The sequence below is a fragment of the Scyliorhinus canicula genome, chromosome 4 (genome assembly GCF_902713615.1).
Source record: "Scyliorhinus canicula chromosome 4, sScyCan1.1, whole genome shotgun sequence".
NCBI lineage: Eukaryota > Metazoa > Chordata > Chondrichthyes > Carcharhiniformes > Scyliorhinidae > Scyliorhinus > Scyliorhinus canicula.
The window spans coordinates 164767065-164911243 of NC_052149.1; positions in this window are offsets into that span (position 1 = coordinate 164767065).

The window sequence follows — 144179 nt, forward strand, 5'->3', positions numbered from 1 at the left end:
GTCTTACTGGTTGTTGTTCAGTACAGTTCTAGCTTTGAGACATTTGGCTTGAATTTTAGTACCTCAACTCCAGTCATGAAGCCTAGCGAATCTTCAAACATCATTTCGTACTTCATCAGAAGTTGTTTCAAGTTGTTCTTTGAATCCACTTGTTCCCAGTCAAGTCTTTGCCAACCAGGCTCTGTGAAATAGAGCAGGACACTTTCCATAGACAACTATAATACATCCTTTAATGGTATAACACCTCTTCAGTGTATATCCTTAGGATCTCATTTGATGGTTTTAAAGACAGATGTTTCAACTTTTGAAGATAAATTGTCTCACGTATTAGCGACATTGCTGCGCTGGTATCCACTTCCATTTTAATTTCGTGACCTTCGAATTGTGGATATGCCAAAAACCATTGACAAGGTGCCCAGCTTCAGCTCCTGCAGGAGCTTGGTTACGGTGTCTTTTGAGTGACCTTGAATTCCGATTACTAATTAATAGACACGACTAGTCTGTTTAGATGTGTTATTTTTCTTGCACATTCTTGGTGTAGGAGAGGTTTTCTGAGCACAACATGTCTTACACAGTTCTTGCATGTATTTGTTTTACTCCAGCATCCCCCCCCTCCCACCAAGTATCCAACCTTGTGGTATCCATTTTGTGGATCTTCACTCCAGTCCCTAACTGTGAAGCTTCTTCTGTTGTTAGCTCCATAGAGGTAGTAACATCCACAACAGCTTTTAGAGTTAAATCACTTATAGTAAGCAGGTTCCTCTGAATAGCTTCACTGCAGAGTGAACAAACCAACCTATCACAAAGAGTATCATGTGTTGTATCAAATCTGCAATATTTTGCTAATCTTCTTAAAGTCGCTACAGATTGTACACTGCTTTCATCTTCTTCCTGACTTCGATGGTGGGAATGAAACCTTCCTGCAATTAACAACGGTCGAGGTGAGAAATGCCCCTCTAAGATTCTCATTAATTCAATGTGGAACTTATCGCCTGGTTTTGCTGGGTGAACTCAATTTTGTAGCAGCATAAAAGTTTTACAGCCATCTGTGCTAAGAAATGTTGCGACCGGTCCTCCGGTGTCTGATTTGCGATGAGAAATAATTAGAATCGTTCCTCAAATTAGTTCCAAGTCTCTCAGCCTTCATCAAACGCATCCGTGGTGCCCATTTTCTCTGCCATTTTGGATCCCAGCCCCTCGGGTCTAAACTTCAACCAACTTCACCCTTCCGATTTTTTATGGAAAGTATGGCACTCGAAATTCTCTTTAGTTTTTGCCTGACTGTTGTTCGACTTTTGTCCCCAAGTAGTGGCCCATGCAGTCAGCAGACTTCAAAATCCTCATTCCCCATAGCTCATTTAGCTTTACCATGTGTATGGTCCCTTGCAGCCCAGACACTACTCATTTCAATGGCAGGCAAGTTTCCCCCGACTGTTGGTCTTCTTACTCAGAGTTGCAGTTGAAACGTTTTTTAAACCTTCAGCCTCGGCAGCAGTGCTTCGCCAGTGTGTGTGTGTGTGTCTGGCTCCGAGAACCTTCCCTTGCTCCCGATGCCACCTCCACTATCAAATCGATGAATTTCTTCTTCCAGCAATTTTACTCGTCTCAATCCTCATCGCCAGTTTTTTGATCTGTTATATTTCTTTGTTGTCACAAAGAGAAAATATGTGGATGTGCCCACACTCTGGGTTCTTTCAAACATGTTGAGGGTTTATTAAGAGGTGTTGCCCATACAATCTGAGATGGATAACTGCAGCGCCCATGCAAAAGCACTGCTGACATCACTACATATCACGTTACGCTTTACCAGAAGGGATGTATTCTTTGATACATAACAGACATCTTTTCTCAAATGGAGTTCCAGTTCAGGTGACCTGACCTCACGTTTCCATTAATTCCTAGCTGAGAGAAAGTAGAAAAGACTAGATGTGCATATGCAGCACTTTCCCAGCCGATACATGCACGAAAATCCTGAGTTCCCAACCTAAAGATGACAAGAGACACCACCTGCGCATGTGGCACCATTTCCCAGTTGGCACATGTGCAGAGGGCATGAGAATCACACAAAAACTCAAACTGTGCATGTGCAGTCATTTCCCAGCCTGCATGTGAGCAGGAGGCCCGTGGCTCCCTGGGAACTGTAGTTCCTGGCCTCCAAACTCCCAATTTAAAAGTAAGGTTAGTATCTGGGTTTCCTAACACTGCAGTGATGAAATAGAATCTTGCAGATAAAATGAATTAATCGCTTCTCACTGCCCGAGGTGACTGTCATTTTGAGGCAGGATTCTTGGCTTTAGCTAGGAACCCTGCAGCAAGTAACTCGACTCCTAACTCCCCAAATCCCGTAAATGTCTACAAGGCACAGGTCAGGAGTGCGATGGAATAGTCTCCACTTGCCAGGAACAGTGCAGTTTCAAAAACACTCAAGAAGCTTAACACCATACAAGACAAAGCAACCCACTTGATTGCTACCCCCTCCACAAACATTCATTCCTTCCACAACTGAGACACATTAACAGCAGTGTGTACCATCTACAAGATGCACTGCAAGAACTCACCAAGGCTCCTTCGGCAGAACCTCCAACCCCATTACCATTGCTATCTGACACACATGAGAACACAGCCACCTGGTAGTTCCCCTCCAAGCCACTCACCATTTGACTTGGATATATATCACCATTTCTTCACTGTCACTGGGTCAAAGCCCTGGCCCTTCCTCCCTAAGAGCACTGTGGGTGCACCTACACCACAGGGTCTGCACTGATTCAAGAAGGGAGCTCACCATCACCTTCTCAAAGTCAGTTAGGAATGGGCAATAAATGCTGGCCTCACCAGCGACATTAACATCCCATGAATGATTATTTTTTGAATAGTCTGAACCAAAACATCATTATACATTTTAATGTACCTTTTCTGGTTACGTGGGTATGCTTTGATCTTTGGGGAAAAATAGTAATGCTGTGGAATCACTTTATGAGACCACAAGTGGAGAGTCACTGAAGGAAATTATGTCACATCTCACACCACCCAGAGTTGTGGGAGTGGATAGAATAAGATGTCTGTACGCGCGTACTTGTACTTGTGTTTTGTGTACATGTTCCAGTTCAAGTTACAATAAATAACCAACATACCTGTTTAACAGTGTGACTCCTATATCAGTCACACACTAAATGAGCAAATAATATCACAGTCAGCCCCTCAAGGCTCCACAATTCAATTATACCATGATTACCTTCATCAGGATTGTAAGCAGCAGAGCGGCGCGTGGCACAGTGGTTAGCACTGGGACTGCAGTGCTGAGCACCCGGGTTCAAATCCCGGCCCTAGGTCACTGTCTGGGTGGAGTTTGCACATTCTCCCCGTGTCTGCGTGGGTTTCACCCCCACAACCCAAAGATGTGGACGCTAGGTGGATTGGTCACGCTAAATTGCCTCTTAATTGGAAAAAAATAATTGGATATTCTAAATTTATGTTAAAAAAAAGTGTCAGCAACAGCTAAAAAATAAGTTAATGAAGAGTAGCATGAATAGTGTAAGCTAAGAACTAATATCACTCATGTTTTAATTTCTGATTAGTCTTTCTTCAGCTAGCATCACATGTAAAGAAAAATACAGGTTATCCCCACAATGAAACAGTTAATTTTAGACTGATGGCAGTAATGGAGTAATGGAGGAGAAATGGAATGATTCCAGACTACAGATGCTGTCAGCATGAACTAAATGAACTTAGAAAAGAAAGTATGCACATGTTTGCTTCTGCGCAGTGCAAGATTCTTCACCACTCCAGCCAATTATATTAATGTGTCCAAGTGCCTAAAGTTAGGAACTTCAATCCTTTTGTGAAGAAATTCTAAACATAGCTTCTGATTTACCTTAAGTTGATATATCGATTATGGTAAACATTGAGGTCCTGTGCATCCACAGTGACTTACCTCAAGTCAGCTCACTGAATGGAATATCCTTTTATGTCCTAGGGTTGAACTCGTGTGTCGTAATTCCAAGCTGCACCCTATTTACTTGTACACCCTCACTTTTTGATACATTTATTTTGGCCACAGATGAGTTACCGCAGCACCAGTTTCTATTGTTCTCGTTAGAAAAATTGTCGAATCTAGTTTTGTCCAGATCTGTAGTTCAGACAGTCGGCCCCTCCATTATCTTTTCAAAGTTCCTCTGTTCGGTACTTTTCCCATTATACTTCGGTATCAATGGTAACCTTAATTAACTTTTTTAAATGTGCACAGTCCTAAAGTTAAAGATTTTTCATCTAAGGATCTACTGTCTACAGGAATGTAGTTAATGCTACACCAGTTGTCTTATCTAACACAGCCTGCTTATTTAACAAAGAAATGTGTTAGCCACGTGCACCTCCGACTGTACGAGATCACTCATGATGCCTTCTGCTCATGTCAAGTTACCCTAACCATAGTTATTTTCCACTATTTCACCTAAAATTATCCCTAAATTTTAATCTGAGAGCTGTCTAGCAAAGTCTCTAATGTTTCTCACTACAGAGCAAAATACAAGTGATTTTTGTCAAGTGAATTTAAGGAAGTGAATTTTTTGTAATACAGAACCAACTAACAAACTGAACCTCAGGACATTCTAAAGCAGTTCACTGGTGCTGAGGTATTGTCACTTTTGCACAATTATAAACTGGCACACAGCACAGTCTCACAAACATCAATCAGTTACATGACCAGTTTATCTGGTGTCTTTTATGTGATTTTAGTTGAGGGTGAAAGGTCGACCAAGGAATAAGGAGAACTCCTCTGCTATTATTCAAACAGCACTACTTGAGAGAACAGATGGGGTCTTGGTTAAAATTTGCCCAAAAGTGGCACCTCCGACACTGTTGTTCTCCCTCAGTCAGCTGAGATGATGAGCTCACGTCTTTGGAGCGTGGCTTGAACCCACAATGTTTTGGCTCAAGAGATGAGAGTACGTCCAAGACTGGTGTCTTCTCTGATGAACAGACCAAATCATTATACCTTATCAAAGTAGTTTACAAATAAATACCTTGTTCGAAAATAATTCCAGAATAAATTTCGGAAACTCTATTAATTTATATCATTGTTAATACAGTAATATTACTGCTAAGAAACATAGTACTGATATTGGCCTACACTGCCCAGTGTTATCTGGTTCCTGAAGTGTACAGATGGTTAGAGTTAGAGACATAAAGGGGGAGGGGGGAGCTGACAAGAGGCTATTCTTAAATACTATGGATTCTATTGGTGTGGCTTAAAATTAACATGTGCATAACTGTCATTCTGAGACTTTGCACTAGCATACTGAACCCAGATGGTGCCTGGAAGGATAAGCTTTTCTGGACAACTGTGTTGGGAGAAATCTAAAACTGCACACGCATTACCTACAGTTGCTCCAGTCACTCGATCTGATCTACTATCATGTTTCATCACGAGGACAGAACTATGTGACAAAAACATTTGAGACCACATCAAGCAAGGGGTGAAACTATGAAACCATTTCGCTGATGCAATCCTGTTGACTACAGTGTCAGGAATATGATCCTTTTATATAAAAGTTTGAGAATTTACAGCTGTCCAGTGCAGAGGATCCCATAAAAATGATGCAAAAGAATACATCATAATGTTCTCAGGCATTTTAACCCCTTTTGTGGTGATATTGCCTGAGCATTCCCTATAAAATATGCAGTGAGACTTTTGGAAAGGCGATTATTCATACTATGATATGGCTTTGATTTCATGACACTTCTACTCGTTATATTGAAATGTTGTATGAGGATAACCCAAAATTATAAATTTGATGTACTCCTTTAAGAGAATTAGGCTATCTGTTTTTGTCACTAGTGTATTTTTGTACTGGCACTAATATGTAATCGGAAAAATTATACTTCAATACACTTCAATGAAATCTCTCTCATCACTTCAGCGACAGATCTGTAACCACCATAATATATCCTAAAATAATCTTTCCAGTGCAACTCTGAGGGACAAAACCTACACTTTTACTGCTTTGCGTACCGTCTACTTTCGTTAATTTGGAAGTTACTTCACTGGCATAAGATGAAAATTCAATTTTCTTTAGCAAGAAAATCTTGAATTCTGTTATTTATCTAGTTTAATATAAATTAATGTGTGATTTAAAGTTTTAAATGTTTCACAGAAAAGGCTGTACATATCAGAAGGGTGCTGTATTTCGCAAATCATCTGGATGAAAATTTTACATGGCTTAAAGCTTACACTTCATGAAATCCTGATGCAGTGCATCTGCCAAAACGAATGCGCAGCACATTACACGTGCCTTGGTGCTTTGTCCAGATTGGATTATTAGTTTGTTTAGATTGCTGCGGAGCTAAGTCTTCTTGAAAACATCCCAAATTATGGGCGACATAAACAAAAGCACTGTAACGACCCAAAGCAAAAACCAGAGAGCCAATATTTAATCAGAAGTGTTGACAGAGCCTCATATGTCTGGAATGGAGGATATAACCCCATGGGAGATGGTGTCATGTTTCAGGATTTTGTGAGCATTTTTTCACTGCAAGTTTTCAGTGGTGGTGGGTGGGGGGGGGGGGGGGGGGGGGGGGAGAGAGAGAGAGAGAGAGAGAGTGAGTTACTTTTAAATGTGAGGAATTTAAAGCAAAGTTACTGACTCAAGGTTCTAAAAGATAACTGAAAGGGAAAGCAGTTAAGGTGCTAATCCTCTCCAAAGGTTTTAAACAATAAGCAATTAATTATCTTAAATGAGATTAGCACCTCTCACCCAATTCTGTTGGAGTATCTCTGGTTCTGTCTGCACAGCATAGGCTGGCTGGTAGAGGAAGAAACACCAGAGGCACAGGCACACCCCATTCAGATGCAGCAAAAGCTGCAAAGCCAGTTGCATTTTAAAAAAGAAAGCTTTGAGGGCAAGTTCTGTCCAAGCTCAACCGTTTCACATCGAGGAGGTTAGTTAGGAGCACGGATTGAATTCTGCATTCAATTCAAGGGTGACAGTGGGGGTCTAAAACTAGGGGCAGGATTTTCCAGCCCATTCCTCCAGCGGTATCTTCTGGTCCCGCCAAAGGCAACCCCCCCCGCCCAACCATCCACCCTCTCCCAGGATGGGTTCCCTGGCGGTGGGGTGGGTGAGCCATACAAAATACCATAGACTTTAATGGCAGTCAATGGTGGGCTGCCTCTGCTGCTGGTAAACATGCTGCGGGGTTGCCGGGAAAACCCAGCCAAGGGCTTTGCAGTTAAATAATAGCAATTGCAAGGGTATGGATACAGTGCGGGTTGAAGTGAACCGGGAAACTTGGTTAAATGATAGGACAGTGGAGATACAGTGACAGACAGTTAAGGCGATATTTCATAACAGGCACCAAAGTTACATTCCAGTCAGAAAGATTCTTAATGTGAGGGATGCACCATCTGTGGCTGACTAAGGTAGTTAAGATTAATACCAAACGGAAAGAAAACGTGTAAAATTCTGTAAAGATGAGCGGTAGGTCAAAAGATTGAGCAGAATTTAAAAGCCCGCAAAGAATTATGAAAAAATTAATAAGGTTGGAGAAATTAGAGGATGAGAGAAAGCCAGCTAGAAATACTAAATCAAAATGAACAGTTTCTACAAGTCTTTAAACAGAAAAGAGTAACGACAATAAGTGCTGGTCCTCTGGAGACTGACTCTGGGAATTAATAATGAGAAATGAGAAAATGTTGGAAACTTTGAATTTAAAACAACTACAATCACCAGAGAAAATGAACCGAGAAAACTAGTAGAACTAAAAGCTGACAAGTAACAAGGTACTGATGGACTTCATCCTAGGGTCTAAAAATAAATGATTGTTGAGAGAGTAGATGCATTGGTTATAATTTTCCAAAATTCCTTAGATTCTGGAAAGATCCCATCAGATTAGAAAACAGCAAATGTAACTCCACTGTTAAGAATGGATAGAGACAGAAGGCAGGAAACTACAGATCAGTTAACTTAACATCTTTCATTAAGAAATTGCTGGAATCGATTATTAAGGAGGTTTTAGTGGGGCCCTGAGAAAATCTTAATGCAATCAGGCAGAATCTGCATGGTTTCCTGAAAGGGAGATCATGGGCACGATTTAGCAGCTTTGTCGTGTCCAGCTTGGTGTAGGGACAAGAATCTTGCAAAAGACCTTGTGGGATTCAACTGGTGGGTAACTTCTTTACAATGCGGGGGGGCGGCTACTTTGCGATTGGAGGGGGTTCATCAGCCACGGGACCTCACTGCCGGGCCCCCATTCCAAATGGCACCCCGATAGCAGGATTCCCTCCGGAATCCCTTGTAATCTTCACCATGCATAAACTTGCATGGCGAGGGATAGTGAATTGCTTGGGAGCGCAAATCAGTTCCAATTCACCTCCGGCGCAAGAACATAGGGCGAGATTCTCCGTTTCCCGTGGGTGATTTCATAATCAGCGATCGGGGGAGAAGCCCTTTTTACGACGGAACCTGGGAAGGCGCCTGTTTTCGCATGCTCCACATCCTCCAAAACGGCGTCTTCGCGACGCGTGCTGAACGCCTTTGGGATGGCCTCAGGATGTCACCTGAAGGCCCTCCCCGATACTCTGCCGCCAATGGCCGAGTTCACGTCGGTGGGGGGGACATGTGGTCCCAACAGTGCAGGAACCCGGTATGACGGCTGCGGACAAGCGGGAGCCATGCTGCTGGCCGAGGGGGTCTTCGGCGAAGACTGGGGGGACTGGTGGGGGTTGGCCAGGGGTGGCGAGGGTGTGTCCAGGGGGACACTATCTGGCAGGTTGGGTCCGTGCAAGGCCGGCGTCATGTTGTACGGCGTGACCGCTGCAGGTTGCCTCCGTGTGCATGCGTGCCCACAGATTTGGCAATTCTCCGCCGTTAATTCGATGGAGGCAGGATGTTTTACATGGAGCGGCTGCTAGCCCTTACCGGTCGCATCGTTGGTGAGGGTGCGGCTCTGATTTTTTCCACCGAAAACACCACGGATCCTCCGCACTTGGCGTCAGAATCGGAGAATCCAGCCCATAGTATCCCAAACGGAGTATCCCGACCTCTGTGTCAAAGACACTCAGTGACTTGGCCTCCACAGCTTTCTGCAGCAATGAGATCCATAAATTCACAACATTCTGGCTGAATAAATTCCTCCTCATCTCTGTTAAAAGGATCATCCCTTCAGTCTGAGGTTGTGCCCTTGGGTTTTAGAGCACAATTTAATGGGAAAAACACAGGGCCCTGTTGTGTTATGCTGCTTCGGATAACACAGGCTGCTACTTGATGCAGTCTTAACTAAAGGATGCTCCAGACTCTCAAATGAGTTCAATGTGTTTATTGAACTATTAACACAGTTCTCACATGAGTTCGACTCTCTGCTAATCTAACTGTAGTAACTCAGCCTAACTGTACCAGCTTGCTCTAAGCCACGTGCTGGGGTGTGATGCTGCTGATCAACCCTGTCTAACTCTCTAGATGTCTGTCTGTGGAAAGAGGCAGGGTGTGAGTGCCTCATCCCTTTTATAGTGTTTATCTCATGCCCCCTTGTGGTGATGCCATCTCTGAGTGTCCTGACTGCCCATTGGTTGTGTCCTCTTCTGAGAGTTCATTGGTTGCGTGTTTGCATATCATGACAGCCGCACCTTTTTTTTGTTTTTTTTTAGATGTATACCATGTGATTGTGTCTGTCCAATGTGACTGATTGAGGAATACAGAACAGAAAAACAAAACAAATGCTCATAAGTCCAGTGACTGAGGCTTGCGTCTGATCCTCATCGACCGCTGGAGAGGTGGTGGATGGGATGACGGTGTGTTGACAGGCGAGTGGGAGGCACGATTGGTGGCCTCATGGTTCGAGGTGTCTGGAGGTGGCAATTCGATGTGGAAATGGAGCGTAAAGTGGTTGTGGGAAAGCAGCTTTTCACAGTGCACTTCGATTCCTTCGCACAATGGAGCCATCAGCTGTACGTATGACATAGGATCTGGGCACGGCCTGTCGAACAACGACAGCCGGAGCAGACCACCCACCATCTGGTATCTTGATCCTGACCGTGTCTGCCGAGGATCGCAAGTCCAGATCGGTGACATGTGCGTCATAGTCCTGCTTCTGGCTGTCACGAAGCTGCAGCATCTTCTGCAGCACCGGGAGGTGATCAAGGTTGGGCAGGTGTCTGGCTGGAAGCATCGTCCACAGGTCCTTGCGGATGAGCTACTTAACAATGTGCATCCCTTTTTCGACTTTGCCATTGGACTGCGGATGGTACGGACTGGAGGTGACATGCTTGAAATTGTAACCCTTGGCAAATGTGGACCATTCCCGACTGTGGAAGCACGGGCCATTGTCGCTCATGATGGTGTTCAGGATGCCATGCTATGAGAATGTCTCTTTACACGTTTTGATGATGGTCCGTGAGGTGAGGTCTGGCAGCTTCAGCAGCTCAGGATCGTTCGAAAAGTAATCGATGATTAAGATATAGTCCCGACCATTCGCGTGGAATAGGTCAATGCCAATCTTGGACCATCGCGAGGTCTCCAGATCAAGTGGTTGGAGAGTCTCCTTGCTCTGTGCTGGTTGGAACCTCTGACAGGTTTCGCAGTACAGGACCATGTCCGTGATGTCCTGGTTGATGCCGGGCCAGTAGACAGCTTGCCGGGCCCTGGGCCTGCACTTTTCTACACCCAGGTGTCCCTCATGAATCTGCTGCAGCACCATGCTCTGGAGACGTAGCGGGTTGACTATCCTGTCCAGCTTGAGCAGTATGCCATCGATCAGCATCAGGTCATCCTTGGCGTTGTAGAATTGAGGGCATTGCCCTTTCTGCCAGCCATTGCTGAGGTTGTGGATGATTCGCTGCAACAGGGGGTCTTTGGCCGTCTCTTCTCGGATGAGAACGATCTTCTCATCTGTTGCCGGGAGAGTGCTTGCACACAGTTGTACCTGCAACTTAATGTACTGTATGATCTCCAGTGGATCATTGGGTGAGTTGACGGAGCGGAACAATGCATCGGCGATGATGAGCTCCTTGCCAGGTATGTACACCAAATTGAAATCATACCTCCGGAGTTTGAGCAGAATTCTCTACAAACGAGGCATCATGTCATTCAGGTCCTTTTGGATGATGTGGACCAGAGGCCTATTATCCGTCTCAACAGTAAATGTTGGCAAGCCGCAGACATGATCATGAAATTTGAGGATGCCGGAGAGAAGACCTATACACTCCTTCTCAATCTGCGCATATCTGGTCTCAGTGGGTGTCATTGCCCGTGACGCGTTATACTGGTATCCGGGTATCTTTGAAGCAACACTGCCCCAATGCCATCCTGATTCGCATCTGTGGATATCTTGGTCTCTCGGTCTGGGTCAAAGAATGCAAGGACGGGTGCAGTGGTGAGCTTGGCTTTCAGCTCCAGCCACTCTGTTTGCTGCTCCGCCTTCCATTAAAGGCGGTTGATTTTTTCACCAGGTTGAGTAGGGCCGTGGTTCGTGTGGCCAAATTGGGGATGACCTTGACAAGGAAATTGACCATCCCCAGGAAGCGCAGTATGGCCTTCTTGTCCTCGGGGACTTTCATTGGCTTGATGGCTTTAATTTTGTCTGTGTCCGGGTGCACACATATTGCGAAATCTGATCGCCCAGGAACTTCAGCGTGGATGTCCCAAAACAGCACTTGGACCTGTTTAGCTTGAGGCCATGGTCATGTATGCGTCGGAATACTTCCTTGAGTCGCGACACATGTTCCTTTGGGGTTGTGGACCAGATTATAATATCGTTAACGTAGACACGAATCCCTTCTATTCCCTCCATCATCTGTTCCATGATGCGATGGAAAATCCCTGATGCCGAGATGATGCCAAATGGCAATCGGTTGTAGCAGAATCTGCCAAAAGGCATGTTGAAGGTGCAGAGCCTTCTGCTGGACTCTTCCAGCTGGATTTTCCAAAATCCTTGGGATGCGTCCAATTTTGTGAATAAGCACGCGTGTGCCATCTCACTCTTGATTTCTTCCCTCTTCGGGATGGGGTAATGTTCCTGCATAATGTTTTTGTTCAGATCCTTGGGGTCAATGCAAATGCATAGGTCTGCTGAAGGCTTCTTTAAGCACACCATCGAGCTGACCCAGTCGGTTGGATCAGTGACCTTGGAGATTATGCCTTTTTGTTGGTGACTCATGAGCTCTGCCTTCAGGCGCTCTCCCAGTGGAGCAGGAACACATTGTGGTGCGTGGACCACTGGCTTGGCATCAGGCCACAGTAGAATCTTGTACTCGTACGGCAGCGTGCCCATCCCGCTAAATACATCTGGGTACTGGGTAAGGGTGTCGTCGATGCTAGCCTGAAGATCCGAATGGGACGGTGTGGACCCTTTGAATGAGGTTCAGTTGCTTGCAGGCGTGCGCGCCTAGCAGGGACGACCTGTCTGGTTTAACAATCTCGAAGCGTAAGCTTGCTTGTGTGTGTCGGCTGGACACCTGCAGATGGCAGGACCCCAGTGCCTTGATTGCGTTTCGATTGTAGTCCAGGAGTTTGCAGGCAGCTGGAAGGATTGTGGGGGGCTTCTTGATTCTCTTGAAATCCACCTGCGAAATCAGGTTGGCGGAGGCACCTATGTCCAGTTTGAACTGGATGGGGCAGTGGTTGATCTTCATCACTGCATGCCATTCGTCCTCGGAATCCATGGCCAGGATTGATTGGACTCGCGATTTGTCCGGTGTGGCGTATTTGCACTTCGTAATAATGCCCACTCGGTAAGTGTTCAGGTATTCATCATCTGGATCTGTCGCACTGCCTGGATCAGAGGCATGCATTCGGTGTTGCACACTTCTGATGCACCGCTGTCGGAATTGGGAGCGCTGGCTCTTGACTGGTGGTGCAGATCTGCACAAGGCTGCATTGTGTTTTGGTTTCCCACAGTTTAAACAGTGTTTCCCTCTTGCAGGGCAGTTTTTCTTAAAATGGGCAGTGCTGCAGTTCGCAAATGTCATGACATCGGCGTCATGGCGCTCAGTGCGTCGTTGCGCATGCGCGGTGCGGTTCTCGGACGTCTGCACATGCGCAGTGCGGTTTTCGGACACTTTGTGTTCCCGATGGCATTGCGCATGCGTTGGGCCCTGGGAAGAGTGCGCGAAATGGCCGCTGTTGTCAATGTGGAGGCGCTGCAGCCGGGGGGTGGCCTGAACACTCTCCATCTTGTGGGAGGCTTGTTTTTCACTTTCTGACATTTTGTACTGTGAATAGTGATTTTTCGAGTGCTCATGCTCAGTCAATCGCGACTGGCAGGGTCATGTGCTTGATTTTCAACAATTGCTCTCGCAGAGGATCAGACTGAACTACAAAAGCAATTTGGTCTCTGATCATGGAGTCAGTGATATCACCGAAGTTGCAGGATTGTGCTAGCAGTCTGAGGTTAGTTAGATAGGAGTTCAAGGATTTGTCTTTACCTTGCATCCTCTGCTTGAAGATGTGGCGCTCAAAGATTTAGTTGGTGTCCACCTCGCAGTGGCTGTCAAATTTGTCCAGGATGGTTTGGTACTTCGTTTTGTTCTGCCCTTCGGAAACGTGAAAGGAGTTGAAGATCTCTATTGCGTGGTCACCCGCAGTGGTGAGTAGAAGAGCTATCTTCCGAGCATCGGTCGCGCCATTGAGGTCGGATGCTTCCACATTTAGTTGAAATTTCTGCTTGAATGATCACCAGTTGGCACTAAGATTGCCGGTGGTCCTGAGCTGATGAGGAACCTGAATCTTGTCCATTGTGCCTGTATTCAGTAGCTGGTTGTCACGGATCTTGCTGAGTTGAACTAAATAGATTGAACAGTCACCCCTGGTATCATGTTGTGTTATAGAACATAGAACAGTACAGCACAGAACAGGCCCTTCGGCCCTCGATGTTGTGCCGAGCAATGATCACCCTACTTAAACCCACATACCCGTAACCCAACAATCCCCCCATTAACCTTACACTACGGGCAATTTAGCATGGCCAATCCACCTAACCCGCACATCTTTGGACTGTGGGAGGAAACCGGAGCACCCGGAGGAAACCCACGCACACACGGGGAGGACGTGCAGACTCCACACAGACAGTGACCCAGCCGGGAATCGAACCTGGGACCCTGGAGCTGTGAAGCATTGATGCTAACCACCATGCTACCGTGAGGCCTTATGCTGCCGGATAACGCAGGCTGCTACTTGATGCAGTCTTAACTAAAGGATGCTCCAGACTCTGAAATCAGTTCAACGTATTTATTGAACTATTAACACAGTTCTCATATGAGTTCGACTCTCTGCTAATCTAACTGTAGTAACTCAGTCTAACTGTACCAGCTTGCTCTAAGCCATATGCTGGGGTGTGATGCTGCTGATCAACCCTGTCTAACTCTCTAGATGTATGTCTGTGGAAAGAGGCAGGGTGTGTGCCTAATCCCTTTTATAGTGTTTATCTCATGCCCCCTTGTGGTGATGCCACCTCTGAGTGTCCTGACTGCCCATTGGTTGTGTCCTATTCTGAATGTTCATTGGTTGCATGTTTGAATATCATGACAGGCTGCATTTTGGGCATGTTTAGCAGGGTGTTTCTCAGCGCCTGCAGCATAGAGAATCATCCCACTATCACATTTTGGCGTCAGCAAGGAACACCCTGCCAAGGCCGCACTTACCTTCATTGCCTGCACTGACCAGCTGAGCTCATCAGTGCAGGAAGAGATCGGACACCATTTTTAAATGCCTCCCTGATCTCTACCCACCTCGGTACTCCCAGCACAGCCTCCAGAACCCCAGAGTGGCACCGCCAGTATACCCAAGTGGTAGTGCCAAGGTGCCCAGGTGGTAGAGCAAAAGTGCCAGTTTGGCAGTGCCAACGTGCCCAGATGGCAGCAGGAGTGCCAGGGTATCACCCTTCCCAGAGCCTGACCATCCATGGGCCTCTGACGGCCTGGGAGAATTGCTCCAGCCACCGTTAAGCCTGGTCCCTGTTTGTGTGGATCAGTACTAAACGGTGCCATGGCGAAATCTCCCAGGCATGGGCATTCATTCCCAAGCCTTGATAGCATCGGGCACAAACATACTTAAGTGAGCCTAACTACTCACTTAAATATGTAAATCTGGGTCATGCCCATAGATCTCACGAGGCATTCCGAGCATTGCAAATCCTGCGAGAGGCCCCTCCCAAGGTTTAGCGGCCTCGTCATATCACCAAGTCAGGCAGAATGAGGCCTTTCATCATCTCCCAAGTCTCTCCTACAAGTGGAGACATCCTCTCCACGTTCACTCTATCTAGGCCTTTCAGTATTCTGTAAGTTAGAATAACATTCCCCTCATTCTTCTGAGCTCCATTGAGTGCAGACCCAGAGACCTCAACCGCTCCTCATATGACAAGCCCTTCATACCTGGGACCATTCTTAGGAAATTCTTCAGGACCCCCTCCAAGGTGAGCACATTTTTCCTTAGATACAGGGCCCAGAACAGCTCACAATACTCCAAATGGGGTCTGACCAGAGCCTTATGCAGTCTCAGCAGTACATCGCTGCTCTTGTACTCTAGCCCTCTCAAAATGAATGCGAACATTGCGTTTGTCGCCAACTGAGCCTGCATGTTAACCTTAAGAGATTCCTGAACTAGAACTCCTAAGTTTCTTTGTGCTTCAGATTTCCAACGCCTATCCCCATTTAGAGTCTATGCCTCTATTCTTCCTACCAAAGTGCATAACCTCACATTTTTCCACATTGTATTCCATCTGCCACTTATTTGCCCACTCTCCTAGCCTGTCCAAGTCCTTCTGCAGCCTCCCCACTTTCTTCAACATTACCTGGTCGTCTACATATCTTTGTATTATCTGCAAATTTAGCAACAGGGCCCTCAGTTCCTTCTTCCAGATTGTTAATGTGTATCACGCAGAGTTGTGGTCTCAACACTGACGCCTGCTGAACACACAAGTCACCGCTGCCATTCTGAAAAAGGCCCCTTTGTCCCCACTCTCTGCCTTCTGCCAGTCAGCCAATCCTCTATCTATGCTGATACCTAATAATAATAATAATCTATATTATTGTCACAAGTAGGTTTACATTAACAAGGCAATGAAGTTACTGTGAAAATCCCCTCGTCGCCTATTCGGATACATGGGGGAGAATTCAGAATGTCCAATTCACCGAACAAGCACGTCTTTCGGGACATGGAGGAGGAAACTGGAGCACCCGTAGGAAACCCAAGCAGACACAGGGAGTACCGCCTGTACTGGCACACAGAGGGAGAATTCAGAATGTCTAATTCACCTAACAGCATGTCTTTCAGGACTTGTGGGAGGAAACCGGAGCACCCGGAGGAAACCCACGCAAACACGGGGAGAACGTGCAGACTCCGCACAGACAGTGACCCAAGCCGGGAATCGAACCTGGGATCCTGGAGCTGTGAAGCAACAGTGCTAACCACCGTGCCGCCCATTGGCGAATCCGTGCTGACTCAGCCCTATTTTACATGCACTTCCAAATACTCCTCAATCTCATCAAAAATAAAAGATTCTAAAATCTCACATAAAAAAGGCTATGATTGCATTATAAGCTGTTCGGAGAACATTCATTGACTGATTGCTGGGATGGAAGAAATATCTTATGAGGAAAAGTCAAACAGGTTGGGCTACACAGGAGCTTAGGAAAATGAGAGATGATATTATTGAAACATATAAGATCCTGAGGGAACCTGGCAGGGTGGATACTGAGAGGATGTTTCCCATGTGGGAGAGATCATAACTAGGGCATACAAGTTATAAACAAGTGGATTGGGATTCTCCATTTCAGAAACTAATTGTTGACTCAGAGGCTGAATCGGTGGACTTTCATGACAACTAAATTGGTGCTGGCCCTGGAGCAATTTGTGATCCATTAATGGGCTAGCACCGGCACCACATGCAACTCGAGCCATTCCAATGAAAAACGCTGTCCGATTAGCCGGGGTCGGGATTGACACTCAGGATGCCGACAAGCTGCAGCCACATATTAGCACTCCACTCCCCACACACACTCATTCCAGCTAACAAGATGGTAGCACTGAGAGTGGCATCCTTGTTTGCGGATGCGGAGGTGGATGCCGTGAACAATGCTGGATGCTGCGGAGGAGAGGTGGGCCTGTACTCGGGGTGGGAAGGAGGTTGCCAGCCACCACTGTACACCGGACCTGGTCGCAGGTGGCAGAGGCTGTGACGCTCTGGGCCCCACTGCCAGGACTGGACAGCAGTGCAGGAAGAAGCTGCACGATCTCCTCAAGGCGGCCATGGTGAGTAGGCAGCACCGTGTCCCTGGCACAAACCCCAGTCTCACACACCCTTAAACCCCCCTCCTGGAATGTGACCGAACTCCACCCGCCGGCAGTGTGCGCATTTCCCATCCTGCACCACATGCCAGCACCCATACCGGCCGCCATGGACAGGCGCCCTGGCCACGAAAGCCACCAGCTGCCCACCTCCTGTGCTGCCCGCTGTTGCTTTCCATCTCCCCTGCGACAGGGACTGGCTGCTATCCAGTCGGACCTCAGGCTCCTGGAAAGGGCAGTCCCATCGATAATGGAGATGAAGTCACAGAACCACGGACTACATGAGGAGTTGTCAGGAACCATCTAATGCCTGGAGGTGCAGTTCGAGGAGTCCAACCACCTGCAGGGGCAGGAGATGGTGCCAACAATGCGTGCCACCCAGGCCAACACCGCACGAGTGGCGTCCACGGTTGAGGCTTGGGGGCAAAGGTATCGGCCATAGGTGAAGGTGTCCAAAGCCTGTGGCACTCAGATGGCCAAGGCACAGTCCCGGAGAAAGGTGGCACAGTCACTGAGTGATGTGGCACAGTCCCAGAGGGAGATGGCGCAGTTACTGAGCTCCATGGCCACAAGCTTGGAGACCCTGCTTGAGACGAGAGAAGCCTCCACGACTGGTGGTGGCAGGTGGCGGGAAAGCCCCTGCTATGAGAGGTTTTAGCGGTTTTGCATGTCTGTCATAGTAACTTTATTGTTTCTCATGTTGCTGATGAATTTTCTTCAAAACGCCTTGTTGTTCTGGATCATCAACATGGATTTTACGTAATGTTGTTCTAATTTCACGATCTGTGCTGGAGATAAGCCTGAATTCAACGGAGAGGCTCTATAGGATAATAAAACCAAATAGAAATCCGATTGAGAATCTCTTGCTTCACTCAACAATTGCTTCACAATATGTACACCTTTTTCCACTTTTCTATTTGATTGAGGAAAATGAGGACTTGAAGTATCGTGATTGAAGTTATATGTTCTCACAAATTCCGTCTATTCCCAGCTTGCAGACCATTAACTGACATAACAGTTTGCGGTATGCCATGTCTCGCTAAAATTTCTTTACATGCTTTGATTACTACTGTAGAGGTGAGGTCAGGTAGTCTCATTACTTCGGAAAATTGGAATAATAATCAATTACAAGAACATAATCTTTTCCATATGAATGAAATAAGTCCACACTTATTTTCATCCATGGTGATGTAGTAATGTCATGTTGTTGGAACATTTCTTTGCATTGTGATAGTTGATGTTTCTGACATGTTGAACATAACATAATCATTTCTGCAATGTCCTTGTTTATATCCAGCCAGTACACAGCTTGCCTAGCGTTTTGTTTGCACTTCTCGATGCCGAGATATCCTTCATGAAGTTTGCTTAGCATTTCTGACCTGAGACTTTCTGGAATGACAATTCTATCATTTCTCAATAGTATGCCATCTAATACTGTAAGTTCAGCTTGAATACTTTGATACTGAGGACGGTGTCCTTTTGGCCATCCATGCTGTAGATGATTGATCACTCTATGCAAGGTTACATCCTTCTGTGTTTCATCACGCATCTGCTTCAGCTTTTGATTTGATGCAGGGCGTGACTCTCTGTATAACTGTAAGTGAGCTTCAAGATCATTGATTGATTCCAACGGTAGATTTTCTGTGTTGTCAGATCTCAAAAGTGTATCTGCAATTACTAAATCTTTACCAGGACTATAGATTAGTGTGAAATCATATCTCCTTAACTTCATCGTCATTCTCTGCAATCTTGTGATCATATCATTGAGATTTTTATCAATGATATTTGCGAGAGGTCGATGGTCAGTTTCAACTTTGAATTTATGCAGACCATAAACATAAATATGAAACTTAGATATGCCAATATCTTAGCATTCTTTTTCTATTTGCACATATCTGCACTCTGTTACTGTCATGGCTCTTGATGCATATGCAATGAGTATCCAATTGGTGTGGTCGTCGTGCTGGAGAAAGGCTGCACTTATGCCATCTTGATTAGCTCCTGTCGAGATTTTTGAGGGCTTAGTTGGATCGAAAAAATTCAAGCTTGGAGCTTGTAATAGTTGTTGTTTAAGGTCTAGCCATTTTGCATTATGACGTGGAGTCCACTTAAATTCAGTGTTTATCTTAATCAATTGACGTAGTGCAACAGTTCTGGAAGATAGATTGGGGATGAATTTCCTGAGGAAATTGATGAAAGCAAGAAATCTTAGTAAAGGTTTCCCCGAACAGGCACCGGAATGTGGCGACTAGGGGTTTTTCACAGTAACTTCATTGAAGCCTAATTGTGACAACAAATGATTATTATTATATTATTAAAGCTTTCTTGTCTTTTGGTTGCTGCATTTTTTTGATTGATTCTATCTTGTCTTCATCCGGTCTGATGCTTTTGGCTATGATGTCATCACCTAGAAATTTTAACGATGAAGTAGCAAATATGCACTTTGCCTGGTGTAATTTTAAACCATGCGTTTGAATACTTTCCTTAGCCTAGCAATGTGCTCTTCCTCAGTGGTAGACCATATAATGATGTCGTCTACACAGACTTGAACACCATCTATGTTTTCGGTCACTTGCCCCATAATTTGGTGAAAAATCTCTGAGACAGAGAAGATCCCAAAGGGCATCCCATTAAAGCAGTACTTTCCAAAAGACGTGTTGAATATATATACAGAGGAGCTTGCTTGAGTCGTCAAGCTGCATCTGCCAAAACCCTTGCGATGCATCCAACTTTGTGAAAATTCACGCATTCGACATTTCAGAAGTGATTTCTTCTCTTTTGGGAATAGGATAATGTTCTCTCCGTATGTTTTTGTTAAGATCCTTTGGATCCATGCAAATCCTGATATCTCCTGACGGATTTTTTTAAGGAACTAACCCAATCAGTCGGTTGTGTGACCTTGGATATAAAAGCTTGAGATTGTAATCTCATGAGTTCTGCTTTCAATCTTTCTCTCAGAAGCGCTAGAACTCTACTGGATGGATTATGAGCTTCGCATCCTTTTTGAGCAGAATTTTATCCAGATATGGCAATGTGCCCATACCATGAAAAACATCAGGGTATTCACTGAGTAACTGTGAAATGTCACCTTCTCATCTTGATGCCTCATTCGTGTGCATGAAGATCTTTTGAATCAACTGCAACTCCTTGCATGCCTGAGCATCTAATAAAGAAGATCTGTGGTCATCCACAATCTCAAAACGCAGTGTTCCTGTATTTCTCTGTTGAGAGCTGTTAAATGACACAAATCATGTGATATAATCTGATTGCCATTAGAATCTTAAAATTTGCACGCTGCAGGTAAAATCCTCTTGGATAGATTATAAATCCTGACAGTTGAGCAAATTGGCAGAAGCACCAGTGTCAAGCTTAAATAATATAGGGTTGTTATTAATATGCACGGTTGTTGTCCATTCATTGTCATGACTAATGATGTCTGCTTTCTGAGGAATCTTCTTTATTGCTTGGAGATCTTTTGTTGTTGCTTTTAGATTTGACTTTGTTGCTTGAAGATCTGTCTATGTTGCTTGAAGACCTGCCGTTGTTTCAATGACTCCAACAAAAAAATGTGTTTTCCAAAGAAAAACTTTCACCTTCGTCTGAAAAATTCATTTGTGAATTTTTATTTTGAGTTTTCTCAATGGTTCTTACATTGAAATACTTTTTCCGTGTGGTAGGGAGACAAAGAGCTGATGATTTACATTGAGAAACATAGTGGTTTAATTTTGAACACTTTAAACGTTTTCCTTGAGCAGGATAATTCCCCTTTAAGTGGACGTTACCACATCTGTAGCACGTCATGATGTCGTCTCTCCAGGGCAGCACGGTGGCCTAGTGGTTAGCACAATCGCCTCACGGCGCTGAGGTTCCAGGTTCGATCCCGGCTCTGGGTCACTGTCCGTGTGGAGTTTGCACATTCTCCCCGTGTCTGTGTGGGTTTCGCCCCCACAACCCAAAAATGTGCAGAGTAGGTGGATTGGCCATGCTAAATTGCCCCTTAATAGAAAAAATAATTGGGTAATCTAAATTTATTAAAAAAAAGAAAAGAAAAAAAATGATGTCGTCTCTCCGACTCATGAGTGACGTTCGCGCATGCGCAGACTTTTTCTTTGAGTCTCGCATTTCTGAACGAACTGCGCATGTCCTGAGTTGGAATGTACGCCAGCTAGATAGCTGTCATCTCGAACGTGCTTCTTTGCTGCCTTTAACATTCTCAACCTCGTTGTAGACGTTTTTGCCTTTTTCTGAAGGCTAAAATTCCAAATACAGGTTTTTACTCTGCTCATTTGAAATGCACATTTCGATATCAATTTTTAGAGTTAAATAATTTTTCCATAATAGAGCTTCACTTCGACTTTCGTCCGTTATTCCATAAATGATCTGATCTCTGATTCGTATATAAGGAGCAAGAGGGTAACTAGAGAAAGGATTGGCCCACTCAAAGACAAAAGAGGGAATTCATGCGTGGAGTCAGAGGAAATGGGTGAGATTCTTAATGAGTACTTTACATCGGTATTCACCAAGGAGAGGGACATGATGGATGTTGAGGCTGTGGATGGATGTTTAAATACTCTAGGTCAAGTCGGCATAAGGAATGGGGAAGTTTTGGGTATGCTAAAAGGCAGTAAGGTGGACAAGTCCCCAGGTCCGGATGGGATCTATCCCAGGTTTCTGAGGGAAGCAAGGGACGAAATAGCTGGGGCCTTAGCAGATATCTTTGCAGCATCCTTGAGCACGGGTGAGGTCCCGGAGTAGTGGAGAATTGCTAATTTTGTCCCTTTGTTTAAGAAGGGTAGCAGGGATAATCCAGGGAATTATAGACCTGTGATCTTGACGTCAGTGGTAGGCAAACTGTTGGAGAAGATACTGAGGGATAGGATCTATTCAGATTTGGAAGGAAATAGACTTATCAGTGATAGGCAGCAAGGTTTTGTGCAGGGAAGGTCACGTCTTACAAACCTAATAGAATTATTTGAGGAAGTGACAAAGTTAATTAATGAGGGAAGGGCTGTAGATGTCATATACATGGACTTCAGTAAGGCTTTTGATAAAGTTTCCCATGGCAGGTTGATGGAAAAAGTGAAGTTGTATGGGGTTCAGGGTGTACTAGCTAGATGGATGAAGAACTGGCTGGGCAACAGGAGACAGAGAATAGTGGTAGAAGGGAATGTCTCAAAATGGAGAAAGGTGACTAGTGATGTTCCACGGGGATCCGTGCTCGGACCACTGTTGTTTGTGATATACATAAATGATCTGGAGGAAGATATAGGTGGTCTGATGAGCAAGTTTGCAGATGATACCAAGATTGGTGGAGTTGCAGATAGCGAGGAGGACTGTCAGAGAATACAGCAAAATATAGATAGATTGGAGAGTTGGGCAGAGAAATGGCAGATGGAGCTCAATCCAGGCAAATGTGAGGTGTTGCATTTTGGAAGATCTAATTCAAGAGCGGACTATAGGGTCAATGGAAGAGTCCTGGGGAAAATTGATGTACAGAGAGATCTGGGAGTTTAGGTCCATTATACCCTGAAGGTGGCAAAGCAGGTTGATAGAGTGGTCAAGAAGACATACAGCATGCTTGCCTTCATTGGACAGGGTATTGAGTACAAAAGTTGGCAGGTCATGTTACAGTTGTATAGGACTTTGGTTCGGCCACATTTGGAATACTGCGTTCAGTTCTGGTCGCCACATTACCAGAAGGATGTGGATGCTTTAGAGAGGGTGCAGAGGAGGTTCAACAGGATGTTGCCTGGTATGGAGGGTGCTAGCTATGAAGAAAGGTTGAGTAGATTAGGATTATTTTCGTTGGAAAGACAGAGGTTAAGGGGGGACCTGATTGAGGTCTACACAATTATGAGAGGTATGGACAGGGTGGATAGCAACAAGCTTTTTCCAAGAGTGGGGGTGTCAATTACAAGGGGTCACGATTTCAAGGTGAGAGGGGGAAAGTTTAAGGGAGATGTGCGTGGGAAGTTTTTTACGCAGAGGGTGGTGGGAGCCTGGAACACTTTGCCAGCGGTGATGGTAGAGGCGGGCACGATGGCATCATTTAAGATGCATCTGAACAGATATATGAACAGGCGGGGAACAGAGGGAAGTAGATCCTTGGAAAATAGATGACAGGTTTAAAGGATTTGGATCGGCGCAGGTTGGGAGGGCCGAAGGGCCTGTTCCTGTGCTGTGTAATTTTCTTTGTTCTTTGCTCTTTGTTCTGATTAAAGAGTCATGTAAATCAACAAAATTACAAGTCTGGGCAAGAAGTTTAAGATCAATGATAAAGCTAGTGATGGATTCTCCATTTCTCTATAAAAGCTTGTGAAACCTGAATCGCTCCAGAAAATTAATTGGTTTGCATTTTGCAATGATCATCAAATTTTGTGACAATCCCCCTGAATTTACTTTTGGCTTCGCCTTCAGCAAATATTAACGAATTATCAATTTTGTTAGCTTGTTGATCTGCCAGGGACAGAAGCAAAGCTAAGCGTCTAGCTTCAGTGGCTGTATTTAAGTCATGAGCTTCTAAATAGAGCTGGAATTGCTGTTTAAATAACTTCCAATTAAGATTTAAGTTACCGGTAGTCTTCAGATGTCTGGGAGCCTGCACTTGGTCCATCGAATAGATTTTCTGTCGAGGATCCGTTTGCTGTGATGACTTCCACAGTCGAACAGTCAGTATCAGAACTTTTTCTTTTCTTCTCTATTATTTTTACTAGTTGTTCTTAAGGCTTGTTTTTACCTGGTACCATGTTATATTACTGAATTGTAATATGAATATTACTCTTTTGTCTTGCTGAGTTGTATTGAATTTGGATGACAAACAGTCGAAGACTTCCAGATAATGACAAATTATTTATTAAGTAATATAATCATATGCTCGTGAGGTCTTTCACTTTAATACTTTGACTAGTAAAACAAATAAGTAAGAATAGATTAAACTAACAATCATGATACTAGACTACACTCTGATCTGATCACGTCTTCACTCTAGCTGTCCTTCACACACACACTAACTAAAGAAAGAGCGGGAAACTCCTTATATAACTCCTGTTAGTGTTGCAATCTAGTGGTCATCTGTCTGTACTTTACATTAACTAAATATGTATTAACACATACAGATCACTACAGGGGCACTGTGCGCAATCACGGGCCATGGTGGGCAGTCAGGGTGCATCAAGATGGTTGCCATGCATGCTGAAGCAGTGGCGATCTGTGTCTGGACATCCCAGCCCAGGGAGGGTCATCCCAACCCCACGGCCCATCCCCTGGTCACTCCTCCCCCGCCCCCCCCCCCCGGCTACTCTCCCCAGCCCTCGCAGTTGCCCCCATCCTCGCCCCACTCCCAACCCTCCTATCTCGTCTCTCTCCCTCAACATCACAGTGCCTATTTCCCAATTTTTAAAATTACAAGTGAAACTCGCCATCGGTAATTCCTCTTGGCGAGGCAGAGCCTCGCGGGAGCCCCAGAGAATACCGGATCAGACCTGTTAGTGATATACCAACGCAGTTTACTGTATGTGCGGAATGGAATGGATTGATGCCGCTGTCAAGGAACCGGAGCTTGGCATTCTGCCTGGTGACCGCGCCGCCCACAATTTTCACCTCGTGCGTGATTCTCCCCCCAATAGCCTTTCACAATTCCGGCGTCAATGGACGGTGAACCCAGCCGTGGTCTCCCATTTAAGATTGAGTTCAGGGAATTTTCTTTCCCCTCAGAGGGAAATTAACCTGTGAAATTCTCTTTGCCAGAGACCAGTGAAGAATGGGTCATTGAATTGCCTGACCAGGGAGCCAAAATGTTTCGAGGTAGACAGCAGAGTAGGGTTGAGGTCACAATCAGATTAGCCATGATCTTATCAAATGTGTGGAGCAGGCTCGAGGGGCCCAATGGATTACCCTTGCTCCTAATTCTTGTGTTATTGGGCTCTTGTGAGTAATGCAGATGCACTGATATGAGGACATGAGCAATCTTCATTATGTTCTGTTATTCCATGAAGTCAAGCGTTACTGTTTGAATTAAGTTAATCAAGCATTACATTTGTTCTGTGTATTCACTTCTATGGAATAAAGCAGCTTGACAATTCCTTACTCCTCTCACCTTGTTAGATGTTTTCTAATTTTGCTTTCAAAACGACCACATCTGTAAGAGATATCACAGAATCACAGAATTTACAGTGCAGATGGAGGCCATTCAGTCCATCGAGTCTGCCCAGCCCTTGGAAAGAGCACCCCACCTAAGCCTACACCTACACTCTATCCCCACACTTCCACCTATCCCAGTAACCCCACCTTAACTTAGCTTTTTTCGACACTAAGAGCAATTTAGCATAGCCAATCCACCTACCCCTGCACATCTTTGGGATGTATATTGGATGGTATTTTCCAGTCACACCCACCCTGGAACCGGAAATTCCCACCAAGGTCAATGGACCTTTGTCTGGTCTGTCAAATTATCCGTCCCACCCACATGGATTCCCGAGGCTGTCAGAACCCGAAAATTATAGGCCATAGATATCCAGGCCAGAATGCGAAAGGTACAAATATTACACCCCATATACTATAATTAAATATTGGGTGCTATGGGCACATCCTTAAAGGTAGGATGCCCAACCCGTTTGCAGGAGTGTCTTAAAGGAGTATCTAAAATCAGAAAATGTTGGAAAAACTCAGCAGATCTCGCAGCATCAGTGGAGAACAAAACAGAATTAATGGACGAGATCCACTGGTTGTCCTCGCCGGCGGCTCACCCCAGGTTTACTGGCGGCGTGGGTTGGATCCAATGGGAAATCCCATTGGTAGCAACAGGCGCAGAAGATCACGCTGCTGGTCAATCTCGGGCCACTTCCCACCGCTGAGAAACACACGGAGGCCAGAGAATCTTGCCCAATGTTTCAAGTCCAGGTGACGCTTCCTCAGGAGTATCTAACGCCACTGTACCTGAGAGAGTATTTATAAGTATCCAATATTTGCTCAGATTCCAAGCTACCGCACAAGGGCATTAAATTGTGGAGCAGATGTGTCAAGATATAAGCATACCCATTTGATAGATCCTGGGCTGGATTCTCCAGTCCCTAAACCGTGTGTTTCTTGGCAGCGCAGCATTCGCTAGCGCCGAGATTCTACACTCCCGTCGCTTGTCAGTGAGATTTCTCATTGAAGCAACCCCACGCTGCCGGGAAACCTGTGAGCAGGGGTGTGCTGCCGGCAGGAAAATGGCCGGAGGATTCCGGCCTATATATTTACAAAGAGCCATCTCTCTCCTCTATTGTCCAATGGTATTTGAAAATAAATCATCATCAATACCATTGAAATCTGCTACAAAAATTAATACAAATGTCAAATCTTTAGTGTATCATTTACATGTCTTGACCAACTATATGGACGGCGCAACATCGAGGGCCGAAGAGCCTGTACTGCACTGTAATGTTCTATGTTCTATATCCTGACCTGATCTGTTCCATATGACAAAGATTGTCAGTTAAATTGCTCAAATCAGATAAGCAAAAATCGTGGAATTTTCCACGTGTTTCGTGGTAGCGAAGAAGGTCCATCATTGACCAGCAGTGGGATCTTCTGGTCTTGTGGCTGTCAACAGAATTTTCCATTTTATGGTATGCCCATTCCTTATCTTGGTCCTTGTGCAGTCTTACGATTATTGCCCGCGGTGATTGCACCGGTATTGTCTCTTGGCAGAACGACCTGTGGAACCAGTTACCTCTGGGGATTTAGTGAAGCTCTCGTCCCCGACCAGTTTACCCAAGCATCTTTGATACAAACTCAGTTGGGCTTCTACCTCCTGTGCCCTCTGGTAGCCTGACGATTGGAGGTTTTGGCAGCAGGACCTGTTCTCTTGGTCATCCACCTCGGTCTTTAATGCTCTTTGAGTTGCTGCCAACCTTGCAATCTCAGCCAATAGCGAGGCGATCTGCTTATCTTGTTCAGTGATAGCTTTCTCCACTTCCCGGATCGTCATTCCTTAGGCCTCCAGTTGTCGCTCCACCCTGTTTATTGTTCCCCATATGGGGACCAACGCGGCCTCAACTGCCGTCTTCAATGCCAACATTAGGCCTTCCTTTACCACCTCCCTATGCTTTTTCTGTTGAGATGAACTCCATCAGCTTCTCCGTTGATGACTGGGACGGTGTTGGCACCTCTGCTGGGTCCACTATGTTTGCATTTGCGTTGCCACACAGGTCCCCCGGCTCCGATGCTGGGGTCTTTCTCTGCTTTTGCTCCCCTTGCGACCTGTCTGTTGGTTCACGCCGATCCCAAATTGGGTGAATTGTTGGTGGGAGGTTGGTTGTTTTTTTTTTGAGGGTTTGGTGCCCATTCCCCAGGTCAAAAAGGTCCAAAAATAAGTTTCCAGTCAGGAGGCACCTGACTGAAAAAAATAGTGACTCCATCATTGGAAACCAATGGTGACCAATTTGTCCAGTCAAATAATTCAGTCATATAAATAATAAAACACCCTAAATTACCAAAGAAACGTCACTTCTAATATTTGCATCTTTTTAGGGTATAAAGGGAATAACAAAGTTATAATTCACCCTGAGTAACCATTGTGGAAAAATTCTAGTTTTCAGCAAACATTAAAAAGCCAAAGGATTTTCATAAAAATCTGATTTTGTTTCAACTATGAAATTGCTAAATATTATGATATGCAAAGATAAAGAGATAAAAGAAACTCAATGAGAAGCGAGTACAAAGTGGGTTGGTTGGGGGGATGTTGAGATCCTTCATTGATCTTTAGCTGCACCCACCGGTTCAGTTTGCATATGCCCCATGAACATCAGTTATTCCATTTCTATGTAAGGGTGGTTGCTCCTAAATCAAGTGTGGAGTTGACAGATGGAAAAATTGATAGCTTCGATTTGGCTACATTGAGCTGTTGAAAATCTTGATTCATCCAAGTCTTGAAAGGGAATTTAAGAGTCGACAAATAGCACACAGTACCCATTGTAGAATAATTGAATCATAGCACAGTTAGGGCACAGAAAGAGGCAACTTGGTCATCATACTTGAGTAGTCTCTACTAGAACCATTCATGCAGTTCCAAATCCATGTGATTTCCCCAGACATCTGCAAATTTTCTCCCTTCAGCTTCTTATCCAAGTCCTTTTTAAAAGTCACAAGTGAATCTGCCTTCACAACATTCTCAGGCAGTGCATTCCCAGATCCTAACCATTTACTGCATAAAAATGTTGGTCGAGATGACTTAACTTTCCACCAATGGAAACAGTTTCTCCCTATCTGCTCTACCTAGGCCTCTTTTGATAATCTTAAACACTTCCACTAAAAGTTATCTCAGTCGGCTGGACTGCTGGCTCGTGATGCAGAGCAATACTAATTCCTGGGCTGCTAAAGTTATTCATCAAGGCCCCACCTTCTCAACCTCCTGCTCCTCACCTGAGGTATGGTGACCCTCAGGTTAAATCACCACCGGTCAGCTCTTAAAGGGGAGAGCAGGCTATGCCTCTGGGATTGTGTCGACATCTATCAAAGCTCCTCTCAACTTTCTCTAAGGAGAGAAAAGCCAACTTCTCCAATATATACATGTAATTGAAGTCCCTCATTGCTAGAATCTTTCTTGTAAATCTTTACTGTGTCCTCACTAAACTATTCACATCCTTCTTAAAGTATGATGCCCAGAACTGGGCATAATAGTCCAGTTGAGGTCAAGTAAGTGTTTTATGGACATTCATCATAACTTTCTTGCTTTTGTAATCTACACATATATATATATATAAAGCTCAGGATCCCATATATGTCGCAAACAAATGAAAGCATTTCTAACTTCAGCATAACTATTTCAACTGTCCAGATCCAGCCCAGCACATGGCACCTCCACATCCTGACCCTGTCAGGGAACCCCCACACCGCGCCGGCAACCCCTGACCTCCCCGGCCCAAACGTCCCTCCCCCAACCCAATCCAACCCTCTCTGCCCCCACCCACCCCCCCCCCCCAATTGGACGCACCCAATTGACCCCCCACCCCCCACATGAACCCGCCCTGCAACCAGACCCTCCCCCACCACCGATGTGACTCTTCCCGCCCGACTCAGCCCATAAGCCCCCTAACACAATCCGACATTCACCAACACCCCCCCCCCTGAAATCCCCACCCCGATGTCTGAATGCCCCTGATATACAACACTGCCCCTCCCATTGCCAACACCCAACACCCCCCCCCCCAATCCCATTTACTTAACTTAAACACCCACCTTCCCCCTGGCTTGTTATTTTCAATGGGACACCACCTGATTTTGGCAGCTCATGCTGCAAAAAAAGTGTCCTCCTTACATTTCGACGCTGGAAGCAGGGATCTGCTGCGCTGCCTGAATCTCACCCGGCCTGCATCAGGAAAGTACTGCGAGTCAGGGGCTGAAGAACAGTAGCGCAGGTAAACCGGTAGGGAGTTGCAATCAGCTGCTGAATGCTAGTCCAAGGGAGTTATGGCCCATTATGTCTAAAATATTGTAAGAAGTCTTACAACACCAGGTTAAAGTCCAACAGGCCTGTTGGACTTTAACCTGGTGTTGTAAGACTTCTTACTGTGCTCACCCCAGTCCAACGCCGGCATCTCCACATCATGTCTAAAATATTAACATGAACCATGTACCATTTGCAATACAATGATCACAAAACCCATAAAAAGTACATTCTCCCCGGTTAGCCTGGAAGTGCGCCCAAACTCACACTTGAGTAAGTTGCTGGATTGCCATGAAATTTCTTAACCACTGTTTTTAATGTTCTGATCAGCAAATAATAGTTTGGGAAAAAACATTGTGAACTTAACTATAAAACTGTAATTCCGAATTACCACTGGTGCTTTCAAATTTTGCAACAAGGAGCTGGATGAACAACAAGCTTATTAAAAACTCACCAGACTTGTATGTATTGTAGATTATCGCATGTTCTCTGTAATATGTCTCCTCTACTTCTGTTCCTATAAATTACTGATCACTTGGTGTGATGATCTTTCTGACACTTGGACAAAATTTGTTTTCCTCTTAGGTAGTTCCTTGGGACTAAAGATGACTTGCTTCCATTCTGGTTCGATGAGTTCTGACATGGGCTAACAAGTCCACAGTACAATCTGCAGACTCTGCCCCATCCAGGGCAAGTGGTGTTTGGACGTTTGTGCACTCTCTCCAACACTTCGACTTCACCTCTGTGTCTCTCAATGTGCTTGAGTGAATCTTCTCCATTTTAATTGATCACATAAATTTACTTTATACTAGTTTGAACCCATGGCCGATGATCTTACCAATACAAACTGTTTTAAAGTAGTTTTCCAGATTTATTCCTTCTAAGGCTGAAAAACTTAGGTTACTTCAGGTTCTTTTTGTAACGCAGACTTCCAGCATTAATCCTGTGGCTATTTCCTGTCCTTCTTCCAATTTTCGACTGTCTCCCTTGGCATCACTATAGCAAGTAGTAGACACAATAATTGAGATGATTTCTGACTAAAGCACCATGCAGCTTGATCATGGAGCATTCTGATCTGTATTCTACTGGAAAGTAGCTATGCTTGTACTTCGACTAAAGAGTGATCATCAGCCCCAAAAGGTTCCATTACTTGATCTCCTACAGCTGAATTTCTAATTCTTCAGCAACATTGCACACAAATCACCATTGGGCCACTTATTAAAATCCTCACCACAAAATTCCTTTTCAATGTTAGTTGTGAGTGCTGCTACCCACTACATTTTCCAATCCACAGCCAAGCATGGTACCCAGCCAAGCTCCTCAGCCAAGCTATTCCTGATCCTATACCCTATTCAAACCAAAGGACGGATTCTCAATGGAAAATCTGCTCAGGAAATTCTGCGCCTTGGAGCAGCTCAATCTATTTCTCCCATTATTGAAAATTCAGGGCTATAATAAAATACAGTCCTGTGGAAAAATGAAGTCATATTGTTCCAGAGGCTAGTTAACACCTCTTGTCCTATTGCATAGTACTTTGGCATAGTACAGGAGATGCTTCCTAAAAACAATATAATTCAAGCACAACCCGTTTTCTATAGCGGCACGATAGCACAGTAGTCACTGTGGCTTCACAGCGTCAGGGTCCCAGGTTCGATTCCCGGCTTGGGTAACTGTGCGGAGTTTGCACCTTCTCCCTGTGTCTGTGTGGGTTTCCTCCGGGTGCTCCAGTTTCTCCCACAAGTCCCGAAAGACGTGCTTGTTAGGTGAATTGGACATTCTGAATTCTCCCTCTGTGTACCCGAACAGGCGCCGGAGTGTGACGACTAGGGAATTTTCACAGTGACTTCATTGCAGTATTAATGTAAGCCTACTTATGACACTAATAAAGATTATTATTTCAAAAACAGTTGCACCACTGTAATGTTGCAGCATTGCTTCTTTCCATAGTCATTTCTCTGAGCCTGTCCAACCCGATGATTTCTACCATGAGGAAAGATCAGTAGATATGTTTTGTGAAAACAAGCTGTGCGACATGTCCACTCTGAGTGCTTGTTTGCACAAGGCTTGTCAAGTACTGTAACCACGAAAATCCATCTGGGTGTTACATTTCACAGTTCTGAGATTTAACAAGAATTAGGCTAGAACAAATCAGACAGAAACATGTTCTGAATGGCAAGTGTTGTTCAGTCTGACTGGACTGAGAAGGCAGAAACCCTGACTCACGGACACAGTGCATGACTTCCGACAGGTTGCTGTCGCCTTTTTAAAAAATTCAAATAGACGTTTCACCAAAGCTCTTAGCTTTAGTTTTTAATTGATCCTCTCACCACATCAGTATATTCCTGTTAATGTGTACCTTTCTAACTGTTGTTCAGAGCAAGTGGAGGCCAGAAGAAATAAAATGAAAGCAAAATACTGCAGATGTTGGAGACCTGAAATAAATACAAAAAGTGGTGGAAAAACTCAACAGGTCTGGTAGCAGACTGCAAAAAGAAGAAAGATAGTTAACGTTTCAAATCCAAAAAAGGACACTAGTGAACCTTAGATAGAAAGACTGGCATTGTTTCAGAGCATCGTCATGCAGCAACTAAGGCATTTTTAGGAATTCTTTTTATAGTTAAAACCTAACTGTGTTTGACACAGGAAAGACAACAATTAAGTTGTTGGCCCCTTTTTAATTTTACTTTCTGAAAGGGCCGCATCACATTTCAAGACTACAAATGGGTTTTGTGTACTACATAAATGTATCTGTTACATAAATAGAAATCATAAATATATATTGTTCAACAAAATTGTTGTGGTTATTGGATTGTTTTAAGTTTTACCTTCACTAACAGTGAAAATAAAAATTTTCAGAACAGTCAATCTCCAAATACAATCTAATTTTTGTTCTCCCAACACTAGCTTGTAGCAAAGGACAATTGGACATGGTTATCACACAGCCCCGAAGATACCGGCAGAATGGTAACTTCAATGGACATCAATATCCCCGTATTAAAAATTTTGTGTTGGCATGCACAGTGTTATAACCTCTTATTCAATCTTTTCCAATTGTAATTCCAATATTATAATGTCAACAGTTACTTGTCACATTTACTTGTAGCTATAACAATCACACCATAAGGTGGTGCTTTAATAGGAATCCCAAGGTTAAATTATCATAATGGCCTATAATGGTTATCTGTCACAACACTAGATGGCGCTGTATTATCTTGTCCCACAAATCATTCAAAATGCTTCCTGTGATGGGGATGGGGGCGGGGGGGAATAATTCATCCACCATTTTTAGTAAATAAAATCTTAATGTCCAAAATAAGATTAAAAACAAATTTTAAAAAAATACATAATTCACAATAACGCGTAAATGTATCCATTCAATTGTCTTTCGTGTCTCTTAATGTCTGTATTCAAAACTTTACTTCAAGTCTGTATGAAGCGTTGAATGGATTTTTCTTTTACTTCATTGCAGTTGGAGTTTTCGATCACATCAAGTTTCATTGATTCTGCAGCACTCAACTCAATAGAAGAGGCTTTTCAGCTGATCTGCACTGATTGTTTCATGTACTAACGAAGCCTTAAATGCACATCTCAAAAGGTCAAACTTTGGAAAAATTCTCCAATAAAAGAGATAGATGAAAAGATGTTAAGGAAGATGAAGCAGGATTGAAAGGTTAAAGTGTGGGGCAAGGTCATGTCCTGACTGTGAAGACCAAGTGAGAGGGATATTGTGGAGATTGGTGATGTTTTGAGGAAGAGGGGTGCCATTGGTAGGACAGAAGAGATTCTACGACTTCACTCAGCTTGGAGCTTAGATTCCAGAAAACAATTGTGCAGTGAATGTAATCTACATGGACTTCAGTAAGGCTTTTGATAAGGTCCCACATCAGAGACTGATTAAGAAGGTAAGTAGAGCTAGGGAAATTTGGCAAATTGGATTCAAAATTGGCTTAGTGGCAGGAGGCAGAGGGTAATGGTTGAAGGCTGCTTTTGTGACTGGAACTTCGCAAATGACACAAATATTAGTGGTGTGGTAAAGGAAAACCTGAGATTACAGGCGATATAGGCAGGCTGATCAGCTGGGCAGAACAATGGCAAATGGAATTTAACCCTGAAAAGTGCGAGGTGATACATTTTCGGGGGGGGATTAACAATGCAATGTTAGGACTCTAGGCAGTACAGAGGTACATGTCCAAAGATCTCTGGAGACAGCAATACAGGCAAATTAGGTGGTATTAACAGCATATGGGATATTTGTCTTTATTAGTAGAGACATAGAATATAAGAGCAGGGAGGTTATGATGGAGCTGTATAAAATGCTTGTTAGGCCACAGCTGCATACAGTTCTGGTTGCCGTACTATAGGATGGATGTGATTGCATTCGAGAGGATGCAAAAGAGATTCACCAATATTTTGCGTGGGTTGGAGTACCTTCTGGAAATGCTCGACACTCATCTCAGTGAGTAAGGTAATGATCATTAAACCCAGACCATGAGGTCTTGAACTGAAGCATTTTTTGCATGTTCAACAAAACAAAAATTCAAAAGGATATGGACTGCATTTTCTTTGAAAAAACGTGCACCTCCGAATGGTTTTGAGGCAAAGAATGAGTAAAATCTATCAGCCTGAATCACTGTTGCAATCCTGACCCAAGAACAATGGGCTAGATTCTCTGATTTTGAGGCTATCTCCTCACGCTGGCGTGGGAACAGTGGCGTTTACGACCGGAAATGCAGCGCAAAATGGCCACCGATCTTCCATTTGGCTGGGGGTTAGCAGTCGAGTAGCGTGGAACACCCGGCTCTAGCTGCCTGTATGGCCCGGCCTACAAAATTGTGCCCCCCCTTTGGCTGGCCACCCCCCAACAGTGCTCCCAGCTCCTGACAAAGTCCTCCCTCCCTGCGGATCGGCCTTCCCGCAGACTGTGGCGGTGCTGGACTGAGTCCGCAGCCGCCACACTGAGTTCCCGACAAGTGAGACCATGAGAGATTCACACCGTCGGGAACATGACTGGTCGGGGGCGGAGCATCGGGGGGTGAATTTCAGGCAACGTCCTGAGGCCGTCAATACGGCGTGCGGCGTACTCCTGCAGTACGCTGTTTTGGATGGGCGGAGCATTACGAAAGCGGCGACTCCCACAACTTGGTTGGAAACGGGTATTTTCTGGCTGATCATCGAATGCGATTGCAGCGTCGGCGACCGGAGAATCCAGCCCAATGTTTATAAATTACACAAAAGTTGAATGAAGTTAGATGCTAGAAGGTTTTCATTTTGCCAGAAAATAGACTACTTATGGAGTAAGTTACGTGATGATTGCTGATTTTCTATATTTATTCCAAAGCGTGAGCTGGACTGATTCCTGACTGAGGCAGCAATCACATCTGGCAAAAGATAAGTGGCAGGTAATACAAGACATGGTCAGTGTGGCCTTCTGGATTAGTGTTGATATCCTGGGGCAGGATGAGGTGGGATCAGAGAAGGCTTTTCACGACTCCCAGGGGATTGAAAGAATCCTGCTGAGTATTTGAACCATGATCCATGTGATATTATGACTGTATGAAAAATTTCAGCTACATCATCTGGTGTTTCCCTTGCTGATATTTTCAAATGTTTGTATATAAAACAATAAGACCCAATAACTATCTTCCCAGATTTACTCCTATGTTACGTAAATGGAGGCGGACCTTTTTACCTGAACACCTTGTGTGTTTGGCTCACTTCTGTCTCCACCTGGGGGCTGCAGCCATATGTGGCAGGCCTGACTCCAGCCCGTCCCCGGAATCCCCACCATGAAAATAGCGTTGGTATGCACTTCTGGTCAGGAAGTTGCAAATGTTCCGACTCCCAATTCTCACCTTTGAACCCCACGCCCTAAGTGAATAATGAAATGGAAGTAACCATAGTCCCCAAGGACCATAGGTTGCTCTTCTTTCCTCTAGTGGTGATTTAACCTGAGGGTCACCAAACCTCAGGAAAGGGGCAAGGTTGAGAAGGTGGTAGTTATTCAAATATCTGTTCACTGCAATTTAAAGATGTGAAGACTTTTATATTTTGAAATTTGAATCCCTATATTATGATTAAAGGAAAGATAAGGAAGTGTAAGAGGTTAAATTGAGGAACTCAGAAGGTGTTTGCTTCCTAAATACTCATAACATTTATGTGAGGTTTTCAGGCCCAGAAGGTTTTATTTATGTCCTGGACAGAGGAGAGAAAGGCAAACTGAACTCCTTTATTTTTATCACTGTTTATGCATAAACAGATGTGTTCTAATTTATTGAAATAGGCTTGTTCCCCAAATTCTCTTCTCTTTCGTGAAGTCAATTTTGAAATGCATCACAGCAAACCTTCTTTCGGATTAAATCAGAGGTAATGTTTATTCATACATTCAAACCTGGGTGATGGTTGTTGCAACTACATGCATACACACAAGCACACAAGAAGATAGGAAAGAAAAATGTTTCACAACTAGGAATAACTTAAAATTAAAAGAACCAATGATGTGGATACTTGTCCATATGAATATCAGAGTCTAATGAGGGTTCTTTTCACAGTAGTTAAAGTTCAGATGGGCTCAGCTAGCTGAAGGGAGGAATTTTGAATTCCTTCAAAGTTGGTGCTGGCGCAGCATGATGAGGTTGATATCGAAGACTTAGCCCACTTGACAAGCAATGGCAAAAATTTACAAGAGAAACAGGCTTTGAGGCTGTTTAGACCTGAGGCAGGCTTTCTTGTCGACCTGGAGTCCGGCTTTGGTTTTGGCAGGTTCTGTATTTAAAAGCAGACTGCCCTGAAAGTCCAATAATGTAACATTAAACAGCCAGACTCAAAATGTCAGCTCCTTTCTCTTGCTACGGGTGCTGTTAGACCCTATGAGATTGTCCAGTATTTTCTGTTTATGTAACATTAAAACTTTCCAAAGGTCAGAAGAACTTCGGTCATGTGGTGCTGATCATTATGAATCAGTTTCAGGTAACCAATCAGTCTCTATATCTCTGGTGAAAATCTATTGTTCATTTTAGGAGATGGATGGTAGCTAGTAACACTTCCACAGGTATAACGAGTTTTGATGGTTGTCCCTTTGTTACAAGTCCAAGCTAGGAAGACAGATCATCTGCTACTCCCTCCCCTGTTTCATATAAATGCATTAAATTTAATGATAGGTGTGAGATTCCACAAGGATGAATGTTGAGCTTTGTCTGTAACTGTTGTTGAAAATTTATAAAACTGTAGTCAACTTGTAAATCAAATGACCTGTAGCAGTCATATTTTAGTCCAGCAAAGTACATTTTTTAAATGAGCAGAAAGTAAGATTTGATTTGAGCAGTTTGTGATCTCTTACATGCCTTCAGGATATGACATGTAAATTTCTCTGCCAAACTTTGCCTTAGATGGCTGTGGTCCTACTTTCATGAAGAGCACAGCAATTTCTGATGATTTATGATCCACCCTGAAAAAGGAATTAGTTCTTCCCTGAAGCAATACATGAAATCAGTGTTTACTGAGTAGTTACTCTCAGCTTCATGTGGGCTATTTGAACGAGAATTTGACTAAATCTAACCACATATCTGCATAAAAATGTTTCCTGGTGTCACCTCGGGTTCTGTTGCCCCTTAAATCGGTCCCCTCTGGCCCCCTTCAAACATTGGAAGTACCTTTTCTTTGTTTACTCAATGAAAACAATTTGTTACAATCCCAGTTGATATAACTGGATAGGAAGATTCCACACTGGAACATTGGCTCAAAAGACTGTAAATTGTCCTTTTTTTTAGAAAACATGGATGAACAGTTAGTTTCAACAACAAGAAAAATAACATTTATTAAACATGAAGCATTGGATTATAATCCAGTCCTTCTTTACTCCCTCGTTTAGCTTCACGGCTATAGACAGATTTTAAGATTAACACGGATTGCAAAGCATATCTTAAGCTACAATGGTCACAATAACACAAAATCCTTTTAAGCACAGATTGGCTGTGCTCAAATATACCCTCTGCTCTGACGCCAAGTTAATGTTTGTGGATTTTTCCTCAGGATTCTCCCAAATGATTATCTCATGAGAGTTTCTATGCCCCACTCCCAAAACACACTCTAAAATCTTCTTTCAAACTAATGCTTTCCATTAGTGGTTGGGATTCCGAAATCCAGTTGAGGTTTTCCAAATACCTCTTTCAAAGAAAGCTTCTGCACCACTTTTAACAGCAGAGCAAGTATCCAGGTTTTACATCACCCCCTTTAGGATTTCTTTGCCTTGACTGCTGTGCAAACTATTCATAATTGCTTTAACTCTCGATTCACAGACTCTATTAGAATGGCATAAGATTTTTGATTTACCTCTGAATCTGCTTTCCCACTTTAAAACTGGTTACTGCCATTGTCTCTTTAACCAAGAACACTTTGTTTGCTGAATAAAAGAAAATTACTGCAGTAGCTGGAATCTGAAACCAAAAGAGAAAATGCTGGAAAATCTCAGCAGGTCTGGCAGCATCTGTAGGGAGAGAAAAGAGTTAACGTTTCGAGTCCACGCGACAAAAGTTTGACAAAGGGTCACCTGGACTTGTGATTTTCCAGAATTTTCTCTTTTGGTTACACTTTGTTTACTCTTCCTTGAATTCTTCTGATCAATACCTTGGTCTCTGTTCTCTTAACTTCAGTCATCTTAAGACATTCTTTCTGTCTCAATTCCCTGGCTATCTGGACAGCAACTGGTTCTTTGGGAAGCCTGCCACTTTGCAGATCCTGCCGAGTCCAATCTTTCTCCTTGAGATGAATGTTGTTCACTCCTGGTGTCTTTCTTCTGCTGCAATATATCCAGCTAATACTAAAACTCAAAGATTTTCTACCATACAAAGCCTCCACTGCTATTTGATTGACTCTTTATGCTGCAGCTCTTTCTAAGCACAAGAGAAAAACAGTATAAACTAAACCAACCAATATATAATCACCTTTGACCAGCATGCATCTAACTATTCATATTACTCTTCCAGGCACGAAAACATTAAATTTAGCCCAGGTAAAGTCATACCTTGGGCTGGATTTTCCTTTTGGTAGACCGGCATGATTTAACGTCCTTTTCATCCCCGAGCTAGTGTCAGGACGAGGCTGTTGAATCTTGAGAAGCCTCTCGCAAGATTTGCGACGCAGTCAATGTCTCACAAGATTCAACCGAGCCTTTTTTTAAAGCCTTTTTCCAATTAAGGGGCAATTTAACGACCAGCACTTGGCACAGTGGTTAGCACTTCTGCCTCACGGCGCCGAGGTCCCAGGTTAGATCCCGGCTCTGGGTCACTGTCCGTGTGGAGTTTTCACATTCTCCCCACGTCTGCATGGGTTTCACCCCCACAACCCAATGATGTGCAGGGTAGGTGGATTGGCCATACTAAATTGCCCTTTAATTGGAAAAAGTGAATTGGGTACTCTAAATGTAAACAAAAAGGGGAACAATTTAGCATGGCCAATCCAACAACCCTGGGTGTGGGGGTGAGACCGAGGGAGAATGTACAAACTCCACACGGAGAGTGATCGGGCCGGGATAGAACCTGGGGCCTCAGCGCCGCGAGGCAGCAGTGTTAGCCATTGAGCCACCTTGCTGCCTCTGATTCGACCGAACCTTGTGAGACGCTGTGATCACACTCACACTGGGTGAGATCCAATTTATTTAAATGAGCATCTGCCAGATTCTTCCGGGACCTAACGGCCTCACCTGGGTAATCTCGCCAGGGCAACACTTAGTACTGGTCCACACAAATGTGGACCATCCATAATGGCACCTGGGAGATCTCCCAGGCCTTTGGAGACCTGTGGGTGATCGGGGACAGGGCAGGGTGGCGCCTTGCAACTCCCACTGGCACCTTGGCACTGCCAGGGTAGCCCGGATTGTACTGCCAGACGTCTTGAGTGACGGTGCCAGGGTGCCACTCCAAGGGTTAGGTTCTGAGGGGGGGGGGCCATCCACATGAAATGGAGATAAGGGGGTATGAAGGATGGCTGGGTCAAGGGTGGGTATGAATGGGCCTCGTAAAGGTTGGGGGATGAAAGGTGGGGGTCCTGAAAGGGGGATGGAGTGGCGTGAAAAAGGGGGCACTCAGCGACCTCATAGTGGGTGTCATCACTTGGGGGAGCAGTAATGCCCATGTGTGCGGGAGATGACTTTGTCCGTGGGTGAGGGGAGGGGGGTGGTGGGGGGGACGGGGGACCTACAAGCTCTCTTAGAGATCGGGGCACCATTTCAAAATTGGGGTCCGATTGCTGAGGAGCCGGTCTCGCCAGAAAGTCCAGCTCGCCACTGCTAAAAAAATTCCTAAGTGTGGACTAGACCGGGAGGACCTCCCCAAGGCCCACGAAAATGACTAAGGGCTAAATTCTCTGCCCCTTGAAGCCGGAAACGCGAATTGCGATCTGGTGTTCGGCCGAAGGCAAGATTCCCACCCGGAGCCGATTCGAAAGCCATGCTCAGGTCCCTCGCTGGTGATGAGGACAAGGTTTGTACCCCGTGTCGGCGGCGGCATGCCAAACCAACATTTACATTCATTTACGTATCATTAGCGGGTTGGGGCCGGTAAGCTCCGGGCCTCCGCCCTGCTCAGCCGGATGTCATGAGGTGGAGTTTACTGCATGTATTTGCAAGAAGGGACTGGGTGCCATGGCTGCTGAGGGAGAGAGAAGGTAAGCAAGTTGTAAAAACTGTGACAAATTTAAGAGTTTGCTGGGGTTGGCTGCCAGGGCCAGGGGGAGTCGCGTGGAGTGACTTGGAGGCAGCTCTGTGGATGTGGGACGATGCCGGCTATGTGGATGGCAATCGGGCGTTCGGCTGAAATCGAAGTTCGCATGTGACACCGAACCGACCGCTATGCTCTGAACCCCCGCAGATGGCGGTATTGAGGTTCGCGTCTGAGCACCTGCGGGAGGTTGAAAATGGGCATTATTGATCCATTTGCATCCACTTAGTGGGCTCGGTATCAGAGTCTCCTTATCCTCGCAATTCTCCGGTCCTCACGGCTGGGGATCACGTGACAGCAGATCACTCCTGGTATCACCAAACGTGTACCTGCCAAGGCGGTCCTGCCGAGAGTTGCCCCCAAAGTCCATCCCAGTTGCTCCCAAAGTTCATCCCAGGATCCCAGGGATGAAATCTCCAAGTCATTGCCCACTGCCTCAGCTGGTCATAGGTTATTACTTGACTGCAATGGTGTCTGTGTTAAGTTCTGTTTCTTCTTTCTGGGTTTAACTCTAAGATCCGCTCCAAAATCAGTGTTTTTAGTGGGAAATGGAGGGGCCTGCTTCAAAGGGCATGTGAATCATTGGAAAGAGCTTTTTTTATAACCCTATTTTTAGCTGTTAGGAACTTTTAGTGGATATATATTTTCCTTTCAGCCGAGCCTGCAATGCTTTAACTCCACAGAAGCAGCAATAATGGAGTCTCTCCTGTCTGTGAGTTCTGTTCAGAGCAAAACCACCTTCAGTATGCTGTTTAACTTCTGTTCTTGCTTCAAATTTTCAGCTGTTAAACATTTACGAATTAAGTTCTCCCAGATTTGAACCATCTTTTCGGGATGCAAGGTCTGCAGCCTGCAGGGAGATGTGATCCCAGAATCACCATAAATTGGAATCCCTACAATGTTGCAGTATCCTTATATGCAATGAGTCTTGATAGTTGTTTCACTTTCTCTGAGCTCTTTTCTCTGCTGCATATAAAGGATTGAGGCTTGTATGTTTTGCAGTCCAATGCTTTCATTGCCATCATTTTACGTTCCTGTTTTCTATTTAAATGTACCAGTCACACACAAGGATTGGTGAAGTAATAGAGTTGTTTCTTTATTTGAAGATAAGACTACAAACAGATAATGTTCATTGAGAATCTTTACGGCATGTCTGACCTTGACCACTGCTGCTTGCAGACTGCCTCCAAATCATGGGACTAATACCTCATATCCGGTCGAGGTGGATAATGACTGGCAGCAATGTGAGATGCAACCTGTAAAGATATACGCACATCAAATCACAACTCAGCCCTGTACTGGAAAGTACTCAATCTCACAAAGTGCTCAATCGAGAAGTCTTCTTAAATAAAGAAACATAGATAACTGCGTGAATCCACGGTGCTGCTTGTTAAAATGCAGGAAACGACAATATCCAGAATACCCTAAAACACGCATTGTCAAAGTCGGGGGCGCGACCCGTGGGTTGGTCGCGGGCGGGTGTCAGGAGGGTCGCGGATTTCCAACATCATTGATATTAATGCTGCTGAATTACTGAGCCTTGAGACCAGGAATATGGATGATTAAACAGACATATAACAGCCAGAGAGAAAAATCAACTCCACCATGACGGCTGTATAAATTTGTATTGTAATTTATATCAGACTAAGGTTCTCAAGTAAGTTAAACACTTTGGGGGAGATCCTTGACTGCTCCACCTCCAAGATTTCGTAATCCAAATTAGACTTTGGGCCTTATTGAAATTGTTGGCAAGCTGCAGGCCCCAAAGAGATTGATCTTCTGCAGTTTGCACATTGGGAGTTTGGAAGCCCTGTGAGTATTGATTGGTTGATAAATTGTGTGAGGGGACAAGGAGTGGAACCTTCTGTTGGAGAGGCTAAAAACACTAACAGTAGTCAGGAGGGTTTGTTCGGCTCAGGGAAAAGTACTCCTGCTTCTCCTGGGGCCCACAAAAATAAGACGTGAAAATTTATCCGGCGATTTGAAGGATCTCTAGTCCTTGCACCTCACGCTCTGTCACTTTGCACCTGAATTTTGCTATAGAGGTTTAACACCTGCTCCTGACGTACAAGTTTCAAGCAGAAGGGCTGCTTGCTCATTTACAGCCTCATCTGAATATTACATTAGGCATCACAGAGGCAGCTGAGATGTCTCCTCTGTGCAATTTACAACAGTTGACCACCCTTTTCATCAGTACACATCTATTCATGAAACTTCCTGTGGTGAATCACAGTCCGTGTAATTCACACTGTTATATATGATGTACTGTGTCTATGTAAGCTCGGTATACGAGCAGTTGCGCGGCTCTGCCCATAGGGGAGATGAGGAGTTTGTACTGGGCTCCACCCTTGGCTCCGCCCATGGCTCCTCCCACTAACCGGAGGTATAAAGCTTGGCAGTCGTGAGCCTGCCTGCCAGTTCATCTCGTCGCAGGCAGGCTCTGTTGAAAGACTATTAAAACCACTGTTCACTTCCAACCACGTGTCGTGTGAATTGATGGTCACATCACTTCCATTGGCACTTTTGATCACCAAAGTAAACAACTGAACACTATAATGTGGGTACATAATGTTTATGCCAATTTGCTTTAGGTTGAGTGGCATGGTGGCACAATGGTTAGCTCTGTGGTCTCACGGCACCAGGGCCCCGTTTTTGATTTTGACCTAGGGTGACTGTGTGGAGTTTGCATGTTCTCCACATGTCTGTGTGGGTTTCCTCCAGGTGCTCTGGCATTCTCCCACACTCCAAGATATGCAGGTTAGGTGGCTTGGCCATGCTAAATTGCCCCTTAGTGTCCAAAAGGTGAGGTGGGGTTACGGGAATAGGGCAGGGGAGTAGGCCTGGATTGGGGTGCTCTTTTGCAGGGTCGGTACAGACCCAATGAGCCAAATGACCACCTTTTGCACTGTAGGCATTCTATGATTCTACGATCTATATATTTGGTATCAGGAGTATATGATACCTCTGGAATGCTTATCTACTTACCAACCTCTTTCAGCACTGGGTTCCCTTTCATGGCTTCAAATCCCACTGCCATGGTTATCTGCAACAGTTCTCCAAGCACATTTGGACCGATTCTTGAGGTTTGAAATTCATGATAGAGGGTGCTACAACCTTGAACATGGTTTGCAATTGTGGATAGCACAATGGCTTCACAGCTCCAGGGTCCCAGGTTCGATTCCGGCTTGGGTCACTGTCTGTGCGGAGTCTGCACATCCTCCCCGTGTGTGCGTGGGTTTCCTCCGGGTGCTCCGGTTTCCTCCCACAGTCCAAAGATGTGCGGGTTAGGTGGATTGGCCATGATAAATTGCCCTTAGTGTCCAAAATTGTGTTGGGTGGGGTTACTGGGTTATTGGGATAGGGGGAGGTGTTGACCTTGGGTAGGGTGCTCTTTCCAAGAGCTGGTGCAGACTCGATGGGCCAAATGACCTCCTTCTGCACTGTAAATTCTATGATAAGTTGATCATTGCAGTTGGCCCTGATACTGCTCCATGCTACTTGTGTTTTTTAAGACACTGGCTCCTGAAGAGGTTAGACTTTCAAAATGAAATATGACTTATAGGTGACATGCAACATACACAGCAATTGCATCACATAAGGGCATTAATCATCACAGCTCTTACTCAAGATTAATATTCCATTAGTAATTAACTTTATATAAAGGATTGATTTCAATCATTCATTGCCTATTTTATGAAGATAAAGCTCTACTAAGGACATTAATACAGCATAAAAATATCCGGTTACCCCCATTGTCAGCACAACTCTGTTGTTACTCGCTTTTCTCATCCATTTCTATAGTGTAAAATGTTAACAATTGCTGCATCTACAATCCAATCCTATTAAGTAACTATTAAGGTCAGCATTTATTTAAATGACAAGGTGATTTATACAGTGTAATGGACATTTAAATGATTTTATTTGCTTTTTTCACCACACACTTTAGTTTGGGTTGGCGTTTTACATCTCTTCTTTCATCACAGATTCATTGCTCATTCAACAGTAATCACCTCATTGCCAGCACCTTGCCATATAGTGGAAATTGTGGTAAACCACTTCCCAATATCCTTGCAATTCGGCACCATATGTAGCATTAAAAGCAAGTTGAATGATTTGGACCTCACAGAGCTTTACTCTGCAGGTTTACTGTAGCAACTGAGACAACTTAATAAATGCCACATTATTGAAACATTTCATCATCAGTAGTAATATTAAAAGACACCACCTTTTCTGCACTTGCTTTTTTTAATAACGCTGAATTTGTAGTGTAAGCCAGTGATTTTAGCAATCATGATAATCCAATTCAACAGCATTATTTCTGGGCAGTTCTTTCTGATTTACAAATGACTCCCCATGTTATTGAAGTAAGAAAGGTATTCAAGTCTGCACCAGCCCTTGGAAAGAGCACCTTACTTAAGCCCACACTTCCACCCTATCCCCGTAACCAAGTAACCCCACCATCCTTTTTGGACACTAAGATAAATTTAGCATGGCCAATCCATCTACCCTGCATAGCTTTGGACTGTGGAAGGAAACTGGAACACCGGAGGAAACAAACACACACACGGGGAGAACGTGCAGGCTCCACACAGACAGTGACCCAAGCCGGGGACCCCGAAATTGTGAAGCAACTGTGCTAACCACTGTGCTACCGTGCTGCTCTTGTGTGTTTGTGTTTCCAAAATTAAATTCCAATATCTTGCATTATAAGCAGTTAACCTTATTATGAATGACAACTTTTCGTTTCAAGGGGGTTAAGAAATCAGTAAGAAGGTCTGTTGTCCAGACAGGCCAGATCACGAGGTTAAAGAAGAATCATACAGATTAACTCTGTTTCTCACTCCACAGATGCTGCCAGACCTGCTGAGAATTTCCAGCAATTTCTGGATTGAGATTCGATCAGGTGTTGCTGGCCGTTCAGCTAACAAACTAAAATTTGTGTGCACATCGGTTAACGCATTACCATTTACCAATAATGCCAGTTCCAACCTTTCTTGGATGTTGCTGTTGGGTTAAGGACATACCTCTGTGTAAACACCTGTCAGTTTAGTGTTCATTGCAATGAAAATAGTTGAGGCTACTTTGGCTTAAGGATTTAAGTCATAACTACTTTATGTTTATTCTGTTTCCCTCATTTCATTAGCATTCTTTCTCCTTCTGGTCCTGGTGCCATTGTCTGCTCCCCAATAGTCGTTGTATTAGCTCTGGTAATAGTAAACAACCCATTCTCATGGTACTTTTCAAATGTCTCTCCGAAAACAATGGGCTTTCATTCATTGATGAGCTGCAAATCTGATTGGTCAGATGTCCGGTGATTGTGATCCTGGCCGAAAGTTATACACCTCCATATTAGCCAACTGCAACATAAAATTGTACTTCATATCGTTTTTTTTTTGGTGTTTGTTTCAAAGTGCTTGTAGTTATTCCAGAATATTCTAAACTCTTAAGGAGCCTCTGGCAATGCACTTTTTGCTCTTGCGGCTCGTTCCGCCAATTCAGCTCAGGCTTGAGGAGGGGCAGCAATAAGAGAATGAAGCAGTCAGAGCTGGAGCAACAGGGACAAGAAATCAGGGTGCTCTTATAGACATTGTGCAGCTATCACACCTCCAGGGAGTTCTTACCTCCTGCAATAAAATCTTCAAGTACTGCAACAGTTAGCACAGCAATGCCTGTTGCAGCTAAGGTCACTGAAACCCTCTGGCTCCTTTCAGGTCACCGCAGAGGATATCAGTAACTGCAGTCAGTCTGTAGTTCATGTTTGCATTAAGCAGGTTACTAATGCCATGTTTGCTGGAGCAAGAGAGTTTGCCACTTTTTCTAAGCCAGAAACAGCAGGATAGGCTTTTGGATTCACAGTTTAGTAGTTTATCAAGCCCAGGGTCTCTGCGGTTGCAAACATATGTCACCTTGTAGGGTCCTTCACACAACGTCACTTTGTTAATGTGCAACTGCTGTATGATGAGTACCAGTGGATCATGCTGATCTGTTCTCGCTTTCTTGATCGCTCTCATGAAATTTGCATCCTCCATGCTCCTGGCTACTTGAGGACCATTCCTTGCACATTTGACTCATTATTCTTTAGGGAAGTACAGGTGGCAAATTTATATTTTTAGTTTATTCATTTACGGGATGAGGGCATTGCTGGTTAGGCCAGCATTTATTGCCCATCCCTAGTTGCCCTTCAGAAGGTGGTGGTGAGATGCCTTCTTGAACAGTTGCAGTCCTTGATGTGTAGGTACACCCACTGTGCTACTAGGGAGGGAGTTTCAGGATGTTGCCCCAGCGACAGTGAAGGAGCAGCGATATATTTCACAGTCAGGGTGGTGAGTGACTTGGAGGGGAACCTCCAGGTGGTGGAGTTCCCAGGTACCTGCTGCTCTTGTCCTTCTAGATGTTAGTGATCATGGGTTTGGAAGGTGTTGTTGAAGGAACCTTGGTGAGTTACTGCAGTGCATCTTGTAGATGGTACAAATGGCTGCCACTGCTCGTCAGTGGTGGAGGATTTGAATGTTTGTGGAAGGGGGAGCAATTAAGCAGACTGCTTTGTCCTGGATGGTGTTGAGCTTCTTGAGTGTTGTTGGAGCGACACTCACCCAGGAAAATGGAGAGTATTCCATCACACTCCTGACTTGTGCCTTGTAGATGGTGGACAGGCTTTGAGGAGCCAGCAGGTAAGATACTCGCCATAGGATTCCTAATCTTTGACCTGCCCTGGTAACCACAGTATTAATGTAGCTAGTTCATTTCAGTTTCTGATCAATGGTAACCCCCAGGATGTTCACATTGGGGGAATTCAGCAATGGTAATACCATTGAATGTTAAGACACAGTGGTCAGATCCTCCCTTGTTGGAAATAGTCATTGCCTGTCACTTGTGTGGCGTGAATGTAACTTGCCACTTGTCAGTCCAAGCCTGGATATTGTCCAGGTCTTGTGGCATTTGGAAACAGACTGCTCCATTATCTGAGGAGTCATGAATGGTGCAGCCATCTCACATGGCCACCTGCAAAGAAACATGGGAATTATGGCCAACCTAGGACTCAGACAGACTCAGAGCTTGTGTGTGTATTTGCAACCCAGATAGCTAGATGCGATCGAAACCCCCGCTCGTTTGCATTCTAATGGTCCATTTCCCAGAACAAAAGGATTGTACTCAGGTAACCAATACAGATAGTCTAACCGGCGCCACTCCCTTAGCTAAGAAAGCCCAAACAGCCAAGGTCAATGACCGCTCTGGACACACCCAACCATCAAGGCACCCGCCCCTTTATTGGCCAAAATCGAAGGCAGTGATCGAAGCCGATCGAATTATTGGAACCAAAGCTAAGGACTGCCCCAAAGAGCGCAAAATCCCAGATGGTTAAAAAGAGACACAGCCATGTGTTCGGTCTCTCTTGGCCCCGGCCTACGCCTAAAACCAAGTGTAGCATTATGACCAGATGACAAGTTCAAGACCAACGATCGCTACCAGACGGATGAGCCCAGCAGAAACGAAGCCACTTCTTCTACCCAGCCACGCAAAATCTGAACAAAGGCCTTTTTCATCTGCAAAGAGCCGGTTGCCATGAAGTTAAGTGTTGGTTATTGTAGTTGTTCGATATAGTTTAACTTGTAGTGTTCATGTTGCATGTCGAAGTAATCCTTGTGTGTAAATAAACTATCTTTGAACTTGAACTGACTAACTGGTATTTTGGTCCTTTGATCGATATCCGGTAAAGCCTTGTGGTGGTATCATTTGATACCTGGCAACTCTGAAAAGCAATATTATCATTAATAACTGCCATATCTAGTTAATTTGGCAACATTATTGGTGCCGATTGGTGGGATAGTATTCCACTCATTAAAAAGAGCAACATTATTGGCGACTCCGGTGCCGATTGGCAACATTATTGGTGACATCTGACAGGATTCGACCAAAAAGTGATTTTGTCACTCCGAGAGAACCCACAAAACATTGCATTAGAAATCCAATTGAGGAAAAGTGAAAGAAACCACAAGTGTAAGGCCCGTATCGATCAAATCACCAAGATTCGGAAGTGTGTATCAACCTGCATGCGTACTAACAGGGATATATGGTAAACTCGTTAGATTTTGCGAAAAACTATCAGGAGTATTGTGAACCGGAAAATAGCCCAGGCCATACCCGCTGTTCGAATCACCACCTTATTCCCCCGTCCCAAATTAATGGTAGGTAAAACAGAGATTAACGGTGGGAAGACAGAAATAATAGTAGCAATGGCCACAAAAGCGATGGAATGCCTAATGAACTCACAGGAACCCGAGGTCTCAGCGACCAACAGAGCAGAGCAGTGCCCCATAAGGGAAGAGGAATTGAGGAAGTATTTGATGGGGAAAGGATGGCCCTTTGGTCTGACGTTTTGTCCAATGATGAGTCAGGTCCAGGAAGCATAGGACAAACCTGGTGGGACAACCTAAACGAGGTACATAAGAAGAATGCAGCGAAAGCTCGTAAGCCAATGGCAATAGTGTCCTGTTTGGCACAGTTGCGAGGCACAGAGGAGGTCGTGAGGACGCTCCGCAGACAGCTAGTTGAGAAAGAGGAGAAGAATGAGGGAAACTATAATGAATGTGAAAAGATTAATGAGCAACTCTGGGAACAGTTGGCAGCTAAAGATAAAGAGATGGCTGATGTCAAACGGGCACACCAATCTTGTTTAGTTCACCTTAGCAGCTTTCAGACCCAGTACGATAAAGCCTACCAAGATACACAGCGCACAATTTTGGTACGAGAAGAGACAGAACAGCAGGTAGCACTGTGAACAAGACAATGTGCAGATTTAAAGGCAGATTTATGAGTGCTCCATAGCTCCACTACAGAACAAAGACAGAGCACAGTTTACCATGTGAAATGTAGACAACAAATAGAGAAGTTGCAGTCACTGCTGTCAGTGCAAAACGGATTCAGAGATACCTTTGGACAGGATTTAGATGAGGAGAATGGCCCCAATTGGCAAGAACTAAATGAAACAGCCCAGAGATATGTGGAGGACACAGAAAATCACAAAAGAGCCCCCCCCCCCATGCCCCAAAAAGGAAAGCACCCGCACCACCGGCTGCACAGGCAGCACACACCCCCATGAATCCGGTCATCACACAGTGCAAGTCAACGGATCGGGAGGAGCCCAATTACGTTTACACCACCCATTATCCATCAGCCAATTGAGAGATGCCTGCGCTATGATCCATTCGAACCCACCGCAGATCTGCATAATTTCTTTGAGAGAGTACGCCAGCAAAAGGTTACGTACGGTCTAGACAAAAAGGAGGAAGTTAAGCTTATAGTAATGAGCCTTGGCCAGTCCATCAGCTCAGCTTTGCCAGAACCCCACAATGTAGGAGGAGGAACCCTACAGGGGATGAAAACGGCCATTTTAGATGCGATCGGGTAAAACAAGGGAGACCCCGTAGAAAATTTGAACCATTGTAGGCGAAAGAAGGGAGAGCAACCGACCGCACACGCTTTTGGATCAATTTTAAGGCAGTATTTGGGGATTTGAACCGCGCGCACTTAGATAACGACGACATAACTAAATGGGCCCACACTTTAGTCTCGCATGCCACAGAAGCAGGTCAAAAGGCTTGTGCGAATTACGATCACACAGACCATGCACACACAATGAAGTGTGGGTATTAGAAAGACTCTCCAGAGCTTGGGAACAATCCCTACATAGGAAAGCAGATCAGGAAAAGGCAGAGGTGAATATGTACCCTGTCAGGACTAATCAGGACCCAACATGGATAAATGAGGGTTAACATGAAGGACAGCACCCCAGAGCACAGGCACCACGAGGTTGCTATAATTGTGGACACATGGGACATTACGCCCGTGAATGCCGACAAAACCCCCTGAACCAGCAACAGCACCAGCAATCGAACACCCCACCTAGGAACAATGTTAGGCCCATACATAGCATTAGCGCCTGAACAGATAATGCAGTAATCAACACCACAGATTGACGTGTTCGGACTCCCTAACTTGGGTCTGCGACACACTCTGGGACAAATCAGGCAGACCAGTAGTCACAGGCACGGTCCGGGGACATCCAGTAGAGTTCCTTTGGGACATAGGAGGGTCCCGCACCACTTTAAACTCCTCCACAATGTTTCAGCTTGACAAATGGCCCGCCGCAGACACCATCGTGCTCAGTGGATTTACAGGACATGTACAGCATGGATAGATTACAGGCCCCGTAGATATTCAGATAGGAACCATAAACACCAGGCGCCCTGTTGTTTTACTCGACTTGCCCCAAACAACACATTCTAGGAATCGATTTTATGAGCTCCCACAACCTTTCCTTTGACCCCGTGAATAGGTGTGTTTGGAAAATGGCCAAAACAGCGATAGTACCCGCCATGCTCACAGTAGGGGACTACGAACATAGGATTTGCTCAGTAGGAGACTATTGATTTGATCCACAAATAATTAGCACAGACCAGACAATTAGAGAGGTCCTCAGAAAACATGAAGCTTCCTTTGCCCAATACAAACACGATTGCGGGAAGATCCCAGGAATGGTCATAATTTCAAGTCCCGATCCCAAGCCCCAGAAACAATAGTTTCCCACAGCAAGCCGAGGGTGAGATCTCAAAAGTCATCAATAGCTTGCTAGATCAATGAGTAATTCGGCCCACAGCCGCAACAAACAATGCCCCAATTTAGCCCGGAAAGAAACCCAATGGTTCATGGAGATTAACCAATGACTCCCGAGAGCTCAACAAGGTCACCCCATTAGCAGACCCCACCATTGCCACGAGTCCCGAAACCATGCTCAAGCAGGGAGTACAAGCAAAGTGCTTTACAGTGCTGGACATCAGCAATGGCTTCTGGTCCATTCCCTTAGATAAGGCCTCTCAATACAAGTTCGTGTTCACATTTCAAGGGCAGCAGTATACGTGGACATACCTCCCGCAAGGTTTCCACAACTCCACCTCCATTTTTCACCGACAATTGACTTTCCAAATTTTCCCGCCCCGAATGCCTCATTCAGTATGTGGACGACTTACTCCTACAGATGAACACAAAAGCAGAGCATGCTAGGCTTCTTTCAGAATTGCTAAGTCTCTTGCAATCAATTGGATGCAAGGTTAACCCGAAAAAGCCCAGATCCTAAAAGAAAAGGTCTTTTATTTAGGCGCCATTATCACCCACAGGAAGAGAGAGATTGAACAGAAGTGAATTGAGTAAATAGTTAAATTGCCCCTGCCCCACAATATCACTGCACTCCGGTCATTCTTAGGATTAGTTGGATATTGTAGGAACCATATAGATGGTTTTGCCACAAAAGCAGCCCCACTCTCAGAGCTCCTTAAAAAGAGCTCCTTAAAATCCCCCATGGGAATGGCTTCCTCAGCACACAGACACCATCAATGAATTAAAATGCACCCTAGGCACAGCCCCCGCTTTACAAGTTCCAGACCCACACTCTCCCGATGCCATAGAAGTAGCAACAACCGGCCGAACCCTATCAGCAGTACTCCTACAGGAAAGACATGACCGCTTAGGACTTGTAGCCTACGCCTCACAAATTTTGGATCCCGTAGAGCAAGGATTTGCGGCCTGCAAACGGCACTTGCTCGCAGTCTTCTCAACAGTGCAGTATTTTGCAATTATCACAAGCCTGAACCCAGTAACGATTTTAATCGAGCACACCCCAACGCAGCTCTTAGATGGTAGGTTAAAGGAGGTTCAGTCAGCCAAATCAGAGCAGCTCGCTGGACACTGTTGTTACAAGGAAGGGACATTACAGTCAAACATACAAAGACCCACACATTTTTAGCAGACAACCTTCAGTATGCAGGAACCCCACATGAGTACCAGATCATTGCAGCCAAACACCACATAGGACCCTTTATTCCGAAGTCACGACACACACGAGCAGGCATCAGAACACAGAATCCCCAGACCACGGACAATGCTTTAAAGATTTATGTGGATGGTTCCTCCACCATAGAAAAGGAAAAGAAAATAACTGGTTGTGGAATTTATGTGGAAGGTACACAGGAACACGCATTAGAGGAAATATCTTTCAAATTGCCCGGCCACCTAGGATCACAAGCAGCCGAATTAGCAGCAATAGCATATGTAGTGCAGCACCCAGATTCCTTTCCAACCCCCGCAGACATGCATTCGGACAGTTTATATGTCTGCAATAGTTTGACAGAATTCCTGCCCCTGTGGGAATCTCGAGGATTCGTATCCGCTGATGTTAAATCCCTACCCTCAGCCCCATTGTTGAAGCATATCCTTCAGACAGCAAAAAACCGCACATATGTCATAATCAAAGTGAGAAGCCATCATCGTTTCTCCCCTCCCGGTAACATAAAGGCAGACAGGCACCTTAGCAAAGTCAGGATCACGCCACGGACACTTTTGGCAACCCCCCCGAAAGTGAACTGATACACGCAGCCCAGGTTTCGCAGACCAATATCGAAGATTTAGCCCAGGCCCAGGCAGACGACACTCTTAAGCATGTTTTTGACGGTTACTTCCCAGCACCTTATGACAAATGCAAGGACTCACTGATGGTACAGAACGGTATAGTTTTGAAAAATGGAATTTATGTGGTCCCCACCCAGTACAGAAACCAGATAATTTGCCAGTTTCATGACGGATACGGAGATCAGGGGATAGACAATGCCATTACCCTTTTAAGACCTTTGTGCTGGTGGCCTGATTTAAAAGCAGACATCGCGCATTATGTTGAGAATTGTTTCATCTGTGCACAGAACAATCCTGAAAGGTACCCCAAGAAAGGACAATTGAGACATACCCGACCTGTTAATGGCCCTTGGACAAATTTACAACTCGACCACATTGGTCCCCTCCCCCCCTGCAAAAATGATTTTAAATATGTATTAGTAGTAATTGACACCTTTACAAAATGGGTAGAAGCATTTCCCTCCCCGGACGAACAGAGCGAAAGCCACAGCTAAGATTTTGACCCAACAGATATTTACATACTGGGGTCTTCCCCGCAGCATTGAGCCAGACAAAGATTCCCATTTCACCGGCAGAGTCATGCAAAACGTCCTAACAATTTTTGGAATCAAGCAAAAATTTCACATAGCGTATCACCCCCAACCCAGCGGCATTGTTGAACAAATGAATCGCACCTTGAAAGCGACCATTAGAAAAATGGTGCAACAGCATAACACCACATGGGACACAGTCCTCCCATTCGCCCTTATGTTTATCAGGAACACAGTATCTAGTTCCACAGGTTTCACCCCCCACACTCTTATGACCGGACAACCCATGAAAGGGACTGAATATTTATTAGGTCTTGATTTGGCAAGCCCCACAGTCACCGCCCTCACCAATGAAAAAAGTCACGGAAAATATTAAAGCAGCACAGCTCGCTGCAGCTGTCCAACTAGGTGCTAGGAAAAAGCAGAGTAAGGCCTGCTTTGATAAAGCAGTAAGAAGTCTTACAACACAAGGCAGCCCCGAACGTCACCCAAGCACAACGCAATGCCATCCACGCTCTGAAGACCAACTGCAACATCGTCATCAAACCAGCAAAGGAGGGGCCACCGTCATACTGAACAGAACGGATTATTGCAAAGAAGTATACCGACAACTCAACAACCAGGAACACTACAGACAGTTACCCGCAGATCCAACCAAGGAACACATCCACCAACTCAACAGACTGATCAAGACCTTGGATCCAGACCTTCAGAGCACCCTACGTGCTCTCATCCCACGTAATCCCCGCATTGGAGATCTCTACTGCCTCCCGAAAATACACAAAGCCAACACACCAGGCCGTCCTATCGTTTCAGGCAACGGGACCCTGTGTGAGAACCTCTCTGGCCACATCAAGGGCATCTTGAAACCCATCGTACAAGGTACACCCAGCTTCTGTCACGACACGACGGACTTCCTACAGACACTCAGCATCCATGAACCAGTTGAACCAGGAACATTCCTCGTCACAATGGATGTCTCGGCACTCTACACCAGCATCCCCCATGACGACGGCATTGCTGCAACAGCCACAGTCCTCACCACCAACAACTGCCAATCTCCAGACGCAGTTCTGCAACTTGTCCACTTCATTCTAGATCACAACGTCTTCACCTTCGACAACAAATTCTTCATCCAGACGCACAGAACAGCCATGGGGACCAAATTCTCACCTTAATATGTCAACATCTTCATGCACAAGTTTGGACCCACAGCGAAGAATCACTGAAACGACTACACGATGTGATCAATAAGTTCCATCCCACCATCAGACTCACCATGGACTATTCTCCAAATTCAGTTGCATTCTTGGACACACTCATCTCGATCAAGGACGGTCACCTCAGCACTTTGCTTTACCGCAAGCCCACAAATAACCTCATGATGCTCCACTTCTCCCGCTTTCACCCGAAACACATTAAAGAAGCCATCCCTATGGATGAGCCCTCCGTATACACAGGATCTGCTCAGACGAAGAGGAGTATAACAGACACCTACAGATGCTGAAAGATGCCCTTATACGAACGGGATATGGCGCTCGACTCATCGATCGACAGTTCCAACGTGCCACAGCAACAAACCGCACCGACCTCCTCAGAAGACAAACACGGGACACAACTGACAGAGCACCCTTCATCGTCCAGTACTTTCCTGGGGCGGAGAAACTACAACATCATCTTCGCAGCCTTCAACACATCATCAATGAAGATGATCATCTTGCCAAGGTCATCTCCACACCACCACTACTTGCCTTCAAACAACCGCGCAACCACAAACAAACCATTGTTTGCAGCAAATTACCCAGCCTTCAGAACAGCGACCACGACATCACACAACCCTGCCAGGGCAATCTCTGCAAGACATGCCAGATCATCGACATGAATACCACCATTACACGTGGAAACACCACCCACCAGGTACGCAGCACATACTCGTGTGACTCAACCAATGTAGTCTACCTCATACGCTGCAGGAAAGGATGTCCCGAAGCGTGGTAAATTGGTGAGATCATGCAGACACTGTGACAACGAATGAATGGGTATCATGCAACAATCACCAGGCAGGAATGTTTCCTTCCAGTCGGGGAACACTTCAGCAGTCAAGGGCATTCAGCCTCTGATCTCCGGGTAAGCATTCTCCAAGGCGGTCTTCAGGACACACGACAACGCAGAATTGCCAAGCAAAAAGTTATAGCTAAGTTCTGGACTCATGAGTGCGACCACAACCGGGATCTTGGATTCATGTCACATTACATTCACCCCCCACCATCTGGCCTGGACTTGTAAAATCCTACCAACTGTCCTGGCTTGAGACAATTCACACCTCTTTAACTTGGGATCACCCCCTATCTCTGGATCTGTAATGATTTGATTACCTGTAAATGTTCGCATTCCAAGCATTGTCTGGCATCTCTGACTTTGTCTATATAAATGTTTCTGGAACATACCTCTCCATTCACCTGAGGAAGGAGCAGTGCTCCGAAAGCTCGTGTTTGAAACAAACCTGTTGGACTTTAACCTGGTGTTGTAAGACTTCTTACTGTGCTCACCCCAGTCCAACGCTGGCATCTCCACATCATTGATAAAACAGTCCACCCCATAGAGTTTACAGTCGGTCAACAAGTGATGGTTTCCCTGTACAATCCCAGTTTGTTCCTCTCCCCTAAATTTGCAGGACCCTATTCCATTTCGGACAAGGTGAGCCCCTTTGTGTGCCAGATAACGTACCCCAATGGTAAAACTGGTTGGTTCCACATCAACCAGCTCAGAGTCTATGGGACCCAATATAGCCACTCCCACCACATCTCCCTGGCAATAGCAGACAATTCCGCCCTGCCCATCAACAACCTAGTACAACCCTCCCCCAGCCATGATAGCACGTCCACGCCCACATACCTGACCTTGTCTCCGCCCACAAGTACAACTTTCCACCTTGAGCTTGATTCAGACGATAGCACCAGCCTCCCCGAATTGACCACAATCACTGACCACTGGTACAACCTCCCCGGCCCCAGTCACTCCAGCCCCTGTAACCACGACCAGGACATGTTTGGCCCCCAATAGCCCCTTCCACAGCCACAGCCACTGCCACCGCCCAACAACAGTAATTTGCCCTTCACTTCCACCGCCCCTACACATCATGACAAACAAACCCCTTTTTGGCACCGCAACAACTCTTGTAGATTGGTAAGACATGACGATTCGGATTCCACGACGGCCCACGCGACCGCGGCACAAAAACAGTCGACACGAGTCCAGCAACAGGGAGATGGTGACGATTCCGAGTCTGACTCCCGTTACGGTAACCCTTTTACAACGCTTTTCGACACAGTACCCTGAGGTGTCCAGATGATGAGAAAAAGGAACCGCATGAGATTTACGGTGTTCTATTTACTGATGGAGCCTGCCCTCCTTCTTTCCCTCTTTCTTTCTTATTGCTACATGGTTTTAATTAATGTCGGCCTGACACCCAATTTCTTGATACAGTCATAGTTACTATTCTGACGCTATTTACTGACCGTTAAAGGAACAATTGTTGGATCTCACAAGTGTTACAAATTCTTTCCGCTCGTTTCGGTCACCCAGGTAGGGAGCAACGACACTAATCCCCGCCCTGCCTGAGGACTCCAAATGCATCCGGTCAGTTAAGCTCGGGTAGCGGAGCAAAGGCACTGATCACCGCCCTATCCGGGGATTCCACCCATTCTTGCCCTGCCGCAGCCCACACGCACCTCATGTTCCCGTCACTTCGATTACTCCGGAATGGTTCTTTACACTTTTCACTGTCTTTGGCAGGTCTTAGTTTTCCCTTCTCTGCTCTTATTGTGGTTTAATGAATGCCCTTTGGCGCAGTCTGTACACTCATTCCTTTACCTTCTGCTACCCTCTGGTCGTTCCCCACCTGCTATTTGCACATTTGACACACTTGGTTGCCACATATGCTGCTACATGCGAACTACCTCTGGACCCTGGGACGACAAAACTCTATAAAACTGGCCGCACTAAAATTTGGCTGGTTAAGAATGAGCCTCAATCATCAATGGTTGCGGTAAAGAAAAGATTGGACGGTGAAATTGTCCGCCCACTCCCCACATCCACCACAAGCTGTGAGATTCTCTGCACTTAAAAGGAAATGTTTTTTCTCGCATGTCTTGTCTCTAAAAAAGGTTTTTTTTAAAAATGAGGGAGTCACACATGGTGAGGATTCTAATGGGTAATTGAAGTTAAGGAGAGAAAGACAAACAAAACAAGATGTTAACCAATGATAATAACAGATATTATACTTGCATCCCCAGGAATATACGAAGAACGAAGAACAGAAGACAAGATGAAGACAGGACTGATGACGCCATTGTGATCATCGCTGGACTCCTATAACTGCGCACGTTACAAGCCTCTGTACCCTACACCACATCAGCCCCGAACATGACCACCCAACATGACACCCCTAGCCCGGACACCACACCACACATCGAGATAAACACTGATACCCCCACTTGGTGCGAAAACATTGTTAAATGGTATTCCCTTTCCTACACAGTAGAGGCACTTCTGGTGATAGCGATAATCAGTAGTGTCATCCAGACACTTAGGGCGCGATTCTCCCAAAGGGAGACAAAGTGCCGACGCCGGAGTGAAAACCGGAGTGTTTCACTCCGGCGTCGGAGGCTGCTCCTCGCCCCCTTATTCTCCCACCCACAGGGGACTAGGAGCGGCGGCGCGTCAATCTCACGCGCTGGGCCTTGACGCCCGCGTCAAAGCGGCACCGCCTGAATGACGCGGCCGGCGGCGTCTAAATGACGTCACCTGCGCATGCGCAGGTTGGCCGGCGCCAACCCGCACATGCCCGGTTGCCGTCTCCCCCTCCGCTTCCCCGCAAGACATGGAGGATTGATCTTGCAGGGCGGCGGAGGGAAAAGAGTGCATCTTTCAGAGACGCCGGCCCGACGATCGGTGGGCACCGATTGCGGGCCAGACTCCTCCTGAGCACCCCCCTGGTGCTCGATCCTCCCTCCGCCCCCCCACAGGCCCCACAAGCAGCGGTTGCGCGCTGTTCACGCCGGCAGCGACCAGGTGTGGTTGGCGCCGGCGTGAACTGGTCAGATTAGGCCGGCCATTCGGCCCATTCGGGCCGGAGAATCGCTGCTCGACCCAGAGCCGGGATCAAACCTGGGACCTCAGCGCCATGAGGCAGCTGTGCTAACCACTAGGACACCGTGCTGCCCCAAACGTTGATAAGTTAAGTAGAAATGTGATGCTGCCATTGGTTTAAAACTTTTGCATTGTACATAAGTTCCTTTTTAGATTTGCCAGCAGCATGCAAGTAGCTTAGAAAGTGATAGTTAGATATTCCCTTGTGCGAATAAGTTAAATGTGTAATAGTTGAATGTTTTGTAGTAACCCCTTAGAGATTATGAATGCATGATGTGTTAATAAAACTTAGGTAAATGCTCCAAAACATAGGACAGAGTAGTGTAGAACCTGTCCTTGACCAAGGGTAACCAGCACACCAAGGACGAATGAGGGATCAACAGTATGATCCACCACGCTTCGCGTTCAGGATCAAGAGGACGGGATGTAGCCATCTCAGATGGCCACCTGCAAAGGACCATGGGAATTATGGACAACACAGGACTCAGACACACTCAGAGCTTATGTGTGTATTTGCAGCCCAGATAGCTAGACACGATCGAAGTCCCCGTTCGTTTGCATTCTAATGGCCCATTCCCCAGAACAAAAGGGCTGTACTCAGGTAACCGATACAGATGCAGACTAACCGGCGCCACTTCCTTTGCTAAAAAAGCCCAAAAAGCCAAGGTCAATGACCGCTTTGGATACGCCCAGCCATCAAGGCACCCGCCCCTTTATTGGCCAAAATCCAAGGCAGTGATCGAAGCCGATCGAATTATTGAGTCCAAAGCTAAGGACCGCCCCAAAGAGCACGAAATCCCAGAGGGATAAAAAGAGACACAGCCATGTGTTCGGTCTCTCTTGCCCCCGGACTACGCCTAAAACCAAGTCTAGCATTACGACCAGACGACAAGTTCAAGACCAACGATCGATACCAGACGGATGAGCCCAGCAGAAACGAAGCCACTTCTTCTACCCAGCCATGCAAGATCCGAACAAAGGCCTTGTTCATCTGCAAAGAGCCGGTTGCCATGAAGTTAAGTGTTGGTTATTGTAGTTGTTCGGTATAGTTTAACTTGTAGTGTTTTGTGTTGCATGTCAAAGTAATCCTTGTGTGTAAATAAACTATCTTTGAACTTGAACTGACTAACTGGTATTTTGGTCCTTTGATCGATATCCGATAAAGCCTTGTGGTGGTATCATTTGATACTTGGTGACTCTGAAATGCAATATTATCATTAATAACTGCCATATCTAGTTAATTTGGCAACATTATTGGTGGGATAGTATTCCACTCATTTAAAGGAGCAACATTATTGGTGACTCCGGTGCCGATTAGCAACAATGGTGCTAAACATTGTGCAGTCATCTGTAACATCCGCACTTCTGACCTTATGATGGAAGGAAGGTCATTGATGAAGCAGATGAAAATTGTTGGGCCCAAGACACTATCCAGAGAAACTCCTGCAGTGATGTCATTTGTGCCAGGTACGACTCCAACCAGTGGAGAGTTTTCTTCCTGATTCCCATTGACTCCAGTTTAGCTCGGGCTCCTTGATGCCATACTCAGTCAAATGCTGCCTTGATGTCAAGGGCAATCACTCTCACTTCAGCTCTGGCATTAAGCTCTTTTCTCCGAGTTTGAACCAAGGCTGTAATGAGGTCAGGAGATATGTGACTCTGACGTAACCCAAACTGATCATCCGTGCGCACAGTCAGCTCCATGACTTAAATTTAACCCCTTTTAAAAAGAGTTTTGGATCAAAGCGGGGACCATAGGATGGGGGAACAAACTGATTATGGCGCCATGGCGCAGGGAGCCATTTAAGTAGGGGGAATAAAAAGGTATGTAGATGTACAAGGGAACAGTATATTTATGGGGATAGACACCGTTCTCTGCTACTGAAAGCATGATTCACCAAGGGTTTGTTGTCTGCCTGGACCAGGGTTAAGAACTTTTGCTTGGTGATGTAGTGGAACTTGGAGTGGGAGGGGAAGGATCCAGTTACTGCCGAATGACATAGGAATAAGAAAGAGGTTCAGCTAAGGGAGTATGAACAGCTAGGGACAAAATTAAAAAGTAAAACTACTAACCTCTAGATTACTACCTAAACCACAAGCAAATTGGCATGTCGTCAATATGATAAGAGCATTGAATGCATGGCTCAAAGATTATGGGAGAAATACATTTCAATTCATGGTGCACAGATACCCATAGTGGCGAAAGAGGGAGCTGTACCGTCAGTCCAAAAAGACCATCTGCCGACCACGCAATTGAACAATGTGGATGAATTTCAGTGTTGGTGTGATGCCAGGAACACAGGCCATGGTTCCCAAAGATTGGCTTTTCAAAAAAAAAGCATGATCCTTTTGTTGTTCATGATGGGCAGAGTACAGAGCGTATTCAATCAGCCTGTGATTGCAAAGAACAAAACAAAATGGCTACTGTTAGATGTGATTCAGCAATTGGGTGGCATTGTTGAACAATCGCGAGTATGCTAATAGTTACACCAGCAACCAAGATAATCAGTCCAGCTCATAACATTGCTCATTTATGCTTGCTATAAGTGATATGCATTCATTCACAGGGACATTTTCTCTGCAAACAAAAGAGGCGGGATTCTCCCCTACCCGGCGGGGCGGGGGGTCCCGGCGTAGCGGAGTGGCACCAACCACGGGTAGGCCCGCGTCGGAGTGGTTGGCGCCACGCCGACTGGTGCCAAAACCGGCGCCAATGGCCTTTGACGCCCGCCGGTCGGTGTCGGGACTGGCCGAAAGGCCTTCACGGGCTACAGCGGCCACTGACGTCACCACCGGCGCACGCGCGGTAGGGGGGGTCTCTTCCGCCTCCGCCATGGTGGAGGCCGTGGTGGGGGCGGAAGAAAAAGAGTGGCCCCACGGCACTGGCCCGCCCGCCGATCGGTGGGCCCCGATCGCGGGCCAGGCCACCGTGGGGGCACCCCCCGGGGTCCGATCACCCCGCCCCCCCCCCCCCCCAGGACCTCGGGGGCCCGCTCCCGCCGCCAATCCCGCCGCCACCAGAGGTGGTTGAAACCACGTTGGCGGGATTGGCCTGTCAGCGGCGGGACTTCGGCCCATTGCGGGCCGGAGAATCGCCGAGGGGGGCCCGCCAACCGGCGGGGCGCAATTCCCGTTCCCGCCAATTCCCGGGTGGCGGGGAATTCCGGCCACGGCGGGGGCGGGATTTACGCTGGCCCCGGGCGATTCTCCGACTTCCGCCCAAGGAATATGTTCAAGCCTTGTAACTTTTTATATGACCTGGGAGCTTGGGGAGTCTACAGTTCCCCATTGCTTTCTCCATCGCAATTCATTGCCCTTAGAGTCGATTTGTCAACCAATCAGCACCCTTTTCTCCTGCAGTATAAATTGCTGTGACCATTTGAAATTTTACATTTTTGCATTTGACTTGATCAGTACGAAATGAAAAGCTTCGAAAACATCTTCCTCTTTTCAGCAATAATAAGGAGTCCTCGTAATTAACTGCAGCGGTTCAAGAAGGCGGTTCGCCAGTACCTTCTCAACGGCAATTAGGAATATGCAATAAATGGTGGTCCGCATTCCGAAATGAATGAATAGGAAAAAATCTTAGAACGGCATAGTGTGATTAGGACAAGTCAACTGATTTCATGGAAAGGAAGTGCTGTGTACCAAGTGTATTAGAATCGTTTGAGGATATAACTGGTAAATAAAGGGGAAGCCGTAGATGTGATATACTTGAATTTCTAAAAGGCAATCAATAAGTTGCCACATTAAAAGTTAAGACGCAAGAAAAGAGCACATGGAGTTGGGGTGGTATATTAGCATGGATAAAGAGTTGGTTAATGGACAAGAAGCAGAGAGTAAACATAAATGGAGCATTTTAAGGTTGGTGTGCTGAGTAGTGGAGTGCTGCAAGGATCACCCATGTACAAATTATGTTAATGTCTTTAGATGAGAATGTAAGCTGTGGGACTGCAAAGGGATATAGAGAGGTTAAGTGGATGGACAAGAAGGAGACAGTTGGAGTACAATGCGGGGAAACGTAACGTCATAAGAATAGAAAATAAGAATATTTTTTAAAAAGGCATGAAAATTGTAAATGTTGATGTTCAGAAAGATTTGGACATATTCTTGCAAGTAATAAAAAAATTAGCATGCAGATTGCAACCGATTAGGAAAGCAAGTGGCATGCTGGCCTTTATTGCAAGAGGATTAGAGGGCAAGAATAAAGGAATGGGATTTACCAAGCAACTCGCTATACATGTTTCACAGCAGCAGGAGGCAGCCCGCAATTGGCAGGATCTTCTTGTCTCGCCGTTGTCAACAGGGTTTCTCGTTGAATGCACGCCTTGCTGCCGGTAAACCCCGGCTGTGGCGCGCAGTCGACAGGACCAGAGGATCCTGCCCGTGTGTGAACGGCCTGAAAATTTCACCCCAGATGTCTCGCTGCAACTGTATGGAGCTTTGGTGACAGCACAACGACAATACTGTGTGAAGTTTCAGTCTCCATCTTTTAGAAATTATATACTGGAATTGGAATTAGTACAGCGAAGGTTCACAAGATTGATCCCTGGGATGAGAGGGTTGTCCTTCGATGAGAGGCTGAGCTAATTTGTTCTATCGTGTCTGGGATTCAGAAGAATGAGAGGTGATTTCATTGAAACAGTCAAGATTCTGAAGAGGCTTGACAGGGTAAATACTGAGAGGTTGGTTTCCCTGGCTCAGTTGTCTCGACCAAGGGGGTGCACTCTCAGGATAAGGGGCCGAGCATTTAGGACTAAGATGAGGGGAAATGTCTTCACTGAAAGGGTCGTGAATCTTTGCAATTCTCACCCAGAGGGATGGGGATGTTCTACCATTGCATGAGATTGAGAGATCTTTGGTCTCTGAGGGAATAGAGGAATATGGGGGGTGGGCAAAAACGTGGAGTTGAGGCCCAAGATCAGCCATGATCCCACTTAATGGCGAGGCAGATTCAGTAGGCCATATGGCTTTCTCCTGCTCCTACTTATTATGTTCTTATATTTCCCACACCAAAACTGGTCTGCAAAGCATGTGCTGTATCATAGTGATTAGCTATATGCTGTATAACCTTGCTTTACAAGAGGGACAAGTGGGGCCACAATTGGACAAGAACCTCCAGCATGACCCAGGAGAAGATCCTGATTACAAAAAGGAAAGCGAGGAAGCCAGAAGTTCCACAGTTGTCTGTAGCCAGAACTCTGCAGCAATGGAAATGGAAGACAAACATTGGGCAGTCAGAGGCTCTTGAGTTGTTAGGCTAATAAACTCGAGGAGCTCATACGTGAAAGCTCATACGGAATCCGCAGTTCCATTGGGAAATCCCATTGACACGTGGCGGGAAGATCGAATCCCACCGCCAGTGAACGGCACGCCACTGAGAAATGTGCTGCTGGGGGGCCACAGAATCCCTCCCAATATTTTGTGTTTGCTTTGTTTGTCTCTTGCACAGTAAAACTTCTTTGGTTTTAAATCTTGGAATCTTGTGAGTTCATTCTCTTTGCAAAGAACTGGGATTTCTGATTTCTTCTACTTTTTTAAAGAGTGTTGCGCGTCTCTACTGAGATCATAACAGTATCTAAGAATTGTTGAAACCTGACACCCAAAGGGGGAAAAAAAACACTTCTGTCAAAGTGTCAGGTGAGTTGAAAGATGAAATGGAACAGCAGACCAGGACAGCTCTGTCAGAATGCGAGTCAGCGCAGCTGAAGAGAAAGGTGGTAGGTATTCATATAGCCCGTCCATGGCACTGAATCAGGAAGGATTGCGAGCGTTTGTTTGAGAACACTGACTATTATGCTGATGTCTGTTATCATGCATAGATCTGAAACATGAAGGGTTGAATTTCAGTTGGAATCCAGGTGGATTTTATTTTGTTAATCAGGATTTGTAAAGTTTTGAGCTTCCATGCCTATATATAGGAGTATGGCAATATAGCTTCACAACCCATATCACATTCATTGGAATTGTATAGAGTACCTTAGCCAAGTATCAAATACTCCCCCAATTATTTTCTTTAGATTCAGCACACAAAACACAGTCAATCCCCTGTTAAACATGATCCAATCAAAGCAGTGTTTTGAAAGTAAATCCACCTGTGTGTAAAATATGAGTCGGTTCAGCATTTCCTGTTTTCCCTTCGATTGAATGGTTGAACAAATGGTGAAATGTTGTTGTGGTCCAAAGGTTTGCAAATTGACCAATTTTATCTGGAGTTTACAGAGATCCTAATCCAAGCGTGTAATGTCTTGGCAATGTAGTGATGTATTCATCAAGATTAAATTACAGTGTGGTCTGACTGCATTTCTATGGCTAACAGGGTATTTGCTGATAAAGAACTGACTGAATGTAAACTTGCTTTGGTCATTCCTCATACATCTAATGACGTTGGTGGACTAGTTAGCGGCCAACACAACAAAACAAACAGCTATGTGTTGAATAGGTAATTCTGAAGTAAACAATCCAAAACACAATAAAGGGTGCCAATAAAATGAATAAAGTATTGTGTTGGTTCAATTGCGACAACATAAATCACTGCTTTTAGCATCTCATCTGCCTATACCTAGTAACCAATTAAAATGTTACATTTTGACTGAAGCCAGAAATCCGTTCTTTCCAATTTAATACTCTTGAAGGGAAGAAAGAATCGCTGGCTTTGAAAGCAGACCAAGGCAGGCCTGCAGCACGGTTCAATTCCTGTACCAGCCTCCCCAAACAGGTGCCGTAATGTGGCGACTAGGGGCTTTTCATTTGAAGCCTACTTGTGACAATAAGCGATTTTAATTACATTTCATTTTTCACCTTAACAGCTATCCAGTGATCCCTCTTGGAAATTGTGTACGCATATGTTGAATAAGGATGAGAGAAAAATACCTTCCAGAGTCAAATAACCTGCCAGCGTTCACTGTCATGTGAGAAATGAAAACAGTGAGAACCGCACCCCCACCAACTGAATCAAGCTGGACCTTGGGTTACAGGAATAAAGTGGAGGAGTGGGCCGAGGTAGGGTGCTCTTTCAGAGGGTCAGTGCAGAAGTAGGCCATTCAGCCCATCAGGTCTACACTGACTCCTGAAAGAGCACCCTACCTAAGCCCACACCTCCAGCCTATTTCCGTAACCCAGCAACCCCATCTAACTTTTGGAGACTACAGGGAAATTTAGCATGACCAACCCACCTAACCCGCACATCTTTGGACTGTGGGAGGAAATCAGAGCGCCCGGAGGGAACCCATGCAGACACAGGGAAAATGTGCAGACCCCGCAGAGACAGTAACCCTAGCTGGGAATTGAATCCGGGTCCCTGGCGCTGTGAAGCAACAGTGCTAACCACTGTGCTACCAAATGGCCTCCTTCTGCACTGTAGGAATTCTAATCATGCTAGGCACTGAACTTGCATGTATTAACATTCTCAGTCCCTGGATAATGCTCTTCAAGAGCAATCATACCATATTTCAGAGCTCCTTTATTATTACACAATAGATATTTCCCTTCAGGGCGGTGCAAGGTTCTGCACAGAACAACAGCCCACCTTGATGAACCATGAGTCCAAGTTCAGAACCCCAAACCAAGCTTTAGGAATTCTGTGAATCCATTTAGCAGAACAGAAATATGAAATGTCCACCCACTGCTTCTCCATGTCCCTCAACCACATCACAGGAAGTACGTTATCTGAGAAATGAAGGTGGATGTCCCTCAGTTATAGGGATGCAACAGTTGGACCCACCATCTGTGCTACAAGGAAACTCGGGATGTCACCCAGCTACTCGAAGGAAGCAGGTCCAAGGCACATAAAGGGATTTATTAGATTGAACATTAAATGCCAAATGAAGAATATTTCTCCTTCAGGAGGCCATCCCCACACAACCAACAACATGGTTCGTGTTAATATTTTATAGATAGTGTTTAGTTCTGGGGAGACTGTTGTAATGTTAATGTAGCTAAAATGCTGAGCTTTTGAGATGACCAAGACACTTAAAATAAATGATCTCCATGAGAAAGACAAGATGTTCTCAGCAGACTGCGATATCCAACTGGAATCTTCTGGAAGCAGTCATACCATCTCAATCTCAGCAAGGAATAACGGATGGGATTTTCTGACCCTTCCCACCTGCGGGATCTTCTCGCCCTGCTGAAGTTGACCCCCGCCACAAGTTTCCCAATGGTGGGACGGGTGAACCATAAAAATTGCCATTGAGTTTCGGCGAAACCAGAAGATCCTGCTGCTGACCAATAGCAAGCTGCCTTCGCTGTGAGAAAACCCACCGCAGTGGCTGGGGAGGGTGGTGGTGGGGGGGGGGGGGGGGGGGCGGTGACGTGTTGCACGCGGTTGGAAAATTCTAGCCAAGATGTGCAACGTCTCCATTTTACGAAGGAGCTTTTCACTGAGATTTGGATCTGTTACAGACAGCCCTGCAGACTCAGAGCAGGTCTGATCACAATTTGTGATCCCGTTGTCATGGTTAATAGTTATTTTCTTCGGCAACTTCTACAATGACCATTATTTGACAGGGGTAATAGTACACTGAGAACGATGAAAAGCAATGGCTTTAAGTGAGAGAATTCCAGAGACATGCTCCTGCTGGAGACAACTTCAATCACTGGTGAACAACAAAGCAAAAATTAACATTTTGTGCAAAATTTCTGTGTTTAACTTGAAAAATGTCAATATCTTTTGCGGGAAGATTTTGGCAGAACATCTTTTGGTTTAACACATGCCAAGGAAGGTAAAAGTACCGAACAATCTGATTAAGCGGTTCAACATGAGATTGAAGTCAACTTGACCACAAAGCAATAATCTATACTGGAACTACTAAGCAAAATAGAAAAGTCGCCTGCAAAGAAAATATATAAATATCGTGAATGGACCTACCTCAGCCAAGATATTTCAGGGCTACAGGACCCATAAGATAATAGAGTTTTCACAAAGAACAAAGAACAGCAGCACAATTTAACCTGCTCTTTCAAAGACAAACAGTATGTTTTTTTGCAAAATAATTGATACATTGATTTTCACTTTTATTTTCAATGGATGTCTTTAAGGGTGCCTTTCTATAGTACTAAGTTACGAAAGCCTTCCTTCAACAGATAACAATAAATAAGGGTTATCCTTCTGGTCTGGATCACATAAGGGTCTTCAGATTAATCATTTGTGTAAAGTGCAGATGACAATAATGCCAGTGGGGCTGCTACAACAGCTGATGGTGACATCTGGGCATACATTAGTCTAATTAAAAGCTTAATGAGAGTCGCCATCGTCCAAATCATCACAATGGAGATTGTAGCCTTCTGTTATAAGCCTGAGGAAAACCACATGGTCTATTGGGCAGTGCTAAGTCTTATGTGGACATCACTCACTTGGCTGAGTGTCAAATGTCTCAGAATGTCTGCAAATACTGTTTTGTCTGAATGCAGCCTAAATGCAACAGGTAAGGTCATTTCAGTGAATGCATTAAGAATAAAGTTGAAAATCTGTTGATAAACTTCAGTCTTTAAAAGTTAACTGCCCTATAATCTAACCTCAGATGGTTTAAACTCTTATGTTTAGCCACTAATATCAACATCAGAGAAGTGTTCATTTCTCAGGACTAAGCAAACAGACAATGCAGGCTGGTAGAGTTAAGATTTCTAGGTGAACAGCAATTTAATTGTACTTCTTTCAAATCAGTACACTCCTCCACATTGGGGAGACCAAATGCCGATTGGGGGAGCGCTGTGCAGAACACCTCCAATCAGTTTGCTGAGCTTCCTGTCACTTGTCATCTAAATTCTCCACCTGGAACTCACTCTGACCTTTTTATCCTTACCTTCCCATAGTGTCCCAGTGAGGCTCAACATAAGCTCAAGGAACAGCATCTCAGCTTTGGACTGGGCACATTAAAGCCTTTCGGACACAACAATGATTTCAACAATTTTAGATCGTAAAATTGGTTCCCATTATGTTTCCAATTTCTTGCCGGTTTTCCTTTATCTCTCTTGTTTCTCTCCCCATTTTTCCTTTTCCATTTTTTTCAGTTTCAGAAGACAGCTCTTCCTCTTTCTGCCATTCACATTCTCTGGACACATCAGCTGGGCACGATATAACTTAAAAAGAACAGAATCCGTTCTGGGTGGGAATGGAGTGCCGGGAACATCTTGGGCGGGATTCTCCAAGCCCACGCTGGATCGGCGAATCCTGCCACACCGCTCCAACGCCGGGCTGCCAATTCTCCGGCAACCGGAGAATCGACACCAATCGCGCCGGCACGGTCAGGGCCGTTGAAAGAAGCCCCCACAGCAATTCTCTGCGCTCGATGGGCCGAGTGCCCGCCGAGTCCCACCACCGTCATTCGCGTATGGTCCTACCCGGCAGGACCTCGCGTTCTGGCTGCGGGGGCCATCCTGGTGGGGGGCCGGGGGGAGCCATCTCTCAGGAGGTCCCTCCATGGTGGCCAGGCCCGCAATCGGGGGCAACCGATCAGTGAGCCCGCTATGTTCCTCCGCGCCTGGCCCCTATAGGGCTCCGCCATGTTGCCCGGGCGGCCGGCGTGGAGATGGCCGTGGTGCACATGCGTAGACCTGCGGCAGCCATGTAGGCTGGCTTTCAGCGCCGGAGTAGCGTACAGCACTCCGGTGCCGTGCTAGCCCCCGACGAAGTGAAGAATGACTGGACCTGGAGGCCCGTTGATGCCGGCGTCGCTTGTGCCGGTTTTGACGCTGGAGTCAACACTTCACTATCGAACGGCACCCTATTATTTTTCAGCCCCTAGCAGGGAACGCGGCATCGAATCCGCACTTAGCCACATATCCTGCACTGAGGATCTAACGGCGCCCCGATCTCTCAACCCCCGATGCGACCCCGGAGCCCCAAAGTCCCAACTGATCTCCACCCCCCTGCACCTTACCATATTCTGGCAGGGTACCCCCAGGCCCAATCTCTGGCGCAGGAAAAAGTCAGCTTCGCACCTTGGTTGTGTCTCTGCCAGCCTGGCAGTGCCACCCAGTCACCATGTCACTGCCAGGCTGGCACCCTGGTGGCACTGCCAGGGTGCACAGGTGGCTCTGCTAGACTGGCAATGCAAAGGTGCCTGGGTCGCATCAGCAATGCCAGGGTGCTACCCTGCCCAAAGGCCGAACACCCAGGGCCTCCAATCACCTGGGAGACCCCAAGTGCCATTACGCCTGGTCCCCGTTTGTGGGGATCAGTGCTAATCGGCGCTCAGCTGGTTTGATCTGGTATCAGCATAGCTAAGTAGGTTTTTAAACTCATTTTACCATATGGGACTGAGTCCCGACCATTGTGGACGGGATCCAGATTGCGAGATCTGGTGAGATTACGCAAGGTGTATCGGCCACCAGTAATCTCAGGCAGCTTTCCACCCAGGCTGTGGTGGAATCCCTCCTTAATGGGCCTTCTTGGATCTGCCTCCAAGGTATTTCACAGCGTCAGGGTCCCAGGTTTGATTCCCAGCTTGGGTCACAGTCTGTGCAGAGTCTGCACGTTTTCCCTGTGTCTACGTGGGTTTCCTCCTGGTGCTCCAGTTTCCTCCCACAAGACCCAAAAGACGTGCTGTTAGATGAATTGGACATTCTGAATTTTCCCTCTGTGTCCCTGAACAGGCGCCGGAGTGTGACAACTAGGGACTTTACATAGTAACTACATTGCAGTGTTAATGTCAGCCTACTTGTGACAATAAAGATTATTATTATTATTATCTCTTCCCTGATGGTACCTCTCCCTCACCAAGTCCTCTCTGATATATTGGCTACCCACCCCCTCGCCGCGACCTGCCTACTTGGCATCTAGGGAGATAGCTGACTCACCTGCTAGGCTGAATCTTCTGCATCTTGCCTCCTCAAGCATTTGGTGCAGTACTGGCACTGCCCGCCATACCCAGTGCCATTGCCAGTACTGAAGAATCAGTCAGAGGCTGGCAGTCCTGCTTCCAGCCCATTTGTGGCCAATTGTCCATTAAATGGCTGCACGGCAGTTTGTGTTCTCCTCAGTGGGTTCTTTAGCCGAGCGAAGGGGGGTTGCGCATGGTGGTAGGGCATCTGGCACCGATATGTGGGCGCACGGTAGCACAGTTGGTTAGCACTGTTGCTGCACAGCTCCAGGGTCCCAGGTTCGATACCTGGCTTGGGTCACTGTCTGTGTGGAATCTGCATGTTCTCCCCGTATTTGCGTGGGTTTCCTCCGGGTGCTCCGGTTTCCTCCCACACGTCCGGAAAGATGTGCTTGTTAGGTGAATTGGACATTCTGAATTCTCCCTACGTGTACCTGAACAGGTGCTGGAATGTGGCGACTAGGGGATTTTCACAGTAACACCATTGCAGTGTTAATGTAAGCCTACTTGTGACAATAAAGATTTTTTTAATATATATATATAATTCAGCCCTTTGTTTCTTTCTTCACCACCTGACCTAGTGAATGTTTTCAATATTTTACTGAGGTTTTTTATTTAGATTTCCAACATCTGCGTTTTTTTCTGCTTTTGTACAGTTCAGACTGGTTGAGCTGACTGGGTTGGATTTTGAAATTGAATAAAATTATTGTTGCGGTTCAGCTGCTGGGTCGACAAACTGCTTGCTTTTCATTACTGTTGATTACAGTCTGGTGATTCCTCGAACAGCTGATCGGCAACACCCAGATGGCAATGTGAAAATCGGTCCCACTATCACTTTACCCTTGACATTTCTCAGAGAGTGGTGGGTAAGCCGAACAGAGGCCTTTTCTGGCCACGTTAAGTGTATTAAATTCTGGGGTTGCTGAATTAATTTTTGAAACAGTTTGAGCTGTGTGGCTGAGGTTAGAAAATATCTCAGCATGGTGCTCAGTCGCAATGTCAGGGAACGTACTTGGTCATTTTTCAATTAATACAGAACAATACGTTAGCTTCATAATGGTTCTCGGAATAATACTCACACACCTATATGGCATTGTACGGACATGCGTGTACCCTCAAGTCATATGTTTGGTTGCCTCTTAAATTAGAATTTTTTTTGGGTGTTACCATTAACCCTCATACTCCCCCTTCTACAACATTCTGGATCACTCTCCTGTGGACAGGGGGGGGGGGGGGGGGGTGGAAAGGTTCCAAACTATTTTTTTTATGTCACTTCCTGAAGCATCTTTCAGCCATTACATTTGTGAAGTTGGGGGCACTTCCAATGCTCTTTCAGTCCAAAAGAATCCAGTTAATTGTCAGCTGTAGTAGGGCAGCAAATCGCACGTTTGGTGAGTTCCCAACAGTAGGTAGATTGAGAGCTGCTGACAATTCTCAGCACCAGTGGCCATGCTCCAGGCACTTGGGGCGAAATTCTCCGCCCCCCACGACGGGTGGGAGAATAGCGGGAGGGCCTTCCCGACTTTTTTGACGCCCTCCCGCTATTCTCCCACCCCCCCGCCGAAATCCCGACACGAATCGCTGCCGCCGTTTTTTTACGGCCGGCAGCGATTCACAGCTGTTAGAAGGGCCGAAGTCCCAGCCCTTTACGACCTTTTTACGAACGGCAAACACACCTGGTCCTGCCGTTCGTAAAAACGTCGTGACTACCTGGAAAAAAATAACCATGGCACCGATTGGCACGGCAGTACCACGGCCGTGCCAAGGGTGCCATGGGCCCGCGATCGGTGCCCACCGATCGCGGGCAGCGGGCCCGATGCCCGCGCACTATTTGTCCTTCCGCCGCCCCGCAGTATCAATACGCGGGGCGGCTGAGGGGCAACCCGGACCGCGCATGCGCGGGTTTCGCGCAAAAACGCGGTGACGTCACCCGCGCATGCGCGGGTGGCGTCTTCCCACCTGCGCATGCGCGGCTGACGTCATATGACGCGTCAGCCGGCGCTAAGTCCGACAAGCGGGTTTAACGATTTTCGTTAAGCCCGACTTGTCGGAGCCTCCGACGTCGGGCTGCTAGCCCCGACGGGGGACCAGAATCGGTCCCCCGTCGGGAAGGGGCGCGATGCCGTAAAACCCGCCCGGGTTTTACGGCGGTTTGACGATTTTTCCCGTTTTGGGAGAATTTCGCCCTTGGTTCTTTGTAGTGTTTACAATAAAAAATAATTGCCTGTAATGTAATTTCCAGAAGTTTATTCATTGCTAATCTGTGGCTCATGAATAAGAATAAAGCATAGTTAATATGTACATGGGGCGGGATTCTCCAATCACCAATGCCTAAATCGCGTTCGGCGATTTGCCGGAGAATCCCCGTTTGCACTGAAATGGGGGGGGGCGGCGCCGCTTTTGCGATGCTCCGCCCCCTCTAAAACGGTGTGCTTGAAAAGAACGCCGCACGCCGTATGGACGGCCTCAGGACATCACCTGAGGCCCTCCCCCGATGCTCCGCCTCCGATGGGACGAGTTCCTGACTGTGTGAAACACTTATCCTTTTCTTTACTTGAACCTGGCATGGCGGCTGCGGACTGAGTCCAGTGCTGCCACAGTCGGAAGGGGAACCATTCTGCGGGCAGGGGGGACTTTGAGGGCTTCGTCGGGGACTGGGGAGACTAGTGGGGAGTGGGCCGGGGGTGGTGAGGCTGGTTACAAGGGGGCAGTTTTTGGCAGACAAGGTCCACGTGTGGCCGGCGCCATATTGCACGGTGCACCTGCTGCATGCGCACCCACGGACCCGGCAATTTTCCAGGGGGGCTTTCGCTGCGCGACTGCTAGCCCCTCCCACCAGACGGAGGATCGGTGCAGCTTTTGCGCCGTTTTGTCTGGCGTAAAATGCCAGTTTCCATGCCGACGTCAGCACTTAGTCTCACATCGGAGAATCCAGCCCATGGTCTTTTCTAAGCTGAGCCACCAGCACCCCACAATCTTAGATGCAGCGGGTGTGTTAGAAACCATGGTAATTTATACCTAAAAATGAGTGGGTGCTGGATGTCTGAGTAGTCAAACTAATCATAACACAGCTCCAATGCTGCCACTTCCACATTTAAGTACATGTGCTTAGATGCTTGCCAGTAATTTTCTCACTGAAGTTGGGACATGCATTACTGCAGGCAGGTGAGCACTTGCACCAATTAAAATCCTTGGGCAACACTAATGCATTCTTTTTCAATTTAACTTCATTTAGATTTAGATTTACATTAATGTGTCCAGCATGGGTTCCCTGAGCTTTTCTGAATGGAAGGTTGTGGCTGGTGGTGTTCCGCAAGGATCAGTGCTGGGACCTTTGTTGGTGTCCTAAAAAGCTCAGGCGGTTGAGAATTCCTCAGTATATGAGAATTGTGGCAGCTTTCAGGGTACTGTGCATAAACATGCAGAAACGACTTGCTGTAACACACATCAACTACACATTAAACAAGAGGGAGTGTGGTAGTCACCACTGATGTATATATTGTATATATAGGATGTATATATAGGTGCTTTACGGTAAGGCCCCTGTACTACAGGTATGGGGGTAGATCCCTGCCTGCTGGCTCCACCCAGTAAGTGGAGTATAAATATGTACAGCAGCCATTTTGCCAGCTGCTGTAGGAGGCCACACATCTGAATGTAATAAAACCTCGATTACATCCTACTCTTGTCTTTGCGTAATTGATCATGCATCAATTTATTACACTGAGTTTTCAGAGATGGACCTCCGCATCAAGCCGGATTGCCTGCAGCTGCATCCTCAAGCAGACAACGCCAAAAAGGACTTCGAACATTGGCTTGGCTGTTTTGAAGCGTACTTCGGGTCTGCGCCAGACACAATCCCAGAAGCACAGAAGCTCCAGATCCTTTACACGCGGCTGAGCTCCAACGGCTTTCCACTCATCCAGGACGTGCCGACCTACGCAGAGGCCATCGCGCTACTGAAGGAAACTACGCTCAGTGGACTAACAAAATCTACGCCAGGCGCCTCCTCTCCACACGGCGCCAACTTCCTGGTGAGTCGGTGGAAGATTTCAGGCGTGCCCTAGTTAGAGACTGTGACTGCCAGGCCGTTTCGGCCACGGAACACTCGAATTTGCTAATGAGAGACGCATTTATTACGGGCATAGGGTCTGACTACATCCGCCAGTGCCTCTTAGAGGGGGCCACGCTCGACCTCGCGGCAACCAAAAAACTAGCGCTCTCACTTACGGTCTCATCGCGCAACATTCAGGCCTATGCCCGCAACCGCGCGGCTCACCCTCCCTGTGCATTGTGGACTCTGCAGACGGCCACCCCATCGTGGACCCCATCAGCGAGCGCCCTCAGCGAACCCCACGCCTATGCCGCGCTGCAGCCAACCAACCCCGGGGGGGGGCCCAAATGCTACTTCTGTGGACAGTCAAAACACCCCTGACAGCGATGCCCGGCGCGGAGCGCCCTCTGCAAGGCCTGTGGCAAGAAGGGACATTTTGCTGCAGTTTGCCAGGCCCGCTCAATCGCCGCTATTGTCCAGGCACCCCCCACGTGCAGCCAGTGAGCGCCGCCATCTTCCCCTCCTTGGACCAGTGCAGCCCATGGGCGCCGCCATCTTGTTCCTCCCAGTACCAACGGGCGCCGCCATCTTGCCTCCCCCACGACACGTGCGGCCCGTGGGTGCCGCTATCTTACCCAACTCAGGACCCCTGCCCGTCGGGCACCTCATCAGGCCACTCAGCGGCTGCTTTGGGAAGGCTTCATCGAAGCCAGCAACAACCCCTGGAGAACCCAAGTGGAAGTGGTCAAAACTGGGGCGAAAAACAGGATGGTCATTGACTACAGTCAGACCATCATTCGGTACACGCAGCTCGACATGTACCCCCTCCCACGCATATCTGATATGGTCAGTCAGATTGCACAGTACCGGGTCTTCTCGACAGTGGACCTGAATTCTGCCGACCACCAGCTCCCCATCCGCAAGGCGAACCGCCCATACACTGCGTTTGAAGCAGACGGCCGCCTTTGCCACTTTCTTAGGGTCCCCTTCAGCGTCACCAATGAGGTCTCTCTTTCTTCCAACGGAAGATGGACCGATTGGTTGACCGGTACGGACTGCGGGCCACTTTCCCGTACCTGGACAATGTCACCATCTGCGGCCACGATCAGCAGGACCATGATGCCAACCGTGCCAAATTTCTCCACACCGCCACTCTCCTCAACCTCGCGTATAACAAGGAGAAGTGCGTGTTCAGCATGAACCGCTTAGCCATCCTCGGCTATGTGGTCTAGAACGGAGTTCTGGGGCCCGATCCCGATCGCATGCGCCACCTCATGGAACTCCCCCTCCCCTATTGCCCCAAAGCCCCCAAACGATGCCTGGGGTTCTTTTCGTATTACGCCGAGTGGGTCCCAAACTATGTGTGCAAGGCCCGCCCACCCATTCAATCTACTGTTTTTCCCCTGACGGCCGAGGCTCACCAGGCCTTCAACCGTATCACGGCCGACATCGCCAATGCCGCGATGCATGTGGTCGACATTCCAAGTCTAGAGCAATGCATCAGACGTTACTCTGGCCGCCACCCTCAACCAGGCAGGCAGGCCCGTGGCATTCTTTTCCCGCACCCTCCATGCCTCTGGAATTCGGCACTCATCCGTCGAAAAAAAGGCCCAAGCCATCGTTGAAGCTGTGCGGCATTGGAGGCATTACCTGGCCGGCAGGAGATTCACTCTCCTCACTGACCAACGGTCGGTTGCCTTCATGTTTAACAACACACAGCAGGGCAAGATCAAAAACGATAAAATCTTGAGGTGGAGGATCGAGCTCTCCAACTGCAACTACGAGATTTTGTATCGTCCCGGTAAGCTCAACGAGCCCCTGATGCCCTATCCCGAAGTACATGTGCCACGCACAAGTGGACCAACTATGGACCCTGCACGACAACCTTTGTCACCCAGGAGTCACACGTTTTTACCATTTCATCCTACTCCATCGAGGAAGTCAGGGCGATCACCAGAGACTACAAGTACTGCGCGGAGTGTAAACTGCACTTCTACTGGCCAGACCGTGCGCGCCTGGTGAAGGCCTCCTGCCCCTTTGAACGCCTCAACGTGGACTTCAAAGGGCCCCTCCTCTCCACCGACCGCAACACGTACTTCTCAGTGTGGTCGATGAAATATTCCCGATTCCCCTTTGCCGTCCCATACCCTGATATGACGTCTGCCACCGTCATCAAAGCCCTCAACACCATCTTAACTCTGTTCGGCTTCCCCGTCTATGTCCAGAGCGACCGGGGATCCTCATTCATGAGCGATGAGCTGCGCCAGTACCTGCTCAACAGGGACATTGCCTCGAGCAGTACGACCAGCTACAACCCCAGAGGAAACGGGCAGGTGGAACGGGAGAATGAGACGGTCTGGAGGGCCGTCCAGCTGGCCCTACGGTACAGAAATCTCCCGGCCTCCCGCTGGCAGGACATCCTCCCCGACGCACTTCACTCCATTCGGTCGCTCCTGTGCACCGCGACTAATGAAACCCCCCATTAACGTCTCTTTGCCTTCCCTGGGAAGTCCACCTTCGGGGTTTCGTTCCCAACAAGGCTGGCAGTTCCAGGACCTGTTCTCCTCTGTAGACATGTTCGACTCCACAAGGCGGACCCGTTGGTTGAGAGACTAAAGGTACTTCACGCAAACCCGCAGTAAGCTTATGTAGCGTACCCCGATGGCCGCCAAGACACAGTCTCCCTCAGGGACCGGGCACCAGCTGGTTCCACACACACCCCCCCCCTCTGCCCCAGCGCCACCCTCCCTTCCCCCGGCGCACCCCACCACAGCCCCCGCTCCGGGACAATCGGTCCACCCCTTGTTCACACCCGGGGATGAAGAGGATTCCGACACGCTCCTGGAGTCACCGAAGACCAAGGCGCCGCCTGAGTCGCCACCAGCACTGCGGCGCTCTCGACGACAGATGTCAAGGCACCGGACCGCCTGAATTTGTAATATTATCTGTACTTTTAAACACAACTTTCTGTATATCGTTCTCCACCTCCCCCGCTGGACTCATTTTTTTTAACAGGGGGTGAATGTGGTAGTCACCACTGATGTATATACTGTATATATAGGATGTATATATAGGTGCTCTACGGTAAGGCCCCAGTCCTACAGGTACAGGTGTAGATTCCTGCCTGCTGGCTCCACCTAGTAGGCAGAGTATAAATATGTGTGCTCTCCGTACAGCAGCCATTTCACCAGCTGCTGTAGGAGGCCACACATCTCAGTGTAATAAAGCCCTGATTACATCCTATTCTCATCTTTGCGTAATTGATAGTGCATCAGGGAGGATTTCCTGTTTATGAAGTTGTCCAGTTGATGCCTTGGTGCCCTCATGGTGATGTGGGCACGACCAATAGCCCCTTGTATTTGAGGGAAGCCTGCTAATTCAGCAAACCCCCTGGCCCTCTTTGTCTCTGATACCACATCCATTGTTCCCTCATCTGAGCAAAAGGGCATCTGTACCTGTGTGTAACTGATTGTGGGATGCTGCAGGGGTCTGACGCTGAGCCTTAGAAAGAACCGGTAGCATAAAACTACCTAGGTTAATTCCTAGGTTAAGCTAAGCCTTCTTTTGCACTGGTTTTCTATCATATCCAAATGCCCCCTTTTATTAGAGTTGACATTGTGTCATGTGGGTGTGTATCGTGTGGGTATATATCATGTAGGTATATATCACCTCCACAGTGCAACTTGAAGACACAAAACCCAATAGTTAAAATGTGTTGTTTCAATTCACTTGCAACCATAGAGTCCAACCCACTGACTTGAATTACGGGTTTCACCCAAGCAATTCCATTCTTCGGCCCCTCAGAAACCACCATCGGATTAATATTGGAGCTGGAGAATTCAACGGTAACCTTCCCATGACATTGTTTCGCTAAAATATCGTTTAAAATATAATTTTGCTAAAATATCATTAACGTCTCCGTGTTGTCCATCCAGCGCTTCCAAAATTTCCTCCCTTAAAAAGCCAAATGACAAACTCCAATATAGAGCAGTTCTGATTCCCGCTGAGGATAATGCTTCAGCCTTGTCTGCTGCAACATAAACTTGTCTCAAGTGATTTAGGGCTGAATTAGGTACATTTAAATGCATTAGTTTACACCATGCAATGGTTGAAATCAAAATATGATATCAAGTCAGTACCCCATCACTCAAGAGCTCAGTTGTCTTGCTAGATGATATTACCCTTTCATAATAGCAACAGTTTTCCCAAAAGTCCAAATATAAGCATAAAATTACAACTAAGATACCATTACACAGAAATCTGAATCCATTTATAACATCCTTTGGAGAAGCAGCAGTGCAGTTATTCGTATTTCTCTCCAATAGATTAAACTTCAAATAGTAAAAAAAATATTTTAACCTTGAGATATTCCAGGAAGCCCAGGGAGTGGAGTTCTGCATTTTAAATCACTTGAGTTATGGCTCATTAGAAATAAGCCGAATGAAACATGAACTGTATTTTCTAAAATTAAAAATAATCTTTTGGTGGTTTTCATTTTCAGTCTTGCTACTTCTAAGACTGAAAGTGTTGATTCCTCCAGTCTACTGTTTTGCAAGGAGATTGAATGGGAAAAAAAAGTCTGAAGCTGTCCACACATGAACAGCTGCACTATATCTTTTGAAAAACACTACGGTGTGATGGGTGCTTCACTGGAGAATGTCTCAATACATTTCTCAGTAATACAGCGCAAGACTCTACGGCTAGAGACTTAAACACAGGAAATGGAGAGACTGGTATATAGTCAATGCAGAACAAACAGCAACAACGTACTCATGTTTACTGAAGTCCCATTTATTCAAAGTATTTTTTCATTTGGATTTAATCCAGATTAAGCTAACTCAGAATATGCTGTGCTGTTTTAAGTGCCTTACTGTTCCTTAACACTTTAGGGAACCATGGCTATGTCTCAAACTAAAAAAGAAAACGATCCAGTTTTGCTGTACTTGAATGCTGATAAATATATGACTGGATTGCCAAAGTGCATTCTGCTTTTCTATGTGATGCATATAGTGCATAAGAATCATTGGTTTTACTGACACTCCGTTCCATAAACTATGCAAGGGGCAGCACGGCGACGCAGTAGTTAGCACTGCTGCCTTACGGCGCTGAGACCCAGGTTCAATCCTGGCCCCGGGTCACAGTCCGTGTGGAGTTTGCACTTTCTCCCCTTGTTTGCGTGGGTTTCGCCCCCACAACCCAAAGATATGCAGGCTAGGTGGATTGGTCACGCTAAATTGCCCCTTAATTGGAAAAAATAATTAGAACATAGAACAGTACAGCACAGAACAGGCCCTTCGGCCCTCGATGTTGTGCCGAGCAATGATCACCCTACTCAAACCCACGTAACCCGTATACCCGTAACCCAACAATCCCCCCATTAACCTTACACTACGGGCAATTTAGCATGGCCAATCCACCTAACCCGCACATCTTTGGACTGTGGGAGGAAACCGGAGCACCCGGAGGAAACCCACGCACACACGGGGAGGACGTGCAGACTCCACACAGACAGTGACCCAGCCGGGAATCGAACCTGGGACCCTGGAGCTGTGAAGCATTGATGCTAACCACCATGCTACCGTGAGGCCCTATTGGGCACTTTTAAATTTTAAAAAAACTATGCAAGAATTTGTTAATTTGCCGAAGTACTTATTTTTTTTAAAAATTCAGATTCTAGAGTGGAAGGAGGCTCATGTGGAGCACAAGCCCTGGCCTTGACCAGTTGGATCGAATTGCCTGTTTCTATGCTGTAAATTCTATGTCCTTTATTAGGCATCATCTCGTATGAAGCTTGTAAAATTTAAGCATTTGTGAAGCTACAGCTGCAGATCCAATCCAATTGTTATAGGTACAGGATGAGCCCACCAAAGAACAAGCATGTAAGTAATGCACTAAAAATAGAAGTTTCTGCTGTTAGTTTTTGTATAATTAAAATAATTGGAATTAGAATGGCAGCATTGCTTTTGCAAAGCACCAGACAAGGGCATGGATAACTTGCAGTACCATACAAGGTCGTTGATCATGAACTAAATAATAAGGAGCTCCCTGTGATGGGGAACAAAGTGTCATTGGATGCAGCATTTATCAAACTAATAATTAATTTATGATTATTGCCCAATCAAAATACAGAAACAGGAATTCCACTGCTGCAGACCTTTATCCAATTTCCCACCAAGGTATGAAGATTCTGAACATTTTTGTTTGCTTGACTACTTCAAAATAATATATTTCAAAGGATGTCAGAGACATAAATATTCCAGTCCTGGCCACTAGCCTTCAATTCGAAGAAAGAAGCCTAATGTTGGATGGGCATTTCACAGACATGTAATCCATGTGCACCATCTTATCCAAAGAATATAACTCAAGACTGAGCCAAGGAACAAGAGAAGGCTGACCTATATCATCCCAAGACCTGCTCTGTTACAATAAGAAAACAAGCTGAAAGCAGCTTTCTAAAAACATGCTTATTACCCGCATATGAATATTTAATCAGTAATTTTGCTGTCTCATATTTGTCCTATGTTCTTGCTTCTGTAAATTATTTTACACTGCAATAGGTTTGACTAATTTAAGATAGGGAGTGATCTAGGGTTGTGATAATTTCTAGCAACCAAATTGACAAAAAATGGAATGGATTTCCTAAGTGTTGTCCAGAGAGCAATTCTTGGTGATCCACCTTAGACATTCACACAGGATGGTAAAGAATAAAGGACACATATTCCTGTCCTTGGGAAACATGATTTACCTACAGAAGCTGTCTTCAAGCAACTTTCATGGGAACGGAATATTGGACAAAGTCTAAATGACAAACCCTTTATCGTTTGGAAATACAGGGCGATTTTAACCTTATCTATCTGATAGAAACTAGTTCGGTGGGCAGTTAAAACTCCCTGGGTGAGGTATCACCCAATTTCCCACCTGGGTTCACGTTGATCTGGATTTTAGCCTCAGGTCTTATGTATCCACCTGAAGGCAGCAGGATCAGACTTTGATTGTGTCATCGGGCCGCAACTGCAATATAATTGGGGACTCAGTGGATAAAGAACTGTGAGTTTTCTGCCACCTGAAGTAAGAAGAGGTTGGAGAAACAGAAAAGAAAGATACATTTCATTTTAATCCATGCAGGACAGGGAACGGCTGCACTGCCATCACAATTGGATGGAAATTATCCCCTGGCATTATTCAAAAAAAAGGGCAAGGAAGTTCCTCCAGCCCCCTCGCCAAAATGTACCGGTCAAACGATATGTAAAACAGATGGCCTGATTGAATTGCTGTTTTATATATAGAATTTACAGTGCAGAAGTAGGCCATTCGGCCCATCGAGTCTGCACCGGCTCTTGGAAAGAGCACCCTACCCCCTACCCAAGGTCAACACCTCCACCCATATCCCCATAACTCAGTAACCCCACTCAACACTAAGGGCAATTTTGGACACTAAGGGCAATTTATCATGGCCAATCCACCTAACCCGCACATCTTTGGACTGTGGGAGGAAACCGGAGCACCCGGAGGAAACCCACGCACACACGGGGAGGATGTGCAGACTCCGCACAGACAGTGACCCAAGCCAGAAACGAACCTGGGACCCTGGAGCTGTGAAGCGATTGTGCTATCCACAATGCTACCGTGCTGCCCCTCAACATTACAAAATGACTATACTTCAAAAACATTTCATTGCCAAAAAGTCTCAAGCCCCTGTTTAAAGTTCCCTCTTTAGCTCCCACAGGACCCTGTTGAAATCCTCTTTCTGTGACGAACCTTCTTGTTGGCGAGCTTTCCATGGTTTCCCACTTCATTCTGCCTGAATGTCTGCTCCTAGCTGCCAGACAGGGGCTGCATTCCAGATGCCCCAATTTGCATTAATTTCCATCTCATTAGCAAGATTCAAATTTAATACAATGGCGACCTGGGAATTAACCGACTCCCCAATGATAACTCATGCGGGTATCATTTAGTATCCTTTTTTAAAACATGAAGCTCGTACAATGGCTGCTGAGGGGAACTGAGGAGGTGAGTAGCCATTTCCATTTTTTAGGTATTCAACGCAAGAGCACTGGAGCTGCTGCCCCCATGGCTTGGGAGGGGTGAGGGACCCCTCAGGGGGTTGAGCTTGGTTGGGGAGGGCTGAAGTGTTCCAGGTTGGAGATCGCTTGTGGGCCAGGGGGAGCGCGGGGGTGCGGAGGGGGGGGGGGGGGGGGGGGGGAGGGGGGGGGGAGGGGGGGGGGCGGTGAAGCAGCTGGAGGCTATGTCTAATAAGGAAATAGCCTTGTTAGTTGTGAGAGCACTTCACAGCTGCAGGTTGTGTTTGCTCCTGCTAGTGGCTGCAGATGCCTGGAGGCTGCTGTTGCTGTTTCCTTCCTTTTCAGTAGCTGAAAGGAAGAACACTTTTTCTAAGATAACTGAGTCCTGGAACACCAGGCTCAGGGGAACGTACGAGTCAGGAAGGTAATCTGGTTTTGAAGCAAAAAGACACTGTGGGACCTGGTGCTCGACATTATTCCAAATGGACTACCTGCTAACACTGTTGAAGAAATGCTTTTGCAGATTGCTGATGTTTTTGTTGCTGATGTGGTGAGTGCTTTATGTAACTGGTACATCACCATGGGCTACACACTCTGGGTGTCAAGGATGTTGACTTGCACCTTGAGCACCAGTGGAATAAGTGGATGTCAGGATTTGATTACGGTGAGATTGGGCCATGTGGGAGGGCCTGCACAGCTGCGGCTCCTGGACAGAGAATGGGACTGATACGTGAAACAAGTCACACATTGAAGGACAGATCATTTCTATGTCAAAGGTCTGGACGTAATAATGCATTCTCAGTCTTATCCACCGTTTTTGGTGAGGAACCTGTGAGGGGTGATACTGTGTGTTTGGTCTTTTTGTGAAAATGAGTTGATACAGCTTTATACTGGTACCAATATTGAACGGTGCCGTTTCCTTGTTGTTTGATGGTTTGTGTGATATGTGGGATGTTACATAGATGATTTTCAAATTTTTGATACTGATGAGTGTTTAATAAATATTCTCAAGTGGCTACTTCTTGGTACACATGCCATGTCTCCGATGATGATTATTGCATCGCATTTCAATCAAACTTTGAAGCCTGAACACTTTGCCTAAGCTTTAGAAGTGTCAGCACTATAGAGACAGCAGCCAACATTCAAACACTCAAGAGCTGGGCTTCAGCACTGGGGATACCCTCCCGACCAATGGATGAGTGTGTGGGTCAAGGGAGGGTACCTGAGCACAGTTTCCCTAATGTTCCCGGCAGTGGTCTAAGGGCTTTTGATGTGGCTGGAGGTGTTCTTCAGAACAACTGGCTCACTGATGGCACTCTGAGAGAAGGTGTCAGGGTGGAAGAGGCTTGAGGGATTTGAGGGTCTCGGGTGGAATCGCCAATTTCTTACAGATACCAAAATGGATGGTGGTGTCAGTCCCGCAGAGGATGCACTCACAGTGCTGGTGGCAGCCCAAGCGGCCAGATGCCAGAGAAGGCGGCAGAGTCGACGCAGGCTGGAGGCAGCACCCTATGTGCAGGGTGCCGCCGCACACCCTGACGACCCGGCCATCCAACAGGCCATGGAGAAACCCAGCGGAGGTTGCCAGCGACAACCCACGGTGCACAGATATCGTTGGTCTTGTGAAGAGATGACGGACAACATATGCCGTAGGAGAATCCATCTGACAAAGAGACAGTGCGGCACCGTGCCACATCCTTGCCAACGTGGCACATCGTGGAGGAGGAGGCCACATGCTCTCTGTGGCCATGAAGGTCACCGCAGCCCTGAATCTCTATCCCATTGCTTATAAGGGGATTTGTGTGGCATTTCACAAGCTACAGCCCACAATTGCATCGGTGAAGTTATGGGTGCCCTGTATGCCGGGCATCAGACTTTATCAACTTTGATCTGGATCAAGCCAAGCAAGATGCCTGAGCTCCATGATTCTCCGCCATCGCCAGGATGCCCCAGGTCCAGGGGGCAATTGATTACAGGCATATCGTCTTGTGCACACTGGGGAAGCAGGGAGTGAACTTCATTAACAGAAAGGGGTTCCACTCCCTGAATGTTCAACTCATGTGGGACCTCCACCTCAGATCATGCACTTGTGTATCAGCTACATCCTGGGACACTGAGACACCCCTGGCATTTTCGAGGACCACCTTAGGATAACGGGTTGGCACTTGGGGTATATGGGATACCTGCTAGCTCCTGGCTGATGATGCCAGTGCAGAGGCCGGAGGCTGAGGTGGAAACCTGACATAATGAGGCCCCAGTTGCCATCCATGCTGTCATTGAGTTGTGCATCGGACTGCTGAAAATGCGGTTCCGATGCCTGGACCGCTCTGGTGGTGCCCTGCAGTACACACCCCAGAGGGACCCCCGCTTTGTGGTGGTCTGTTGAGCCCTCCACAACCTGGAACAGCAGAGGTGCAACATGCTGGAGGAGGAGGAACCTGTAGCCGCATCTGAGGAGGGGGATGAGAAGGAGGAGTGGGCAGACCAGGAGGGGATGAAGAACCTGGGAGGACCTGCAGGAGTAGCCAGAGGATGGGGGACAGGTGGCAGCGGAGGACCAGGGAAGACCTCATCCTCACCCAATTCTCATAGGACGAGGTTTTGTCTGTCAGCTCACACCCTCCCATCGCCTCCCATTCCCCTCCTTCTTGCCCCCATTCCCCTCCTTCCCCCCATCGCCCTCCGTCCTGCCCCCAGCATTATCCGATGCTCGCCACCCCCAACCCACCCCCACTCCACCCCCTGCCCCCGGTTACACTGTTCCATCTGTGTAACATCTTTCCAGGGTGATGAACTTGTCAACACGGTCGGCAAGTCAATACACAAGGTAGGAGAGTGATGATCACGCGCTGTGAGGTAGTGTAGCCACCTGGATTGGCCACTTCCTCACACAAAATGGAAGAACGCAAAGGTTACAGGGAAAAATGGACAGTTGCAAAGAGACAAGCAGTTTGCAGAATCCCCTGTGTGTTCTGGCTGCTAAAGAAACCAGACAGCATTGTAACTAACAAGCTGCACATATTAAGTGAGTGGTTCCCGGTGATTCCCAGGCACAATGGACACAACAGTTAACTGCAATCGCTACATTCTATAGAAGGTCAGACTTCTCGTCACCAAAGGGAGTCTGAAACAATAAGCCCCAAGGACCGCCCAGTGATCAAGGAAAAGCCCCGTTATTGGGGAAATTCAAATCAATCGATTGGGAAGAGACCCAATCGATTGCAAGTTTATAGAGGGTCCGCCCAGAAGGGAGCGAAGCCCCTGGGACCTATAAAAGTCAGGTCCCAGGACTGATTCTTTCTTCTTGACCAGCCGGCCCTCCCAGCAGAACACCTTTGCAGCAGAAGACCTTGAGAAGGAGAGGCCTGGTCAGCAGCCGCCATCAAGTAAGTGTCATACAATGCACGCTACGAGGGTAGACACTCCTGACCCCTTTAGTCCACACCAACTGGAAGCCTGCAGATCCAGGACAAAGCAAGAGGCCATTGTTCCCTGATCCGGCAGTTCCCTTATTCCAGATAAGTATTGGCCTATTAGTGGTAGGAATAGTTTAGTCTTAGTATTATATGCATGAGTAGTAAATAACTGTTCTATACTAAACATGTCTTGTTTTGAACTTACTAACTGGTGTATTGAGTCATTGATCTGAACTTGAACTTGAATCTTTGGTGGTATCATAACGATACCTGGCGACTCGAGAGCTAAGGAATAAAACAGAGCCAATTGAGTGTTAAGCACACTCACCCAGAATGAGCAACAGTAAGCTCTGGTACTCCTCAGTTTATGCCAAAGTCTTACTCCTCTCTCTCTGCTGTCAGCGGGTTCACACCCATCCTCTAAACGAGGTCTGCGTCAGGGGCATTTGATCTTGGACCACTATGGCCGGGGTGGGGTGAGCGGAGGGCAACAGGGGGTGTGGGGTGTGTAGGCAGGCCGGTTGTGAAGATTACTGTGACAGAGGCTTTGCATGTATCAGGTGTATTCCCCCAAGCTATAGATATTGCCCCCCATGCTGTGCTTAATCAGTGATCCTTAATCTTCTTGATCTTACGTGGTCTACTGCTACGTCTGGGGGTGTCCGCAGGATGCACACCAAAGGTGGATGGAGGTAGCCTGCTGCTTTTCATGCCCTGTGGCATTTGATGCAGTTGTGTATAGGCTGCATCATTGAGCACATTAATGTGTGCTCCGGTAGGGTCTTCAAGTTTGAATTCAAGGTTATCGAAAATGTTTGTCCCTATAAGATTTTGGCTATGTAGAATGTAAACCTGTGTGAGGTGACATTTCTGTAGCATACTGGAATTATGATAATACCCGACACCCGAATAATTGCTTAATCGTGAGCTTGACAAGAGCCTATCACAGGAGTGAGAGAAAGGTGCTAAATATATGAATGCTAGAGTTTGTCACTCAAAATGGATACTTTTATGGCAACATCAATGAAAAACAACTCTGAGCAATCTGCAATTTTAACTCAATATTCCTTAAAATTACCCAATGTTTTGCCATTTGTGATGACATTTATATGCTGTGCCTCAGATTCAGGAAGATTTGTCGCACCTATGAAGTGCTTGGGCGGGAATCCGATTTTCTGGTGCAGCAGCGGGATTCTCCATCCCAGCAGCCGGCCAAAGGGATTTTTCCATTATGGCCACCCCTATGCCATTGGGAAATCCGCGGACGTGAGTGCGTTGCCGACGCAGTGGAGGACCCTGCCGACGGAGAATTCAGCCCCTTTTCTTTGACCGATACATCTTTACAAAGTCATTCCACTTTAAGTATGAATCACAGTTTTTCCCTCGAGTTGGACGTGGCATTGTGAATCAATTAGCACTTGCACAATTTATGCAGTTTTGAAACTATCTGACAATGATGAGGCTCATGTTGATCAAACTGTTGCGTGTAGCATTCAATTGTTCTGTGTTTGATCATGTGAGTCTGTTATCTATTGATACTCACTGTAGTTGACTGGTTAAGCCTGGGTCAGAGAAGGGAAAACAAACAGTAGAAGTTGCCGGAAGCATGAAGCAGACATTTTAAAATGCTGTAAACCCTTCTTGCACATATATAAGCTGCTGTGTCATCTTTGCATCGCTCCAAGATATAAAATCAGCAACACGGAAGACTCGGTCCATAATTCTTGCACTTGAGTTATTGGGCAAGCTTTGTCTACACCCCTTAGTCTGAGGGTGCATTCCTGTGTAACCTCTTTAAATCTAAATGACATACTTCATTTGCATTGCACAGGTCTTTGTTTTTTCCAAGGTTAAATCCCTAAGTCATGGAATTAAAGTCTTTTCAATTAATTGGTCACAAATTAGTTTGTTGGGTTAGTGTGTCAAATTTACAGTTAGACAGCAATTACCACAATGCTGCCACAAATTGTTTTATGGAATTTTCCTAGCATCACCAGCAGGATGTCATTCAATAATCACACTTTTCTTTGGCCCAAAGTATTCTTTGAAACCATATCACTACATCAAATATAGATGTATCTGCTGTGAGCTGCTCTAATATTCGCTGGCCTTCTACCCTGAGACGAGTACTATGTTCATGAAGATCACTGCTTTATCCAGACTGTCCATTCGTGTAGTCAGTAAGTATGTCTTGAGTCGCGAAATCCTCGGATCCCATGTCATGGGTGCATCTCCTGGTGAAGAAAGAAATGGTGCTGAAACTGATAAATTTAAACTTTTCTCCATCATTCTTATCTCACTTTGCTGTAGATTCTATATCTTGGAGCATTTCAGGAAGGTGGAAGGGGAATGAGGGGGTGTTCAGGGAAGGTGAGGGGCGGGGGTCACAAACGGTGGGGGCCTGGGGGCGGGTTGGGAGAAAGATCGGGGCACCCTTCCAAAATGATTCGCCAGCAGGAAATGACTCTAAGTGTAGCCTCAGTGGAGTGAAATTTCCCGGTGCCAAAAAAACCGGCAAGGTGCCATTGAATAGTGGGGTGTTTCTCGGTGCTGCAGTCATCGAGAAACACCCCGCTAAACTCGCTTCAAACCGGACATAGAAACTCTTTGGTTGAATCACGCCCTACAGCTCTTCACTTCCAGCAACTTCTAGTTTGTTTATGTTTTTCTCAGTTCTCACCCATCCTTAGCTAATCAAGCTCAGTAAGCATCAATAGGAAACAGACTCACATAGACTCACAGAAACAGACTCACAGATGGGCTGGTTTAGCACAGGGCTAAAGAGCTGGCTTTTAAGGCAGGCCAGCAGCACGGTTCAATTCCCGCACCAGCCTCCCCGAACAGGCGCCGGAATGTGGCGACTAGGGGCTTTTCACAGTAACTTCATTTGAAGCCTACTCGTGACAATAAGCAATTTTCACATAATCAAACACAGAAAAAAATGAACACTACAGATGGCCATGGATGTATGTTTTCTGCCTGCGCCACTGGATGATTTGGAGACCATTCAGCGCCCAAATTTATTGGCCCTCATCTGATGGGGGTTTGATTTCTGTTCTAACCTCCATTCTCTGTCTCACTTAAGTCCAAATTTTTTCCTATGCTTTTCCTTTATGAACAAGACAAAGATCAAGGCTGCTCTGAGACATCCCCTCATCCTTCTTCTATGCTAAAATGTCTTCTCTTTATCTTCCCTACATCACCATCAGAGAGTAATTGATTCAGCACAGTCTTCTACTGAAGCTTATTCATTTCCAGATCTCCAAATCATGCAACTCGTCATTTTCCTCAGTCTTTCCAGCCTCCTATTCATCAGGGATTTGAAACTTTAGGTTTGGCATCACTTAGTCACTCCTTCCTAGCTCAACACATCTACTTTATGAATGCTGCCTTTTATTTCAAGGGGGATGGAGTATAAAAGTAACAAGTTGTTTCTGCAACTGTACCAGATACGAGTGAGGCCACATTTAGAATAATGTGTACAGTTTTGGTCCTTATTTAAGGAAAGAAATAGGGCGCGATTCTGCGCCCCCCACGCCGGGTGGGAGAATAGCGGGAGGGCCTCCCAACATTTTTCACGCCTTCCCGCTATTCTCCCCCCCCCACGCCCAACCCACGCCACGAATCGGCAACGGCGAGCGGCGATTCTCCGAGGCCGATGGGCCGAGCGGCCGGGCCTTCACGCCCGTTTCACCACGGCAGCAAACACACCTGCTCGCTGCCATCGTGAAACGGGCGCCAGATGCCCATTTGGGGCATCTAGAGGCCCGATTTGGACGGGAGCACCACGATTGTGCTCGGGAGGGGACAGGTCCGCGATCGGTGCCCACCGATCATCGGGCCAGCATCCAAAACGGACGCACTCTTTCCCCTCCACCGCCCGGCAAGATCAAGCCGCTACACCTTGCCAGGCGGTGGTGGAGAAAGACGGCACCGCGCATGCGCGGGTGCGTGCCGTCTACGCGATGAAGTCATCTGCGCATGCGCAGATTGGAACCGGCAACCAGCGCATGCGCGGTTGACTTCACATTCTGGGCGCGACGAGGTTGCGGCCGGGAAAGACGGAGGCCCGCTCCTAGCCCCCCGGGTGGGGGTGAATTAGGTGCGGGGAGTGGGCTCCGAGGCCGTCGTGAACCTCGGCCGTGTTCACGACGGCCTCAACGAATTCGGCCCCCTGCGGAGAATTCCCCCCGTAGGGCGGGATTCTCTGGCCACATTCGCCCGGTGACCGGAGAATCCATTCCATAGTATCATTGGAGGCAGTGCAGAAGAGGTTTACTAGGATGATCCCGGGCATGGAGGGACTGCCATATAAGGAAAGATTAAACAGGTTGAGTCTGTACTCCTTGGAGTTCAGAAGAATGAGAGGCGATATGATTAAAACATTTAAGTTTCTTGGAGGGTTAGACAGGATAAATGTTGGGAGGAGGTTTCCACTCATGGGAGAGTGTAGGATCAGAGGGCAAAGTTGCAGAATGAGGGAGTGCTCAATTAAGATGGATTGGAGGAAGTATTTATTTTCTCAAAATGTGCTGAATCTTTGGAATTCTTTACCCCAGGAAGTTGTGGAGGCCGAGTCCTTGAACATTTTCGAGGCTGAGATCGATAGGTTTTTAATCGGTTGGGGAATTAAGGGTTACGGAGACAAGACAGGAAGGGGACTTTGTGAGTGTTAGATCAGCCATGATCTTATTAAATGGCAGAGTAGACTAGAAGGGCTGAATGGCCTACTCCTGTTTCTATTTATTATGGTCTTATGTTCTTTACTTCAATCTGTGCTATAGGCCTTGGCTCTTAACTGTTGTTCCTGAATTAAAAAGCAAATTTAAAAATATTCCTTTCCTCGGCACAGATGTTAAAATTAAAGAAATAAACTGCAATGTACAACATAGAAAATCGGGCAGGGTGTGTCAGGAGCAGTCAAGCTGCTACTACTGGAGTTGAATTTTACTCCAGTGGCTCTTAGATGTTGGTTAACAGGCATGAATTATTTTCACTTGTTATGCATGATTCCCACTGGAAGATATGCCAAATCCTGCACCTCAAAAGGAATCTTCCCCCTGCCGAGGAGCTTGCTATATGGTGTTTTCTATTTTAAGTATTTTGCAATAGAAATGTTGTATTATGTTGACTCCAAGCCAGCATGTCAAAAGTACTCCAGAACTAATTTTAGTACATTATATAATCTTTAGCCTATATAAATCTTAAATATATCCTTAAACGCAGAACTATCGATTGCAAATTGCAATGACGAGTGGGTTAGATTTGCCTCATATCCACACAACCCGATGCAAATGAAAAAAAACATATAAGTCATATATGTATTGGTGAAACAGATATCTGATATAAAATCTACCAATCTGTTATTGAATTTCTGGTACATTTCTGAAGAAGATAGAGTAAGCTGATGGGATCCGATGGGAAACACAAGGGCAATCAATACAAGATAAAACTGCAAATAGTGGAAATGCACAGTATGTCAGTAACTATCTGTCAAACAAAAAAATAGGGTATAGCATCTGTGGCCTGTGTCTTTTAAAACATCAGTTGCTCATTCAATGTAATAAAACTGTTTGCTAGCTTATTTGGATGATGCAACCTTTTTATAGGCATAAGCCTGAGCCAGCATGGAATTAGTAGATGTAAGAACTCGATTGCAATAATTTTTTGTGATGCTTATTTATTAAAGCTTCCATAAATTCACATGCCGTGAGTTGATTTTAGACAGTATTATCTTTTTGCTGCACAACAGATTCAATAATAAGAAAGAAAGAATGTCTTGCAGTCGGACAGCCCCGGTCCTTTCGAGGACCACCCCAGGATGGTCGCTTGGCTCTTGGAGGATAAGGGGTACCCGCTGAGGACCTGGCTAATGGCGCCAGTACGGAGGCCCAATACAAAGAGGCCCATGTGGCCACCCGCACTATCACTGAGCGGTGCATTGGACTGCTTGAAATGTGGTTCCGATGCCTCAACCTCTCTGGAGGTGCACTGAGGTATACCCCCCCAGAAGGTCTCCCGTTTCGTGGTGGTCTGGTGTGTCCGTCTGCTGTGCCCTTCACAATCCGGCACAGCAGCGGGGAGACATGCTGGAGGTGGAGGGGGAAAAACATGTGGCCACCTCCAAGGAGGAGGGCGAGGAGACGCCAGACCAGGAGGGACTGGAGGATGAGCCCAGGGAGGACCCGCAGGACCAGCTGCAGGATGGAGGACAGGCGGCAGCAAGGGTCTGGCAAGCCCAGAGGGCCCTGGCGGCTCTCATCCTCGCCCACTTCACATAGGACGTGGCATTGTCCCTATTCTCACAACCTCCCCCCCTTTTCCCTTTTCCTGAGCCCCCTCCCTTCCTCCCACTCCATCCTAACCTGCACATCTTTGGATCTTTGGTTTGTGGGAGGAAACCGGAGCACCCGGAGGAAACCCACGCAGACACGGGGAGAACATGCAGACTCCACACAGACAGAGACCCAAGCCGAGAATCGAAGCTGGGACCCTGGAGCGGTGAAGCAACTGTGCTAACCACTGTGCTACCGTGGGGCCAGCCAGACTTGATGATCCCGACAGCGGGGCGGGGGGGGGGGGGGGGGGGGGGGGGGGAAATCTGGTCCTTAGTATCGTTGGGAACATCAACAGGCCATGGTTTGCTGGAGGTAAATTTGAATCTTACCATTTGCAATATCCCCTTTCTTAAAACATGTTTTATTAAGCTTTTGCAATTACTGTAATCTTAGTATTTATTACGCTGGAACAATTAAATTGCAAATACCTCAACAAGCATGCAAGTAATGACTTGAGAAACATTTTAAAGATTGCTATGTTGTTTCCTCTTCAAATATTTGACTGTGGTATTTACAGTTTTTGGCCACATCAATAGATGGTAAAAGTGGATCTTTTGCCGACTTCACGCCATCAAAATTAAGTGAATCAGCTCTAAGGACTTTGAATTCGTGAGAGAAACAAAATCTCAGAGTACCTAATTATCCTCGCCTGACTGCATGCCTTTCCAATATCTACTTTAAGGCAAAATATTGGCCCAGGTTTTTTGGTAAAAGCAATGGTAAAGCTATCAGATCTTGTCGTTGATGAGTGAATTTGATATTAAGGTTCAGCATCCACGGTTACTTGCCCAATTAAAGGTGGAATTCAGAATGTTGCTGGCTTGCTGCCCAAGTTGCACTGATCCTCCAGAAGCTTGACTATTCAGCATTGAAACACATGGTATGGCCTGAAGTTGCTCTAGGTACATGAGAGATACCCGCTAAACTGACAAGAAAATGTAAGAGCTTGTCCATTGCTGTGTAAGTAATCTTTTAACAGCTTGGTAAGTCTTAGTTTCTCTGCCACGGAAAAATGAAGCATGAAGTCGCTCATTCCTTCAGATTTTAATTGTTGTTAGAGACTTTTTTTTTGTTTAATGAGGATTTTTAACATTTCCTTTGTTTATTTTCTATCTTGCCTTTCTCATCTTTCTTTCCTTCCCTTAATTTGCTTTGTCTACCTGATTATTGAATTAAATATGCTAACCTAGACTTCCTGCTTCAGACTCTGCACGCTTGATTGAAGATTTTTCATTTTGATTGGTTCAGGAGATAAACAGTTACTTTCCCCAACCATTGAGCATCAAAATGGCTTCCCAATTACCATTCATTCCTGTGCAAAACACGACAGAATATCTATGGGTAAGTGTAAGCGCAATGAACGATTGCTGCCATTTGCACTGACTGAAAACTCCAGGCCATTGAGAAAAGTAGGAAAATCAGGCTCAGTTTTGCTTGCACTGGGCTGCATTGAATCTAAATGACCATGCAAGCCAGGCTTGTCAGCTCTGTTTCTGACTGAGAACCACGGGACCTGAGCATCCAAATGAGCATTTATAGGTTCGTGGTTGTGATCTTGAAGTCGTACTTTATCAGTTATGATGTGACCTTTTGTAGCATATATTCAATTCCAGAACATCATTCCAAGGCTACTATTGCAGTTTTCTTTTCTTTGCCAGGTCTTGGGAGTACCCTGGCCATTGACCAATGTTTTCTTTGGCATGACACTCTGGATTCCTCGCCTGGCAAAAGATTCCTGCACTGAAACTTCTGGCAAACAGTGCAAGGCCTGTCAGACAGCTGGTATTGATTTAGAGCCTGTGTTAGAGTCTACACTATGTTCCTTCAACCATGTTTTCAGACCGTTCACAGTGGGAACTTTACATCAGAACCGATTTACCAATGTAAGCTATCCCTGAAGGAAGATGTAAAACCCAGGCTTTCCATTTTTTTTCATGGGTGGCATTGTGTAGTTGTCAGCGACCATTACATTCGGAAAGTTGACATGTTGAACAAGTCCCAGGATATTTCTCTCATTTGTTCCCATTAAAAACCTGCCCAGATGTTGCAATGCCACGTTAAAATACTACCCCAATGTTTTACATTCCTTTGTTCCATATTTGCTTTTAGTTGTTTTAAGATCAGGTGTGGTTAGTTCAATTGAAATGAATAGTCATAGCAGGTAGAAAATTAAATAAAAACATCCCCACAGCCCTGCTAAATATTTTTTGATACATTTTTAAAAAACCTTTTTCCAAAGAAGCTACCATCAACCATTCCAAACTGTTTTCCTTGTGTGATTCTGGGATGTGATTTTTGTTTGATAAATGAGGAGCTCATTAACAGCAATTATCAATTCACGTTTCACGCCAATTAATGTTTTCCAACACAATTTCCACATATATGCAATGTGCTATCCCTAATAGCTTTATCAGTTCCTTCACTTTGTGAGAACAGGCATTGATACAACTGTCCCTTTCAAAACAAAATTAAGTCTAAGAACATTAAGTTACTTTGAAATTTGCCTTGGTGAGATTATGTTATCTTGAACAAAATTAAGCAAGATACTTATTCAAATCTTATTCTGGAAATTGAGTAAAATTGAGTAAAATGTGTCTGATCTAAGACTATTTAGGTAAAAGAATGATTAAAATCGACTTTAATCTTCTTTAGCGATCACTTGCTAATGTGTATGATTGTCCACCTAAGAAACTCTGTGTTGCTGGCCATAGGTTCTCCGGGTCCTTGCGTGGCTGATGAGCCCGATCCTCGAGCCGTATCTCTGACCACACACTTGGCAGGCATTTCCAGGAGGTGCAATTGGTCCTTGGACACGAGATCACGAGTATTCCTTTCTCAGGCTCCTTTTTTAGATCTCCTCTTACCGTCGGGTGTTCTCAAAGAATTGTGTCCCTTCAATCAGTGGATTCCCCCAAGTAGGTCTTATCTGAGCAAAGGTCTCCCAGACATTGATTTCTATGTTGCATTTCTTGAGGTAAGCCTTCAAGATGTCTTTAAAGCACTTACTTTGTCCTCCTCTTGTTCAGGAGCCTTCCTTGAGCTTTGGCAGTCGGGACTCCGGCATCTTAAGCATATGGTTGGCCCATCAGAGTATGCTTCGGATGATCATGGCCTCGATACTGGTGCTCTTGGCTCCTTCAAGGATGCTGATATTCGTACACCTGTCCTCTCAGCTGATGCAGAGTATCTGTCTCAGACAGCATTGATGGTACCTTCTGGTGCCTTGAGGTGGAGTCCAAGTTTCTGAGCTGTATAGGGGTGCAGGGAGGACAACTGCTTTGTACATGAGGATCTTGGTTTCAGCACGAATGTCGCAGGATTTAATACTATGTTGGGTCTCCACATCAATGTCATCCTTAGATGAGAGTTGACTCCCCAAGAAGGGAAAATGTTCCACGTTTGGGAGGGTTTCTCCATTGATCTTGATGGTTGGCGAGACTGGAGCTTGTCCTGGGGCAGGTTGGTAAAGGACTTGAGTCTTCTTGAGGTTGAGGCTAGGACCGATTCTTCAAAATGCTTTTATGAAGGTGTCAAACATGGCTTGGAGATTCTCTTCTAAGAGTGCGGAGATGGCAATGTCATCCATATATTGAAGTTCCACGAGCAATGATAGTGTCGTTTTCTTCTTGGATTTCAACCAATTGAGGTGTCCACTCCACTGGGAAGCTTGTTCTTCACAACGTGAAGGACTGTGGCGATGAAGATGAAGAAAAGGGTGGGGGTTATGACACACCCCTGTTTGATTGCAGTCTTGATCACAAAGGCCCGTATTTCCGTAGTTGAGTGCCGTTGCCGATGTCTTGTCATGGAAGAGTGGGAGGATGTCTCTGGACAACCAGCCTTTGACAGGGTGTTTCATAGCACTTCCCAATTGACTGAGTCTGGAGCCTTCGTCAGATCAATGAAGGCCACGTAGAATGGTTAATGTTGCTCCTTGCAAATCTCTTGAAGCTGTCAAGTGGTGAAAATCATGTGCATTGTTCCATGGTTTGGTCGGAAGCCACACTGGCTTTCCAGAAGGATTTCTTCAGAGATTGGAGAAGGCAGATTGGAGAGGATTTGGGAGATGGTCTTCCCGCGATGGAGAGTAGTTCCCACAGTCCGCTTTGTCTCCATTCTTCAAGGTGGTGGCAATGATGGCATCCCTGAGGTCAGAAGGGCTTTCTTCTCTCTCCCAGATTTTCAGGATCAGCTGATGGAGCTGATGGATGATCTCTTCTTCTCCAAGTTTGAAAGTCTCTGCTGGAAAACCAAAAATGCTGGAAAAACTCAACAGGTCTGACAGCATCTGTGGAGAGAGAAACAAAGTTTGCGTATTAATTCTGTCTGACTCTTCAGAGTTAAAGAGAGGGAGAAATGTGATGGTTTTATACTATTTAAGAAGGGGTAGATCAGGTGGAGAAAAAGAGGCCAGTGATATGTGGGCGGTAGGAGGCTTTTCCGTTCTTCATGTGTTTAATGGTGGCTTCGACTTCATCTTCGCCTAGGTGGGAGTCCAAGATCATCTTTGATGGGGAGTTTTTTTTTTTTAATTTAGAGTACCCAATTAATTTTTTCCAATTAAGGGGCAATTTAGCGTGTTCAATCCACCTACCTTGCACATCTTTGGGTTGTGGGGGCGAAACCCACGCAAACACGGGGAGAATGTGCAAACTCCACACGGACAGTGACCCAGAGCCGGGATCGAACCTGGGACCTCAGCGCCGTGAGACTGCAGTGCTAACCCACTGAGCCACCATGCTGCCCATCTTTGATGGGGAGTTGGGGGATTTCCTTGAACATGCCCTGATGATTTTATCAAGGTTTGGGAGTTCGTTAAAGTGTTCTATCCATGAAAGCTGACGTTTTCTCAGTCACACGGACAGTGACCCAGAGCCGGGATCGAACCTGGGACCTCAGCGCCATGAGGCGGTTGTGCTAACCACTAGGCCACCGTGCTGCCCTTGATTATTATTATTAAGATACAAATATAATGCTGGAAATCTGAAGTAAAAAACGAAAATGTTGGAAAAACTCAACAAGTCTGACAGCATTTGTGGAGAGAGAAACAAAGTTTACTTTCCAATTCCGTCTGACTCCTCAGAGTTAAAGAAAGGGAGAAATGTGGTCGTGTTATACTATTTAAGAGGGGGTGGATCAGGTGGAGAAAAAGAGGCCAGTGATATGTGGGTAATAGGAGAGATTTGACAAAGATGTCATGGGCACAAGGCACAAGATATTATATAAGCACCTGCTGAAGCCTGTTTTCTGTAAATTGCTTTTCCTCGAATAGGTCACAAACCTGAGACCAGACGCTACAACTTGAGGGGTACCTTCCCACATCAAACATGGCTTCCCTGGAGTCTCTCCCATTCTTACCGCCCGCCATAAGTGTGTTGGAGGAATTTGCTGGTTAGTAATCGACCTGCTTGGCCATATTAAAAATACACAATCCATGGCCATCAAGCTCCGGAGTGGGTGCAAACCAGGGGCTTTAAATTCAGAGGCAGCATGGCTGCCTACTTCACTACGAGACCTACCAATATCCTTCAAAATCAGGACAACTTGTCAATGTAAGTGAGAGAAAATAGATTGCTGTAATGTTATAATTACTCGGTGATGGGTTATCCGAATAGTTTTGAATGCTGGTTCTATATTCATAGTTTTGACAATGCTGCAAGTTTGCAAAGTTACAGGGGTAAATGTCTACATATTCTTGGGCACAAGGGTAATGATTCACGATGACCCCATGCCTGGTCCATTGAGACAGGTATCACATAAAATTTGTGCTCGCTCCTCAATTGAATGATTTCAGCATGCAACCCAGTGCCACACATGCTGCTGGCTAGCTGCCTGCTCAAACGAGGGCCAAACAGGGTGCGTGGCTTGTAGCCTACATCTCTTAAAGGCAGCCGGTTCCAATTGAAGGGAAAATACACTCATTATACAGGAGCTGCTGGTGACCAGTGGCTACAAGGAAAAGTACAGACGATCGAGCAAAAGAAGGACTCCCATATTTTACGATTTAGCGCTGGGGACATTAATAATGAAGGAGAGGAGAGGAGCTGTGTATCCATGGGGGCCAGGAGGCAGTGCCACCAAAATTTCAATGACCTCACATGGGTATCACAGTCAACGAATACATGCTATCTCCTGCCCACTATATCTCCTGCACCGCACCCCCATCACTCACCCATTAACAATCAGGAGTAATGCTGAACATAGAAATAACTCCATTTCAGCCTCACACACATACCAATGCTGCCAGCCTCACATCCACCTTTCACTATTTTGACTTGATGCCAGCTGTTCAGCCCTGGAATGTACAACAGTCAAATTCATTGCAACGCATACTGACATTCGTTCCTTTCTCTTGTAGATTAAGGTGACCCAAAACAGAGAGGAGCAGAGCAGGACCACTGAGGGGCAGGTATGCCTGTATCACCTGACCTCATGAGAGGAGACTCTGCTCTTCATCATGGAGCCAGGTTGTCAGATCCCATTGCATCTGGCATCACTGAGACTATGCAAGATGATGGCATGTTCCTCCTTTATGTCCCTTCTCAAATCCCACTTTGCCCTTATCCTGCTATCTGTCATGAAGCAAGATCTGCATATGGTGTGACTATGAATTTCTTGCTTTCAGTCTCATCGGGTTTCCCTCACCCTCTTTTGGTATTTCAGATCTGGCCAACCACTGCTGCATCACCAGAATGGCAAGAGCTGCTATAGACTACCGAGGAAGAAACACTTGACCTAACAATTGTAACCAGCTCAAATACTGGCAGGTGTGTACCTTTGACTGTATAGAGCGGGGATCCACAGATGTCTGGCCCATCACAGACCCATCAGCGGTCTGCAGTAATGCTTGGGGAGAGGACAGTTTATAGGCCAGTTCCCCAGAAGATGAGGTTCTGGAAATGTTCTGCTGCAGAGAACTGAGGTGATAGCTTTGATGGGGTAACGTACAAGAGATCACTGATGAGCCCTCACAAGAACCAGGAAGCCTCGTCTAAAAATTAGAGCCTAATCTTTCTGGAGTCAAATGATGAAACGCTTCTGCACCCAAAGAGCGGTACGAGTCCGGAACTTTCCAGATGCTAGATTGATTGTTTATTTTAATCTGACATTGTTAGATTTAATGTAGCCAAAGGTATCAGGCAAAAAGGGGTAAAGGCAGATAAATAGAGTTAGTTTGCAAATCTGACAGTATCTCATTAAATGACAGAACAGGTTTGAGAGGCTAAATGGCCTGCCCCTGGTTCTATGTTCCTACATCTGGATGCTTGGTGCATTTGCAAGTCTGCCAGGCAGCCAGTTGTCACTCCCAAGGATCATGGAAGAGTCTGACTCCAACTTGGCATGAGGCTTTTTGAAGAGTTTGGAGCCCATCCTTCCAAGGTGGAAACTGTGGCCAAGACCATGACAACACCGTGAAGCCAACTGTCATGCAACTTCTGGTTACTGCTGTCACAGGTTCCATTGCAGTACAGCCAGAAGCCACCTAATGTCTGGATGTCTGGGTGCTGTTGTGGTGAGGCTCAGACTCTGGTCATGAGATCCATACTTGTCATCGTGCAGGCCCCGACTGTTGCTATCCTAACTGTAGACACCAGTTCATAAAAGGGCTTGCAGGCTTTCACCGCAGTCCAACATATTACTAGGATTTCTGAGGCACCGCCTCTGCAGGGAGGGGGGAGGGAGTGGTGGTGGGTGGGTGTGTCTCTATAAAGCATGAACATGTTGAGCTCTTTTCCGATGGTAACACTGTTGCACCCGCTGTTACCACTCAGCCAATGTCCCTTTGTTGTTGCCTCACAGTCAGCCAGCCCAGGCTGCTGTCATCCATGTGGAGGTGGTGCAGTCCAAAGTTGGTTCCACATGATCTAGAGCTGATCAATGGGCTTCTGGAGCCTTCCATTAGCCAGGCTGCAGTCACTAGGCTAACACTGCATTAGAGCACTAGGCCAGGCAAAGGCACCCCCAAGACTAGTACTAAAGGGATGCACAATGGTGAATAGTTCAATTTAGGATGCATTCTTTTGATGCGTTGTTGGATAAACAAAATATTTTTTTTGTTGGTGTCTTTAATTTCAGAACTTTAGCCAAGGTGATGTTGTGATGGGACACAGCAGATTAATGGCAAGGTTGAGAATTGTGGAGCAATTGGTCATTTTAAATTTGAGATTCCTCTGGAAGTGACTTCTGAATGGTGGTGACAGAGGTTGTGCCCTCATCACATCAGTGCTGTGCAAAACTAGTCAAGCTACTCATCATGAACTTGGACACCCACGCTGGAAAGTATTGTTACTCCCAACTGGCCCAGGTAGAGGACTGGTTATTTCAGGATACCAATGCTTTGCTTTACAATCTTCTCTGAAGTGGCATGGCACTTTGTGTTCACATGGACAGGTGGCGGGAGTCATGGTCAGATGGATATAGGCTCACCGATATCACCAAGCAGCCGGTCTCTGATCTGTAGTGGTAGCCCAAAGGCACTTGAAATGGCAGACATCCTCAAGCTGAAGGCTTTGTGGCTTCACTCAGGCAGTGACATGATGTTCCACCATTGGTCACACAAGAGCTATATGTTGATCGATTGATAGCCCTTGTAGTCCTGGTACATCTCTGAGTTTAAATGTGGCACCAACAGAGCCACATGCATACAGTCAATGGGTCTCTGCACCATTGGGAATCCCATCATCCTGGCAAGCCACATGACCGCCCTTTATTTGTGGGCTATTACAATTCCAGAGCAGACCCCAACTGTGGCTAGGATTCTGGACCGAAACCCTAATATTTTGTAGCCATGCTGGCCACGCAAAATGGACACTGAGCCAAACTAAAATGGAGGACAGCAGGGAAAGCCTGTTTAGTGAGAACAGACAGCCTGCTCTCAACTAATTAGCATTTTGCAAGCAGCAAACCAGTTTTCTGGCCAGGTGCAGATCTCCAAGCCAAAGGTGTTAATGGCAAAGCGCTTAACATCCTGATGAGGCGGCCCAGATCCAGACACACACAATGGCAACATTTCCATCTCAATGTAGCACTTAATTGGTGGAGCAGACAGGATGGCACCAGAGTAACGAATATCGAAACCACCCCCCAACATCGAGGGAAGCCCCGCATTGGAGGATTTCGAAGGTAGCCGTTTGGAAACGTTCCAATCGGTACCGAAAGGTAGAGCCCGCCTAGAAGGGGGCAAGGACATTAGAGAGGGGTATAAAAGCAAATTCCCCACAGAGCCCGGTCTGTTAAACCCGTGCTCCGGCTCTGACTGACATCTTGCATCCTGACTCCAGCCGTTGAGCACCAGCCGCCGAAACCGTAAGTTCAACGCTCGCTACGCGATCCAAGCCCACTAGACTCCCAAGTACCAGAACGCTTGCTGAAGGCTGCAGTGCCAGACCAGGACGAAGGCCTCGTTCTCTGACCTTGCCTGTTCCTGTTAGATAAGTATTCTGTTTGCTTAAGTTTAGTTATAGCTTAGTCTCTTAGTGTGTGCATGAGTATTTATTATAACTGTATAATAAATATTGATCGTTTGAACTTTACTAATCGGTGTATCGTCTTTATTACTTTGAACTTGACCTTGGAATACTTGTGACGTTGCCTATACGGCAACTGGCGACTCCAGAGCTAAATAATTACATAGAACAGAGCCTAGTAGTGTTAAGCACACGTCGAACTCGGAGGCGTGTTAATACACTCCAATAAACGCGTTTTACGCCCATAGTAAAACGTGCAACATTTAGTGGCGACATCCGCCGGGACCCTGTTGTAAGTGGAAACACCACAGTGTCCAGGACCCTGAAATTTGAATTAGAACTCCAAATTGCAGAGAAAGAAAGAGATCACAAGTATTCAAGGTGTTCAAAATAATAAGCAAAATTCGGAAGTGTGTTTAGTGCATGCGTACTAACAGGGCTGTAAGGTAAAACTGAAAGCTTTTTGTTGCGACAAACTTTCGGTAGTTTTGTGATCGGAAAATAGCGTAAGCCGTACCCTTTTCTCGAAACACCACCCCAGCAACCCCCTGTTCCAAATTATAAAAAGAGAGTCTGAGGAAATGGCCATGCAGGCAATGGAACGTCTGATGGATCCAACAAAGTTTGTGGTCGCAGCGACCAGCAGCAGTAGCAGAGTAGGCCAGTGTCCCACGTGGGAGCTGGAACTCCGCAAATATTTGCAGGGAAAGGGATGGCCCCTTTGGAAAGAGTTTTGTGCAAATGAGGAGACAGGTCCCGGGAGTATAGGTCATACTTGGTGGGAGAACCTCTCTCAAATACACAAAAAGAACCTAGGTAAAGCACGCAAGCCGATGGCGATTGTGTCCTGTTTGGCACAGTTGCGAGGCGCAGAGGAGGTCATCAGGACGCTCCGGACAGATTTAGAAGAGAGGAATAGGATGAGTAAGGTCGATGTCAGGGACATCGAGAAAGAAAACCTGGAATTAAAAGGGAAGTTGGCAGAGAAGGATAGAGAGGTGGATGATGCCAAGAGGGCTCATCAGTCTTGTCTAGCTCATCTGAGCAGTTCCCAGACCCAGTATGAGAAAGCCTATCAGGACGTGCAACGTGCCGTTCTGATAAGACAGGAATCGGAAAAGCAGGTGGAGGCATTGCAGAGGCAATGTTCCGATCTCAAAGCAGCTTTGAGAGCACTCCATGCTGCAACAACCGAACAAAGACAAAGCACAGTTGACCACGCGAAATGCAGGAAACAGATTGCGGAATTGCAATCTCTGCTTTCGGTGCAGAATGGCTTCCAAAGCACCTTTGGAGCTCAGTTAGATGGGGAAAATGCCCCAGATTGGCAGGAATTAAGCGAGACAGCGCAGCGTTATGTTCAGGGAACATGTGCGCCCGCAGCTCAGCAGAAACGACAGGCACCCCAACCCCCCACAGCTCAGACCATAACCGCACCCATGAATCCCGTAACCACGCAGAGAAAAGCCGAATCAGAAGGCGCCCCAGACATAACTTACACCACCCCTTTAACAGTAACCCAGCTAAGGGACGCTTGTGAAAAGATCACTCCGTTCCTCCCCACCGCAGACCCCCACCAGTTTTTCGCTAAAGTAAACAGCAGGCTACCATGTACGGCCTGGATGAGAGAGAGCAGGTTAAGCTCACCGTGCTGAGCTTAGACCAGAGCGTAGTAGCAGCCCTCCCCGACCCACAGAACGTGGCAGGAGGCAGCCTAGAGGAGATGCACACTGCCATTTTAGATGCCATCGGGTACAATAGAGGTGACCCCGTAGAAGGATTGAATAAGTGCAGGCAGAAAAGATCCGAACACCCCACAGCATTCGCAGGAAGGCTGTGGATTCATTTCAGCGCAGTTTTCGGACAGCTAGATAGAGCGCATTTAACCCGCGAAAACATGGTTAAGTAGACGCGCACAATTATCTCACACGCAACAGAAGCAGGACAGAGCGCTTGCAATAGCTATGACCCCTCAGAAGAGGCCCATAACGAAAAATGGGTCCTGAAAAGATTGTCCCGCGCTTGGGAGCAATCGCTTCAGGGAAAAGGAAAAGTTAGATCCCCAGAAGAGGCTCAGGCTGCTGCAGATATCCAAGCAGTCAGAGAGCACCAGAAGCCCGCATGGGTAAATGAAGGCAAGAGCAGCCCTCAACAGAAAGGACAGGAATGCTATAACTGTGGACAGTTAGGGCATTGGGCAAAAGAGTGTAATGCACCCCAGCGATCTCAGAGAGGCCAGCAGACAGGCACTCTGAACCGCAGTAAGGCAAAACCCATCCACAATGTGATAGTACAGTCAGGACCCACCAATGTGGACGAGACGAACTGACGGTGTTCGGGCTCCCCCACTTGGGTCTGTGACACACTATGGGACTCATCAGGGAGGCCCGTAGTCACGGCGAAAGTCAAAGGGAAGCCCATAGAGTTACTGTGGGACACAGGAGGATCCCGCACCACCATTAACTCCACAACCACGGCACACTCAGACACGTGGCCGACCACCTCCACCATCACACTTAGCGGGTTCACCGGACACTCGCAGCAGGGACATACCACAGCACCCGTAGCGATCCAGCTAGGGAACATTAGCACAAGGCACCCCGTAGTTCTAGTAAATCTTCCCCGGACAGCAGAGCACATCCTGGGGATAGATTTTATGAACGCTCATAGCTTGTCGTTCGACCCAGTGAACCAGTGTGTCTGGCGAATGGCTAGATCAGACAGAGCCCCAGCCACCCTCACAGTAGGAGACTACGCTAATCGGATTAGCGCAGTGGGAGAGTACTCATTCGACCTGACTACACTCCACACCGACCGACAAATTAAGGCCCTACTAAACAAACACAGGACAGCATTTGCAAGTCACCGTCATGACTGTGGCAGAATGACTGGACAAGTTCATGTTACCGGACAGGACCCCCGACCGCAAAAGCAATATAGATTTCCCCTTGAGGCAGAGGTGGAAATAGAAAAGGTTATAGGTAGCTTGTTGGACCAAGGTGTACTGAGAACGGTAGCCTCCACCAACAATGCCCCTATTTGGCCAGTGAGGAAGCCCGATGGATCATGGCGTCTGACCATCGATTATCGGGAACTCAACAAAGTAACCCCCGCAGTAGCCCCAACGGTAGCTACTAGTCCCGAGACCATGCTCAAGCAGGGTCTCAACGCCAAGTACTTCACGGTATTGGACATCAGTAACGGATTCTGGTCCATACCATTGGCAAAAGCGTGCCAATACAAATTCGCATTCACTTTCAAAACTCAGCAGTACACGTGGACATGCCTCCCACAAGGATTCCACAATTCCCCCTCCATTTTCCACCGACAGCTGGCAAGTGGATTAGAAAAATTTTCCCGACCCGAATGTCTGGTACAGTATGTAGACGACCTACTACTGCAGACAGACACAAAGGCAGAGCACATTTCGCTTCTGGCCGAACTCCTGGAACTCTTGACTGAAATTGGCTGTAAAGTTAACCCGAAAAAGGCCCAAATATTGGAAAGTAAAGTGATGTATTTGGGATCAGTCATCACGCACGGCAAACGCGAGATCGAATTCAAAAGAATTGATTCGATCGTCAAATTGCCCCTTCCCCAGAATGTTTCAGCCCTCCGGTCGTTTTTAGGACTGGTTGGCTATTGTCGGAACCACATAGACGGATTCGCGACAAAAGCCGCCCCACTTTCAGACCTCCTTAAGAAAGGAGCCCCCTGGGAATGGCTTCCGCAGCATACAGGCGCTGTGGAAGAGTTAAAACGAGCCCTTAGTGCAGCACCCGCGCTGCTAGTCCCCGACCAACTTTCCCCGTACGCAATCGAGGTAGCTAGCACAGATCTGACCCTCTCGGCCGTGTTGCTTCAGGAACGGCACGAGCAGCTAAGACCAGTGGCTTATGCCTCCCGACTGTTAGACCCGGTAGAACAAGGATTTTCAGCCTGTGAGAGGCACCTCCTTGCTGTCTTCTGGGCAGTACAGTATTTTTCATACATAACCGGACTAAACCCCATCACCATTCTAACCGAACACACACCCACACAGCTACTACTAGACGGTCGACTGAAGGACGGTTCAGTTAGCCAGATTAGGGCAGCTAGGTGGACCCTACTTTTACAAGGACGGGACATTACTGTAAAACGGACACGCGCACACACATATTTAGCAGACAACCTCCAATATCCCGGACAGCCCCATGACTGTGAAATTGTAGCTCCCCTGCATAACACAGGACCCTTTTTAGCAAAAACACCCCCCAGGAAGATAGGGAACCCAAAACAAAGCCCCCAGCCCACAGACACGTGTGGACCCTTGAGGATTTATGTAGACGGTTCCTCCACAGTTTTAAATGGTGAGCGTATCACAGGATGCGGCATCTACGTAGAGGACGCGCAGGGGCGCGCTCTCGAAGAGATAGCTCTTAAGTTACCTGGTCACTTAGGCGCGCAGGCAGCAGAGCTAGCAGCCATAGCGTACATAGTGGACCACCCCAATTCTTTCCCCAGCCCAGCAGACATATATTCAGACAGCTTATATGTCTGCAATAGCCTAACAGATTTTCTGCCCCTGTGGAGGACACGAGGTTTTGTCTCCGCAGACGGAAAACCCCTTCCATCAGCCCCCTTACTCCAGCATATCCTAGAGAAAGCGAAGGACAGGACCTTCGGCATTATAAAAGTTCGCAGCCACCATAGGTCATCACCCCCTGGGAATGTAAAGGCCGACGCATTGGCTAAGGCAGGTTCCAGGAGAGGACACTTATGGACCCCCCCAGCTAGCGCACCAGCTAGCGCCCCTGTGAGCGCAGTACAAGTCTCACAAACAGAGGTTAAAGATCTCGTGGCAGCACAGAAACAGGACGGAGACCTCAGGGAGGTTTTCAAGGGAAACTTTGTGCCTGCGTACGAGCACTTTAAACACACACTGACCACACATGAGGGTGTGATCATTAAGGACCAACTTTATGTGGTTCCAAAGCAGGACAGGAATCAGATGATTGCCTTGTTCCATGACGGACACGGGCATCAGGGAATTGATGCAACAACGAGGCACCTCAGGCAACTCTGTTGGTGGCCTAATCTCAGGACTGATGTCACACATTACATAGAGAATTGCCTTATTTGTGCACAGAATAACCCGGAGCGGTATTCTAAGAAAGCACAACTTCGGCATACTCGCCCAGTTAACGGCCCTTGGACAAACCTCCAGATCGATTTTATAGGTCCATTGCCCCCTTGTAGGAATGGCTATAAATACGTTCTGGTGGTGATAGATACCTTTACCAAATGGGTAGAGGCATTTCCCTCACGAACAAACACAGCTAAGACAGCTGCAAAGATCCTGACCCACCACATCTTCACGAGATGGGGTTTACCCCGAAGTATCGATTCGGACCAGGGATCTCACTTTACAGGACGGGTCATGAGGAACGTCCTGACAATATTCGGAATCAAACAGAACTTCCATATTGCGTATCATCCACAGTCCAGCGGGATTGTGGAGCGCATGAATCGGACCCTAAAAACTACACTTAGGAAAATGGTTCAAGAGAATAATTCCACATGGGATTCAGTGCTCCCCTTTGCACTTATGTTCATAAGGAACACTGTCTCCACATCTACAGGATACACACCACACACACTCATGACCGGACGCCCTATGAAAGGTACAGAATTCCTTTTAGGACTGGACATGACAAGCCCCGAAGTGACGGCCCTCACACATGAAAAGGCAGTTAAAGATCTAGTTGAGACTGTGAGGTCTGCACAGATCGCAGCCGCAGTCCAGCTAGGGAAACGCCGACAGCAACGGACTGCCTGTTTCAATAAGACCGTACACACCACAGAATTCCAGGTTGGGCAACAGGTAATGTTATCTGTTTATAACCCCAGCAGTTTTTTGGCTCCAAAATATTCCGGTCCCTACTCAATTTCGGACAAAATTAGCCCCTCCGTTTACAGAATAAAGTATCCTAATGGGAAGACCGCGTGGTTCCATATTAACCAGTTAAAGGCATATGGAACACAGGCCAACCATGCTCACCATGTCCTGCTGGATGCAGCAGAACACTTCACCCCGCCCACCAGAGACACTTTCCCACCATCCCCCTCACAGACCAGTTCATCCACGGACTCGCCCACGACTCCGCCCACAGACCACTACAGACCACGCCCCGACACGCCCACAAGCTGCCACAGCAGAGACAGCAGGACTGACACTGACTCTGAAGACAGCGACAGCACACAGCCATACAGCCCACACTGCACCAACTACGACCCCGACTCCAGTGACCCCATGGAAGTCACTTACCTCAAATATCCAGAACCACCACCCGACCCCGACTACCCCGACAACACACTCGACACTACACAATGGCACAGGGACAACTCATACAGACTTGTCCGCAATGACGAGAGTGACCCCCGGTCAGACAATTCCAAAATAGCATGCCTGATCCACACAAGGGTGTGGGATCCGGGAGAGCAGGACGACACGGTGTCTGACTCCCGACACGGCAACCCCTTTGTGACCCTGTTCACAGAGGCAGAATCAAAGTGAGGTGTCCAGATGATGTAAAATAGGAATCGTTTGAGGAAAACGATGTCCTTTCTGATGGAACCTGCACGTATGCTTGTCTTCGTTTTATGTTTGTTTGTCTCAGGATTGTACATTGTTCAGCTGGAGGATGGACATCTTCTTTTCAGCTGAAAAGATTGTGACCACCTCACATACACGTTAGTTTGTCTGCCGAAACTTTTGAGAACTTCGGTTTGATTGGAGATCTTTTCCAAAGTTGTAAGGCCACACGCCAAATAGCTTGTCCGCAGATATCTCTGAGAACTTCAGTGATGTCCTCAGTTGGAGCATCTTGGCTCCCTTGGTTTTTTAGGTGCCCCTCTATTCGGCGAAATAGAGGCTGCAAGTCATGGTCAACACATTCGTACCCGTTTCTCTCCAGGTTACTCAGGCAGTGGACAAACGGCACTGAGGACCCGCCCTGTCTGAGAACCAACCCTTGGTCAGCCAAGCTCGGGTATGGCACAGCACGCCCTACCCGGGGATCCCATCCAACTCGTACCCGTCGCGGCCCATACGCAACTCATTCGGATGTTTTTTTCAAAGTTTGTTTTCATTTTACGTTAGGTAGCCCTTCGGCCACCATCCCACATGCTATTTACATCCGGGAACATTCGGATGGTAAATCAGCAAAGCCTGCGAGACGGCTCGCAGAAGGAAGGATTGTTAGGTGTATGCTGGTCTTTAAATTCGCTTTTTGAAAAAAAAAAATGAGGGGAGTCACAGGGTGTGACTTAGCCAGTCATTTTAAAGGGTCAATTGGGTTTTGAAAGACAGATGCACTAACAAGTAAAGGTCTTAAACTGTGTATTGACAGATACTGTGCTTGATCCCAAAGGTTTCAAAGGACGAGACAGAGGTCGAAGCCAGGATTGTCAATACGGGAGGAAGAAGGAAGAGAAAGAAGAAGAACAGCAAAATGATGGAAGCCCACTTATTACTGTTTAATGTCATATGTATATGTGTGGAAACAAGACACGTTTCCCCCACAACCCCCACCGTAAATGCTTCAATTACAGCAAACCCCCAGTGCTCAGCTCTGATCAGCGAGGTTCAGACCTGGTGTACTAAATTCATGACGTGGTACTCCATGTCCTATATAATCGAATCACTGTTGGTGATCGCGATCCTCATCATCCTAGTGCAGACCCTCAGGTTGAGGAAATGGAAGAGGAGAGCCTCTCGTTCCAGCACCTCACCCATCTATAGAGTTCAATCCCCCATCTTCGGATTCCACCAAACCCCTCAACCCCTCACTGATTACAACACTCTGTAAATAAAAATTCAGCCATGTATTATATTGTTCCATACTCGACTGCCGAGTTGGGAAGTGTGATGTTGTGGTGTGAATGGTTAAGGTTTTAGAGTGATTAAATGTTTAAGTTAAGGTTAAGGTTAATAGTGATAGGTAGAGGTTCCCAGTTGTAGTAATGCATGTCCCTTTGACATAGGGCCAAGTAGAAATGTTAGTTAAAAATTTTTTTCTCTTCTTCCCATAGTTTAAGATAGAGTAGAACAGGAACTGGCAAGAGGTCAGAACACAAGGAAGGCAAAGTACATAGGTGATCCTTCACAATAGTATGATTGTGAGGATCACAAGGAGGGAATGTAGCCATGCTGGCCACGCAAAATGGACACTGAGCCAAACTAAAATGGAGGACAGCAGGGAAAGCCTGTCCGGCTCTGACTGACATCTTGCATCCTGACTCCAGCCGTTGAGCACCAGCCGCCGAAACCGTAAGTTCAACGCTCGCTACGCGATCCAAGCCCACTAGACTCCCAAGTACCAGAACGCTTGCTGAAGGCTGCAGTGCCAGACCAGGACGAAGGCCTCGTTCTCTGACCTTGCCTGTTCCTGTTAGATAAGTATTCTGTTTGCTTAAGTTTAGTTATAGCTTAGTCTCTTAGTGTGTGCATGAGTATTTATTATAACTGTATAATAAATATTGATCGTTTGAACTTTACTAATCGGTGTATCGTCTTTATTACTTTGAACTTGACCTTGGAATACTTGTGACGTTGCCTATACGGCAACTGGCGACTCCAGAGCTAAATAATTACATAGAACAGAGCCTAGTAGTGTTAAGCACACGTCGAACTCGGAGGCGTGTTAATACACTCCAATAAACGCGTTTTACGCCCATAGTAAAACGTGCAACAATTTTATTTTAATTTTGTAAGACTGTGCAGAAAGGATACTTCGCTCCAGGGGTGATTGCACGAAGAATTAGGAATATGGTATTTTCAAACAAACTTTATTATTAACAGTATTGGAACATCAGACCAGAAAATAACTTAGAATTAACCCTTAAACAATAGGACACAATACAGTGAATACAATTCCCTTAACTGCTATCTTTATTCCCACTCAAACAACAAGAAAAATACCCATCCCAACTCTCAATATTGAACTGAATTGAATTGAATTTGATTTATTGCTACATGTATCGAGGTGCAGTGAAAAATACTGTTCTGGGTATAGTCCAGGCAGATCATTCCATACATGAAAAAACATAGGGCATGCATATAAATACATGTAAATACCATGTAAATACATGTAAATACATAGGCACAGGCATCAGGTGTAGCATACGGAGTGTAGTACTATTCAGTAGAGAAGATGTGTGGAGAGATCAGTTCAGTCCATAAGAGGGTCATTCAGAAGTCTGGTAACAGCGGGGAAGAAGCTGTTTTTGAACTTGTTAGAGCATGTTCTCAGACTTTTGTGTCTCCTGCCTGATGGAAGAAGTTGGAAGAGAGAATAACCTGGGTGGGAGGGGTCTTTGATTATGCTGCCTGCTTTCCCAAGGCAGTGGGAGGTGTAGACAGAGTCAATAGATGCGAGGCGGGTTCGTGTGATGGACTGGGCTGTGTTCACTACTCTCTGTAGTTTCTTATGGTTTTGGACCGAGCAGTTGACTTACCAGTCTGTGATGCAGCCAGATAGGATGCTTTCTATGGTGCAACTGTAAAAATTGGTAAAAGTCAATGTGGGCATGCCGAATTTCCTTAGTTTACTGAGGAATGATAGGTTCTGTTGTGCTTTCTTGGTCGTAGCATCGACATGGGTGGACCAGGACAGATTGTTGGTGATGTGCACACCTGGGAATTTCAAGCTGTCAACAATCTCCACCTCAGCACCATTGATGCAAACAGGGATACTTTGCTTCCTGAAGTCAATGACTCGCTCTTTAGTTTTGCTGACATTGAGGGAGAGATTGTTGTTGTTACACTACGCCACTAGGTTCTCTATCTCCCTCTTGTACTCTGATTCATCGTTGTTGGAGATCTGAGTCACTGCAATCGTGTCATCATCAAACTTGTAGATGGAGTTGGAGTCAAATTTTGCCATGTAATCGAGAGTGCATAGGGAGTAGAGTAGGAGGCTAAGTATGCAGCCTTGCGGAGCCATGGTATTGAGGACTATCATGGAGCAGGTGTTGTTGTTTATCTGTGGGTCAGGAAGTCGAGGATCCAGTTGCAGACGAAGGAGCCAAGTCCTAGGTTTTGGAGTTTTGATATGTGCTTGGGATTATAGTGTTGAAGGTGGACCTGTAGTCAATAAATAGAAGGAGTCCTTATTGTTGAGATGCTCCAGGGATGAGTGTAGGGCCAGGGAGATTGTGTCCACTGTGGACCGGTTGTGGCGGTATGCAAATTGCAGTGGATCTAGGCATTCTGGGAGTATGGAGTTGATGTGTCTCATGACCAACCTCTCGAAGCGCTTCATAATGATCGATGTCAAGGTCACCGGATGGCAGTTGTTGAGGCACGTTGCCTGGTTCTTCTTTGGCACCAGTATGATGGTGGCCTTGATGCAGGTGGGAACTTCGGAAGGGAGTAGGGAGTGGTTGAAGATGTCCGCAAACACACCCGCCAGTTGATCTGCGCAGGATCTGAGTGAATGACCAGGGACTCCGTCAGGACCCGTCACTTTCCGAGGGTTCACTTTCAAGAAGGTTGATCTGACTTCAGAAGCTGTAACGGTGGGTATAGTTATGTCCGAGGCAGCTGGGGAAGTTGACAACGATTTTATGGTTTCCTGCTCAAACCGAGACTAGAATGCATTGAGCTCATTGGGGAGGGGTGCACTGCTGCCGGAGATTCTACGGGCTTTGTAGCCCGTTATGTTGTTTATGCCTTGTCACAACTGATGAGAGTCCATGTTGTTAGTCTGTGACTCTCGCTTGGGGTCTGATACTGTCTCTTGGTATACCTTTTTTAAAAATTTAGAGTACCCAATTCTTTTTTTTTCAATTAAGGGGCAATCTAGCATGGCCAATCCACCTACCAGCACATCTTTGGGTTGTGGGGGTGAGACCCACGCAGACACGGGGAGAATGTGCAAACTCCACACAGACAGTGACCCGGGGCTGGGATGGAACCCGGGACCTTGGCACCCTGGTATCGCGGGGGAATAGGGGAGGACACCCACACCAGGTGCCTGTCAAGGTGACGGTCATCCTGAACGTTTACCCAATGGGGTCATTCCAGCTGCCAAATGAGGACCTGCCTGGAATCTCACAGAGCTCAGTGCACAGATGCATCCGTGCCATCACAGAGGCCCTATGTGCCCAGTTGCCACAGTACATAAAATTCAATGTGGACCAAGCCCATCAGGATGTTAGGCCAGTGGGATTCGCCATCATTGCTGAGATGCCCAGGGTCCAGGGGGTGATTGATGGGATACAGGTTGCCCTACGAACACCGGCCCATGACAGGCTAGTAGTCACAAACCAAAAGGGGTTCCACTTGATGAATATGCAGCTGGTGTGTGACCATGAGATGCACATCATGCATGTCTGCACCCGATACCCAGGCAATGTGGACGACACCTTCATCCTGGTATACTCAACGGTTCCTTACCTCTTCGAGGCCCGCCCCCAACCCCCCACCCGGCTGAGGGGTTGGCTCCTGGCGACAGACCTCATCCACTGTGGTCGTGGCTGATGACGCCTATTTGGAGGCCACACACCAAAGCGGAGACCTGCTACAACAATGCGCATGCAGCAACCAGGGACGGGATCGAGCAATGCTTCGGCATCCTGAAGATGCAGTTCAGGTGCGTGGAGAGACTCTGGAGAGGCCCTTCAGTTTAGCATTAGGAGAGTCTCCCACATTGTGGTGGCCTGCCTGCTGCGCCCTCCACAACATCGCGCAGCGGAGGTGTGACGAGCGGGAGGAGGGAGATGAATGCCAGTTCATGTCCAAAGAGGAGGATTCAGGGAAGGGCAAGGATGGGCAGAACATGTGGCCTGGGCAGGCACGGGAGGCCACACAGCGTGTGCGCCAGGACCGACATGCATAGGACACTCTAATTTCCTCCAGGCTCACCAACTAGGAGTCTGGCCGGCAGCTCAGATATCCCCTCCCACACCCACACACCGCTGGCCGACCACCCCCACCCTGCACAACCGCCCCCCCCCCCCCCCCCCCCCCCCCCCCCACCTTTCAACCTCCTCCACGACACCTATCTACCTCACTATGGATTGCAGGCCCTGGGTTGACAGTAACAGCGTGTCCGGTCCATGGGACAGAGGGTGATAACAATCCACTCTGCAATGAGCGCTGGTGCTCCACATCGTTTGACAACGTCTGGCTCCGGCCCATTGTAGATCTTCCCACCGTCCACCTGGGTAATCTCTGCATGCCAGCTGGCCATTCCATCACATGGTCCCACCAAATCAACTGGGGTGGTGTAGGTAGGCATGGTTGTGGGGGAGGGAGGTGGGGTGGAGTGCGATGGTGGTGGGTCACCGGAGCGGTGAGCATTGGTTGAACTGCAGTCCCTGGGCCAAGCCCACCCACAATGCGAGCCCATCCCCACCCCCCCCAATACCCACCCTCTGAGCCCCTCTGTGGCCAGCCCAGACCAGCCCGTCCCTCACACTCTTCTGACAGACCACCAAGGCAGGTTGTAGCATTGTGCACAGGTTTATAATGACCACCAAGCCAACTTAACTGGTGTCTAGCTTTCTGGCTTTATGGACCCGAACGCTAAGTCTAGATGGATCCCCAGGCGGTACATCAGGAGTTGTGTCGGCCTGCTGCGACCTGGGTCCCCTTTGGCTGCCGTCGCCTGGGGCGACTGGGCTTGGATGGACCCAGCTGCTGCTCGGGTGTGTCAGGTGATGTGGTGCCACCCAGTTCTGCCTGCTGCCCACCAGATATGCCAGTGACAGGAAGGGGGAGAGGGGGGAGTCCAAGACTCTGTGCTGTTCCAGTACAAGCCGCAATGGCCACGGCCCGCATAGATTGCCCCAGGCACCCATGGCTAAAACCCTGGCCCCCCCAATGATCGTATTGGCCTGGGTGGCATGCTTGGTCGCACCACCTCCTGCACTTGTTTTGGACTCCTCCAACTGCATTGGCAGGTGCTGGATGCTTGCTGACAATACCTCATGCAGTCCCTGGCTCTGTGCCTGCATCTCCACAATCGATGGGACCATCAGTTCCAGATGCCCGAAACCCATTTGGAAGCAGCTAGTCAATGGGGTCTGTCCGCCCTCCGACCATTTGCCCCTCGGAAGTTCCTGAGTCCACCTTATGTACTGCAGAACTTGTGTGTGGTGAGCACCAGGTAGTGCCCCAGGAGCCTCTTCACTAAAGTGCCCAACTGAGGTGAGTGTCTCTGGGATGGTGGAGGATGTTGGAGACAGCTGTGATGGGAAATTGGTGTTTTGCCAGGACACAAGCTCCAAGATGTCTTGGGATGCGGGTCGAGAGCTCCCGTGCGTGTCCCCCTCCTCCTCCTCCTCGCTGCTCTTCCCTGGGGTTGGGGTTGGGACCGGGAGTGGGGAACACAAGAAGGGCCCAGTCGGGATGGTGGGGTGATGGGTGTGTAATGGGGGCTAGTACCAGGAGCACAGTACTGCCTACTCACCCTGGCCGCCCTGAGGAGGTCGGGAAGTTTCTTTTGGCTCTGCTGGCCAGTCCTAGCAGTGTTTTGCCCACGGCGCTCACGGCCTCTCCCACCTACTCCCAGGCCCAGTGCACGGCGGCGGGTGACAACCGCCTCCCCACCCCATGGTACAGTGTAGTCCACCTCTCCTCCACTGCGTTTAGTAGGGTCTCCAGTTCAGCCTCAGCGAACCGGATGCCGCTCGTCTTGCTGCCAGCTTGTTGGCTGGGCTGAGTGAGTGTGGAGAGTGAAGTGCTTATATCCGGCTGCAGCTTGTCAGTCACTCGAGTATCAACCCCAACTCCAGCAAATCAGACTCTGTGTTTAATGGGAATCGGTAGTGTTCCACATGGTGGCAGTGCTAGCCCCTTAACGACCGGTGCATTGATTTGGGAACGGCGCCAATTTTGCTGTCAACACCTAGGGCTGGATTCTCCGATTCTGATGCTATGTCCGGGCATGTGTCTAGTATAACGACCAATAGGTCAGTGCTGCCCCTGCACCAATGCTGTGCCCGGTGGGGGGTTTCAGATGCGCCACATAAAACCCCCAGCTTTCCCTGCAGATACGGATGGAGAATTGCTGGGTCCTTGACTGCGCATGCTCACGCCGGTGACCTTCAGTAGTCGCGCCGTACTACATGGCGCCGGCCAGATGGTGACCTCCTGTAATGCCCCTCGCCTCTCCGGACCACCTCCCACTAGTCCCCCCAGATCCCGCCAAAGCCCCCCTGTCCAGTGGAACGGCTCCCCCCCCCCCCCCCCCCCCGACCGTGGCGGTGCTGGACGCAGTCTGCAGCCGTCACGCGAGGTTGACAGAACCTCAGACTGCAATGATCCACGCCGTCGGGAAGTCTGCCCATCGGGGGTGGGTCATCGGGGGAGGGCCTTCAGGTGACGTTCTGAGGCCGTCCCAATGGCGCGCGGCGTAACCAGCGATGACACCGTTTTGGACGGAGCGGAGCGTCTGAAACAGGCGCCGCCCCCAGTTTCGGCATCAAAGGGATTCTCTGGCCACTCGCCGAATACGATTTCAGCGTCAGCAATCGGAGAATCCCACCCTTAGTTTCTGGCACAGAATTCCATCGAGTTTCTTTGCATTTATCTTTTCAAATCGTTTTGAAATTTTAAACATTTCGATCAGATCACCTCTCAATCTCCTATACTCAAAGGAATACAAGGCAGTATTGCAATCTTGTAACATTTTAATATTTACTATTTGCCTCCCGCCAGTAATGAAATAAATTACCTGTTTGCAGGATCATCATGGCTGTCTGAAATTCTTTTTCTTTCATTCTACTTGTACTGACATGAATAAAGAAATCAAGTTTACAATAAAAGTGCATTGTCCTTTTAATACAGACATACTATTAGCTTAATTTGCCAATTGCCTTAACTTGCCTGAAATAAAAGTAGCCTTTCTGCACATTCCAGTCATCATGAAGTAGTTATGACTCAATGGGTAAAAAAAAAACAAAATAGTCATTGTATCTACAAGAATGCTGAATGATTATGCATTCCAATGATTTATTATAATACTATGATTAGAATGTTTTATGATTAACATGGTGCAAAAAAAGAGAAGTAACCAATTATTCGCATAGAGATTTTAATCACAGTTATTGGTAAATAATTGTTATATTCTTAATTTTAAAAAATGACTTAAATGCTGCCATCCATTTGCATCAACAAGATTGATAACTTGCATTTATGTAGCACCTTTAATGTGACTCACTTGGTCGTAATCTTATCTCTGCACCTCATCAGTGTTGCTTTCCTGATGAGTTGTTAAATCAAGACCAGGTAGGGTTAAAATCAACTTCATTGTTTTGGTTTTCGCTGTCTCGCCCTCTCCAACATTAATATTACAAACAAACATAATGTAGAATTCAGGAGGAGACCATTCTGCCCCTCGAGCCTGCTCCACCATTCAATAAGATCATGGCTAATCTGATTGCAGCCTCAACTCCCCATTCCTGTCTACCTTCAAAAGGCTTTCAACCGCGCCCCCCAATTACCAAGAATCTATCTACCCCGCCTTAAAAATATTCACGACTGTTTCCACCACCTTCTGAGGAAGAGAGTTCCACAGACTCATGGCCCGCGAAGGGTTAAAAACTTATCCTCACGTCTGTCTTAACTGGGTGACCATTTATTTTTAACAGTGGTTCCTAGTTCTAGATTTTCCCACAAGATGCAATTGGCAGCATTCTCTATCCAGCGATGCCGTAACTGCGGATCACGATTGGAAGGAGCATCACGCGCCTGCCGAAAATCAAGGCTGGCGCTGGGCGCCTAACGGAACGCCACGCTCCGGTGCCTCAATAGCAGCGTGAATGCATTGCATGCCACGTGCCGGCGTGAGCAAGCAAATTGTACAGTAACAGCCGTTAGTCTCTGGCCTCCCACGGTGCTCCGCCTCTACCAGGTGGAAGTGATGATGGTACGGTTCACTTGTGGTACTTAAAATCGGGAAACAGGCACTATGGCTGCTGAGGGTGAGAGAGGAGGTAAGCCACATTTCCAAAGACGCAACAGTTGTGCCGCTGGCTGGAGGGGGGTGGGGGGGGGGGGGGTAGGTGGTGGTTGTATCGGCCAGGGGGGAGAAGCGGGGGGCAACCAGGAGACAGCCTTGGGGTGGTGGTGTCATGGTGTCCCCCGGTACCAGGGTAGCCGGGTGCGGACCGCCATTGCCGCGGTCTGCTGGAGGAGGATAAATGCCAGATCTTGTCCGATGAGGAGGATGTGGAGGAAGGCCAGGATTGGCAGGGTATGGGGCCTGGGCAGCCACATGAGGCGCCAGGGCTACAGCGCATGAGAAAACCTAATTGCCCCCCAGGTTCACCGGTTAGGCGACCCTGCCACCGGCAGGCCAAATGTCCTGTCCCACCCCTGCATCCCCTCTCCCCGTACACACCTGCACTCGCTCCATGCTCCCCCCCCCCGGCTCACTACATGGTGCGTTTCGTGGGTTGGCAGTATCAGCAAGTCTGGTCCATAGGATGGGGATGACGATGACGTCCTCTGAGATGAGCTTTGGTGTTCCGTATCATTTGGCAAAGTCTGACTCCTGCCTGCAGTAGCCCATTCCGGCGTTCGCACAGGTGATCCCTACATGCGTGCTTGTCATTCCATCACCCAGTCCCATCAAACCCCTCGGGTGGCAGGGATGGGGATGGAGGAATGAGGGACGGGGTCCGTGGTTAGGTATTGGGTGTGCGGTGTGCAGTGGTGGGTCACACACTGGGTAGACCCTACCACGTGTCGCCTCCACATATCTGGCCCCGTCCCCTGGCGCCTCCAAGGGCGACCGCAAGCGTAACCTCCGACTGCCCTGGGGGCCCTGGCCAATGCCCTTCTCAAACACCTGTGTGTCCCCTTTGGCGGCCGTCCTTTCGTGCGACCGAGCCCCACAGGTGACATGGTGCCACTCTGTCCTGCCCATTGGATGCACCAGGACAGGAAGGGGTTATTCTGAGGCACTGAGGTGTTCCAGCACCTCATCTGCGGGAGTCTCCAGCATGGCCCCATCACCTGCTCCTCCCTCGGGGTGCCCAATGGCTCCTGGCTACTCCTTATGACTGGAGTGGGCCGGAGCGAGCTCCGGTGGCTGACCCACCACCTGGCGTTGCCAGTCCTGGAGGACTGCTCCTGTCTCAACCAAGGTCTCAATGCTCATGACTATGGAGCACAGGGACTGTGCCTTGTCACTCTGGGACTGGGCCACATCAATCAAGGACTGGCTCAAGCCAACTTACACCACCCACAGCCATGACCCATGTGACAGGGCCAAGCTCTGGAGCGCTGCTGCAATGTTCATGTGGCCCTGGTACATGGTTGCCTGTGACTTGGCTGCCTTGTCCTGTGCCTCAGCCACCACCTGCACAGAGTGCACCAGGCCTTGGATATCTTGATCTATGGTCGATACCGTCATACCCAAGGCCTCCACTGCAGACGCCACCCATCTAGTGTTGGTTTGGGTGGCATGCATGGTTGGCACTCCTCCAACTGCACCTGCAGGCGCTGGATGGTTGCCGACACCCCCTCATGTGGTCCCCGGCTCTGGGCCTGTATCTCCAACATTGACAGAACTGTCCTTTCCAGAAGGCCAAGACCCATCTGGACGGCAGCTAATCCCTGGGGTCGGGCTGCCCTCCAACCATCTGCCCCCTCGAGCGTCCCTACCTCCCCCTGGAGTACCACTGTATGTGCGTGGTGTGCACCAGATTGTTCCCCAGGAACCTGTTCACCAACATTCCCAACCGAGGTGAGTGTCTCTTGGATGTGGAGGATGTCGGTGTCAGCAGCGGTGAGAAGTCGCTGTTGTCACCGGACATGTGCTCAGAGGTGTTGTGGGGTTTTGGCTGGAGACGTGGGTCACAAACAGGTCCCGCCTTATCGCCAGGTGAGTCGAGGACTTGTAGTGGGGGAGCGAGGGACACCAGACAGACCCGTCTTGCCGCCAGAAGATCCTGCAAGACAAAAGACAAGACACACGGTTAGATCACGGATAGGCATGGTGTGAGGGGGATGGGTGCCACATGTGCCACGGAAGCTCACTTGGTTGCCCGATGCCGGCCTCCGCCTCGGCGACTGCCCGCCCGCTCTCCAACCCCACCGACCATCCCCCTCTGCTCTGTGACGGTGAGGGGCCACAGGTCAGATGGGCCTCCTCCAGTCTCTCGCTCTCCCCGTGGTTGTGGGCTGCCTTCTCCTGTGTGTGCAGGGCACCAGGAAATGACGGGGTGGGGGGTGGGGGGGGGGGGGGGGGGGGGGGGGATGGGTGTTGGAAAGTGGTGCAGCATGGGGTGTGAGCGGCCTGCCAGCGGGTGGGGTTCAATCGCCATCTCGGTTAGGGGGTGTGGGGGCTACAGGCGTGGGATGGGGGTTGCTGCCATGGGCACAGTGGTGGTGGGCACCCACCCTGGCAGGCCTGGGGGATTGCCCATCCTCACCCAGCACTGCCTACCATTCCGCCTGGTGGGTGCCACATGGGGGAGAGGGTGGAGAGTATGATGGGAGTGGGGACTGTGGAGGGTGGAGTAGTGCCAAGGACTTGATGGTGGCGGTGACTCACCCTGGCCACCCTGAGGAGGTTGTGCAGCTTTTTTCTTGGCTGCTGCCCGGTCCTGGCAGTGGGGCCTACGGCACTCATGGCCTCTTCCACCTGCGCGCAGTCCTAGTTGACGTTGACATGTGGCAGCCTCCTTCCTAACCCAGTGAACAAGATGTTCCACCTTTCCTCCACAGCATCCAGCAGTGTATCCAGCTCTGCACGGCAAACCTCGGTGGCGCTCTTTGGGGTTGTGCTGTTCCTCGTGTCTTAATAAAGCTCGCAGTCTCAAATGTGGAGAAGATGCTTTATTGTGGGTTCGTTCAGTTTCCAGAGCTCGACCTAGAACTACCTTCCAGTGCTAACTACCAGCTTTGCTTGCTGTGTCCTGCTTACCAGCCCGCCTGCTGTGAAGAGTGTGTCCTCACTTCCTGTCCTGATCTATTTATATGGCTCTCCCGTGCTCCCTCTAGTGGTCGCTCAGTTGTGTTGCATCTGGTTAACTTGTGATCACCACATCCCCCTTTTTCTCTTAACATATTTTCTGAACATCGTTAAAGAAAATTGTACATCCTGTCCCAGTGTATTTATAGCTCTCCCGCTCGTGTTTGCTCTGTTGTTTTTGTATCTGGTCAATCTACGATCACCACATCCCCCTCTTTCTCATTACATAGTTTCTGTACATAATTAAGGAAAATTATACAAAACAGTAACTTATGATATGCGTATCTATACAAGTGATGATGCTATTGCTTTAGTTAACAAAGCCAATGTATTTATATGTCCAAACTTAATAAACACATTTATGAGTCCAAACTTGATGAATTTGTTCAGAGCTTTTTTTTTTTTTTTTTCTTTTTGTTGTTGATGACGTGGTGATATTGATATTGCAAGTCCGCTGTGAATGTTGTTGGTGTTCCTTGTTATCTGAAGTACCCAATGCGTCATCCCGAGGTGTTTGCATGGTCACATCACTGATGTTGACTGGCATGGACTTTTTTTTTTGTGCTTGTGGTGTTGATTTATTGTCTCATCCGCCTTGGATGCTGGTGTGCTTGCTTGTTCTGGAGCAGACGTGAGTTTGTGCGATTCGTTGTCATCCCATGACATGTTTGTAGTCTTGTTATCGTTTTGCAGTGTGCTGTGGCATCGTCCATCATGTGCCAAGTAGTGCCATTGTGTACAAGTCGTTGTTTCATTGCTGTTGTTTCTGTCGTTCCTGTTTTTGTTGTTTCCGTCTTTGTTGTTGTCGCTATCTTTGCTCCTGACTTTGTTGTGTTTGTTGCCATTCTTGTTGTTTCTGCCTCTGTCGTTGTCGCTATCTTTGTGCCTGACGTTGTTGTTTGTCTTGTTGCGCTTCATGTTGCTTTTATTCTTGCTGTTGTCGTTCTCGTTTCTGCTGTGCTTCTTGCTATTGTTGTTTGTCTTGTCGCGCTTCATGTTGCTTTTCTTCTTGCTGTTGTCGTTCTCGTTTCTGCTGTGCTTCTTGCTATTGTTGTTGGTCTTGTCGCGCTTCATGTTGTTTTTGTTCTTGCTGTGTTTCTTTTGACTTTTGTTTTTCTTGTTATACTCTATGAGTGTCCCGAGTGGATAATTTGAGTCATTGAGCATTCCGTCTCGCGAGTGGTGCGAATGATCTGATGTTGCATCGGTGCAGGTGACATCAATCAGTTGTGGAGAATTGGATTCCGCATCTTTGCTTTCTTGGTGCTCGTCTTCCGGAGTCAAAGTCTTCTTGATTACATTTGACGCGGTGTCTGTGGACTCTCGGCGCTCCTCTTCTGGAGTCCAAATCTGCATGATTTCAGCTGACGTGGTTTCTCTAGACTCTTGGTGCTCCGCTTCTGGAGTTAAAATCTTCATGATTTCTGTTGATGTTATCTCACTGGACTCCAGGTGCTCCTCTTCTGGAGTCAAAATCTGCATGGTTTCTTTTTGTTTGATGTCTCTGGACTCCAGGTGCTCCTCTTCTGGAGTCAGAATCTGCATGGTTTCTTTCGGCATTGTCACTGTGGACTCCAGGTGCTCCTCTTCTGGAGTCAAAATCTGCATGTTTTCTTTCGGCATCGTCTCTCTGGACTGTTGGGTGGCCCGACTCTGTGCTTCTGTACAGACAAGCTGAGAACTGTCAGTCTCACTGTGATCCTGTACGTCGAGTGCGAGCACCTTGTCACTGTTTTCGCTCTGTGCTTCGGTACAGACAAGCTGAGAACTGTCAGTCTCACTGTGATCCTGTACGTTGAGTGTGATCACCTTGTCACTGTCTTCGCATGCAGTGGGCAGAGGTGCATTGTCTTCTTCTTGTTCCTGTGAGCGTGTTGGACTTTCATAGTCCGCTCTTTCTTCTTGTTCCTGTGAGCGTGTTGGACTTTCATAGTCTGCTTTTTTTTCTTGTTCCTGTGAGCGTGTTGGACTTTCATAGTCCGCTCTTTCTTCTTGTTCCTGTGAGCTTGGTAGACTTTCATAGTCTGCTTGCGGTTGCTCAGGTACAGCGGGTTTACCTTCATGGTCTTGTTCATGCTTGGTGTCCGCCCGGGAGTGTTTGCTTGCATCCCTGTTGGCGTCTTTCATCACTCGCACTGTGGAGCCTGTCATCGCTCGCTCCGTGGAGTCTTCCTGTGCTCTCTGTGTGGCGTCGTCTTCGTCTTGGGTATTGCTGTCATCCAATGTATCGACGAGCTGCCATGGCACCATGGTGTTGGATTCATCCACCATGAGTAGAGTCGTGTTGAGCTTTGCAACGGTGTCGCTGATGCTGTGATCAGCATATCCAAATAACTCCTCCATGTCTGAGTAGTATTCTTTGAAACCCATTTCATCTTCGTTGGCTTCTTCTACCACGAGTTGATTCGTGTTGAATTTTGCGACCGTGTCGCTGATGCTGTGATAAGCATATCCGACTGACTCAGCTGTGTCTGAGTAGTATTCTCCGAAAACCAAATCATCCTGGTTGGATTCTTCTACCACGAGTTGGTTCGTGTTGTGCTTTGCGACCGTGTCGCTGATGCTGTGATAAGCATATCCGACTGAATCAGTCAGGTCTGAGAGGTAATCGTCGAAAAACAAATCATCTTTTGTTGTTTCGGAATTCTTTTTGTTCGCTTCACTGTGTGTGGTGAAGGCAGCTTTTTCCAAGGTTTTGTGCAAGTTGTTTTTCACTGTTGGTTTAAGTTCAGGCGTTTTTCTGTGTTCTGAGGCAAGAAAATTTGGTTTTACCACTTTAAGTGTCTTGGTTTCAATTTTCGGGCATTTCCCTTTTAAGTGGGCGTGGTCAGGATTATCAGACGTCATGACGTCACGCGTTGGCATGACTTGCGCATGCGCAAATCGGCTTTCTGGCCTTGTGCGGTTCGGTGTCCATCGCGCATGCGCGGCTTGCGCATGCGCATGACGGTCCGCGACGAAGACTTTTTTTGATTGCGCATAACGATCGGCGCCACGATCTTTTGTAAACTGCGCATGCGCGACTTCCGGTTCCGGCGCATGCGCGACTTCCGGTTCCGGCGCATGCGCAGACGCGATTTGTAGTTCTTTGCTTACCAGAGACTGCAAAATGTGCTCCGACGCCATTTTATCGCGGATTTCAGCGTTTTTTTCTTTCTAAAAGTTGTAAGTTACCTTTTCTTTCCGATCTGGACTGGATTTCAGCGTTTTGGCTTTGTGAGAAATTCTTTTTATTTCTTCTTTTTGATCTGTACTTTTCATTCGCGATTTCTTGCTCTTTTCGTGATTTTTTAAGTTTTGCATCACTCAGTCTCTGTGCAGTTTGGACTCTGAGTATGTCTTGCTGTTCAAATTTCTCACAGTACTCTTCAAATTTGTTTAGTAACGTTTGTAAGCTGTTTCTGTCTTCACCTTTTGAGTATTTAAATCCATTATAAACTTTCCTAGCTTCATGTCCTTCGATGAGGATTGCTATTTTAATTTCGTCTGAGGCTGCTGCTGCATCATATGCTATGATAGCGAAATCGAACATTTGTTTAAACCTTTGCCAGACACTTCTTACTTTTCCAGTCGTGTCCAGGTGAAGTGGGTATCCAAGGCACATCCTCTCATCAGCAATGTCTTCCCAAGTCGAATGTCCAGCAGGAGATCTCCATGCCATTCTTGGTTGAGATTTCCATGCCATTTTTTTTTTTTGTTTTCTGTATCTGCAGCTGAGTTGTCCTGTCATAAGCGTCTGAAATCACTCCTGGGTACCATGTGCTGTTCCTCGTGTCTTAATAAAGCTCGCAGTCTCAAATGTGGAGAAGATGCTTTATTGTGGGTTCGTTCAGTTTCCAGAGCTCGACCTAGAACTACCTTCCAGTGCTAACTACCAGCTTTGCTTGCTGTGTCCTGCTTACCAGCCCGCCTGCTGTGAAGAGTGTGTCCTCACTTCCTGTCCTGATCTATTTATATGGCTCTCCCGTGCTCCCTCTAGTGGTCGCTCAGTTGTGTTGCATCTGGTTAACTTGTGATCACCACAGGGGTGACATCTTTGTGGCTGGAATGAGAGTGTGTGGGGAGTGGATGCTTATATGTGGTTTCACTTTCCATAAACCCCCTTCAATGCAGAAGGAGGCCATTCGGCCCATCGAGTCTGCACAGACCTCTGAAAGAGTACTCCACCCAAGCCCAAATCCCTGCCCTATTGATATAACCCTTTAACCTAACCTACACATCCCTGGGCACAAAGGGACAATTTAGCATTGCCAATCCACCTAACCTGCGAGTGCAACTTGTCAGGCTCTCCAGTGCCAAAGCCAACCCTGGCGAATCACACACCAGAATGTGTTGTATATGCACTAGTTCCACGTGGCGCCGGTGCTGGCCCATTAGCATGTCCTGAATGGCTCCAGGCCATCGGGACCATCGAACATCTCAATTCAGTACCGACCTCAGCACTCAATCTCTCAAACGGAGAATCCTGCCCATAATCTCTGGTGACCAGTGAGTGAGTTCTGTAATACAAGGAAAACATAGATGCATTCTTCGTTATCTTGGTGAGTTATGAAGTCTTTTAGTTTTCAATCTCTTTCCCACAACAATACCATAAGACGAATTATAAACACCTTCTCGCAGATTAGTAGGAATTTCAAAACAACAATATTCAAGCAACTATTTGTCCACTCACTATTGATGGGGAGTATATTTGGAGCTGGGAAAATAGTGGGTGTGATTAAACAGTGACAACGTGCATTTACAGTATAATACCCTGAGAGAAGCACAAGCAAATAAGTCCATGTGCATTTATGGATTGTAGTAGTGGGAGCATATGTAATGAATTAAACTGGTATTTTGCACATTTTGGTGGAACAGTAAACATGTGCCAAGTCGCACTTTCAGTTGGATTTAATACCTGGCACTCTGTTGGACTGATACTTTTTAATAAATAAACTATGTGAACATGGGCATTCTTTATCCTTCAGCAATGATGTAACACATGAAGAATTTTAGACAGTTTGTGGATTGTGTGTGATTTTAAAAATGAGCCTATGGTTATAGTTTTCCTGTATTTGATTAATGTTAATATAATGGATCTTCAAAAACACGATCTTAAATTAGAATTTGTTTTTCAGGAAATGCTACATGTGTTTTATTTTAATTTGAGGGCAATAGCGATCAAATACATCAAATAGTTATACTCCAAAACAACAATTTATATTTAAATAGCGCCTTTAATGTAAAGAACCATCCCAAGGCACTTCACTAAAGTCCAATAAAACAAAGTATGACACCAAGTCGCATGAGGACATATTAGATCAGATGAACAAAATTTGGCCAAAGAGATAGAAGGCGTGTCTTAAAGGAGTGAAGCAAGGTAGACAGGCAGAGAGTGGTGTTGGGGTGGTACACCAGATCTTAAGACCTAGTCAACTGAAAACATGGCCACCAATGCTGAAGTAATTAAAATTGGGGCTTCACAAGGGGCTAGAATTAAAGGAGCATCAATATCTTGGAGAGTTATAGGGCTGAAGAGGGTTCCGAGGGGGGCACGGACATGGAGAGATTTGAAAGAAAGGATGAGATATTGCTGGACTGGAAACCACTGTAGGTCAGGAGCAATGGGGTGATACAGGACTTGCTGCGAGTTACAACATGCACATTGGGATTTTGGATGACTTCATGTTAACGGAGGGTAGAATGTAGGATACCAATCAGAAGTGCATTGGAATGTTGAAGTTGAGAGGTAATGAAGTCATGAATGAGAGCAGATAAGCTGAGACAAGGACAGAGTCAGGAGATGTTACGGAGATGGAAATAGGCAGTCTTAATGATGGAGTGAATATCAGGTCGCTCGCTCATCCCAGGATCGAATGTGACACCAAGGTAGCCAACAGACTGGTCTAATTGCAGATGTTGCCAGAGAGAGGGATGGAGATGATAGCTAGGGAATGGAGTTTGGAGTGTGGAGCAAAAACAATGGCCTCAGCCTTCCCAGTACTCACTTGGGGGAAATTTCTGTTCATCCAGTACTGAATGTCAGATAAACACTATGATAATTTAACAACGGTAGAGGTGTCGAGGGATGTGGTAGTGAGTCAGGGCTTGGTGTTTTCAGCATACATGCCAAAAATAACATGGTGTCTTTGGATGATGCATCAAGGGGCAGCCTGTAGATGAGAAATAGGAGGGAGCTCAATGGTTAATTCTTGAGAAACACCAGAGGTAACAGTGCGGAAACAGGAAAAGTGATTCTTTGACTCAGTAAAAATGGAACCACGTGAAAGCAGTCCCACTCAGCTGGTTGGCAGTCAGGAGACATTGGTGGAGGATGCTGTGATCGACAATGTAAAAGGCTGAAATAGTGTACATCCTGATATGCAATAGTTATCAGTATTCTTGCCTTTGAGTCGAAGTATGCAAGCAGCAGAAAAATGGGGCAGACAATTCAGTCAGTGAGTACTGCACTGCTCTTTTGGATGAGATATTAAATGACGTCGTCAAGGATTAAAACTTATCTGCCCCATATTTTGGACATGGAGGTTGTAATTTATTGTGTACCCATGCTGGTTCTATTCTGCAAATGCATTTGGTGCTCCCACCTCATTGCTACAATTGTAGCAGATTCAATAATGCTGACTCCCTCTTTGCACTACCTCTGCATTCATCAGGAGGCTGAACATCATTGGAACATAGTGCAGCCAATTTGCTCTTCTCAAATACAGTCTGTCCTTCTTAAAGGGAAGCTTCAGTGAATAACATTTCTGGAATTTAAAAGAATGAAAATGGAACACCACTAGGATATGATGATGGATATGGTACTGAAGGCACCAGAAGGAAAATTGTCATGGTGGAGCCTTCACAAGGAAATGGGAGCAGATGACCTGGGAGGTCAACTCCTCGGCTGGGATTTTCTCAGACATCAGCAAAGGAGGATGTCAGGAAGAAAAAGGGACATTAAGGCATCCAATGGCAATGGTGATTTTCTCCGTTATATTTTGCAGCAATTTAAAAAAAGTTAAAAGTCACAGGACCCAGGCTGCAGGGCAGCCTGTTACTCCCCTGCCCTGCCAACAACTTAGACACTTCATTATCGAGGGCACCATTTCAAAAGTCGTTAAAGGGGGGAGGGGGATACAACCTATCCACCACCCACCAAGATCTCATGCTGCTTAATGCACCACACGCCCATCATTCAGTAACACTCTCTGATACTTCAGATTCACCCCACCTCCAGAAACAATACCTCAATCTCACACCATTGCTGCCCGCCTCATACCCACTACTCACAGCCTCCATATCCTCCTCCTCCAGTTTACATGTTCCAAGAAGATATTAGCAACCATGGACACCCATTGCATTGGTTGACAATTGTGCTTGGCAAATTACTGCTTTGCTCTTGCCTTCTGCAGTATGGCTGACCAGGAAACCCTCCTGCTCTTCCCACTTGCCATTGGCTGTATTGGAAGGATTTACAGGCTGATAATCCACCCATATGGCCCCATAATGAACACACCTTCCATGGATATCAAGTCCTGAAGTTGGATTTGAACCCACAGCTTCTGGCCCAGGGGTAGCAATGCGACCACTGCACCACAGCAACCCCCCCCCCCCCCCCCCCCCCCCCACCCAGAGATGGTAGGGGTCAAGGATGCCCGCATCTCCCAAGCTTTTCAATGGAGATTATTGTCTGCATCATTGGACTGGCTAACATAGTCTATAACATCTGGCATCACTGAGGACATTCAGGATGATGGTGTGATCTTGCTTAAGGGTCCTTCTTAACTTCTAGCTCATCCTTATCCTACCATCTGGCATAATAAGCAAACTGCCAATGCTGTGACTATGGACCTCGCTGCCCAGCTCATCTGCTTCTTCCTGCACATTAGCCTTCTCCTTATGAGTTCCTGCTTGCAGGCACCTAATAACTAATAACCTTTATTATTAATAATGTTTATTGTCGCAAGTAGGCTTACATTAACACTGCAATGATGTTACTGTGAAACGCAGATGTTGGAAATCTAAATTAAAAACCCGAGAAAAATATTGAAAATATTCACTAGGTCAGGTGGTGAAGAGAGAAACAAAGGGATGAATTATATATATTTAAAAAAAATATTTATTGTCACAAGTAGGCTTACATTAATGCTTCAATGAAGTTACTGTGAAAAGCTCCTAGACGCCACATTCTGGCGCCTGTTCGGGTACACAAGGGGAGAATTCAGAATGTCCAAATTAGCTAACAGCACGTCTTTCAGGACTTCAGGAGGAAACCGGAGCACCTGGAGGAAACCCACGGCATTACAAGGCAGTCATTTAGGTAATGATACCCAGAGTGTGACAGGAAGGGGCAAACATAAAAAAAGCAACAAATAGGGTCAAAAAGGGAAAAAAACGGTACAAGGCAAAAGTATTGGTTCTTTACCTAAATGCACGTGGCATGCGCACAAAATAAATGAATTAATAGCAAAAATTGTGGTTAATTCTGTTTTGCAGGGCCTAGATGCATTTAGCAGTCAGAAGGTGAAATTGACGAAGGAATGTGTTTTTCAGTCTGGACTAATGGACTTTGGTTTGACTGGGAAGGTCCCTGGGGGGTTAATGTGCTTTGCCGCCCACAGAGATAATTTGTTTTTTAACTTGGGGAGATAAGGTCAGTCCTGGATAGAGCTAAGGAATGCAGCGAGACGTTTTGGAAAGCTTTAGACAGGCAGTTTTTTGGAGACAGCTGGAGAGACAGGAGTTGAAGTTTGATCTGCCTGATGCTCAGTCCACAATTCTTCCACAGTAAGATAGACTGAGAGCTGTATATTTCTTTTCCTGTTGTTTACTTCATAGTTCATAGAATTTACAGTGCAGAAGGAGGCCATTCGGCCTATCGAGTCTTCACCGGCCCTAGAAAGAACACCCTACTTAAGCCCACACCTCCATCCTATTCCCATAACCCACCTAACTTTCTTGTACACTAAGGGCAATTTAGCTTAGCCAATCCACCTAACCTGCACATCTTTGGACTGTGGGAGGAAACTGGAGCATCCGGAAGAAACCCACGCGGACGGGGAGAACGTGCAAACTCCGCACAGACAGTGACCCAAGCCGGGAATCGAACCAGGGTCCCTGGAGCTGTGAAGCGACAGTGCTAACCACTGTGCTACCATATTGCCCCGGCAATGGGAAATTAAGTCGTACTGTTTAAGGGGTAATTGTAAGCTATTCTTTTTGGGTGTGAAGTTAAAGAGTTTAATATTGTATTCATATAAAGTTTTGTTTTAAAAAATACGAAAGCCCTATTTTTCCGTGCAATCACTCCTGGAGCAAATTATTCTTTCTGCACAGTTTTAAAAAATAAACTAAATTATTGTGGTTTTGGTCCAGTATCCTAGCCATTGTTGGGGTCTAGTCTGGGATCATAATAGCCATGAGCTATTCTCTGAAACTGCCACCATTGCTCATCAACCATCTTTCTCATTCCTTTTCCAGTCTGCTTCAGCCAAATCTGCCCTTATTCTTTTATAATGACCCTTATTTAAGTATAGCACAGTTGTTTCTTTTTTTAAATAAATTTAGAGTGCCCAATTTCTTTTCCAATTAAGGGGCAATTTAGCATGGCTAAACCCGGGTACTCAACACCGTCAGACAGCAGTGCCATCCAAGCACAGTTGTTTCTGGCCCAAGTTTCTCACTCTCAAATTGAATGCTAAATTCCATCATGTTATGGCCACTGCTTCCTCGCCATACTTTTACTCAGAGATTGTTTATTAAACCTGCCTCATTACACATTATCAGATTCAAAATAGCCTGATCTCTGGTTGGATCCATAACATATCATTCTAGGAAACTGTCCTGAATACACTTTGAATTTGTCCTCATGGTTACCTCTGCCAATTTGATTTTCCCAATCTACATGATGATTAAAGTCATATTATTAAAGTACTGCCTTTTTTACATGCCTTTATTATCTCCTCATTTATTCTCTGTCCTACGGTATAGCTACTGTTTTGGGGCCTCTACATTACTCCCACCAGTATTTTCTTCCCCTTGTTATTTCTTACCTCCACCCATAAGTATTGAACACCTTTCAATCCAAGACCATTTCTTGTGGTGCTTATTCCATCTCATACTAACAAAACTATCCCACCACCCTTTCCCTCCTGCCTGTCCTTATGAAAAGTCACATTCCCCAGAATATTTAGTTCCCAGTTTTGATCTCCCTGTAACTATGTCTCTAATAGCTATAAGATCATACCCATTAACCACAATTTTTGCTATTAATTCATTTATTTTGTGCGAATGCCACGTGCATTTAAGTAAAGAACTAATACTTTTGCCTTGTTACCGTTTTTTTCCCTTTTTGACCTTATTTGTTGCTTTTTTATGTTTGCCCCTTCCTGTCACACTCTGGGTATCTGCAGGTTAGGTGGATTGGCCATGATAAATTGCCCTTAGTGTCCAAAATTACCCTTAGTGTTGAGTGGGGTTACTGGGTTATGGGGATAGGGTGGAGGTGTTGACCTTGGGTAGGGTGCTCTTTCCAAGAGCCGGTGCAGACACGATGGGCCGAATGGCCTCCTTCTGCACTGTACATTCTATGATAATTATACAGCTGGTGTCATTCTGCAGAACCAGGGGTCAACGTGGGTGGTGAATCGGTGCGCAGCAAGATGGCTTCCTTGCAGGCCGCAGTAATGGCGGTCCGTGCCTGGGCACTGCCCCAGTCCCATGGTGGGTCACCCCAGCCAATCAGCCTGTGTCCCCGTCACTCTCCGCCCTCCCCCACACCTGGCAGGGCCCCCCCAACCCAGCCAGACGGCCAGTGTCCAGCCTGGCAGCCCACAGTCGCACCTCTCTGTGTCCTACCTCCTCTTTCTCCTTCACTAGCCATGATGTCAGTTTCACACTTTTTAAAAGCACAACTGAACCACAAAATCATGAACTCGGTCCATTGGAGACGGAGAATCGCGGAGGCCCTAGAGAATATCGGGCCGAGCCTGTTAATGATATGCAAATGGTGTTTATTGTACGTGCATTCCAGGACGCATTGATGCTGCTGTCGAGGTGATGGATAATTGCGATTTGCCGTCAAATTGGCACCCGCCACGATTTTGGCGTCAGAACCTATTCTCCGCCCAATTGCGTTTCACGATTCCGGTGTTTGCGACGGAGAATCCCGCCGACGCATTTTGATGTTATACCGTCAATTCACCGAGAGACCATGAGAACGAGTGAACATTAGGCTTTAATATCCATGAACTCGCCTGCCAGAGTCGGCTGTGGAAATGAGTGCCACCCACAGGTGGCCGGAATATATATGGCCCCGGTGAGGGCGGAGCCAGAGGCGGAGCCCACCGGGTTCCAGTACAGTACCTGGAAGTAGCCCGTATCATCCCTTCCAGGTCATGGGTCACATTATTATACAGCCAGTACAGACAGCTCATGCATTAGGTGAAGTACATTCACCACAGTTGTCAACTTAAAAATAGGCCAGATTTTGCAGTGGTGGCAAAGTGGTGGTGGGAGCTGAGATTGCAATTGCAGCAAGTATTGCTCCTGAATATAAGAACATAAGAACATAAGAACTAGGAGCAGGAGTAGGCCATCTGGCCCCTCGAGCCTGCTCCGCCATTCAATGAGATCATGGCTGATCTTTTGTGGACTCAGCTCCACTTTCCGGCCCGAACACCATAACCCTTAATCCCTTTATTCTTCAAAAAACTATCTATCTTTACCTTAAAAACATGTAATGAAGGAGCCTCAACTGCTTCACTGGGCAAGGAATTCCATAGATTCACAACCCTTTGGGTGAAGAAATTCCTCCTAAACTCAGTTCTAAATCTACTTCCCCTTATTTTGAGGCTATGCCCCCTAGTTCTGCTGTCACCCGCCAGTGGAAACAACCTGCCCGCATCTATCCTATCTATTCCCTTCATAATTTTAAATGTTTCTATAAGATCCCCCCTCATCCTTCTAAATTCCAACGAGTACAGTCCCAGTCTACTCAACCTCTCCTCATAATCCAACCCCTTCAGCTCTGGGATTAACCTAGTGAATCTCCTCTGCACACCCTCCAGCGCCAGTACGTCCTTTCTCAAGTAAGGAGACCAAAACTGAACACAATACTCCAGGTGTGGCCGCACTAACACCTTATACAATTGCAACATAACCTCCCTAGTCTTAAACTCCATCCCTCTAGCAATGAAGGACAAAATTCCATTTGCCTTCTTAATCACCTGTTGCACTTGTAAACCAACCTTCTGTGACTCATGCACTAGCACACCCAAGTCTCTCTGAACAGCGGCATGCTTTAATATTTTATCGTTTAAATAATAATCCCGTTTGCTGTTATTCCTACCAAAATGGATAACCTCACATTTGTCAACATTGTATTCCATCTGCCAGACCCGAGCCCATTCACTTAACCTATCCAAATCCCTCTGCAGACTTCCAGTATCCTCTGCACTTTTCGCTTTACCACTCATCTTAGTGTCATCTGCAAACTTGGACACATTGCCCTTGGTCCCCAACTCCAAATCATCAATGTAAATTGTGAACAATTGTGGGCCCAACACGGATCCCTGAGGGACACCACTAGCTACTGATTGCCAACCAGAGAAACACCCATTTATCCCAACTCTTTGCTTTCTATTAATTAACCAATCCTCTATCCATGCTACTACTTTACCCTTAATGCCATGCATCTTTATCTTATGCAGCAACCTTTTGTGTGGCACCTTGTCAAAGGCTTTCTGGAAATCCAGATATACCACATCCATCGGCTCCCCGTTATCTACTGCACTGGTAATGTCCTCAAAAAATTCCACTAAATTAGTTAGGCACGACCTGCCTTTTACGAACCCATGCTGCGTCTGCCCAATGGGACAATTTCTATCCAGATGCCTCGCAATTTCTTCCTTGATGATAGATTCCAGCATCTTCCCTATTACCGAAGTTAAACTCACTGGCCTATAATTTCCTGCTTTCTGCCTACCTCCTTTTTTATACAGTGGCGTCACGTTTGCTAATTTCCAATCCACCGGGACCACCCCAGAGTCTAGTGAATTTCGGTAAATTATCACTAGTGCATCTGCAATTTCCCTAGCCATCTCTTTTAGCACTCTGGGATGCATTCCATCAGGGCCAGGAGACTTGTCTACCTTTAGCCCCATTAGCTTGCCCATCACTCCCTCCTTAGTGATAACAATCGTCTCAAGGTCCTCACCTGTCATAGCCTCATTTCTATCAGTCACTGGCATGTTATTTGTGTCTTCCACTGTGAAGACCGACCCAAAAAACCTGTTCAGTTCCTCAGCCATTTCCTCATTTCCCATTATTAAAACTCCCTTCTCATCCTCTAAAGGACCAATATTTACCTTAGCCACTCTTTTTTGTCTTATATATTTGTAAAAACTTTTACTGTCTGTTTTTATATTCTGAGCAAGTTTACTCTCATACTCTATCTTACTCTTCTTTATAGCTTTTTTAGTAGCTTTCTGTTGCCCCCTAAAGATTTCCCAGTCCTCTAATCTCCCAGCAATCTTTGCCACTTTATATGCTTTTTCCTTCAATTTGATACTCTCCCTTATTTCCTTAGATATCCACGGTCGATTTTCCCTCTTTCTTCCGTCCTTCCTTTTTGTTGGTATAAACCTTTGCTGAGCACTGTGAAAAATCGCTTGGAAGGTTCTCCACTGTTCCTCAACTGTTCCACCATAAAGTCTTAGCTCCCAGTCTACCTTAGCTAGTTCTTCTCTCATCCCCTTGTAATCTCCTTTGTTTAAACACAAAACACTAGTATTTGATTTTACTTTCTCACCCTCCATCTGTATTTTAAATTCCACCATATTGTGATCGCTCCTTCCGAGAGGATCCCTAACTATGAGATCATGAATCAATCCTGGCTCATTACACAGGACAAGATCTAGGACCGCTTGTTCCCTCGTAGGTTCCATTACATACTGTTCTAGGAAACTATCGCGGATACATTCTATAAACTCCTCCTCACGGTTGCCTTGACCGACCTGGTTAAACCAATCGACATGTAGATTAAAATCCCCCATGATAACTGCTGTACCATTTCTACATGCATCAGTTATTTCTTTGTTTATTGCCTGCCCCACCATCTCGTTACTATTTGGTGGCCGATAGACTACTCCTATCAGTGACTTTTTCGCCTTACTATTCCTGATTTCCACCCAAATGGATTCAACCTTATCCTCCATAGCACCGATGTCATCCCTTACTATTGCCCGGATGTCATCCTTAAATAACAGAGCAACACCACCTCCCTTACCATCCACTCTGTCCTTCCAAATAGTTTGATACCCTCGGATATTTAACTCCCAGTCGTGACCATCCTTTAACCATGTTTCAGTAATGGCCACTAAATCATAGTCCTTCACGATGATTTGTGCCACCAACTCATTTACTTTATTCCGAATACTACGAGCATTCAGGTAAAGTACACTTATGTTGGTTTTTTTACCTCTGTTTTGAATCTTAACATCTCCAGTTTTATTCCTTTTGTTATTACTGGGCCTATTCACTGTGCTCCCCTCAGTCACTGTACCTTGTACTGTCGCCCTTATGGATTTCTGACTATGTCTTCTCTGCCTTGCACTTTTCCCTTTACTTCCTTTTGTTTCTGTCCCTGTTTTACTACCTTCCAACTTCCAGCATTGGTTCCCATCCCCCTGCCACATTAGTTTAAACCCTCCCCAACATGACTGTCTACGTTAACAGGGGGAAATTGTATGAAATAGAGGTGGACACGAAACTCAAAAAATACCAATGTTTACTGAATCCACTTCCTTTAGTTAGTTTCTTAATCTTGATTTATTTTGTAAATGCTCTTTTTCTTAAATTTCCCTGTGTGTCTAAAGTACGAAGATAATTTATTTAAATCTTTTTCAATCCCCTCCCAAAAATATAGCACATTTAAATCCCCTTATGATTTTTCACAAAATGATGGAACTAAGCGAACGAGAACTATGATCAGATGTGCTATTTATACAAGTCACATGATTTCTAAAAATTAGACATGGCACGTTTCATCTCGACTTTGTCTCTGATGCATTTTAAACCATTCTCACACATAATGGTTCCCAACCTAAACCAAACTACTGGCATTAAAAATTTCCAAAATAAGCCAGAGAACAGGGCAGCAGGGTAGCATGGTGGTTAGCATAAATGCTTCACAGCTCCAGGGTCCCAGGTTCGATTCCCGGCTGGGTCACTGTCTGTGTGGAGTCTGCACGTCCTCCCCCTGTGTGTGTGGGTTTCCTCCGGGTGCTCCGGTTTCCTCCCACAGTCCAAAGATGTGCGGGTTAGGTGGATTGGCCATGCTAAATTGCCCGTAGTGTCCTAATAAAAAGTAAGGTTAAGGGGGGGGGTGTTGTTGCGTTACGGGTATAGGGTGGATACGTGGGTTTGAGTAGGGTGATCATGGCTCGGCACAACATTGAGGGCCGAAGGGCCTGTTCTGTGCTGTACTGTTCTATGTTCTATGTTCTAACAGCAATGCTAGCAGGTCCAAACTGGCAGTGGTTCAGCAAGTGAGATCTAGACTTTCTATCTTGTTCACTCACTTTAGTTTGACCTTTTCCAACAGCTAAGGAAACAGGTACCAGATAAATACAGCTCCTTTTGTAAAGGCTGCCATTAAGGCCAATAAATCACCCCAATTGTTTACAATTATCCTTGCTGTTGAACTCAGACTGCTGCATTGTTCAAGTTTGGGATTTGTTAATAATTTTCATTTCCCTTTGCCTCTAAGTAAAATAAATATCCCACTTGCACAATTAAATTTCTGTGGTTTTCTCCAGCAGCTTAATTAACTCCACATAAATAATTCATCTTTGGCAAGCAGAGAAGTTGACTTTTAACAATGCAGATACCTCAAACAAACAGACTGCTGCTATTTTCAGAATGGTCAATTTCTGATTTGCAACCCTTTTAATTTTAACAGAGTAATTGAGTTAGTTTTCTGTGGTCATTTAATTTTATTGACCAACGGAAAGAGCCATACTTAGTTCAAGCGACGTTTTGAGACAATGCACATTGTGACATGTCATTGTGATAGGGACATTGTAATTTTCAATTAGAAATAGCTTGGTGTTGAATTTAGTTAGAATGATGCAAAGGGGGCTGTGAAGCAATTTAAAGAACCATAAAACTGCTTGTTCTGGATGGCACCAAAGGACAAGACACTGCTTGAAATTAGAGTTAAATTTAATTCAAAAGTACAAAGTTCACATAGCATCTTGAAATCAGGAAGGAAGAATGATTTAAGATGCCCGCTCCAACACTGTCAATCTCCTGTTGTAAGACACGATCAGACTCCATTGTCATTGTAAAAACCATTGTACTGACAGAATTTACCAGCTGTTCATGCTGGTGGGATTCCCTAGTCCCACCGACAATGCACCCCCAACTCAGGTTGCCTGGCAATGAGGGTTGCATTCAACGGGAAACTCCGTTGACAATGGCAGGACCACAAGATCCTGCTGGTGGGCCACCTTTGGCGCCAGAAAAACACACGACGGGATGCGCAGAATATCCCACCCAATGAGCGCAAATCTCATTCACATAATGGAACTATCCTGACAACAACCACAATGTCTTTGTACTGTGAGAATCAGCAATGCCTGTTCTCTTCAGCCCTCCACGGCACACCCCAGGATGCAGAAGCATTAGCTCCCTTCTCTCTCCACAGATGCTGAGATTGCCCAGTATTTTCTGTTTCTGTTTCAGATTCCAGCATCTGCAGTAATTTGCTTTAATCCACAGGATGGCTGCTTGTCGACAAGGGATACCCTTTTCCTCGCATGGTTCATCATAACCTCTTATCACCATCTCACCATGCAAGGTCAGATGGCATTCAGCGAAAACAATGGAGTCACTAACAAAATATAGAGTAAGTAATCAGTCTCCTCAAGTGAAGGTTTTGCCACTTCAGTCACTCGGGGGGGGGGGGGGGGGGGGGGGGATGTCTGTTATGTATGCCTGAGAGATCTCCATGTTTCTACTGGTGTGTTGTGTCCTCCACAAAATTGCAATTTCAAGATTCCAGCCACTACCTTCTGGGATCTGAAGGCCACCTCAGGAGGAAGATGAGGAAGGGAGGAAACCACATCCACCACATGTAACTGGATGAAGCAAGAGGAACCATATTGTGAAGCTTTCCTTCTGTTGAAGTGAACTTATCCACCCCCAAAATGAATTTACCATTCTCTTACTGAATATTCAAATCAGATTCCATCATAAAGTCCACACTGAGCAACCTCATTCAATGGCATCAGGATGACGCCAAGCTCTTTGAGCATTGCGATCCTGGATTCAGACTGCATTACCTCAGTAGGGGCTACGGTAGTCTGGGCTGACTGGCTGAGAGGTTACAGCAAAGCCACTGGCAGAGTGACAATAATGGCAGCATAAATGCTATCATCATGAGGGAGGACACAGAGGGGCTCCACGTAGTCACTGTTACTCCTCCAGGATCTTCTTCTTAGGCAGCCCCTCAGAATCGAGGATGACTTACTCCCACTCTGGTTCAATGGGGCTCTGAGATGGCCGATGAATCCACTGTATGAACTGCAGACACTGCCACCTGGGGAGCTTGAAGAATTGTTTAGATGAGCTGTTGAAGGTTTGTGCTCTCCCTCTGCCACCTCGGCTTGGCTTACCTGCATGCTGCCAATGAAGTCTCTTCATGTGTTCAGTGCCTTCCCAAATGAGTCCTATTAGGTTGATCCACAAGCCAGGGGGACAGTGTGATCCCTTCAGGGATGCTTTTAGGACATCCCTGAATCATTTCCGCTGTCCTCTGGGAGTCTCCAGCTGTGATTGAGTTCTGAGTGGAGCAGTTGCTTCGGGAGTCTCATATCAGGCATGTCCAATCTAATGGAGCTAGTTTTGAGTGATCGGCGCATTCAAAACTGGGAAAGTTGGCTTGGAAAAGGACGCTGCTGTTGGACCACTGAATTTGGAGTATCATGTGAAGGCATCACTAGTGGTATTTCTCCAGTGTTTTGAAGTGGCTGCTGTTGGTTGTCCAAGTCTTTGCAGCCCGGTAAATCATAACCTTAGCCTGGCGTTTGAGATCTTGGTCCTCAAATAAATGTTTTCCCTCAGTTGGCCGAAGGCTGTACTGCCACTTTGGAGGCCATGATGAATTTGGTGATCAATATCTGCCTTTGTCTAGAGGAGACTCCCAAGGTATGGAAAATGGTCCACCAGGAACTCACAGTTGATCTTAATCAATGGGGGGGAGGTGTTTTACTGTTGGAGCTGGTTCGAAGTTGACCTTAGTTTTCTGGGTGTCTAATGAACAGCAACATTTTTATATGCTTCAAAGGAGTCAACAAACATCTGGGGCAGAATTCTGCGACCCCCCGCAGGGTCGGGGAATCGCCCGGGGCCTTCGTAAGTCCCGCCCTCGGCATGGCCGGAATTCTCCGCCACCCGGGAATCGGCGGGGGCGGGAATCGCGCCCCACCAGTCGGCGGGCCCCCCATGACGATTCTCCGGCCCGCGATGAAGTCCCGCCGCTGCCAGGCCTCTCCTGCTGACATGGTTTAAACCACCTCCGGCGGGAGCAGGTGTCGCGAGCGGGCCCCGGGGTCCTAGGGGGGGGGCGTGGGCCGATCTGACCCCGGGGGGTGCCCCACGGTGGCCTGGCCCATGATCGGGGCACACCAATCGGCGGGCTGGCTTGTGCCGTGTGCGCACTCTTTTTCTTCCGCCGCTGCCACAGCCTCCACCATGGCAGAGGTTGGAGAGACCCCCTACACCGCGCATGCGCCGGGGTGACGTCAGCGGCTGCTGACGCTCCAGCGCATGCACGGACTCACGCCGACCGGCGAAGGCCTTTCGGCCAGCCCTGACGCCGGTCGGCGTGGTGCCAAAGGCCATTGGCGCCGGTCAGCGGAGCGGGAGCCACTCCGGCATGGACCTAGCCCCTAAAGGTGCGGAGACTCGATTTGATTGATTGGCTGGCGGCCAAATGATTTGGCCCAAAGGTCTGTGCTCTGCCCACTAACAGGTGGTGATTTGATCCTATCCCTCTGGGATGCTTTTCTGAGTCCCAAGGTTTCAGTTTTATTTCTGGCAACATGGAGTCCAGACTCTGCTAACTCTCTCCAAAAAAGGCTGATGTGAACCAACTAACTCTCTCCAGAAAAAACGGCTGTGAGTGCTATCTCTCTCCCCAGAAAGCTTGTGGGTGCTGTTTTCCTGAAACTATAGAGGCCTGAATACAAACCACAAACTGAAATCAAAGTTTGAACAGAAGTAAGGTGCCTCTCCAGAAAATCTGCGAGAACCTGATTTCTACACTACAGAGACCCTGAAAGAATGAATCTACAGAGAAGAACATTACAGGCTGTAAACCAAAGACTTTAATCTGTAAGCTTGCTGTGAAGAAAAGTGTGTTAAAAGCCATAATCTGAAACAGACACTCTTTCTTGTTTTCACAAATGATTTTAACCCCTTTCCACCTCCCTGTGTTTATCTGTCTTGCTTGTAGAGGGTGGGGGCAGTAAACCGATGGGATTCAGAATTAGCTTATAGTTAACCACTTGTATTTGCTGCATATTTCATTACAGTTCTTGTTATAATTAAACAGTAATCGATTTTACATTTAAAAACCTGGTGGCTATGATTATTGGGCAGCCAAGGGCCAAAGACTTTTGGTATTTTTATAAAAATTATTGCTTAATTCACTTGTGTTGTGACTCCAGGCTATGTGAGGCTGGAACTGACCACACACTAGCCCAGGGTGTCTTAATAGATGGGTTTATGGTGGTTCCATTGGTGAGGATCATGGATTGTCCATCATTGTGAAGCAGGCAGAGGAGGAGGATGGCAAATTAAGGAGGGTAGACAGATCTTAGGAGGATACTCCATCAACCTTGATGGTCAAAGGATTTCATGAGGTTGAGAAAGGCCGTGTACAGAAGTTGGGGTTGTTCCTTGAACTTTTCTTGAATTTGCCAAGAGGTGAAGATTGTGTCTACCGTGCCTCTTGATGGACCGTACTGCAGTGTGATCCTGGAACGAGCTCTTTGACCAGTTGGAAGAGATGTTTGAGGAGAACACTTGCAATTATCTTTCCTGGGGTAGACAGCAGGAGACTTCCCTGCAGTTATTGCGATTGGACTTATCTCCCTTCTTGAATGTAGTGACACTCACAGCATGCCTGAGATCCAAGCTGCATAACCCTATAATAAATAAATAATAATAATGAATAATAATAAATAATAATAAATAATCTTTATTGTCACAAGTATGCTTACATTAACACTGCAATGATATCCCCAGGAAAGTGCCTGAGCAATCCATGTAATCTGCTGGAGGACAGAATGTTGGGCTTTTGTGAAAGCCTGTATGCCCTATTGATAGCTGAAACCTTTGTTCTTGATAGCATACTGCATATCAGCAGCCAGGGATCACATGACTCTATCTGAGCTTCTACTGTAACACTGTCTGCAGTGGAAGATGAGAGACCCCACACAGACAGTGACCCAAGTGGGAATCGAACCTGGGACCCTGGAGCTGTGAAGCAACTGTGCCAACCACTGTGTTACCATGCACTCCATCTAGAGCTAAAGCTAGAGCTAGAGTTTAACTTTTCTCAACCATCCCTCATTGTCAATGTTGCTGCACATTTTATAAGCCTCAGATTTATGCAGAGATTGTAAAACAAATTGTATTCACAATGCCTTGAAATTTCTACTCCATGTGACACCTCTGGCTTCCAGCTCTTCGTACAGTTAATTTATTTTTATCAAAGTTTACAGCCAGGCTTAACCAATCAAGCACTGTGGGCACCAATAGTAAACAAACTCACAGAATCCAACACAGAACAGTTGAACATCACACTCACCACATGCAGATCATGAATGTAAATGCCCTTGGTCCTCTTACTGTGCCTGTACCTGAGCTGGTGGTTGTCAGTGTATGATCAAGTGATGGTGCTTCTTCCTGAGAAATGTTCTCTTCTCCCTTTCCTTCTGAGGCTTCAGTGAGTGAACAGCTGGCAGCCTCTTGTGAAAGAACAGAAGCACAAGGGGAGGGGAGAGCTGCAGGGAGCAGTGGTGGGAGAGAAAACAGAAGGCCCACAGCAATTTCCATTTCAACATAGAGGATAGTAAGAAGTCTTACAACACCAGGTTAAAATCCAACAGGTTTTATTTCAAATCTGGCTTGCTGTTTGAAGGCAAGTATTGGGGTGTGGGGATAACCTTGGCAAGATGCTCGTCTTCTTCGATGACGTGTTGAAGGTTGCAAAGAAGATGTCGTAGTTTCTCCGTACGTACTCTGCCCGTTGTGTCCCGTGTTTGTCTTCTGAGGAGGTCGGTGTGGTTTTTTGCTGTGGCGCGTTGGAACTGTCAATCAATGAGTCAAGCGCCATATTCTGTTCATGTGAGGGCATCTTTCAGCATCTGTAGATATCTGTTACACTCCTCCTCGTCTGAGCAGATCCTGTGTATACGTACACCACACAACCCTGCCATGGCAATCTCTGCAAGACGTGCCAGATCATCGACATGGGTACCACCATTACACGTGAGAACACCACCCACCAGGTACGTAGTACATCCTCGTGCGACTCGGCCAACGTTGTCTACCTCATAAGCTGCAGGAAAGGATGTCCCGAAGCGTGGTACATTGCCGAGACCACGCAGACGCTACGACAATGGATGAACGGACGTCGCGCGACAATCGTCAGGCAGGAATGTTCCCCTCTGATGTGTTGGGTAAGCTGGGTCTGTGAGGACTGCATTTACTGCAGTGGTGAGAAAGGCAGGCTTCCAACACTTGAAGAAATGCAACTCGATTTTATTGAACACTTAACTATAATACATGCTTTAACTGTGGGTTGACACTATGCTGACTTGATTGGAAACCTAAGGCTAACCTGACCAGACTAACTGACTACCACATGGTGTTTGTTCTAGTTGCTGCTCACGAACTCTGACTGTCTCAGAGGCTGGATCCAGAGAGAGCGGGAAAACTGGTACCCTCTGGCTTTATAGTGGTCGTGCCCTGTCTGGTGATTGGCTGCTGTGTTCTGTGTGTTCACTGGTCATCCTGTGTGTCAATCACTGCCTGTCTGCACACCATCATATACCTGGATGTATATTATGACACCTTCCAGTCGGGAAAGGCTTCAGCAGTCAAGGGCATCCAGCCTCTGATCTTCAGGTAAGCTTTCTCCAAGGCAGCCTTCAGGACGCGTGACAACGTAGAATCGCCGAGCAGAAACTTATAGCCAAGTTCCGCACACATGAGTACAACCTCAACTGGGACCTTGGATTCATGTCGCATTACATTCACCCCACCCACCATCTGGCCTGGGCTTGCAAAATCCTACCAACTGTCCTGGCATTGAGAGAATTCAGACCTCTTTAACCTGTGACTCTCCCTCTCTCCAGTTGCTCCATCTGGACTTGTAGACTTAATTACCTGCAAAGTCTCGTATTGTCTTGCATCTTTGACTTTGTCCATATATATGTTTCTGGAACCCACCTCTTCATTCACCTGAGGAAGGAGCAGTGCTCCGAAAGCTAGTGATTTGAAACAAACCTGTTGGACTTTAACTTGGTGTTGTAAGACTTCTTATTGTGCTCACCCCAGTCCAACGCCAGCATCTCCACATCGTCATACAGGATGAGGGAGAAGACTGAGTGGAGAAACTGAAAAAGGCAGCAACCCAGGCCCCAATGGCTCTGTTGCTCTGCTGCCAACGACACCCAGAATCATTTGTTGGGGGGACATTGAGGGGATGGATGCACTATGGTCCTTGGCTGGCCCTTTGGTTCTTCCTTCGGTTGTGTGCAACTTTCTCTTGCAAGAGAGAGGGCATGTCATCAGTGACTGTGTATCAGTGTGGTTAAATGATGTACCTGTGATAGCTGAATCAGTTGTATGGCTGTAGAAGCATGCAAACGTGTGTGTGACTTGCATCATTGGAAGGTGAGTGCGGGTGAGTTGCAATATTAGGGTTGAGTCATGAGGGAGTGCTACTGATTCAGCAATGGGGGGTGTGGTGCATTGAGCAGTTGGGGATATGGTGGATGCAATATGCAGATGTATTTACACATTTTAATCACCCAGTAAGGTCATTAAACATTTTCCAACACTGATGCCATGTTCTTGGAGCTGCACTCTGGGCATTGAATTCCCTCGCTGCATGCTCCCATTCCTTATCAAGGTTCATGCTTGAGGATTCCAGCCCCTGGCTGGAAACATGGCCTCCCTCTCTCTTCAGTGACATCACTAATGAGGGGAGCCTTCTCCTTCCCCTGGTATACCATTCTCCTTTGTCTTCAGTTTCAAAGATGATTATTCAGTGACCTGAAGTGTGTTGCTGCAACTTCTATGTCTAAATATATCATCGGGGGCTCGGTGGGGAGGTTCTATGTGAGGAGGGGGCCATTTATCTAATTGTGGGCAGCACAGTAGCCTAGTGGTTAGCGCAGTTGCTTCACAGCTCCAGGGTCCCAGGTTCGATTCCTGGCTAGGTCATTGTCTGTGCGGAGTCTGCACGTTCTCCCTGTG